This window comes from Vidua chalybeata, chromosome 21 (genome assembly GCF_026979565.1).
Source record: "Vidua chalybeata isolate OUT-0048 chromosome 21, bVidCha1 merged haplotype, whole genome shotgun sequence".
Classification (NCBI taxonomy): Eukaryota; Metazoa; Chordata; class Aves; order Passeriformes; family Viduidae; genus Vidua; species Vidua chalybeata.
Genome location: NC_071550.1, coordinates 9,560,725 through 9,698,395, shown reverse-complemented (window position 1 = coordinate 9,698,395; position 137,671 = coordinate 9,560,725). Strand labels below are relative to the sequence as shown.

The window sequence follows — 137,671 nt, the reverse complement described above, 5'->3', positions numbered from 1 at the left end:
CTGCAGCCCCTCTGAGCCTTCCCACCTAGGGCAGCTCTCACCTCACCTCCCTGCCAGGCACATCCATCAGCACAGCCAGGAAAATCCTCCCTGGGAGATGCCACCACAGCCAGGATGGCAACCACAGCAAGTGACTCCCACACCACGAGAGGTGTCTGTGGGTGGACGAGTGACTTCCCACTGGGTGTGTACGTGCCTGTGTGCATGTGCTGGCACAGAGGTGGGGCTTTGTGTCTTCCTTGAATTTAGCAGGTGTAGGGAAAGAGGACTGGGCAGCTGTGGTTCAGAGCATGGGTCTGTCCTGCTGTCCTGCCTCCTTACAGCACAGCCTTTGGCTTTGGCCCCAGCCAGCTTTGACCTTCCCTTCTGCATCTGAAGGCAGGGCTGGGTTTGTGTTATAACATCAGTTTGCATTAATTGACACTGAGGAACTACTGAGGGAGCTGGGGGTGCTCAGCCTGGAGAAAAGGAGACTCAGGAGTGACCTCATCACTCTCTACAGCTCCTGAAAGGTGGCTGTGCTCAGCTGGGGCTGGGCTCTTTCTCCAGGCACCACTGACAGAACCAGAGGACACAGCCTCAAGCTGCACCAAGGGAAATTTAGGTTGGATATTAGGAAAAAGTTTTTTCATGGAAAGAGTGATAAAGTTCTGGAATGGCTGCCCGGGAGGTGGTGGAGTCACCGTCCCTGGGTGTGTTTAAAACAAGCCTGGATGTGGCACTGGGTGCCAGGGTTTAGCTGAGGGGTTGGGGCTGGGTTGGACTCAATGATTTTTAAGGTCTCTTCTAGCCCAGTGGTTCTGAGAATTCTGTGAATTTCATCTGCAGTTTTGCACATCTGTCCCATCTTCCAGAAAGTCAGCTTAGGCCTGAAAGTCTCTGCCACCTTGCCATTGCTGATTGCTGCAGGTTTCTGCCCATTAGAAAGGAGAATATCTGTCTAATTCCACTGTTATTGGTCACTTCCTGATGTTAGGAAGGTTGATTTTATATCATTCCTTTTCTTTGTAGAAAGAAGATGATGTGAATGGACTGTAAGAACCAGAAGAGATGGAGGAAGAGCTGCCCTGCTCTGAGGTGGATGGAAAAAGTGTCCTCAGGGATCTGGGGGTGGAGATGCCCTGCATGGAGAGCAATCCCACAGGAGACACATCTGGAGCAGAGGAGGATGCAGGAGAAGTGCCCTGTGCTGAGAGCAGCACAAAAGAAGAGGCTCCTTGTGACCCAGGAATTGTCTTCACTGAGGGCAGCGTGGAAGGAGAGATGCAGGGCAGTGGCAGCGATGGGGAAAGGGACATTCCCAGCACTGGCAGTGACAGGGAAGGGGAGATTCCTGGTACCAACAGTGATGGGGAAGGGGAGATTCCCAGCACTGGCAGTGACAGGGAAGGGGAGATTCCTGGTACCAACAGTGATGGGGAAGGGGAGATTCCTGTCACCGATAGCGACAGGGAAGGGGAAATGCCCTGTGATGCAAAAGAAGAGGCGTCTTGCTCTGAGAGTGACGCAGAGGAAGTACCAGATGCTGTGATCGCTGCTGCTTCCAAGAAAATAACTTCAATTTCCTCTCCCCTACGGGCTGTCATCCGCCTGCGCCGGCGCTACCAGGGGTTGAAGAAAAGCCGTCTGCATTTAGAGCTGCCTCGGGAAAAGTCTGACGAGTTTGTCCACACCAGGCTGCTTCAAAGGCAGCTCTCCCTGAACAGAACTTCCCTGTATAGCCCTTCCATGTCCTTCTTTAATCAGTCTGGCTTTGAGAGCTCCCAGTACTTCACCTTTGACACGTCTGTGGAACATTACCCCGTGAAAAAGTGCAGGCGGAAAAAGAGCCGGAGGAAATCCAGGATGGTCCTCTACCCGGATAAAACAAAAAAATACCTCCCAGCAGAGGAGAAAAGCAAGGCAAAGCGCTGCCTCCTCTTGCTCATTGCCATTATCTTCTTCCAGATTCTCAATGCAATAGAGAACCTGGATGATAACCTCCAAAAATACGACCTAGATGGTTTGGAGAAAACCATGCACCGGGAAGTATTTGGGCAGAAGGTTGCTGTGGAAAGTATTGTGGAATTACTGAAGGACTATCTGGCTACCCACATCCACAACAAGCCTCTGGTGATCTCTCTGAACGGCCCGACGGGGGTTGGGAAGAGCCACGTTGGCTGGGTGCTGGCCAAACATTTTCGCTCTGTCATGGACAATGACTTTGTGCTCCAGTACTTTGTGATGCATCACTGCCCCAGCGGGGTGGCTCCCCTCACATGTGAAATAGATCTGTCCAAGAAGATTTCTGACATGGTTACCAGAGCTGAAATAGAGGAAAAGACCCCACTGTTTATTCTGGATGAGGTTGAGCTCATGTCCCCCGTCCTGCTGGACACTCTCAGCCGATTCTTTGAACCCAATCAAACCAACGAGTTCCTCAATGCCATCTACATTTTAATAAGCAACCTGGGAGGTGCTGAAATCACAAAGTTCGTTATCCAGAATGCATCCACTGAGCTCCTGCATCAGCAACGGGGAGCTGAAGAGCTGCTGAGCGTCATCCAGCCAGTCCTGGTCAGTGTCCACCCTCTGTGGAAGGCTGCAGACATCATCCCCTTTGTCCTTCTGGAGAAGTCTCATGTCATAAACTGCTTCCTGGAGCAGATGAGGAGAGAGGGGCTCTATCCCGACCAGAAGCACATTGAAAATTTGGCAAATCAGCTCAGTTACTACACTACAGGGGACAAGCAGTACTCCAGCATGGGCTGCAAGCAGGTTGTGGCCAAAGTCAACCTCCTGTAGGGATTTACTGCAGAGACCAAGCCCTGCTCTCGGGGTTTGCAAAGTTCTGTGCTCATGAGGAGTGTGTTCCAGCAGGCTGTGCTCAAGGTGTCCTTTCTCAGCCCTGGTCCAGGCAGAGGGGTGGCAGCCTGGACAACCTGGTCCCTGCTCTCCTCCAGAGACTTCACTTTTTCCTGATGTTCTGTGGAAAAGGAAGGGCAAGGAAGCTGGAGCCACCTCCCAATAAGTGCAAGATGCTTTGTTCTCATTCTCATTTGGGATTCTTGTCATTAAGGAGTTTTGAGGTGGCATCAAAAGCTGCAGGATATAAATAGGATGGAACAATCCCTGGGTCACTGCCCCTGCAGAATATGTCACCTCATGTGTCTCACTCTCTCCAGGCTCACAGCTCCTTGCTTTCCTTGGTCCTGGCTGGTGTGTGCACAGCAGAGGCAGGGCTGGACACCTGGCACTGGGACAGTTTGTGGCTCCTGCCCCCAGAGGTGCAGGCCTGCCTTCCCCAGCTCCTACATGACCACATCCTCAGAAGAACACTTTTTGGACCTGTTCCTGAGCTGTTCTGAGCTCATCCCTGAGCTCACCTTTGGCACCTGCAGTGAGATTTTTGCCCTGCAGGTGTGTTTGGGCTCGCCTCAAAGACTGCTCAGCTGTGCCAGATGGTGCAGAAATAACCTCTGGATTGTTTCAGGTCTGGTGGTGACACCTCATCCTCAGAGCTCTTCTGCTTTTTGCCTCTGGGGACACGTCACTGTGGGCAGGCATTATCTAGAAAGCCCAAAGCAGCAATTGATGGATATTAAGCAACACACACTGGAAAAGACAGTTTGGACTGATGGAGTGGGAATCCTGGGCTTGTTCCCAGTCCTGAGAGGCCAAGAAGAGGCTTTGCCATTGAGTCCCAGGTGAGATGTGGCCTGGGAGCAGCTTGGGAAGAGCACAAAGCCATGTTTTGAGCAGAACTGAGCGGGTATCTGTGACATTGTTTTCTCAGGTTGTGGTTTTTACAAGATTTCTACAACTTGCTGTGAATTCCCAGACAAGAAACCCTGTGGATGTTTGCACTGGGGTTTTGATTCACCTCTTTCTAATTGTTGGTCTCCAAAGACTCCATCACATACTCCAGCTTCCAGAACTATCCTGAATAAAAGAATTGAAAGTACATTTCTTTCATTTGACTGAAATTTGGATTTCCTCCAAAATTTCCCTTCTGGAGCCATGTACCCCTGGTAAGCTCAATCCCAAACCCACACAGTGCAGCAGTGCCAAAAGCTGGGTCCTGCACATCTCCTCCATCCAAGCCACCTCCTAAATTCACGTGTCCTCAAAAACCAAGGGAGCTGCTGTGGGAGCTGCTTTCCACAGCTTAGAGAGCTTAACTTAAGCAGTAAGCTTAGCTTGGATGAGGAACAACTCAGGGACCAGGATTCCCCTCCTCCTCCAGCTGGGAGAGGGGCAGATGTTAGTTCTGATTGTCTCAACAATGTCTTTGTTTATAAATGCCACCCACGGGGTGTTTGGTTGTGCCAGAGGTCCCTGGGTGTCTCCACACCAACCATCACCCTGTGCAAAAGTGGGGGGTGACTTTGAGTGGAGCTGAGCATCTGCAGAGTTTGTTTCCACCCCTCTAAGGCTCTCCTGCCCTAAATCAGGGCTCCTAGCCATTCCCTGAGCCTGAGGTTTCCTGAGTGCACCTTGAAGACCTGCTGAAGTTTTTGTGTCTCACAGAGCTCCTCAGTGCACAGAGGTGGGGCTCAGCTTCCTGCTGCCTGAACCACCTCATCCCTCAGCCTCTGGAGGCTCTTGTCAGACAGCACAGGAACATCCAGGCTATGGACAGGACTTTTCCTGCCAGAAGATAGGATGCAGCACTCGAATCCCAGCTCAAATGGCTCTTTAAGTTGTTCCCTAGGCTTCCTCAGTTGGCAAAAGCTCTTCCTGAGTCAGGACACATCTCTGTTATGCTTGGAGCAGTGATTTGTGGCAGGCTGCTGCCACCCTGCTGCAGACCCTGATTGATCCCCTGTTCAGCAGTTCAGCAGCACTGGGATGGATGTTCCCTGTCACTGCTGGCTGGGGACACGTGCAGGTACTCTGCACCCTGCAGCTGCATCCCAAAGCTACAGTGGGGTTTGGGCCAAATTCCCTTTTTGCATTTGCCCTGGGGAAAGCGCAGGGCGATTCCAAACAGCTCTGTAGTGGGGAGGATGCTGTTACTGCCCACGAGAGCAGGCAGTGAAGGAGAAGGGTGGGAGGGGGTAGGAAATAGGTCATGTCTTGAGGGCACACACTGTGACCCCACTGGCCAGTCTGGAGCTTTCCCTGGGCTGGGGTCCCGTGGGCAGGAGCTCCAAGGGCTCTGGTGTGTGAGTTGGGAGGGTTTGTTGTGTTTTTTACAGTGCTTATGAACTGCTCTCCCCAGGCCTTGGAGCACTCTGGGCAGGGGTTCCCAGGACACTCCTGCTCCAGGGATGGGATGTGCCCTGTGCTTCTCCATGGACGTGGTCCAGCTGCAGCCACGGGAAGGTGGGTGGGTGCACGTTCTGCTGGAGCTCTGGATAACTTCAGCTGCCTCAGGGAGAAGAGCTTTGGATTTAGATATTCCTAAAAAGGACCTAATCCCCAGCAGCCTCCCGTAATCAAAGCAGCCTGTCTGAAGCTGCCTCCAGAGGTGGGTGCTGGCTGGTGGGGCCAGGCTGAGTCCTCCTGGGATTTCCCTGCACCACGGGAAGGTGTGATGGCCCAGGACCAGAGCTCTCTGTTACACAGCATCACCCCAGCCTTGCTGGCCTTGCCCGGTCCCTGAGCTCCCCGAGTGCTGCTGGGGCTGCTGCCAGCTGTGTGCCCACCCAGCAGGACCTTCTCCTCTCTCCTGAGGCTTCTGGCTGTCCCTGAGGATCTGTGATGTTGGCCCAGGGCACCTGAACAGTGTTTGCAGAGAGAGGAGACGAAGGGGTGCAGAGGGATCCCATCTCCCCATGCACCAGTGACTTGTCCCTGTGCTGGGGGCAAGGAAAAGCCAGTCCCTAGAAGGGACTCGTTGCTTTCTTTCCAACTCCTGTGGTCATCACTAAACAGGTGAGGTGCCACCAGGAAAGCAGATTTTGATCTCAGTGATGGCAGGGAAGATCAGGGCTGCAGCAGAGGAGAAAAGAGCAGGGACAGCCCAGGTAGGTCAGGGCTGCAGTTCCTGCCAGGGTGCAGAGGGAATGTCTGCAGTGGCCTCTGAGACCTTGCAGTGATGGGATGAGTCCTGGAAAGGTGGAGGGTGCAAGCACCCCCTCTGCCTGGGAAGGAGGAGGAGGGACAGGCAAATACAGGAGTGAATGCATTACCTGTGAGCATCCTGGAGAGATGGAGAAATTACATCCAACATTTTTCAAAAACAGTTGTAACCTAGTTCAACAGTTGTAACAGTTGTAATCTAGTTTCTTCCTCTTACAGGATATTCAGAGAATAGCTGTTAATAGTTACTGGGATGAACTGGAAAGAGTTTTCCAGAGCTGGGGAAACTAAATATTCCATAAATGGTGGGAGAACAGAGTCAGACAGAGACAGACATGGTTTGTCTGCCCATGGAATTTGGAGGGGAAGGGGAGCTGAGAGGCACCCAAGCACTGCAGGAGACAGGCTTGGGATGGAAATCATACACTGGGGGAAAGGTCTGAAAGAAGGTGCTGCAGAGGAGGGTGTGAGTGAGCAAATGCACGTTCCAGGATGGGGAGGGTGAAGGGCTGAAAGGAAAACAAGCCTGGGGGCACTGCAGCACTCACAACTCCACAGGAGGGATAACACCCCGGGGCCTGAGAATGGCAAACATCCCGTTAAAATGTATAAATAGGTGTGTTGCATATGCAAGGGATGAAGTAATGCCGGGCCACGCTGGAGCAGTGTGGCACCATATTTGGGCACCTCTCGGGCAGGGAGGGAGGGAGACCTGGGTGCTGTGCCCCCCCAGCATCCTGCCGGGAACGGGGGCGCTGGACCGGGCGATGGAGCCCGGGGAGAAGTTTCCGGTGAAGCACGATCAGAGCTTTCAAATATGCAAAACACGGGCAGAAAGGAGACAGAGGCGCTTGGTTCTCCCAGCCCTCCTTGGGCAGGGTGTGGAGCTGGCTCCGGAGAGGGAGGTTTATGTAAAACTTCGGGGGAACTGCTGCAGCTGTGGAAGGGCAGCACCAAAGTGGGTTGAGGAGAGAGGCTGCAGAGCTGCTGCTGCTGACCCCCGGACTGAGGGTGGTTTGGGCTCTGCTCAGGGGTCTCGAGAGCTCCCACTTTGCCTGTTCTCTGTCACCCCTCCTGCCTGTCAAGGCTCCAGCTGGAACTCCTCCCTGCCCAGCACGGAGCTGTTCTGGCTGGCAGTGCTCAGCTGGCAGAGATTGCACCAATTTAACATCATTCCTCTCTGAGAGATGTGCTTCAGCTCCGAAAACATCTGCATTTAGGTGAAAAGTTTCGGGCAGCTGCATCTGAAAACTGCCAGGCTGGTGAGATCAGCCAGTCACTGCTCAGAGGGATTGGTTTCCAGGTGGGATGGGTTCGAGGGAAAGCAGCCAGCACTGAAACTGGAGTGTGTAGATTAATGATGTCATAAACTAATCTGGAAACTCATTTGCTTCCCCTTGACACTTTCCCCTCATCAATTCAGTTTATTGGCATATATTAGGTATTATTTTAGGGTCTGGATCTAGAGCTACTTCAGGGGACTTGGAGGTGCCTGCAGAAGGAGCAGCCCTCCCCAGCACACTTTGTGTTCTCCAGTTGCAGATGTGGAGCTGGTGGTCTCCCCCTGTGGGATGTGACATCAGCTCCTGCTCCTCCTCCAGCTCTGGGGTCACAGCAGAGCCCCTCACAGCTCCTTGCAGGACACAAACAGTCCAGGATCTCCTGTGGATGCTAATTTGAGTTTTGTGCTTCCTGTGATGTCTTATCAGCTGATCCCTCAGGCTGGAATTCAGCTGCCCTAATTTTGGTAACTTGAGGAAGGCTGAGTAAGTCTGCCTGGGATTTCCCCATCCCTGCCTCCTGCAAAAAGCCTGTCCAGGAAGCCAGGCCTGGGAAAAGACCACCTGGAAAACCTCCCCTGAGGGGAGTGGAGATTTTTGTGGCCAGCAAGTGATATGTGAAAGTATGTAAAGCATTAATTGCAGCCAAACCCTCTGTTTTCACCTGTACCTTTGCCCCTCTTCTGCTCCTATCAAATGTGCCTCACTGTCCAAACTCTCTCACTCAAACCAGGCCCATGTGGTACCTTTCCTGTTCTCCTGAGGGAAAAAAAAAAAGTTTTTTAAAAAATTCAATATCTGGCAAAAAGACATTCCCAGAATTTATGGTCTCCTTTTAAATTCTCCGAGCCACCCAACACAATTTTTGTGCAGCAGTAGCTGCAGGCTGAAATCAGGGAATCCTGTGCTGCGTTCCCACCCAGCCATCCCCAGCTGCCAGGTTCTCCAATACTGTGGCTGAAGGAGTTTGTGCCCTCTCAGCTGGCACCACCTGGTGTTTTTATCCTGTGCTTTTCCTGACATATCCAACAAACTGCCCAGTTCTTCCTGAGATGATTTCCTGTGGGACCAAGGTCCCTGAGTCACGGGCTTGCTCTGCCTTCACTGAGGGCCTGCATCTCCCTGGGTGCCGTGGGGGCCTTGGAAAGTCAGTTCTGAGCTTTTCCTTCCAGGATAAGCTTGTCCTTGGCTTCAAGGTTGTTGCTTCTCTCTCCAAGTGAAGAAGTGCCTTGGGTGTGCTCCAGCTGTTCTGGATGATGGAATGAGCATTTCTGCCCCTCCCTGCAGATCCTGCAGCACAGACAGCACAAACAGCTCTGCATTCCTGGGAGGCTCGAGGTCAGAACATGATGCTGAGTGCTGCAGAACTCTTTGGCCTGACGTGACCTGGTGTCCTCAGCTCCATCTGTGCGTGGCCTCTGTCACTTCCAGCTGCAAAAGCCACTCCTTGGTGCTTCCTTCTGCCAAACATCCAGCACTCCCAGCTCTGAGTGCTGCTCCTGATGCAGCCATAGCTCAGTTTTTGCCTTTGGTGGTCAGTGAAATGCTCTGAAGTCTCTGGGTGAGAAAGGGTGGATGAAATTCAATGCTTTGGATCCAGCTCAACAGGTGTTTTCATTTCTCCTTGCTCCAGGTGGGCAGATCTGCTGCTTGCAGGGCTGATTCATTTCCTCACCTGAGGAGGATGCAGTGAGCTGCTTGGACAAGCTCACCTGGGAGTTATAAATACATCCCTGTGTTACACTGGCATGACAAGAGTGGAAATAGGAACAGGATTTGTCCCTACAGGTCATTCCCCTCTTCCTGGGGCTCCCTCTGGGTCTGTACTTGCCTCCCTCCAGCTGGGAGTTGGGCAATGCTGGGAGATGGATTAGGGGGTGTGGGGTGGAACTTCACTGGAAACCTCTACGTGATGAACAGCAGGTGATGCCACTGGTGCCAGAGCTGGAGGCAGCCCCTGGGTGCTGTGCTTCAGGAGCTGCCTGTTGACTGCACCAGGGTGACACAGCTCAGGTGATGGGACAGCTGGAAAAAGCTGATTTGATCTGTCTTCCTCCTTGGATATGATCCTGATTTAGATAAAGAAGTTGAATGCAAGACCAGATCTTTGGGTTTTGTCTTTAACATCCAGCCAGCGCCCAGGTGTGCATTTGGGGCAGTGCCTGTGGCACTTTCTCCTGGCCTGAAACCCCACGGTCTGGGAGGAAGGTACCCATCCCCAGCCTGACTCACTCAGGTGTTGGGACAGGGTGGGTCTGAGGGCCCAGACACCACAGGCAAAGCAGCAGCAATCCACATGAGTTATTTCTTCATTGTGTGCTTCTTTTAAACCACTAATGTGCCTTGGGTGCTGCCTGACAACATTTCACCAGTCCAGACAGGGGTGGGCAGTGCCTGGGCCATGGTCACTGAGAACAGTGTTTGCCACCAGAGTTAAGGGATGAGCCATTCCACCCCACTCCAAGCAGCTTCCCTGAGAGACTGTCACCCCTCAGGCGACCTGAGCCAGTTTTTTACATCTTAGCAGCTGCCTTGCCATGAGTGGGGGATTTTGGAAGCAGCAGTTTCTTCTCCCAGCCCTCTGGACTTTGCCTTGTAAAGAAGAGGGGGAAAAAGATTACCCCAAAGCACTGGAGTGCTGTCTGTGAGCCCTCAGGTTTAAACATTCACCTGGGCAGCACAAGGGAGAGCCCTGAGGAAGGATTTTTCAACAGCAAGTGCCTTGAGGAGAGCTCCAGGCTCCAGCTCCAGGTTTGAAAGGGGATTGGGGGTGATTGCAAAAGCCACCAGCCGTGTTGCCATGTGGAATTTATGCCCCATCACCTTGGATGTGCTGGGTGGCACATTCCTACAAGAGGGACCCCATGTACTGCAGTCACGGTGTCAGTTATTTTATTTTGGCCTGAGTTTCCAGTGGAAGGAGCCTGAAGGGTGAGAGTTCTGCTGCTGTGGCAGGAGGTGACACAGGGGTGATTTACGGGGCTGGGAGCACAGGGGGTTGATGCCTTGTGACTCACAGCCAGCATCACTTTGGTCTTCCAAGAAGCAGAAAGCAAGAAATGTTAGGGAGCCCAAAGGGCAAGGGGAGATGTCAAAGAACAGTTGTTAAATTGTCAAAAGGTAGTTTTGAAACTGGAATTTTTGTCCTTTGCTGCTTTGTGGTGGCTAAAGGCTGCCTAAAAAGACTCGGGAGTGATCAAGTTCTATTTATCTGATCTGGTGGAAGGTGCCTCTGCCCAAAGCAGTGAGGTTGGAACCAGATGATCTTTAAGGCCCCTTCCAACCCAAATCATTCTAGGATTTTATGATTCTATTGTTTGATTTTGCAGTAGCCATCCAGATATGACTGCCCAGGGTCTTTTTGCAGAAATCCATCTTTCATTCCCTGCTGCTCAAGGTGGCTCACAGTGACCAAGGCACATGAAGTTTGCAGCTGAATCTTCCAGATTCATGACAAAGACCTGAGAGAGCTGTAGTCCTTTCCAGCAGGTTTGTGGGCACTCAGCCCTTTCAGGCTCTGTTTAGTCATTATAAGCCACAAAGAATCCAAATGTGAGTGCTGGTTTTTTTTCCTTTTCTGGGCATATCTGAGCTGGAGCTTGCCAGAGCAAGTGCTGAGGTTGCTCATTTTTCTGGGGCAGAGTGCTGAGATTGCACAGGGTCAGAACAGAAACTGCAGTCTCCCATCTCCATCCCTCCAGCTCAAGGCCAGGGTTCTTGGTGGATGGGGTGGGAAGGCAGGGGACAGCACTGCCACCCTCAGATTCTGTTCTTTATAGCAAAGATGTAAATTTCAATGAAGGAAACACTCTCAAAAGCACTGAAATGTCTCGAGGCAAAGCCTTGTGGTAGACAGTGGTAATAAAGGAGAGCAGAACTGGGGAGGAGAAAACTTGGAGCGTGCCCTTACACTGCTGTTAGCAGCGAGTGCCCCTGGGCAGATACCGGGCAGATAGGGGCTGCTGGGGTACAGACATTCCAGAGTGATTTCTGAGCCGGCTCAGCTCCTCCCATCATCACTTCACTCATCAAAGTAAGTATTTATAGCACAGGTAGGAGCAGGGGGAGAATCAAAGAGGAGCTCCCTAGAAAGATGCATAAATCACTCTGAGAGTTCAGCTCTGGGGCTCTGCATTTTTTGCTTTAATGAGAGTGAATAAAAACTCTGGTGTTATTATTAATATTTCTTAATATTATTTCAGCAGTCTGCTTTTCGCACTAAAAAAATTCTTTGAGGTATTTCCATAGAATTCTCCCAGCTCTCAGAGCTACACCTGCAGACTGCTAAGGACATGCTGCCTTACACCAGAGAAAACATTTTCTCCAGCACAGATCTGCTGAAAAACAATTCAGAAAATCTGTCTGGGCCGATATTTGCTGCCCAAGCTGTCAGGAGACCTTCAGGCCTCTCAACAAAGCGCAGCAGGAGAGTCAGGAAGGTGCTGTACCCAGCTCACGTGAGAAAATACTTGCCACGTCAAGAGAAAGATCCAGTCAAGCGGTGGCTGCTCTTCTGTGCTGGCATCATCCTCATCCAGGTGTTAACTGAGGCTCCTGAGCAGGAGAGGCTGGCAGGGGGGCAGAGCCCTGCTGGGAAGCTGCCCTGTGCAGCAGCATCATCCCCAGGAGCTGCCGGGCTGGCACGGAACCACTCCAGAGAACACTCAGCAACTGCAGCAATCATCTCCTCCGCAGCTCCGGGGCACCGGGCCCTCGGGCACGGCGTGGCTGGTGTGCCGCAGCAAGCCCGGAGCCACCCGAACGCTTTCTGCTGGGCCGGCTCCTCCTGGGCACAGCTCTGAGCTGCCCTGGCCCTGCACATCGGCTGTGGGCACCTGGACATTGCCTGCAGCTCCTGCACATCGGCTGTGGGCACCTGGACATTGCCTGCAGCTCCTGCACGTCGGCTGCAGCTCATGTACGTCGGCTGCAGCTCCTGCACGTCGGCTGCAGCTCCTGCACATCGGCTGTGGGCACCTGGACATTGCCTGCAGCTCCTGCACGTCGGCTGCAGCTCCTGCACGTCGGCTGCAGCTCCTGCACGTCGCCTGCAGCTCCTGCACATCGGCTGTGGGCACCTGGACATTGCCTGCAGCTCCTGCACGTCGGCTGCAGCTCCTGCACGTCGGCTGCAGCTCCTGCACATCGGCTGTGGGCACCTGGACATTGCCTGCAGCTCCTGCACGTCGGCTGCAGCTCCTGCATGTCGGTTGCAGCTCCTGCACGTCGGCTGTGGGCACCTGGACATTGCCTGCAGCTCCTGCACGTCGGCTGCAGCTCCTGCATGTCGGTTGCAGCTCCTGCACGTCGGCTGTGGGCACCTGGACATTGCCTGCAGCTCCTGCACATCGCCTGCAGCTCCTGCACGTCGCCTGCAGCTCATGTACGTCGGCTGCAGCTCCTGCACGTCGGCTGTGGGCACCTGCAGCCCTGCCGGGGACACAGACACTCTGCTCGGTGACACGGGCCAGCAGTGGCCACAAGGGCTTTGATAAAAGCCCAGCAAGAGCTGGGCAGATTTTCCTGCTGATTTGGTTGTGACTGTGATTAGAGACTGTGGTTTCCACCAGCTGCAGCAAAAGGTTGCAGAAGTTAGAGTCACCCTCCCGGCCGGGTTTGTGCTGTGCTGACCTGCCTGTCACTGCTGCGTGACTTGTCTCGGTGCTGTGTTCTCGTGTTGTAATTTAGTGTCAGCTCTCAGCAGTTAAAACAGAGTAGCTCAGCTCTCAAAGTAAGCAGACAAAGCTCCCGAGCGCTGCTCTCCCTCGGTAACACTAAGAATAAACTGCTGAGTTCTGATCTTCACAGTGTGGTTTACAATCTAGATTTTAAAATTAAGATTTTCAAAGCTCCCGAGCGCTGCTCTCCCTCGTTAACACTGTAAGAATAAACTCCTGAGTTCTGACTTTCACAGTGTGTTTTGCAACTTAGATTTTAAAATTAAGATTTTCTGGCCATCCTAGGGAAATAAAACTGTCCAAGCAGCAAGGACAGCGGGGTGGGAGACACGACATAGCCTGGACATCGACTGAGGCACTGGGAGAGGTCCATCAGCCTGGGGCAGATGCTATAGCTCTAGCTGGGGAGATGGGGCAGCAGATGAACCCAACACTGGGATATCTTCTTGGGAGAACCCTGGGAGATCCCTAAAACCCTGGGGCATGCTGAGAAAAAGGGTTGATCGAGGAGTGGTTGAAATAGAAATTACCAGTGGTCCCTTCTCACCCATTTATTAGAGTTCCATAAATTATCCATTTAGTATCCATATATCAACACAGGAATAAATAGTTCCACCATTAATTTCTCTCTTGAGCAGGGGGTTGTTGGGTGGGTAGTTCTGTGCACAAAACACGGGATTGCCCCAGCTCCAGAGCAATGCAGGTATGGGTTTTTGGGGAACAGGGATAATGTGTGGGGGCTGCACAGCAAGGGCACTCGGGCTGGGGCAGCTGCCTCAGGAGTGAAGAAATCTGGGAAGGGAAAGAAAGAAAGAAAAGGAGCCAGGAGTGAAGAAATCTGGCGCAGGAGCTGCTTCTGCTCCTTGGGGCTCATTGCAGAGAGCCACTCGTGGCTCCTTGCAGGAAATGCAGCATGCAGGATTTCCAGTGGATGCTAATTTCAGCTTCCTGAGCTTGCTGGGCTGTTTTATCAGGCAGCCCCTGAGGCTGGGATTCAGCTGCCTTAATTTAGGCATCCTGAGGAAAGGCTGAGTAAGGCCTCCTGGGATTTTCCCAGCCCAGGCTCCCGGGAAGAGGCTGCCTGGGGAAAGGCTGGTAAAACCCCTTCTCCAAGCCATGCCAGACTCATGTCTCTCATGTATCAGGGCTTCCCCCCATGAAGTTCATCCCCAAAACACCGCGTTATGTCTGTGTAGCCCAAGCTTTGCCCTCCACCTCTCCAGCCCAACCATCCACTCTGCAGAACAACTCCAAACTTCTGCCAGGTTGCTCAGAGCTGTGTCCAGCCCAACTTTTAAAATCTCCAAGCATGGAATCTCAGCACCTCCTTGGCCAATCTCTTATACTTGCCTGGGACTTAATTGCAATTAATTCCATGCCACATGATGACAGAGCTGGTGAGCCTCTCATAGCTGTTCACTGAGCAGTGTCCCAGAGAGAGGTGTTTTCTTGGGAATAAACAGTTATTTCCTTAGATCTGGATAAAACCAGAACTCAGAGGTTTTGTAGAGCCCCACAGCAGGCAGGTGTGGCCCAGGGATGGGAGGAAGCTGGGTGTCACATGCAGTGATTGCACAGGAGGGGTGGCAAAGCTGAGTGCAACACTGCAGACCAAGGCAGAGGAGAACAGGGAGCTGCTGCAGCCCATGGTGAACATAGAGACCTGTTTGCCTCAAAAAAAACCACCCAACCTCCCCCCCCCCCCAAAAAAAACCCAAAACAACAACAACAACAACAACAAATGGAGCTGAAAAAGCTGAATCACTACGAGATTTTAGCTGCTTAATTTCTACTGGGGAAAAAAAATAAAAGCCAAGGCACTGTCTGGATTAAGGAGCAGCTGGTACACAACTTCTGCAAGTGGTGATTCAGGATGAGCCCTTCAGAGGATCTCCCCTGTGTAACGAGGGGAGAACACACAAACACGAGCAACAACTGATTGTGAAGTTTTGTAAAATTCAGGAATTATAAATGTTGTTGGAAATAGGAAGAACTTTTAACTATGGTATTGCTGTTGACGTCTCTCAGAGTCGATAGGGGAGGCAAGGTCTTCCCCCAAGCCCAGCACATCCAGAGGCATCACGAGAGGGCAGCAGAGACAGGAGCTGAGCAGGACACACAGGCAGTGGCCTGCAGTGCTCCAGACGCCAAATCTGAAACGGCCACGGCGCAGGTACAAAGCATTGCTGAGGATGCTGCACAGGAAACCAGAATCTGTCAAAATAAACGAGCGTGCTGGGGTATAACTCAGCAGAATAGACACAGATCCCTTAAATGGAACATCCCCCATCCCTGAGTCCTGTAGGTGGGAGGTTTTATTGTTCAAACATCGTGAGGTGGTGAGCTGAGGCAAAGCACAGGCTGCCTTCACCAGCTGCCTGACACTGAGAGCTGAATACAACCTCCAAAGATCCATTTCAGGCCTGGTAACTTGGATGAGCTCGATAAAAACAGCACGTTTACAGTCAGTCTATTGCATGAAGTCTGGCGGTTCCTGTCATGGCCAGCCCCTCCTCCTGGCTGTTGCATCCCTGTTTGCCACACTTGCTTTTGGCAGGGTGCAGCAGGGCCGGGACAGCTCAGGAGTGAAGGACAGTGCTGGGAGCTCACATCCCTGCTGCACAGCTCCGTGCTGGCAGTGAGCCCAGCCCTGCCCAGCCCTGCTGTAGCTTCTCCCAGGCCTGTGCATCGCCGAGGCCATTCAGAGACGTGTCCCAGCTCCAGCTGAGTGCACAGGGGCCGAGGCAGCCCCAGGATGGCTTTGGGAGCCATGGGATGCCCTGGAAGGATAAGGCATCTGTGCTACACCCCGGATGGCAAAGCCCTGTATCCAAACAGGGACATGCCAGGACTCAGTCCTGAGCTGGCATTCCCAGCCCTACTCAAGGCTTGTGGCTCCTGTGCCTTCTCTGTGGGGGAAGCCCCTTGTGTCCCAGTGGCCTCCACTCCCACATTGGTTCAAAACTTTTCTCCCTCCTTCCTCTCCCAGAGCTCCCAGTTCCCTGTTCTGTGCTCCAGAGCCTTTCCAATCCGTGCCACAGCCCCTTCTTTCCTCACACAACCCCTCCCTCCAAACTCTTTCTGTACCCAAGTCTCCTCAGGCCATCTCAGACCCCCCATCCTGCTGCCTCAGAGCCCCCAGCCCTGCCCCTGGGCAGAGACCTTGGCTCCAGCACACATCCCTGCTGGTAAAACCCCTTGGCCTTTAAGCAAACAGCATCCAGATGTGTGCTGGGAGCAGCCCCTGGGACATTCCCACCTGGAATCACCCCTGGGAAGGGTGAGGGAAGCACCACCCCAAAGCTAGGCCAGCGACCATTCTGGGAGATTGCCATTACATGTGATCACCTTTGTGACCCAGCAGTGCCCTCAGGAGTGGCTTAATTTAGTACTAAAGATGTGTCCTACACTGGAGATCCTAATATCTGCTTATATTGGCATCAGGAAAAATTTCTTCTTCTCTGAAAGGATGGTCAGGGATTCAAACTTGAACTTGTTGCCCAGAGCTGATGTCATCATCCCTGTTCAAAAAAACCATGTAGGTGTGTGTCGTGGTTTGACATGGAAGTGAATTTTTTTTTCAGGACACCGCGACAGTGTGGCACTTGGGGACATAGTTTAGTGGTGAACACAGTGATGCTGGGTTAATGGTTGATCTTGGAGGGGTTTGCCACCCTTAATGACTGTATGATTCTATGCAGCACTCCAGAGATGCTTCTAAAGGGGCACCTTGCTCCATATTTCCCTAATCCTACAACATGAACCCTTGACCACCCCCATGTCCATCCAGACTGGACCTGGAGCTGCTCAGTAGTTTTTCCCAGGGAGATGTAAGAATATTTTTCACACCCTCATTGGCAGAGAAAGCTCTGAGGCAGCTTCTTGACTCTCCATCAAACATAGGAGCCGGCCTCCTTCCCCTCCTGCCACACAAGGGCACCAGAGCTGCACCCTGTGGGGGCATGCCATGGGAATTATAAACACAGCTGCTTTCTTCAGGCATGTGTTTCACCCCCTGGCTCACTCTCAGTTAGACTGGTGATGTCTCAGGAGCATCATGGAGAACATATTAAAGTGGTTTTTCGTTGCTTTGCCTCACTTAGGTATTGCATGCTGCTCTACTCCATTGCACAGCTGGCTGTCTGAGAAAGGGGAGGCTGAAAAAGCTCCTGTAAATAAGACTTAGAGAGGAGACAAAAGCCAGGGGAAATTATAAAAATGCAATGAATCACTGAGCAACCTAGTGAAGACATTGCAGGGTCTGTGCCTCTCTTTGCCTCGTAGCAACAAAAAGCCACTTGATGGACTTAAAAGCCATGGTATTGAAAACTGGTTTGTGTACAAAAAAGGAGTTAAAATTCTTTATAGGAGACAGAAAGTTTGGTTGTTATGACCACAAGATTACCTGAACACCCAGGATTTCTGCTTCTAGGATCAAAACAATGTTCTTCAACATTATTTGCTCTCAAATAATATCTTCAAAAGGTCCATCTACTCTACACCCAGAGAGTGTGTGGCTCCATCCAGCTGATTGCTGGCCTAATGTTTTGGCTCTGTTTTCACCTGGTGTACTGGAAACCTCTGAGCACACCTATTCCCTGGTAACTGGATTTTCCTTCCTTCCCTTTCTCCTGCCTGGGAGAGTTTCCCTCTGCTTCTGCTCTCTTTGGTTTGTTCTCGGCCACATGTCTGGACAGCTCCAAGGAAAGGCCCATCTCCACTGGCAGGAGCACAGAAAGAGGATGGAACACCATAATTTGATGAGAGGCTGCTCTAGTGGAGCCCCTGTGCATCCTCAGGGGCCACCACCAGCACGTGCCAGTGGTGGCCAACAACACCAAGTGCCAGCACGTGCCAGTGGTGGCCAACAACACCAAGTGCCAGCACGGCTTTGGGAGCGTGCTGGGTGTGGTGGGTGGGTGGGGAGGGTCCCTTGGTGATGGGACCCTTGTGGATGTGGTGGTCACCTGGGTTGCGTGGCAGGGACTGGGTAGCAAGGGGGACTCAGGGACATGGCAGTGACCTGAGGTATAAGGGGAATAGGGAGACATGGCAGGGTTGTAAAATACAGGAGATAACCTGGGAATGTGGTAGGGCCATGGAGGGGGACAGGGGACACAGCACAGCCCTGGGGCAGGGGGGGTCACCTGGGAACATGGAGGCACACAGGGCCTACAGTTCAGCCCTGAGGCACCTGGGACACGGAGGGACCCTGACAAACATAGGGACACAGAGTGGTGGTGAGGCACACATGGACATGGCTCAGCCCCAAGGTGTGTGGGGGCACAGCTCCTTAGGCAGCCCTGAGGCACACACAGACATGGAATCATCAAGGCTGGAAAAGACCCTCAAGATCATCCGGCCCAGCTGCGCACCCAGCACTACCAGCGTACCCTTGGACCACTGGACCACGTCACCCAGATCACATGGAGGCACCCTGAGGCACAGGGGCACATGGCTCAGCCCTGAGGCACAGGGGATGCAGAGCGGCTGTGAGGCACGTGGAGGCACACAGGGGGACATGGAGGAGCCGTGAGGCACTTGAGGGGACAGCCATCCCACTTGAAGGGCTCAGCCATGTCCATGTGTGCCTCACCACCGCTCTGTGTCCCCATGTTTCTCAGGGTCCCTCATGTGCACAAGGGCATGAGTGCACAGCCATGACGCACAGGGCACGCGGAGGGACCGTGATGCACAAGGGCCATGGATGCACAGCCCCAGTGCTCAGGGGACGTGGACTCTGATGGACAGGGGACATGGCTGCACAGCCTTGGAGCATGAGGGACCTGAAAAGACTCTGATGGGCAGGGGACATGGCTGCACAGCCTTGGAGCACAGGGGACGTGGAAGGACTCTGATGCACAGGGCAGATGAAAGGACTCTGATGCACAAGGCATGCACGGCTGCCCAGCCCTGGAGCCCAGGGGACATGAGAGGGCTCTGATGCACAAGGACACACACACGGCTGCCTAGCCCCGGCGCTCAGGGCACACACGGGTGCCCGGCCAGCGCTCGGGGGACATGAAAGGACTCCGAGGCACAAGGCACCCGCGGGTGCCGGGCCGGGCCCCGCCGCGCTCCCGCCCCGCTGTCCCGTTGCCGTAGCGACGCCTCCCGGCGGCCCCGGCCCGGCGCGGCCGCTTTAAGAGCGCGGCGCCCGCGGCCGCCCCCGCCCGCCCGCCCGCCGGAAGGGGCCGCGAGCCCGCGCCGCCGCCGCCCGGCCTGCCCCAGGTAAGCGCCGGGGCCGCCCCGCCCTGCCCGGCTCCCGGCCCGGCTCCCCGCGGGACGGAGCGGGGGCGGCGCGGCCGCTGCGGTGCCGCCGCGCCCGGAGCGCGGGGCCGCCCCCGGGGCGCCGCTCGCTGAAGCCCCGCGGGGCTCCCGGTGTGCCGAGGGTACCGCGGACCCGCTCCGGGGCTCGGTGGGTGCCGGGGCGCTGTCCCCGCTGGGCCGGGGAGGGGCCGGGCCGGAGTCCCCGCCGTGCCCCGGGCTGTGGGCGGCCGCGCTGGGCTCGGTCCCCGCGGAGCCCCCGAAGCTGTGGGGGCGCTGCCCGGGACCGCGCGGGGCTCAGGGCAGGGACGTGCCCGGGAGCCCCGCGAAGAAAAGCGAGTGCCGGGGCTTTGTTCGGCCTCTCCGCCCCGCCCGGGGGTTCCCGCCGGGGTGCGGGTCCCCTCGCCCGGTTCCGGCCCTTCCCGCCGGTGCTTTTGGTTCCCGCAGCCGGACCCGCGCCCGGGCCGGTTCCGCTGCCCCGCCAGCGGCTGCTGGGGCTGTGCGAGCTGGGAGTGAAGCCCCGGCGCGGTGCGGTCGAGTTTGTTCGGCTCGGTCCCGGGATCTGGTTCTTCCTCGCAACTTTGAGAGATGGGCGCTCGTGCTGCCTCATGGCTTGTTTGCCTGAGGTTTTTCTCCCTGTGAGAAAAAGAGCTTTCCATTTCTCCTTTTCCTTAAGCAGACCTCTATATGAAAACTTTGCTTTTAAAATTTTATTGTAGCCTTTGTTGGTTTATGCCACTGCTTGTTCGTTTGTGTATTTCCCCCTTTTTTTTTTTTTTTTTTTTTTTTTTTTTTTTTTTTTTTTTGCGTGTGTTGGATGCACGGTTCCTTTGGCTGCTCTGCCTTCTAAATACTCTTTAATGAAGAGGTAAGATGGGGAAAAGATAAAATATGAGAATCCGGGACTGTTTTATGTCAGCTTCTCTAACTGAAATGCTGTAAGCCAAAGGGGAAAGAAAAGAAAAAGTGATCAAGTAGAGCTCAGGGCATTTTGCTTTGTTGGAGGCAGAGAGGAAAAACTTATGAGGGAATGACTGAGATTTTGTTTCACTTTATTTCTCTTCTTTTAAGGCTGAAAGATAAACAAGCATTTTGAAATGCTTTGGTTCAAAATGCCGAGCTCTTCATTTTCTCTTCAGCTGACTCCATTAAAAAAAAAAAATCTTTAAAAAAAAAGTAGAAGCAGCTCTGCAGTTGCGGAGCCAGCAGCAGTGGTGTGTGTGGGCAGAGAGGCCTTGCTGCTCTTCCATCAGCCGTTCCTGCCTTGTCTCTGTGGACTATAAAATTAGAAAGGCTCCGATATCCATTCAGTCTGATGTCTGGGTAATGTGGGCTGTGGAAATCAAGAGGGGCTCTCTGTGAATTAACTGCTGTTGCTGCTCGTGGCTTGCTCAGCCTGTGGCTTCTGGCCTCTGGTGTATAATTAGGAAAGTAATTGTATTTTAAGTAGCCTTAAATCTATTATCCAGGTGTGTGCTTGTCCCCTGGGCAGGTATCAGGTGGTGTGAGCTCTCTTTTGCTGTGAGCAAATGATCTCTACTCTTCTGGTGGTTGCAGGCTGCAGTCTGACATTTGCAGCATCTTAGAACCACTGAGTTTGAGTTGGAAAGGATCTTTGAAGCTCTTCTAGTCCAACCCTCCTGCAGTGAGTAGGAATATATTCAACTCTCCCAGGTTGCTCCAAGCCCTGTCCAACCTGGCCTTGGATAATTCCAGGGGTGGGGCAGCCACAGCTTCTCTGGGCAACCTGTGCCAGAACGTCCCCACCCTCATTTCAAAAAACCTGCTTTCTCATATCTAATGTACATTAGAAGCTTTACCCCTTGTCCCACTTAACTTAAAAACTTTAAAACTTCCAAGAGTGAGACCTGAGGCTCCCTGTGCTTTTCCTCCCCTGGAAATGGCCCAGGTCATCTCCTCCTTCCCCAGAGCTGTCTCCTTGCCTGTCCTAGGAGTTTTTGTCTTTCCAATTCCAGTCAGTGTCCAGGAAGGTTTTTATTTGTTGCATCTTTCCTGAATTTGCTTTATGTGCACACTGAGAAACCCGGCCATAGAGAGCACAGGTCTGTGGTGAGGGACGGAGAGCCAAGAACAACTCCAACTGGCTGTAATTGAAAACTGTCAGCTTTGCAGTGAAGGAGGATGTTCAAAGCATGTGGCTTGGGATAACACCGAGTGGAGAATTGGATCTTCAGTTCTAAAGAAAGTCAGAATGCCCAGATCTCAGGGAGTTTTGTTGGGGAGCTCAAAGGTGAGATGGCAGTAGGGCTGTGGATGGATTTCCTTCAGAGGTGCTGCTTGGTGCTGTCCTTCTGCACCATCTGCTGTTGTTGCTGTTCTGGAGATGTCCTAAAGAATGACTTAGAATATCCAAGTCATGGTGTCTTGGGGAAGTCTACTTGTTCCAGGTTTCTTGCCTTTCCTTCCCTTCAAGGTGGCTGTTTCCCAGGGAGGTTGGGTGCAGTGGGGGTCTGTGCCCTGGAGGGACCTACAGAAGGTTTTGGGGTGACAGAAGAGCGGTGTGCCCACCCAGGTGTCAGGTGCATTGGGAAACTCCTGGCTGGGCTGAGGCAGCACGGGGCAGGTGGGGGCATGGCAGAGGCCTGGGCATCCAGGAGACTGGAGTTTGGAAGAGAGGCAGTTCTAACAGGAAGCAAATGCTCACCATAGCAGTAAACAGCACAGAATAGCTGCTTCTGCCTGGTGTGAGTGAACTTCATGCAGTTCCTCGCTGAGCTTGTGGGTGAAATTCCCTGTTTCATTCCCCAGCATGCTGCCATCCTCCTGGGCTGTTGTATCTGCTGGTGTTTGCCAGACGTTGCCTAAACTGCTCTTAAACTGCAGCTGTTTTTGCAGGTTCCCAGTTACTGCACAGTTGTTCTTACTGTGTTTATTTTAGTGGTTATAAACTGATTTTTAAAAAGGACTTGGAACTTGAGCTGGAAAGTCTCCTTTTTCTTCTTCTTTCATGATTTGGTTGAGGAGCTGTACCAGAGGAGCAGCAGCTGAGCCCCTCAGTATTACCCCCCCTCCCTTTATACTTTGAATTTTTTGAGCTGTAATTTTCTAGGAATTTGGGGGCAGTTGTCCTGTACCTTGATTCTAGTAGTGGACATCAGTTTGGGGTTGGAGTGAGAGGGGTGTCTGCTCTTAATTTGGTAAAATTAGGAATTTGGCTGGTGAGTAAAAAGTTTGAAGGAGACCTTTTTTTTTCCCCTCATAACATTTTGTTTAGCCTGAATGTTTGCAGTCAGAGCTATGTGTTTCTTAAAGGCACAGAAAGCATAAAGATTTTTCAAGGCAGTTATTTCAAATTGCTGTGAGCTTCATAGTGTCATTTGGAGCTAGAAGGTGCCACCATTGACCAAAAAAGTTGGAGCATGACTGTGATCCTGCATTGTCCACGGAAAACTCCCTCACCCTGATTTGCACAGCGGCTTCAACAACTATGGGCTGAGGTGTTCCTAATCCTTATATAAAGTAACTTTTGTAAAAAAGTTACTTTACATATATAAAGTAGCTTTTGTAAGGATGCAAAGTGAGGGAGAACCCAGTGTGATTAACTTTTCCCTCTGCTCGCAGGATAATAAATGTGTGTTGCCTGATCTTTGTTGCCTTCTGTTTGTTTCAGAGCAGTTACTTCTGCGAGTTGCACTGAAAATAGGAGCTGGAAGTGGTGAATAATTACTTCACTTGGAATAATCCACAGCTGTGAAGAGCCAAGGGCTCAGTCCTCCAGATCTCCTTTGTTAGAGACAGGCTGGCTTTCCCCCCTGCCTCCTGGGTTCGTGCTGAACATTAAACAGTGATTTCTATGCAAGAATTTTAAGGAAAGTCTTTCAAAGCACTTGAATGACCAGCGAGGGGCAGCTGGGAAAGGGTTGCCTGGGAGATGCTGCTGGGAGCAGCTGAGGCAGGGTGTGACAGCATGGAAGGAAGTGAAGAAGGCAGGATGCTGCTCTGATCTTCTCTCCCTCCCTGCTGAGTGCAAGAGTGGTGGTCCTGCTTCTGGGAGCTCAGGGGATTCAAATGTGACTGAGTGTGTGAGCACAGGACTCATTCTGCTCACCACAGTGCCCTGGAGAGCCAAACTGGGAGAGCAGTCTGGGAATCAAATGCTGTGCTTTGTCCTACACTCTGCAGTGCTGTTTCCTCAGGGTTTTCACTGGGCAGTAAAAGGTGCTGCCATCTGGGCATGTTGTAGCACAGGGAGCATGGGGGCTCCTGGAGGCTCCTGCAGCATCTCTAGAAACTCTGGTAAAATTCTGTTACATCACTTTGAGCAATCTCAGGACAAAGCTGGCATTCCAGGGAGTTTATTGCTCGTTCCTTACTCCTCTACAGAGCTCCCACTGTACTGTTATTTCTGTCTTCTGGTGCATGTCTTGGGTCCCTGTGAGAACTGTGAGGAGATGCTGAAATACGCATGCAGAAATCCAGAGGATATTCTGGTTTACACATTGAGATGATCACTGTTGCATGTTTAATGAATTGCTTTTCTGGTTGTTGCTCAGCTTGCAGCTCTGAGTTTGTCCTTGCACTCTTCCAGCGCTTGCTTGAGATGAGTTTTGCTTGAAAATGTGAGTGTGTTCAGGCTGTTAGGATGCTGCAGTTAGGTGTTGGCAAGCTGTCCTGTCTGGAGTTGTGTGGGAGGAGAAATGGTTTCTTGGTTGTGTGACCCCAATGGAGAGAAGAGCAGCTGGGGTTTAACAAAGTGGTTAAAATCATATAGGCCCCCAAATCCTCCAGAGATTTCTCTCCTTTCCTAGAAGCTTCCTTTAACAAGCTGATTTCTCAGGCTGATTGCTTGCAGATGAGATCATGCAGTGTGTTTTGCAGGGAAAGAATCTGAATTTCGACTGGTGAGCCAGAAAGTTTTAACACGCGAGTCACATGCCCGGTGTCCTCATGGCACACACAAAACCCCAGAGGCTGTGACAGGGCGAGCTCAGGGTGGCTTTGTGCTCCAACAGGAGCTTTCTGAGCACACAGAATACCCAGGGATGCTCTCAAGTGCTGGGGCTTGCTGCTTGGACAGCAACGGGAGATGATGGCAAGGAAGTATTTCATCTTTCCTGAGCTCTGTTTCTCTCTTTAGTGTGTGTGGGGTTGGGATGAGCCCAAGTGAGGGAAGGCTCTCATCTGCCTTAATTCCACAGACGTTTTGCTGCTGGCTTCAGCAAAGGAATTTATGTAGAATTGATGGTGTTTTTTCTGTTAATGCATGAGAACATTCTGAACAGGGAAGACTTGATGGTAGTGTTCTGCTGCAGAGGATCCCAGCAATCTCTGGTCTCACTCTCAGAAGGGGTGCTGGTTTCCATTTCTCTTGATGGCAACTGGGTTACTCTTCCAAAATAATCACAGCCATCATTTGACAGTGTTGAAAATTAAGCAAAGCTGTTCTGAAGTGATGTTGGGTGGTGTTCCCAGCACAGGGAACTTTTGTTGCCAGCAGCTTTAAAGTACAACCTGTTCTCACAGGCCAGGTAGGAAGGTGCCTTTCTGATGCCAGAGCCTCTTTGTGCCTAAAATCACTTCTTGCCAATCACAAAGGCATTAATTATGCAAAAATGGATTGGGGGTGGGTGGAGGTTTTATTGGCTGCAGAAGTAGGAGCCAAAGAGCCACTTGATCCCAATCTCTAAAAAAAAAATTAACAATGGAGTCAGACTGGGAGGGGAAAGTTTCAAATCCCAAACTTTAAATCTATCGGCTTTTTATGCAACTTGAAGACAGGAATGCATAAGGCAAGATATGTTAAAACCTCTTACTACTCCATAGGCATGTTCTGCCTGTAGTCTTCTCTTGGTCACTCCTGTGAGCTCTTTTTGAAACAAATAATTGAAAGTAGAATTTACAGATCAGCACAGGCTTGGTGGTATTTTTTTTTTTCTGTCTCCTAAGCATGTTTGTCTCCATAGGAGTTTATCAGACGCTTCTTCCAACATTTAATTTCACACAGGTAGAAAGTCAAGTACATGAAAGTGGAAAACTCCTGTCTGTAGATTATCAAACTTCATTTGGCTTCCTTGAGAGTGTGTACTAATGCAAGTGCTACATACACCAAATATCTGCTTTTTATGTGGTATTATTTTATTCTTTAGGTAAAATGGTTGTGAACACAATTTGCTTTGGTTCCATGCCCTTACTGGCTAATCAGCCCTTCTTTTGATGGAAAGGACTGGTAGAACATTTGTTGCTCTGATGGATGGCAGTGAGGTTGTATATTTTTTGTAGCAGCTCAACCATTTCACCCTTCACTCTGCTCCTGGATGGGATCCTGCTGGGTCTGTCCACCTGGAGCCTGGCTGATGGTCATCCCAGACCTGGCAGGGTACATGTGGGAGGTGATGATCTGTACTCTGAAAAGTGCTGCCTAAACCTTGTTTTGTCCATGAAGCTTCAAGTGTGGAGCTGTTAGAACCCCAGCCCACTCAGAGCTAATGCTTGCAGAATGCATGACCAAGGAATTAAACTGGGTGGAGTCATTCTGAAATTTGGATTTGGGGCCTGTCTTCTCCTAATGCAGCAGCTTTGGGTGTTTGCTTGGAAGTGCTCCCAGCATGGATGATGCTCTCCTGACCTGATGTGACTCTTCTTTCTTGATGTTTGGGTGCTGTGCCCAAATCTGTCTGCAGAGCTCTGCAGTGCAGAGCTGTGGCGCGCAATGAACCTGGAACAAGTCAGCTCCTGTCAGGAGATGGCACGGAGATGATCAGCTCCTGTGTGCCCGGGGGGAGGGAGGAGGGACAGACAAACACAGTAAACAGTTGTGTTTCTTCCCCAGGACTGTCCTGTGTCCTGAGGCTGCCAGCTGCAGTTTGGAGGCCAGAGGAATAGGGCGGGGTATTTTCTTCCAGCTAGACAAATTTGTGCTTTGAAAACGAGGAGTTAGTTCGGTTTCTCTGGGAATAGCATTTAAGGTGTTAAAATGTCCCACCCATCAGTAACGAAGAGCTGCTCAAGAACAAGCAAATACAGAGATGGAGCCTGCAGAGCACACTGCCTTTGCAGCTCTTCTTTTCCCTTGAAGAATGAGTCTGTGCATATTTTTGTTGCATTTATCATTTGGTCGTGGTGTCCATCATTTGTGTTACCCTCCCATGGAGGAGGCTAAATGAGCCAAGTGTCAGGTTTTGTTGTCCATCTCGATTACTGTTATGTTATTTCACTTGTGCTTGTTTGTTTCTGCCTGTCAAAAGGTTAAAAAAAAAATTAAATACTGTAGCAGAAATAGCTGGAGTATCAGTATTCTCCAATAGGAAGATGTCAGCCTATGATGAGCTTTTCACTGAGCTCAGCCTGTTTCTGCTGCTCCTGAGAAGCTGTCATCTCTTCATGCTGGGTAATGTGATCTTCCAGGAATGTTTATCTTTCATTTCTGCATTTGTAGTGGAGATGAGCTGGGGGTGCCGGGAATGTGCCTCCAATGCCCTGTTGTTGTTTGGGCTGAGGTGCTGCCTCTGTGCTGCTGAAGGGAACAAATCAGACCAGGAGAGCTGCCATACAGACCTCCCTCCCTTTTCCCTGAATGAGGGTCCCAGTGCTGTGAATTCATCCTGTGGACTTTTTGTTTTTAAATGTATGTGTTTTGCATTTCTCTGGATTGTGATGGATATTATTCTAATAACTTCACAAATTGTCCTTCCTCTTTCCATGGGTTTGATGCCTTCTGTCTGCATAGGCTAGCAGCAGTCTTATGTTTCTTTTATGTTTTGGGGCAACCTGTAGAGGGCTTTACTCTGAGAAAATGAGCTTTGCTGGCCAGTGTCATGTGGACATCATGGGTGGACATCTGGAAGGAACAGCACCAATGGCAGTTCCTCTGGTGACCAGCAATCCTCTTTCATCTCAGTGCCAGCAGCTGCTTCCCCATCACCCTCCAGACTGCACTTCATGTAGACACTCTGCCTTCTTCCCAAGGACTGAACCCACCCATTAGTGTGGTTCAGTCTCTGCTATGGCATTTTTTGGCCTTCTCCCAGCACTGGAAGGACACCAAATAGCAGCAGACCTCCCTAGAGTAAAGACTTATACTGGGAAATGAATTTTCTAGTTGTTTCTAATGTCTTGAGAGCTATTGGCTGTCTGGCTTTTAATCTGTATTCTTGGATTATTGCAGGCTATTATATTTGAATGCACGAAGTTAAATTTCCAAAAAGGCCTCTCTTGTGGTGGGTGTCAATTTGTGCAAGGGCAGTGTGATGCAGTGTGCTGACCCTGTTTGAGACCCGTGCAATCCATCAGGGCTCAGATCCTGGCACTCCAGTATTCCTTCCAGTACAGAATTAGCCCTCATTGTGTCAGTGCCGACATCTCTGCTAACCAAGCTTTAAATATTATCTAGAAGGATTACTCCAGAGAAACTCGATGCAAGCCTTCCTTGTTGGCAGTAATTACTCTGCCTCTTCTCATTTGCTGCCACAGAATGATGGAAGCACCAGGTGAAAGGATATCTGGAGGTCTCTGGCCTGGCCTCCTGCTTGAAGTGGGACTGTCTCCAGCATGTGAGTGATCAGGTCAGCCATGGCTTTGTCTGGCCAAGTCTCAAACATGTTGGGGATGGAGCAGGGTATCACACCAGATCAGCTTTTGTTTGCTTTTGCTTGGAAGTTATACCTAGTGAACCACCTCGGAGAGTGGGTTATGCATTTAGGTTGGAATGACCTCATCCTACAGGTTTGAAAACATTTAAGTGAGCTGTGGAAAATGTCCCAGTAGGGTTAATGTAATGTGTAATGGATCTGAATCCTTTTCCATGCTAACATGGGAAACATGAGCAGACCCTCGTGCTGTTTCTGCAGGAAAAGGCAGGGTCCTGTCAGGTGGTTTTCCTGTGTGAATTACAGGTGAAGCAGTGCCTGTAGGACATGTCCTGTTGCTGCAATGAGCTCATGGGTGTTCTCCCATTGGAATTGGGCTTGTCAGGAGGCACAAGATGAGCACCCCTGAGCATCCTTCGCCCCAAGGCCGAGTGTGGGATTGATGCTGCCCAGACTGTGGCCACACATGCACAAGGCACACAGTCGCCTTTTATCCACCCTCCTCAGCCCCTTGCCATGGGAGGGAGAGGATTTTCCCCAGAGTCTGCTGCATTTATTTCAGAAAAACTCCCATGAGATGAGTGTGTGCACATCTGAGTTACCCATCGTGGACCTGCGTGTTAAAGGGAGCAGAACAACTATCTACATCTGAGGAGTAAACTTGCCTTCCAACGTGCCACGAGCTTCTGGACACAGTGGGTGTCCAGAGATGGCACGTAGTCAGGCCAGACCAGGCCTGCTGCTGTGTCTGGGCTGGGCTGGATTTCTTCAGACAGAACTGTGGATTGCAACACCCCTCATGCTTGCTCCAGCCAGGAAGCCTTGCTTGGAAGGGAAATGGCTGGGATGGAAAGAGCTGCTGAGGAGGTGGAAGCTTCCCTAGCCAAGGCCTCTTTGCTAGACTCTGGATCCCTGGACTGTGCATCCCCTCGTGCAACAGGAATTATATGAATGCTTCATGGGCACTGAAAAGGAAAGCTCCTGTGGTCTGGTCCTTGTCTTGGCACTGCCATATGCTCTGGAGATTTGTGTTGTGCTCCTGTTAGAGTGCAAACCAGTCCTTGTGTAGGATGAGTCTGGTGTTGTGAATGAGCATCAGTGTCCTTGGGTGAGTTACAAATTCTCACTTGTGGAGGGGCCCTTTGGTATCTTGCACATCTGAACTGCTCCTGCCTTTTGTTTCTATGCCAGAAAGGGCAGCCAAAAGGGCTTGGGAGCATAGGCTTCTGCGTGCTCTGGTTATTTGAAGATGAGGGTCCTTGCTGAGGAATCACAGAAATGTGAGGATCACTGTTGTCAGCTGCTCTCCATGTGCTCACTCTGGTCCAAAGTGCAGAGGTCAGGTTTGGGGTTGTGTGGCCAGAGGGTCCTGGAGCAGCAGCTGTAAAGGGCTTCAGGGGCGTCAGCGACAGGCTGATGTTGGCTGACAGCTCTTTTGTTACCACCAGTTTTTCCATGCACCACTTATTTTTGCAGAAGTCTGTCTCTGTGTGCTGCAGGGGAGGAGCTGTAGTGGCATTGCTGCCACAAGCTGAGCTCTGCCCATTCCATGGTTCAGTTGGGTTGGTGTCCCTTGCTGGGAAAATCACATGGCTGGTGCTGAATCTCTCCCTTCTCTTGTGCTGTTCCTCCTTGATGAAGCTTACAGGCAGTGCTTATGGTTTGCTTTGGTTTTTCTGCTGTTGTTTTCCATGTGTCTGCAATAAAATCTCTGGTGAAGGATGCTGATTAGCTTTTCTCTGAGCTGGATGTGGAATCACTACTCAGACATTGGTCTCCTCAGATCCCTGCAGCTTGTAGTTTTGAGATGTGATATGACAACACAGATTTATCTGGGAAACTTCTGGGAGAGAGGAAGAGATGTGGAGAAGTATCACTGTAAGAGAGACAGCAGGCCTTTGTCCCCAGCAGTCCCAGGACCTGTGTAGCTCTGCTTGTCAGAACACTTTACACCATGTTCTTGCACCAAGCTCCTGACAGGGATGATGGCAAAAAGAGCTGCCAGCTGCTGTGGTGGGGAGGAACATGTGAAAGATAATGCTCAGGATGTTAGATACTATCTAGTGCTTCAAGAAGAAAGGCCAGCTTTGAAAGAGGCCATGTGCCTGCTGAATATACCAACTTCTTCCAGGGATTAGGGGTCAAAACCCCAGAGCTTTTTTCTGGTTTATGGGAGTTGAGCCCTTCTGTAACGTGGCAGTGATTCTCATCTGCAGCAGGACGCCAGAGGGTTTTTGGCTCAACAGGCAGACAAGAGGAAGGCTGGAGATGTCCTGCTTGGGCTGGTCCCGGTGTCCAGGGATAGGGAGGGATGTCTGTTTGCACATAATGGATTTCTCTGCCCCTTTCTCGTGGTTGCGTCAGCGGCGATGGCCAGGGAGAGTGTTTACAAGTGCGTCCTTGCTGAGCCCTGCTCTGTGCCAGCAGCTCAGCCCTCTGGGTGACGTCTTCTCTGGGCCTTTGTCACTGCAGCAAGTGAAGCTGAGCTGAGCTCACTGCTCTGCTTCTGACCTGGGGTTAGCCCTCCTCACACTCACCTTTGAGACAACGGTGGGGACCTGTTGTTCAAACAGAGGGCAAATGGGAGCCTGCTCCTGTTTGGAGCTTTCCTGGTAACATTAAAGCTCCGAGAGAGATTTTTGGAGCTGGGGAAGAGTCGTTGTTCCTCTGTTGCCACCTCCCCAGCCATTCTGACTCCTGGGAGAGGGAGCTGTGGTGGCATGAGGCCTCTTCTCCCGAGTCCCAGCAGGACAGGGCTTTGCTGAGCAGCTGCCAAGTGTGCCCAGAAAAGAGAGAGCTTGGCACAGCTGCAGAACTTCATCAGCTGGGGACATGAGGAGGTATCTGTCCGATGGCTGGGCCAGAGGTTGTCCTGGTGATTTGGGAAGTGACTGAGAAATAAAGTTCTGCTCTGCTACTTGCCCTCTTAAGGACTCAGATCATCTCCCTTCAGAGCAGGAAAACCGTCCTTGGCCACGGGGTGGGCAGAATGAGGTGGAAGGTAAGTGCTCCCCTTGCAGCCCTTGTTTTGCACCCCTTGGGAAAGGTGTGTCCCACATCAGGTGTCTGTAATGTCACCACATGCTCTGTCTTGTCAGCTCTGAGCCTTCTGGTACCCTGCAGAGCAGCTCTAGTCAGCACCTGGTATGTAGAGGTGGTTTGTCCGTATTTCTCGGAAGATGTCGTGTCTCAAACTTGCCCTCCTCCTCATGCCAAACTCTGCCCCGCTTCCCTCTTTTCCCAGGTTTATGGCTGGAAGTGGATTTCTTTGCAGTGCAAGGACGATTCCAGCAGAGCTGGGCTGAGCAGATGTTTCATGGGATAGTGGGAGTGAACACACTCACTCTGGGTAAAAACAGGACAGGGCTGCAGGGTGTAAACAGGGCACTTTCACAGCAGGCTTCTGTGTTCCATCAAAAGTTCCTGGAAAGGTGAAGGCAGGAGTTGGCTTTCACCACCTCTCACTGAAAGAATAAAAGCCTTTAACATTGTGCAGGTCTAGCCTCCTGTGCTCCTCAACTGTGTCTGTGTTTAGCCCAAGGCCACTTAAGTGATGTCCTGGTCGTGTGTGACAGGAGCTGTTGGTGCTCACAGGATCACCAGATCCTGCTGGAACCTTCCTGGGCTAAGGCAGGTGGAGGTCCTGCCATAGCTGGGCTGGGTGGGAGGCAAGGAATGTAAGGCCCATGGAGCAGAGCCCCTGGGGAGGGACAGGAGGTTTTGTGGGTCTGTTGTGCTGCTGCTGCAGGAGAGACCTGGCAGAAGAAGCTCTTGGGTGCTGTTTGATGATGTTCCTTATTCTTGCTTGGATGCGTGTTCCCATATCACTGTTGATAACTGGGGAAGTTGTCTGGTGCAGGTCTCCTGACATCTCCACAGTGGGATTTTGTCACTTGTCATCTGCAGAAGCCTTGTGCTGGGTACAGAGGAGGGATCTCCTCAGGTGTTCAAGACCAACAGTATGGCTTTGAGCTGTGTAGTTGCCTTCACCTCAGTGTTAACATAATTACAGGTGTTCACTCATTTATTTCTTCCAGTGCCACCTGACTGGGGATGGCTTTGGGTTAACAAAAGGCAACTTCCCCATCCCAATGTGATCAGCTCACCAGTTCATCACCTACAAATTCCTACTTTGCTGCTCAGCATAGCGGGTTATTTTTAAGCACTGGAAGAAAAAAAAAATTGGAAACCCTTTCTAGTCATTATTTCATGTTTTATGAGTTCACCTCTTATCTCTTGGAATGTCTTTGGAGTACTTTTGGGATTCACATTATCATATAGATGCCTTAAACCCAACGAATTTGGCCTGCATTGGGATAAACAAGCTTTTGTGTCTAAATTTGTATGTGGAATTTAGTATGTGCTAATGGGTCTTCATCTTTTAATTGGATGGATCTTTTCCAAGGCCAAACAGAATCTGTTGGAGAAACAATCACGATGCCAGCTCTGGCCTGAGCTGGGTCCTGGTCCTTTCTGCTTCCTCACTGTTTAGGAACCTGCTTGTGCTGAGGAAAGCTGTCCTGTGCACGACCAAAACAGGGTCTGTTGATGTTATTCCTGGTCCTTTGAGAAGATGACTTAGTGGTCACATGTGCTGCTATGAGGTCATTAGGAAGTCTCTCAAATACCCAATTTGAGAAGCAATGATGCTATTGCAGAAGTATGCTCCCTCTGCGATGTGAGATGCAAAACTCTCCCCAGTACTTGAGTTTGCAATAGCTCTGAGTGGGATCTGTTATTGTGCATATTTGGGCTCATTCCAGTAAAAAAAAAAAAAGACTGTTTTCTGCTTTGCTTTATCCCTCGATTGATTAGTGGATGTGTACTGTGGGATCAAGTTACATCTCAGAGGGCATCCAGCAGAGAGCCTTTTTCTGTGCTGAACTGCTCAAGTGAGTCTGACTGCAAGGTCAGCAGTTTTCCAGCAGTGTTTTGTGCCTCCACAGCAATGTCCTTCCCCAGGGAAAGGAGCTCCTCAGATCTGTTTGTGAGTTGAGCCATTGCTCTTCCCAGCACCACAGGGAAATTGGGAGCTTTTTCTAAACCCTTGATGTTGTTTGTGTGATATGAATCTGCTTTGATGCTTTTATTGGTGCCACTCCTGGACTCCCTGTTCCTGGATGTCCAGCGTTTCCTGCTGCCACAGTCTGCCCTGTGTCTTGCAAAGGGAATTGTTTGGTCCCAATTTACCCCAGGGGCCTGTATCCAGCTTGGTTCCCATGTACCATTGTATCCTCAGGGCAGGCATCCTTGTTTTGGGAGGAGGGTGCCTTGGAAGGGCATTATCAGAATGAGTAACGCCCTTTTGGAGCAGGCAAAAAGGGATCTGATGTCTTCCCACATCCACCCTACTGCTGGTCATGTCCCAACCATCTTTGAGCCTTAGGGACTGTCCCATCCCTCTGTGCTGAATAACTCACTGATGCATGGAAATATTACCATGGGGGAAAAAAAAATCGTTTTCTGTTCTCAGACCAGAGGTGGATTGTGTGGCTGGGATGGGGTAGGGAGGCAGGGAGGAAAATGTGAGCAAGGTGGCATCTGACTACATCTTCTAGCTGGGACGTAGTTTGGGCACAGTGTGTTTCATGTCTGCTTCCTTTATTCCTTTGGGATACCCAAAATACCTGCTGCTCTGTAGAGGCTTTGCTGGGATTCCTGCTGGAAGCTGATGTAGCCTGTGGGGTTCTGCAGGATGGCTGCTGTCCCCTCTCTTCACCCTCCTGCTCTGGAGTCCCTGTGAGTCCTGTACAATGCTGGCATCACTTCCCACCTTGGCTCTGCTGGCTCTGGGAGGAGTCCTACCCCTGCCAGGTGTGTGAGAGAGACATTGCAGCCCTTCCCTTGTTGAGCAGCTCCCTCGCAGGAGGCAGGCTGGCACCTGCATTTCCCAGCAGGCAGGATCAGCACATTCCTTCTGCTCTCCCTGTGCTGCCCTCGTTCCTGCTGGGGTTGTACCCCAGTGCCCTCAGAGGTTCCTCTCAAGCCCCAGCACCCTTCTCACCCACGTGAGTGTGGTCCCATTCTGCCGTGCCCTCCAGGGCTCTCCAGTGGCCGGGCAGCAGAGCCCATGTGGGCAGGGATGACTGGGGGTGGAAGGGCTCTGCAGGGCTGTGCCACCCAAGAGCAGTTTTGTAGCCCCTGTGCTGGGTTTGGGTGGTCTCACAGAGACCTGCTGGCCCTGTGCCCAGCTCAGTGTGTCCTGCTGCAGTCCTGCTTGTCCTGTCACCATGGAGCCACCTGCTCATGACATTCCCACTCTCACCCTTGGTAATTATCTCCCCTGAAATGCCACGGCCTGGTTTGAGTTCTTTATTTTCCCTCACTTTGTGTATTTTTAGAGAAAAGGTTCTGAATGTGATGTGCTGTTCTCAGACAGCTGCATTGGTCACCTCCACTCCTGTGGGGCCCTGACCTGAGGACAGCAATGGGGTGAGCAGTTATGAACAGAGAGCCTTGGTGCCACAGCTGGGCTCTCCCTCTTCCAGGAAAGACTTTGGAAGCAGAAGTCCAAATCTCTGAGCAGTGCCCAGGGTTATAATAATTCTGTTGTCTGGACTTGCTAATAAACGACTGGTTCTGTCTCTTTTTACCTTTCCTCGTGGATGGCACAGGCTAGGGGAGGATGAGGGTGAGCAGTGGTGATGTTCCTGCCGGGATCCTCCTGCCGAGCACGGGCAGCTGCGCTCAGCCAGAAGGTGCAGGCTGGCTCTGCAGCCTGGCCTGCCCCTGGGACTACACGGGCCCTGCTTCCTGAGCAGGAGAGCTGCTTTATGTTGTGGTTTTACTAAATGAATTCAAAGCTTGGCCTTCCTCCAGGCAAAGTCTGGGCCAGGTGCCAGCAGAGCAGCCCCCAGGGAGAGCACTGGAGCAAGGAGGGGCCAACAGCAGGGAAGAGCAGAGGAATCCAAGAAGGCAGATTTGCCTAGAAAACAGCTCTGTTTCCATCTGCTGGGTCAGGAGTTGCTATAGGAACTGGGATGATAGAGGCAGGGCCATCTCCTGGGCCTGTCTGTGTGTGCAGAGGGAGGGAGGAGGGAGGAGTTACTCAAGTTTGAACATATCATGTGTGTACTGGTGGAAAGTTGCAAGGAATGTCGAAACTACAGCCTGGCTCAACCTGTGGAGTTCCAAAGAGCCATAGCAGTTGTTCCCTGTGCTCAGCAGACCCTGGCAGAGGCAGGTAGGGTCCTTCCAGCTTAACCTGGCTCTCAGCATGGTGTCAGCTCTCTCCCTTCTCTCCCCTTCTGTTTCTGTCCTTGGATAAAGTCTTTGGAGGTTTGCTGGGAGTGGTGGAGGGGGTTTGTGGAGGTGAAGGCTCTTCTGCCTGGTAGGGAGAGGGTGGCTTTTTGCAGCCCATTTTCCCTCCCACAGCTCTGGGAGGGTTCCCAAATGGTGTGTATTCCCTCAGGGATGTGTGCCTGGGCACCTCTGGGACACGCAGGGTGTTCTGTGGGCACAAACGTGCTGCTGGCTGGGGTTCTGGGCACAAGTGGTTTCTGGGGCTCTCGGGGAGCGTGGGCAGGCTTGGAGCTCTGAGAGCTGCCAGGGCTGAGGCTGGGACAGATGTGGAAAACTGGAGCTGGCCGCAAGTTCTTGTGGGCAGTAAGAAAATGAGGGAATGTGCTCCTGAGCCGCAGCAGCTCCTGCCCCACACGGGCTCTGTGGGGCAGCATTCCTGTGTTCTCACCTCTGCTCCTGAGGATAGGCAGACCCTGGCCCCTCCTGAAGCACCTACTGCAATTTTGGTCACTGTTAAACTTTCTCGGGCTCCTGTTTACCCTGAAACATGGGAATATGAAAATGCAGGAAGGTGTTCCTGAGAATCCTCATTGTTAGGGTTAACCATGGGGCTCTCTGGTAGCAGCCCCTCCAGATAAAATCTTATTTATTTCCTCAGTAAACCCATTTTTTCAGGTGCTGAGAACTTTCCAAAATTGTTGTGTTTTCCCCAAGAGTGTTCAGGGTTGCTCACTGCTCCACAGGTATTTCTTTAATAGGTTTGGCTGAAATTTCATCTGCTCTTTTTGTGTCACAGAGGATAATCTCTTAAAAAAAAAAAAAAAGGTGGATAGTGTTGTTTCTCTTTTTGAGAAGCTGCACAATAAGCTGCTGAAAATTGAAATGTGATCTCTATCCACAGAGGCAGAGCTTGCCAAACTGGCTGGGATCACAGCCCACCTACTCAGGCACCCATCTTATCACCGGCCCAGGAAAGCCCCAGAGCTGAGCGCAGCCAGCTGTGGAATAACCTGCCCCTGCAGGAGATAACCCTCTGGTCACATTAGTTACTGGTTTGCTTGTGCCTGGCTAGAGGAAAATTTGTCTTCAGTGTGCTTTCACTCTGTTAATGGAATTGCAGATGTTCTTATTATGGAGATCTACTTCCAATATTTTATTGAATTACTCCCACATTGCTCTGTGGCAATATGTCCCAGAGGCTCAATGCACATGGTATGCTGTGGAATTTCATTTCCTCTGTTTTAATTTGTTGTTTTTTAATTTCAGTTCATTTTCAATATGGAAAAGAGGTAAATGGGGTCCTTTTTTTTTTGGTTTAGGCATCATTGTTTTACATGTTTCTTTTTTCCCTTCTCATCTCTGCTGTTTCTCTTGCTTTTGCCTCAAACAATACCATGATTTTCATACTTGTACCTGCCTTGTGCATAATTGCTAAATCTTATTACATCTCTGTGGGCTTCTGTTTTTTATTGTCTCGAGAAAATTTAATCAGAATTGGTCATTCTGCCTTGCCCAAGCTGTGAAATTCTGCTTGGGATTTTTTCTGTGTTCTTGGCTTTTCCGTTGTTTATAAACAGAACATTTGCTTTGATTGCTTGAAATACGTTGTGGTAAGCAAAGACCTTCTCTGAGCTGTCTCTAGTCATGGCAGATATTTTGCTGGCATGTTTAATTAATGATACCTTCATCTCTGTACATGGGCAGTTAAATTTTATCTTGCAGAGCTGTACCAGTAAATAGCAATCCCAGTGCAACATGGTTGGAGCTGCCTGGAAATCCTCCCTGGAGTCTCCAGGCTTGGTGCTATGTTTCAGGTGATGTGTGAGTGTTGCCACTCACTGCTCCCATCTCTGCCAGGCACTTCATAAATTAAACTTTAAAACCACTTTGGGTCATAAACAAAGTTTGCTGAAGCCAAATGCAACAGCTGTGTGTACCCAGACGGGGCTGCCTTGGCTGGAGGTTGTGCTCAACCTCTGGAGAAGTGGTACCCGCTGAGGTCACAGCCAGAATTGTCCCCTCTGGCTCCTGGGGTGCTGTGGGAGGGCTGGAGCACTTCCCACTCACTGCATTTTGGTATTTGGAGTTATTGCAGTCTGTGGAATGCAGTGAAGGATGATAAGTTATGCTTCTTTCTGATATTGGAAAAGCTTCTTCAAGTCTGGTACCTTCCTGTGGCTGTAGGGCATGGCTCTTCATTTTTATTAACATATTTTTGGAGCCACTGGAGCAGAGCCCATAGTGCTCCTCAAGCAAAGGGCAGGGGCTGTTTGCCAGCTACAGGTGCTCTGAGTTTTGTTTTTACAAATATGAAGAGAAATTGCAATACTCATAAAATGTAGCTTTTGGTAATATCAGCATTTGTGGTGGTTTGAGGGAGACTAGATGGGCAGCTCAATTAGTAGATGTTCCAAAATCCTGTTTCTGGTTTGATTTTCACTGAACTGTCTCAGAATTTGGCTTCCACCCTTGCAAAAATCAGCAGTTCTCAGGTACTAAGTGCAGGTCTATGCAAGGGTTTGCTTCTCTTCTGCTTTTGCCAAGAGCTTTCCCCAGTAATCATGTTTTAGCTTTTAAATAGGCTCAACTATGAGCAATTTGCAAAACAAAGGTTGTAGATAAGGACCTGTTATTGTAAAGTCGGTATTTTTGAAGGTAGGCAGTTGATAAAGAAAGCTAAAGATGACTGAAAAAGTACAGCAAATATATCACGGGCCAGTGAGAAATATTTTAATATCTATAAAACAAAATAAATTTCATCAGCAGTGCTTATATTGTTAGGAAAGGTTGAACCCAACTGATTGCTGATAACAGTGCAGAGAAGTAAAACATTTCTTTTCCATTTTTGTGGAGAAGCTGGATGATATTCTCTCAGAATACCTCCCATTGCACTGGTAACCAAGGAGGGTGTTAAACCCAAGATAACATTTCAGAGTATTTTGAAACTTGAGCAACACTGAAACCTGTTTGTTTAAAACAAATTGTCAAAGCAGCTTTCTGAATCCTGGCTGCCAATTTGTAATAAATCTGGGAAGACCAAAGGAGTTCCAGAAGTTTGGGAAAACATAAATGTTGTAGCAGTGTTTTAAGATGGAGAAGGGAGCAGGTAACCAGCGGGCAGTGGAGACCAACCTCTGTCACGTTAAAGAAGGAGCATGCTCAGCAATCCCGGTGCTCTGATGGAAAGCAGATCATGTCCAAAAAAAAAAAAACCCTCAAATTGTGGGTTTAATGAGATTCTTGCATTGGTTGCCAAGAGTAGCTGCATTGGCATCATATACCTGGATCCTGAGGGATGAAATCCTGCTGTCAACCAAAGGCTGCTGCTCCCAGCAGGCAGAAGAGGCTTTGCTTTGAGATCCAACTGTGTTGGATCTCCTGGGCAGGGACTGATCCCTGGCATGTCCTTCATGCTTTCCTGCTTGCCTCAGCACTGCTGGTGGGCTCTGAGCTGAGAAACACCCACCTGGGCAGTTGTGGGGGGCTCTGATCCTTATCCCCAGCCCTGCCCTTGCCCTGTGCCAGGGTGGCAGATCTCAGTCTCCCTGTTGCTGGTCAGCACCGTGTTTAGCGGGCTGATTTAGAAAGTGCCACCTGATACCCCTCAAAAATAGTCACCAGTGGGAATGTGATCCCTGCACTCCGTAAGCAGAGGGCTGAGGAGCTGTGCTCTGACATCAGTGTGGAACAAACTCGTCTATTCCTTAGTTTCCCTGCGAACAAGCCAGTGGGAGTCATGGCAAAATCTGACTAGAGCTGTCTCACTGCCTGGGGGGAGCCTCTGTCTCACCGAGGAGAAGTGTGGGACAAAATATTAAGTAAATTAATACTGAATCTTGGTTCCCTGAGCAGGCTGATGGAGTCAGGGGGGTTCAGCTGGGACAAAAGGAGGCTCTGGAATACCCAAGAGCAGATTATCAAGGAGGTGCATAGCAGGAGGATTGACAGTGATTGTCAGATGAGATAACAGGAGTTTCTGCCTTGGGATAAAGAGGGATAAAGTTTTCCTTCTTCAGACAGCTGAGCAGTGGGAGAGTTTGTCCAGAGAGGTGGGGGGAGCCTCCATCCTTGGGGGCTTTTAAGACACAGCTGGACAAAGCCCTGTGCAGGCTGCTCTGAAATTGGTGCTAACCCTGCCTGGAGTAGGAGCTGGGATTAGATGCTCTCCTGGGGATCTCCTCCAGCCCAAATAATTCTGCGACTCAGCAACCTGATCTCCTTCTGAGTGCAAGTTAGAGCACAGTTAAGTAAAAGGTTATGGTGGAGCCCCCTGAGAACAGGGAGGGAGGAAGGTGGTTTAGATTGAGTGCTCTTAATACCCCATCTGTCATCTCTGTGGTTAACATGTCGTGGGGATGGTTGCTATGTGAGACTTTGCAGTGGAAGATTGAAGGTCTTGAGAGAACTATTGCTGACTTTTATTTGATGTATTTTAAGGATTGTTAAAAAAAAAAAAAAAGCTGGAGAGAGATGCCAGTGTATAAGAGCAGTGAAAATATCAGTGTGCTGAGTGTTCTTTGGGCCTGTCAGAGTGGGAAGGAAGCTCTGGAAAGGGACAGTAAGGGACACTGCTGCTTGGGCAGGGACAAGGGAGGTACTTGGAGCTGCTGGTTTGTGCAGAATTTTGTTTTCCTGCCACTTCTGTCCTACAGAAACAGCGGTACTGAAGCCTGGAGCTGGGAACTGGAGCCTCTGCAGTTGAGGGGACGTGTATTTTGGAGGGTGTGCTGGAGGCTCCCCTGCCCCTGCTGCTGGGTGGGGGGCTCCTGGGGAATGGCCATGTCCTGAGCTGGGCCCTGGCAGGTCTAGCTGGATCATGGGAAGAGCTTCCAGGTTCCATGGTTGAGATGAGCACAGAATTCCTCTGCCCTGGGTTGATGGGGAAGCTTTGGTTTTGGTTTAGCTGAGCTAAAACCCACCTTATGGTACAATGAATTTGCATTTCCTTATCTTTGGCTTTACCTTTCTAATGGTTTCTTATTTTGGCCTTGCTACTTGGATGGATTAAATTACGTTTAATGCATGTTCATTTATCCCCAAGTCTGGTTTTGTGACAGAAGTGCTCTGGGCAGTTTCACAAACTGAGGACAGCCCACTCCTGTAAGACTGGTTGACAGGCAGTGGGAAAAAGCTGGAGGATTTACTGGTCTTGTGCAGAAACACCAGCAGCTCTCTGGGGTGTAGGTGAGGCACTGCCTCATGCTTGAGTCCATGGGCAGAAGCTCCTCCCCGTGTTACGTGCTGTGGTGTGGGTGACTGCAATGCTGTTTTTCTCCTAAAATCTAGCAGGAGTGAGGTGTCACTTTCTTCATAACCCTATGAAGATGTTTGGCTAGAACATGGAAAACAAGGCTCAAACCCTTCTCAGCCTCAGGGCAGGCCTATCCCCATCTCTCAAGAGGGTGACCACAAAGTACACCCAGACCTTGGTGTTCCCATTCTTCTGCCACTGCCTCAGACTCAGCTCTGTGGTGTCCCTGTCCCCACCCCAAATGCCACTTCTGAATGTTGTCCTTTTTGTCCCACATTCCTGTCTCTTGTGAGAGGTCTCCCAATGCCATCTCTAAGATGATGCTGGAGTCTATTCCTGTCTCAATTTCCCTGTTCCTCTCACTTACTTCTCACATGTATCTTGATTAACCCAACCCTTTCACCTAAAATCTGTTTGCTTTTATCTGTCCAGCCTTGTTGCTTCTCTGGACATCACTTAGAGGCGTCACTATTTCTGCCCAATGTCCCCCACTGTGTTCCCAACATTGCAATGGGTTTTTCCTCTTTCTGACCACCTCTGTTGGTGCCTAAATCCCAAATCTCCTGTTGCAGCCTTGCACTTCATGCCAGGATCTTGCTGACCCTGCCCAGCTCCCCTGTTACTCTGACACAATGAATTTTGGTGTCACTGTTGGTACTTGGCTTGTCCAGGTGCCATCCACGTGTCACATAGAGACCTCTCCACTGCTGCCTGGTTGATTGAATCCAGGGAGAGAGCAGCACACTGAGTTCACCTGGGGGGAAATTTGTTGCCTTCTTTTCACAGGGCTCTGGCAAAAGCAGCATGCCTTGGTCCATCCTTCACCCTCCAGCAGTTCTGCTGGAGTGGGTGGCCATGTTGTCTGGCCAGCAGCCCTGCTCTGTTTTTTCAGTCTTGTGCCAGTATTTGAATTGTAAACTAAGCAGAACATTTTTAAAAGCGATCAGAATTCTTTCTGCTAAGCGTTTTCATCACCAAATTCTATTTGGTCCAAACCAGAGCTGCTGGGACTGAGGTCTCTCAGATTAACTCTGAGGCAAAAAGAAATGTTCTACCATTGTTTTGGAGCCAGAAAAATGGAAATCACACTTCCCAGCCTCTTATTTCTTCAAGCATCAGATATTGCCCTAATTATTAGCTTTGCTTCTTCCCCATTGAATTCCTTTAGGAATGCTAGGAGATGCCATCCACTCCTCCTGATTGTTCCTGGACCTCTTCTAGGATGCTTTGATTTGGGATAGCCCCTCCTGTTGTATACAGAGCTCTGTGTGTGATACACTCTCTGTCTTGTGGAGTTTCTTGGCGTGGCTCTGGGCATCTGGAATGGGATTCCTGCAGCAAACCCTCAGGTCCCACTCCGGGGTAATGATCTGCAAAGGAACCAGTTAAAACAAATGCCTGTTTCAGTTGGGATCTAGAGAGGCTTGCAAACATGCCAGACCTCTGTAATGGATCTCTGGAGGGAGAACAGGGCCTGGAGGAGCTCCAAGTCCCACCTTCCTCATGCACATCACTGAAGAACAGCTCCCTCCTGTGCTTGCTGAGCCTTTGCTGTGCCCTGGGTCACAGCCAGCTGCTCCTCTGTGGAGGCATGGACTGGCTTTTCAGGCATGGTATCTGCTGGGTTTATTGGGGAAAAGTGCCCTCTTTTGCATTTCTTGTTGAGTTTTTCAACAAGTAGATTTTTTTTCCACTCTCCCAATGATTGTAACAGGATTTTATTCTCCTGCAGCCAGCTGTTAGCAATTAGCAACTTGATCCAGTCAGGCCTGGGAACAGAGTTTAACACTTTCTTGCCTCTCAGAGGATGTTGCTAATCCTGTTTTTACTGGTTTCAGGTTTGTGCTGTAGTTTTGGCACTTGGTGTGTATGTGTGGGCAGGGTGGGAAGATAGGCATGAATACAGCAAAGGACTAATGCAGCTGAAAGAAAAGTATTGAGCCATTTACACAGAAAAAGTCCTTAGTAAGATGATTCCCAAGCAGTCTGTACAGAGGGTTGTATTTAGTAGTAATTCCAGTGTGTCCTAGCTCTGGGAAGTGTGCAGCTTGGGAATCCAATCTACTCCTGGATGAGATTGAGACTCAGTACCTATCAGTATCAGTAGTTCTTCAAACAGTGATTTCTGCAGCTTCTTTCCTCCTGAGTGGGGCTGAACCTTCTTCAAAACGTTTCACCCTCTGGAGGGTGAAAGCCACTCTTGCTGCAGCTGAGAACTGCAGCTGCTGTGGAGAGAGCTGAGAAATGGCATTGTTTGCTCCCTCTGTACATCACCTCTCCCAGGACTCACTGACAGGCACTTCAGTGATCCAGCACTAGGAACCAAATGTGGTGGGAAAAACAAACCCAGCAGACCCTGCACCAGCTGCCTGTGCAGGGCTGCACTGCTGGAAATAGTTCACCTCTGCCCCATACAAAGGTGACAATTCATGGTACCAAACTGGGGGGGACAGGACTAGTCCAGACCAGCCTTTTCTTCTGTCAGCAATGGAGACACATCCAGAGAGGATTCATCCTGCTTGTCTTGGATGCTCGTTAGGCAAGGGCCCAATTCAAAGCCAGCTTTTGTAGGCACAGAGCTGCTGGCAGGTGAGCTCTAGATCAGCTCTGGAGCTTTCCTTTCCTCTCCTGGAGGCCAGACTGGCCAGATGTATGGCCACATCTTCCAATTCTGGCTTGCAGTTCCCCCAAGCCACGCTATTTTTGTGGACTTGCAGAGGTCCATGAGCCCATCAAGTCCTGAGAAGCCCCTGGTTCTCAGGGTGGCACCTACACCTGTCTGTGCCCCCCAGTTTGTACCTTTTCTCCAGTGCTGGTTGCTGGCTCAGTGGCAGGAGCTGAAATGGTGCTTGTGCATTTCTGTGTGACTTCCCTTGTCCCCACACCTCATTCCTTCTTTCCTCCTGATATTTTACATCCTTATCACACCGTTCAGGTGGTTCAATGATGTGACTGGCTCTGTGGCAGTACAAAAGGTGTCATAAAACAAATGGACACTTACCTTATGGTGCTTGCTCAGATGAGATAGTGGTGCTGCTTGTGGTGCATTTATTCAGTTGCTGTGACATTGGTGGCTGCTGTCATTTTGAGAGGACGGGGGCACAGCACAACTACTCTTGTCAAAGGAAAGTCCTCATGTAAAGTCTCAAGGTGAGCCCCTGACAATGCCTGCAGCCATTCCAGCTGGGCTCTGAGTGCTGTGCTGATGGCAGAGGATGGATGATGCCCTGCTCTTGATCCTTCTTTGCTGGGCTTTTGGATCCGATGGGAAACTGAGGCATTGAACACTTGCTGGTGTCAGGGGCTGCTCTCATTTTTTTTCTTGTTCCAGCAGTGGGGCTTGGGCCCTCAACCTAACCACAGTCCCTATTTCAGTGCTTTCCAGCCATCCTTCCCCTTATTCCTGGACAAGTTAGAGAGAAATCCCTGTGTGTTTTGGTGGAGCCAGCCTGAGTGTTGAAGCTCATGCAGTTTGCCAGGCTCTGGAGGAGGATGGGGGTGTGCAGTCTGTGTGTGATGTCGTTGGCCATTTGAGGGCTCCTTGTGGGGAGCTTTTAAACATGCAGCTCAGCAGTCACCTGGGACATGTCTCCAAGCTGCTGCTCTCCTTCCAGGGCCTCCTCAACAAGCTCTGGTCAGTGGCTGTGGGAAATGAATTTGTAGAAAATTCTTAGAACTTGATAGAAAGTTTACTTAGTATGTATTTGTATGTAGACTTTGAGATAAGAAATATTAAATTAGAAATACTAAAGAATAAAGCAGATACTGTTGAGAGAGAAATGGAGCTAGAAACAAGTTTCAAAGGGTAGTTTTGTAACTATGACTAGATACTTTAGAGAAATAGAATTATGAAAGATGTGTTGTAGTAGGACTCATGAGGGATAATTTTAGATTATTGGTTTTAAGGTATTTATAGCATAGTGTGATTAAAACTGATCGGTTAAAAATGTTTATATTATAATTATGAAGTAGTTAACTTCTGATTGTGATGGTGTGAATTATAACATCTGCATTGTGTCACCCTTCACATGAGACTAAGAATAGAATAAAAGTTTTTAAAACACCTCTCACTTGCCCCATCTCTGGGTCAAAAAAAGCTTAATCCAACAAGTGGCTGGTCCAGCTTGGGCACCCATGGGAAGGATCTATCCCAGACTTCATCCCTATGGTGCAGCTGATCTGGGTCATGGCCACAGCGCCACAGACAGGTCTCTGCTGAGTTCCCATCACCTCCTGCAGGAAGGTGGCTCAAGTTGGAGCCTTGGTGTTGGTGACAGGTCCCTTTCTCAGGTCCTGTGGCAGGACTGTGCTCCCCCAGTGCTGAATTCTCTGCAGTTCCCTTTGCAGATCCTGCTTTGGGAGCTCCCAGGACACCTTAGCAAATCACCTGCATAAATTAACACCCATCAAGTCTGTCTTCTGCCCCAAAACTTCTTTACAAAGTCTCCCTCCTGTTGAGTGCATGAAGTCTCTTCTCTGTGGGAGTTGCAGTCTGCCCTGGAATGGTGGGAATCGATGGGTTTTCAGCAGCAGCCCTTCCATTCCAGGAGGAAAGGATGGCCTGGGATGCACAAACAGCTGCAGAGTGCTTGGTCAAAACCTCTTCTGTGGTCACCAGACCCTTCTGCTGAGATCTGGGCTTGTGCTTTGCTTTTACAGGCTCACCACAGGGGAGGCCAAGGGATCACAGCCCCTTCCCAGCCCTGGCCAGGGTGCTCGTGTAGGGAGCCAGGAGGTGGCGGAAGCAGGAGGGACCTGGTGATTTTAAGATATTTTTTGGTTGCCTGGCTGGGCACAGCAAGGCACATCCACCCAGCATTAGCTCCCCCTCCTGCCTGTGTGTTTGGCTCCCTTCCCAAGAAAGCCCTCAGTTGTTTTTCAGGCTCAGAGCCATCTTTTCTGATGGAATCCAGCAGGGACAATGGCCAGTAGCATATCCTTAGGAAAGAGAATAAAAGCAGGGCAAGCTCCAGTGATTCTAACCCTGATTTAGCTTCTGGGTGTCCAGCAATCTGCAGCTGGGGGATTTCCCAAGCCAAAGGTTTTACCTTTGGATTTAAGGAGCTGTGTTCCTTGGGTATCCATGGCAGCTCAGGGCTGTGACTTGTACAGTTTAATTATGTTGGGTGGAAAAAGAGAGCCTTTTGTTACAGTCTCTGAGCTAATGGCATCTGATGCTTCTGCATGCATGCATGCACTGGCACAATGGTGGGTCCTTTTATAGCCTCTCCTCCTTCACTAACAAATCCCAGCATTCAGTGTTGCCATTTTACTAAAACTCCTAGGATTCTTGAGCAAACACCTTCGGGTCCAGGCAACTTTACATTTATTGATTTGTTCTGTTTTCTCCTGGCATTCCATAATGAGACAGAGCCTCTAACTTGCCTTCTGTAAAATGATCCTCTGGGATGGGAGCCTCCCAAGGCTCTTTGTAGTGAATGTGGGCACAAAGAATTCACACAACTGCTGATCTGACCTGTTCCTTTAGGTGTTATCATGGCTTTCCAACGAAACTGCCAGTGTTTAGGCTTTTGCTATTTTCCTTGTTTCCAAACAGGAAATGAAGTGTGCTCACCTGTGTGAGTGCACATGCACTTTTGGCAGCAGTGTGGACATGCAGGGAGAGATTATTTTCACCCTGTTCTGGACCATTATCTTAAAGTTGTGTGGCAAGTTCCAAGGTGCTGGCTTGGCTACTTGGTGCCAAGGTTTAGGTGGATAGAGCCTGGTTGGACTGCCCAGGTTCATTTGTAGCTGCAGTTTCACTATTTGTTAATTTAGTAAGGAAAGGGAAGTATTGATGAGGGAGAAATTACTTTGCACTGGGCATGTTTAATTGCAGTTAAAAGGGTACATCCATCCACCCAGGAGTCACGGCAGCTGAGGGCCTGGAAGGTGGATTGCACTGGTAGCTTTAGGGGTGGTGTAGACAGTCAAGTGATCATTGGTTCCTCTCTAAGCCTCTGATCTGGTGATGAGCAGGGCTGAGGTCAAAGGCACTCTTGAAGGCAGGGAAGATTGCCCAGCCTGTCACGAGGCAATGACACAGAGCAGTCCTGTCTCTGGAGGACTCATCCTCTCTCTTTGCTTTGTCTTTCAGAGATGTAGATGGCAGCTGCTGCCTTTGAAGGACTCGTCTGACCCTGTGCAGCACCTCCAGTTGCTACCATGATCTTCTGCATGCTGCTGCTGGCCTCCCTGCCTGAGCCCTCTGGCACCGAAGTCAACCCTGGTAGGGAGCTGCCAGGCTGGGAGAGGACTCATCTCCCACCTTCTGTGTGCTCCTTCTCAGCCTTTCTTTGCCTCTCGTGGGGATTGAGTGTGAAGGCTGCATGTAGAGACAATCACTGATGTAGTTCCCAAATGTCTCTGGACTGAGATATTCCTGGACAGCTGTGCTGGAGTGGGACACTCTCCTGCCAGCCCCAGGAAGGCCCAGCTCATGGACATCCTCCTTTCTCTGCCCACCTGGGCCTGTCTTGGGCTCTGGATATCCATCCATCACTTTGGCTGTGTGGTCTGCAGAGCAAACCTCGCTCCAGGCTGGCTCAGAGGTTCTGTGCTTACTGTGGAAAACAAATTTCCAGTTAGCAAAGCATCAGCTTTAGCCACAGCTGTCCAGCCAGCCAGGGGCGTTCTGGAAATGGGCATTCCATTTACACCTGTGGAAGGACAGATGTAAACCTTACCTGGCACAAAGATAGGGTGGAGATAGGGATATGAGCCTGAGTCCCTGTGGAGGGCAGGACCTCTTATCTTACAGCATTTGCCAGGATACAGTCATGATGGAGATGAATAAGATAATGTGTTGCAAAAATTCCTGTAATGAGGTGTTTTGAGCTGGAGACAGTCTGTGAAACAAATGAGTTTAATCCTTTTCCAGCTTGGCTGAAGGGGTGGTGAGGCAGCAGTGCTACCCTGAGGGCCTGTGCTGGCTCTGCTGGGGCTGGCTCTGTTTGTTTGGAGCCCTTTGTGGCTGGCTCTGACCCTGCTCTGGCCTGTGGATGTTTGCAGAGGTTTGAGGTTGTGCTGCAAGCAGCCAGAAGTGAAGTGAGGGTTGTGGGGGAGTTCAGCAGCATTCCTGTGCTCCCTGTTGCACAGCATTCCCTGCACTGTGCACCCCACCACACACCCAGCGTGGGACTGGGGCTGCCATCTGCTTCTGGTGGTCAAACCTCCCAGAAGAGGAGGGAAGGCTGGAGGGTCAGCCCCATGCAGATTCCTTTTGAATGTGGTTGGTGCAGGAACAGCTCTTGCACACCAGCTCCAGGGAGGTGGGTGTGCTCTGAGCACAGGTCTGTGGTTCCTGCAGGAATCTCCCATCAAGAAATAACCCCTCACACCTCTCAGCTCTGCCTGTGACATCCTCAGGCAGCTTTGCTTCCTCAGCTCCCCCAGCTGCTCCCGTGCCTCTGCCCAGGGCTGGCCCTGCTCTTCCCAGACAGATTCCAGCACCACGGCTCAGCTGGTGCTCCTGGCTCTGATGCCACAGGCTCCATGGATTATCCTGACCTCCTGGTCTGCTCCAGGAGCAGCCTGAAGCATGTCCTTATTGCCTTACAGCACAGGGGCTGCTTTGGGGGCGATTTCAGACCTGTGCAGCTGGGTCCTGGTGAGTCTCTTGTCTTGCAGCAGATGTTTGACCTCACTGACAGATGGGCTGGGCCACCTCTCTGAGCCCCAGTGTCTCCTGACTGCCCACTAAAGGGTCAGGAGTCCTGGAGGCACCTAAACAAGAACCCAGGATGGTTTTGCTCAAAATACGTGCCTTTGGTGAAGGCCTCATGCTGCTGGTTTTGGTGAGAGCTGCGGCCACCCTCAGAGTGCATCCCTCAATGCCAAGGACACTCTGGGTTCTGCTGCCAGCCCTGGGGTTGTGAATAAATGGGTTTTGTGCAGGGTTGCAAGAAGACTCGGTCCCCCAGAGTCCTTCCCGAGTAGCTCTCCATCCAGCATTGCTGGCCAGTGTGTGTCTGACCTTTAAATAAGGTGTGACCACACTGGACTCCCACTGCAGGAGCACAAAAAGCACTTTCTGCTCTCAGATGGTGACCCCACCCTTTTGGAATATCTCTGTGCATTTACCCATAGCTCAGCAACGGATCAGGTTGTACTGGTCTGTGGTGGGACAGGTGAGAGTGAAGACAGTCAAGGCTGGTTGGCTCCCCAGATAACCTGACTGCAGTGTGAGAGCAGTAGTGGGGACTCCTGGCTGGCTTTCAGCAGGCACCATTGTTCCTGATCCCAGGCAGACACCAGTTTCCTCCCAGGGAATTCAGGCCTCTTGACCAGCCCCAGGCTGATGTGGGTGATACCAGGGGCTCACCCAGCTCAGTGGCCTGGCCCCATCCCTCTGGCTCTGGAAAGGTGCACGGATGGGCTGGCACACAGCAGAGCTTCACCCCAGGGATACCCTCAGGTCACTGCAGCTTCCAGAGCCACTGCTTGGGCATTTATTTGCTTGTGGTGGCTCCGAGTTTCTTCATCTGGTTGTTTGAACTCATGGGAAACTGTGACTTTGGAGTGTTTAATAGGTAAAGGATTTATATTCTGTTTTTGAACTCTCCTACCTGACCTTTTGATGCATCCTGGTTCTGGTGTTTTGAGAAACAGTGAGGATTTCTATTGTTCAATATAAATTATCTTTGTCATACTTCAGTAATCCCTTTTGTAAAAATGAGGATGCAGATCTTTCTTTCATCATCTGTGTTGCCTCTCTGCCTTTTGATGGAAGGAAGGAGCAAGAGCTCTATTCCTTATCTGCCTGGCATCTGACCATGAACACAGGCAGTGCTGTAATGCTAATTCTAGTTTGTTTTATAGGTATTCCCTTGATTTTAAAAAATATTAACATTAAAGCATTAAAATAGAACAATTTGAATATTTATTATTTATTACTATTAAAATTTAATATTTCTTAATATTAAAATATTGACATTTAAAATATTAAATATTTAAAATATTAAATAACCTGGTATCATTAACAAATGTTGTCACCTCACCAGCCATCTCCTTTACCCAATGATTTAGGAATGCTTAGCACATCACACATTCACTGATACAGTGCCTAACAGCTGCAGGCAAACCCTATTGGAGCCCCACCCTCTGTTTGCAAATATTTCTACACCAGATGTGTCAGGCAGTGATTCAGCCTGAGGTGCTTTATTCTGTGTAGTGATAACAGCAAGGTGGTTTTCATCCCTCTGTCTTGTCTTGTAGCTTCTGAACCTGCTGAATGGATTTCATGGAATTCCAGAACATCCTGAGTTGGAAGGGACCCATGAGAACCCTTGAAGTGCAGCTCCTGTTGAGCTGTATCCAGGTTTGGTACGAGGATGGCGGGAGATGGGCTCCAAGGTCCCTTCCAACCCAGCCCATCCTGGGATTTTGGGAAGCCAGGAGGACACCCAGGGCAGCCCTGCCTGAGGCAGAGGCAGCCAGAACTGCTCCTGTGGCTGCAGCAGTGTGGCTGGCAGTGATTACATTCAGATTTAGAGTTTTCCCAAACATCTCTCATATTCCAGGACATGTTTAAAAACTTCTGTAAGGAGAGAGACCCTTGAGGTCAGCTAAGATTTGTCAGCTGCATCTGCAGGGTACTGATGTGGGGAGCTTTTGGAGATGCATGGCTTGAGCCAGTTGTGTCTGTGCTCCATGGGGGCACCAAGTTTGAGAGCATTCCCATGCTGGGGGGAAATGCTGGCTCCACTTGAGGCTGGAGGCAGGAGCAGGCTGGGATGAGGCAGGATGGATGGACAGGGGCTCAGGGTCAGATGGGAACTCCAGCCTGCAGTGACAGGACAGAGCAGATGTTTCCATGACTTGTCATCTGTAATAGATGATTAACTTCTCCCCTGTATCTGAACTGGTGAAGGTAATAACTGTTCCCATTTGAGCACAAGTCAAGCATCCAGTTTGTTCCAGGGGAAGAAAAATCTTGAACAAAATCTTCCTTTTTATGTCACATCATTACTGATGAATAATTTGCCATTGTAAATTGGGCCCATGCAACCAGTAATAATAATATGGTTTGGGATTTCATGCTCTTAAAACGTTTCTTTGTAAAGTTTTTGCCTTGCCTGGGCTCTGCTGAATGTTACTGTTAGTCTAATGCATTACTTATAATTTCAGCTTATGATAATTAAATCATATTTAATCTTTTTTTTTTTTGCATTCTTTATTTTAACATTACCATGTTTATTCTCTGGGTGTGATAGCCTTTTAATTAATCTTGCCTGGTGATTTTAAAAGAAATGAGTGCTGACCTTTGTTGTTTGCTTGCCTGTGTTGCCCTTTGCAGCAATCTGTCGTTACCCCCTGGGGATGCACGAGGGGACCATCCGGGATGAGGACATCACTGCTTCCAGCCAGTGGTACGACTCCACAGGGCCCCAATATGCACGGTGGGTTCACCTCTGAAAGCAAATTTAATCCTCTTTTTCCCCTAGAAACCAAATATGTGGCTGAGGAAGAAGATCCCCCACCCTTAAAACCTTGTTTGCTGCTTTTGCATTCAGTCTGGGCAGTGCACATGAAAGGCCAGGAGGCCATGACAACGGTCACAGCTGTGATAAAGGAAATTCTGGTTAAATATTAAAGGGGGAAAAAATCCTTATCTTTGAGAATGAAGTGGTGGGAGGGGGACCCAGAGAGGTGGTGATGCCTCAGTGTTCGGGGACTTGGCTGTACCAGGCCTTGAGGAACACAGGGCAGCCTTGGAGCTGGCCCTGCTGTGAGCAGAGGATGGGACTGCAGACTCAGAGGTTGCCTCTGACCCCCATCTTTCAGTCACTCTGTGAATAAATCTCCAAAGGATTTGTGACTTACAGGTCAGCCAGGGACAGTGCCCCTGGGATTCTTGTGGAGTGCTTTAAACTAAATCATAGGAAATCCTTTACAAGGATGACCTTTTCAACAGCATCCTATTGAGGAAATGGGCTATGCTCACTCTGCCTTAAAGACCTTGGAAATGCAGAGTTAAGGAATTGTTAAGCAAGCAGCTAAATTATTTTCTTCACTGTCAAGGAGGCCTACAGTTTTTATCATAAGCTTTGCTTTTCTTTTTTTTTGGTCATTTTATTTCTCTCAAAGCTATTAACTCATGATTCAGAAAAGAGTTGCAAATGTGAGTTTCTTTGGAACAGTTTGTAATGGTGATATCAAACATTCTTACAGCTTTGGTGCAAGTCAGACAGAAATTTCAGGTTGACTATGATACTTGGATTTTTATGATGAATTCAGGCACTCCAACATCATAAAATTCTCCTAGTGCTCAAATAGTATTTTTTCTTAGTCTGTGGTAGAGCAGTGATGCTGTGTGCTGTGTTTTTAATAGTATTTGAGCAGGCCTGTGGGTCTGAAAGCTGGGAGATTTTTCCTCTGAGTATGGCTTATTTCCAGTGCTGCAAACACTTTTGGGCACCACTTGCCATCTGTTACCATCCTCTCTTTGCTGGATGTTCACAGGGTGAAGGCATGAAGCTGACCTCATTTGGTTAGAGGTCAGAGTTGTCCCATGCAGATGTCTGTTCCTGTCACTTCAGTCACCCTTCCTGCCTTTTTGGAGCTTTTTTTACTTGCTATTCCAGTGTAAGAAAATCTTGCACAAACAGCTGACCAGCCAGAGATTAAAATCTTCTCTGGCCTGAGCCTTGACCTTCAGTGTCTCCTCCTGGGTGCCACCTTCCCTGATGCCCTCCCTGGTCCTATCAGTTGGAGATGGGGTAGCTGCCTGACAGCCAAGGGCACTTCACGGGCTTGCTTTTGGCTAAGAAATCCCTGTTGCTAAAAAAACCCACACCTTTTTGGTGTGCAGATAAATTTGTCACAACTACAGCTCTCACAATGTTCAGCTTAGGAGCAGAGACCTTCCCCCTACTCTCCTAGCAACATCCTACACCAGCAGCAATGATGACTGCAGGAAATGTGAACTATGCATTGAAATGACCCAGAATAATTTCAAACAGATCTTTTCTTGCTAAAATGTATTTTTAAGATAGCTCATCTTTGAGCTTTGTAATGCTGCAGGAGGTGGTCAAGCAGAAGTTCAGGCCTTACCACGTGGGGTTTAGAAGCAGTGAGGATACATTTGAGCAGCAAGGTGTTACAGAGCAGAGAGCAGTTCCCTACTGAGCAGCAGGGTTGTTTCTGATCAATGTGGAAATTCATGTCTGGGGAAAAAAATTACTCCAGGTAGTTAATGAAAGGTATCTGGGACTGAGGAGCTGTTCTGTATAGGGCAACCCTATAGGATTTGAGTCTCAGCTGACCTTCATCCCAAAGGGCAGAGATATTTGGTAGCCAGTGCTGGTTTTGTTGCTTCCTCCCAATCCTCAAAGTTCTGCGTGTTCCCTCAATTAATCATCCGATTCTTTTTAATGCGTGTGATTTCCCCTTCAGGTTACAGAGGGAAGAGGGGGATGGAGCCTGGTGCCCAGCTGGTTTGCTGGAGCCTGAAGATGTGCAGTTCCTGCAGATTGACCTGCACAAGCTGTTCTTCATCACCCTGGTGGGCACCCAGGGCCGGCACGCCCGCGCCACGGGCAAGGAGTTTGCCCGCGCGTACCGCATCGACTACAGCCGGAACGGGGAGCGCTGGATCTCCTGGAGGAACCGCCAGGGAGGGAGGGTGAGCTGGGGCTGCAGGCACATCCTCCTCATCCTGCTTAATTGTCTTGGTTGGAAAAGACAGGTGTCTGCTAAGCGAGGCAGGAGCCTCCCTTGAAATAGAAAAAGTAAACTCCCTCCCTCGGAATTATTATAATTTTGAAATTAAGGGGCTCTCAGGGAAAGGTATGGGAATAGAAATAACAGCTCTTTACTAGGAAAATTAAAAATACAAATGCAATAGTACAAAAAGAAACCAAACCACTGCCAGAGTGAGAGCAGGCCCTGGCAGGCTGTGGGTCAGGGTGTGGCAGCAGTGCCATTCCATGGGGGCTCAGCCCTCCTGCAGTGCCAGCTGTGCTTCTGCTGGAGCAGGATCCTGGACAAGGCTGGAGTTTTCCTCTGAAGCTCCAGGGCTGCTGGAGATGGGCCTGGGCTCCCTCTGGGAATGCAGTGGGGAAGAAAGCTGCTCCTCTGGGAATGCAGTGGGGCAGAAAGCTGCTCCTCTGGGAATGCAGTGGGGAAGAAAGCTGCTCCTCTGGGAATGCAGTGGGGCAGAAAGCTGCTCCTCTGGGAATGCAGTGGAGAAGAAAGCTGCTCCTCCGGGAATGCAGTGGGGCAGAAAGCTGCTCCTCTGGGAATGCAGTGGGGAAGAAAGCTGCTCCTCTGGGAATGCAGTGGGGAAGAAAGCTGCTCCTCTGGGAATGCAGTGGGGCAGAAAGCTGCTCCTCTGGGAATGCAGTGGGGCAGAAAGCTGCTCCTCTGGGAATGCAGTGGGCAAAGGCTGCTGTGCTGTTCCAAGGTCAGATTGGATCCAGGTAGGAATGCTTGGCTCCTGCCCTGGGCAGAGCCTCTCCCCATGGGATGCTGGAATTTTCTCAGCCATGCAGGGACACTCAGTGGCCATGAACAGAAGAGATCTCCTGGAGGGAGGATTGGCTGTGGGAGAGATAAAGAAAAGTGCCCAATGAACAGAGGAGAACTGCCCCAGCTCTGACAGATAGTGATAGAACACACACCCAGCTACACCTTACAGCTGAGACATTAATGCATCCTACTCCATCCTGGTTCTGCTGGAGCAGCGTGTTCTGCCTCAGTTCTGTGCTTGCTGTGCATCATCTGCTCTCATCCAGCAGCACTGCATCATTTCTGACGTGGGGAGCACTGGGCTCAGCAGTGGCCAGGATTGGAAACTGCTGCTGGGTTTGTCTCTCACACTGTTTGGGTTTTCTGACCCTGAGTAAGGGCATGCTCAAGAACAGCAGCTGCAGGATGTGTGGATGCTACACAAGGTGCATCACCTCCTTTGCTCCTCTCAGAAGATGGGCAGGATTCTCCACTCTTCTACTGTGGAGCTGGTGCAAGGATGCTTTTTTCTGAGGGGATGTTTGAAGTTTTCTTCCTTTGTCCATGTCCCCTGACCTGATCCCCCAAATCAGGAAAACTGTGGCTCTTCACTACCTGTCTGTGCATGTCCCAAACATCATATGGGTGTCCTTCTCTTAGACACTTGTTTCTAAATTGGAAGCTGCCAAGCAGATGCCTGCTTTGGGATTTAAAACTGGAGGGGGTGGCAGGGAATTAAGGAGTTTCTGGGTGTCTGATAGCAGTGTTTGGTGTGTGGATGTTGAGGAGGAAGGAGTTTAGAGAGTAGGAAGTGTGCTGAGCTCACACACAGAGGCTTCCCTGCTCACCACAGTTGTCTCATGCTGTCTCCAGACCTGAACACGGAGCTGGGGCTGTGTTCATAACTTTGCTAAACTTCCCCTGGGACTCTCACCTGCAGCTGTCTGACCTGGTCACCCTGCCTTCAGGCTTGTGGAGTCTGAAGACCTAAGCCAGACTAGAGAGGTACTGGGTGTGGTGATGTTTCCTTGCACTGAGGGTGCTTTGGAAGTCCCAGCAGGGTCTGCAGTGCAGTATTTGGTAGCAGCTTTTATCTTGTTAATGAATTATTTGCTCACCTAGACCTTTAATCAGCTGTTTGCCATTACCATTACATTGCCCATCCCTCACGTTTTGGTGTGTGCTATGAAAGCTGTGTTTGTGGGATGGGAGGGGGAAGTCAAAATAAACAGTGGAGAAGTTCCCAGGACAATGGTGGCACTGAGGAGAAGGGTGAGGGTCCCTGCTGTCTCTGCACTGCAGCAGGATGGGGTGGCTGGGGTGATGCTCAGTCCAAGATGCCTCCTGTGCAGCACCAAACACTGCAGCACCTCTGGAATTGTGTTGGCTTGTGGAGAAAGGACATCAGGACCCTCCACCAGATAACTGGTTATGAGGGCAAGCTCTGTTACCTGTTGCTGGAACCCGTGGATCCCTTGAAGGAAGGGATTTCATCCAGTAACTGGAACTCTGCAACATCCACTCACACCTTCACCCCCACCTGCCTCTCTCTTCTCCCTCAGTGCTGCCTGGGGGGGTCTGCAGTGGGCAGGAGGTGAAATGGCAGCACCCCTCCCACCCCATCAGCCCCAGGAGGAGCAGCAGCAGCTCCCCCCTGCAGATTCCACCTGGGCAACTCTCCAGTCTCAAACAAGGGGGTACAGGAGCACCACTCTGCAGCCCAGCAGCACCACAGGGAGTGTGGGAAATGGAAAGATAGAAACTTCCACAGACACTGAAGGGCTTGATCTGCAGCCTTGGAAGAAGCTTGGATTTATGTAAAATACACAGACATTAAGTAGAAAAATCATAAACTTATGTTTTTATAGTTATGACTACATAGTTATAGCAAGTAAGAATATGCCTTAAGTAAGAAAGAAACTGTATTGATAAGATGATGAAGGGTTTATAATGTAGGAAACTGTATTGATAAGATAGTGAAGGGTTTAAATGTAGAGGTGTAATTGTATAGAGTAAGCTAAGAGTTGAGAAGTTATAATAGAAGCATACGTGTATATGTGTGATAGTAGCACATTGGGTAAAAGTATCTGCAGTGCAGTAGAAGTAAGTAAAGGTGATAGGTTAGAAAAGCAAAATAAACTTTGTGGCAACTTTCCATTGGATTGGAAAGTTACATACTGTCTTGTAACGAAGAACTTGTGACTACTTTGAGCTGTGGCCAGCTGCTTGCTCTCACAGATCTCCCAGCCTCTGAGGCTGAAGTTTATCTGAGCACTAAATCGTCCTTAGCCTGACTGTGGTGCCACCCCTTTGACGATGAGAAGGGAGAGGTTGCAGCTAAGGCTCTTTCTCCTCCAGGTGATCGATGGCAACACCGACACCTACGACGTGGTGCTGAAGGACCTGCGGCCGCCCATCATCGCGCGCTTCGTGCGCCTCATCCCCGTCACCAAGGCACCCATGACTGTGTGCATGAGGGTGGAGCTCTACGGCTGTGTCTGGCACGGTGAGCACCCCTCCCCAGCCTGGCACTGCAGAGCAGCCCTGCCTGGGGCTCCCCTGCACCCCCAAGTGTGCAGAGGGAATCCCTGGAACTGCAGCTAACTCTAAAATAAATAAAAATGTCACATGGACACAGGTGACAGGAGGCTGCTGCTGTATTTCTGAGGTGTATGGCCTTCTTTTTCAGATGGTTTGGCATCCTACAGCATCCCTGAAGGAGGGACAATAGCAGCTCCTGGCTTCCCCATCGTTTATCTGAATGACTCGACCTACGATGGTTACCAGGAACGCAGGTGGGAGAAGTTGTCCTGTTCTCTCTCTGTCACCATGCAAATTTCTTTCCTACTCCCCCTGTCACTGGTATCTCATATCCCAAACACTTCTTCATGCTTGCAGGATGTTGGAAAATGCTGGGTAACAATGTCTTAATATAGTAATATCTGACGGTTTCAAGCTGGGCTGATACAGTAGAGCTTGGATATTTAAATAAAAGGTTTTTATGTACAGAGTAGGTGTTGCATGTAGCTGTCCAGCACTAGCTTAGGAACCTGGGCCTGCTGGACAGCTGGGCCTTGGGAGAGTCAGGGAGCTGCACATGTAGGCACAAAACCCAACCTGCTAAGCCAGGACTCTTTGAAACTACTTAATCTCTATTTCATGTGCCTGACTGGTAGGGATCTGCCTCTTCCAGCTGTTAATCCTGGTATGCAGTTCAAAGGCACATGTACCTGTGCTCTAGTGACAGGAGGGCTCACCGGGGGTGGACTTGCAGAGCCAAGGACTTGCAGAGAGGGTCAGAATTGTGCCACACTGGCATCTTCTACTCTGGAACAGTGCTTGGGAAACTGTATGAGGGGCTCTGCACCCTCACATAGGAGTGGGGTGAGGCAGGGTCCTGGCAAAGAGTCCAATCAGCCTTGGAAAGAGCAATGCCAGAAATGATCCTGGTTAGGCCTGGCTGTGGCTCATAAGCTGCCCATGGTCTCACTTCCCACTTTCCTGCCTTTCTGTGCCTGCCTGCAGGACTTTCCCCACAGGTTCCCCCAGCAGAGGAGGGAGCAGTGTTCCTGCCATGCAGCTGCATGGTGCGGTGCTGCAGTTCCAGCTCTGTTGGGAGAGCACAGTGTCCTTTTCCACACTGTCTGTTTTTGTTCTCCAGAGGCTCTGCCTGTAGCTCAGCTTTGCTGTTGGTCCTTGACACCAGTGCAAAAATTTCTACCTTTTCTCTAGCTGGGAATGATGCTAAAATCCCAACCCAAACAACATCAAGGTGGTGCTGCATAAGAACAGTGATCGAGTTCTTGTCCAGGATGGGTCAAGAGCAGGAAACTGGAAGTTTTGCTGGTACCAGTTGAAAGATGCATGTGGTTTCCCACTGGAGACTGGAGCTCTGGCTGACTGTTGGTTTCTCCCTGGCCAGGCACCTGTATGGAGGGCTGGGCCAGCTCACAGATGGAGTGCTGGGGCTGGATGACTTCACGCAGAGCCACCAGTACCGCGTGTGGCCGGGCTACGACTACGTGGGCTGGAGGAACGAGAGCTTCAGCACGGGCGCGGTGGAAATGGAGTTCCAGTTTGACCGCCCACGGAACTTCACCTCCATGAAGGTAACTCAGCGTGGTCCCTCTCCAGGGGGACAGGCTTTGGGTCGGGGTGCTTCCAGGTTGCCCCTTTGGAGCATTGAATGGGTTGGAAGGGACCTTGAAGGTCATCTCGTTCCATGCTCTTCCACAGGCAGGGACACCTTCCGCTAGACCAGGTTGCTCCAAGGCCCATCCAACCTGGCCTTGAGTACAGGAGGTGCCTGTATCCTCCTGAATCCAGAATCTGAGCAGGAGATATCCCAAGTTTTCTAGTGCAGACAGGTGAAGCAGGTGAGCACTTGCTTCTTCACAGCTCAGACTCTCCTTCCAGTATTTAGCTTGAAGGAATAAAAAGCAGACACCTGAAGCAGTTTTTAGGCAGCTGAGATGGATTTAGGATGTAGGATTGACTAACCCTTAAGGTAAAGGAATGTGGCTGTGCTTCCATTTTGACCAAGCAGCCTCAGCCTGTGCTTGTGCTGTGGGAAATTATTTAAACACACAGAAAAAGCACGAGTTGAACTTTGAGTCTGTAGTAAACAGCAGGATCTTTTAAAAAGGATTGGTGGCTTTTCTTGTAGAGATTTCAAATGAAGGAGAACCCACCACATCCTTAAGTAAATTGTTTTGGTGGTTACTTACTCTGGTTTTATTTTGTCTATTTTTAACTTGCAACCGTTGGCTGTTTGCCTGCTTTTGCTGGCAAAAAAAGAGTCCTGCCTTCTCAGAAATCTTCTGCTTCTGAACCATGATTTAACCACTCTCTTAATCTTTGCTTCAGTAAACTAAGTTGGCAGACTTCTCAATGCCTTCCTGGTGAGACCAAAGGTCATTTTTGGAGCAGTCACCCAATCCTTTCTTTCTTTGCTGATTATTCTTTTGGAGGTACAGAATCTGGATCAGGACGCAGGTTTTCCATCAAATTGCATAAAAGAATGGTACCAATTTCCTGCTTTTGGATGATTCCTCTTTTTTTGTGAATCTTGTGATGATATTAATCCTGCAAGCCAAGAGAGAGGGAGCCAGTGGTCATTCAGGCTTTGGGATCATGCTAAAAATCAGTTCCAAGTTGTTAGTGTCCAGGATAAAAGTCCAGTGTGGAAAGCATCACTTAGATTTTGTCCCTGAGTTCACTACCCTGACATGAGTCAGTCCTTGAGATTATTTTAGGAAACTCCCTCCCATTTAGTTTATTTTATTGCTAGTGATTCTGTGTCTCCCTCAGGTCATTGAAAAAAGCAGCAAATAATTTTGATTTAGGAATGCATTCCTCTTAGAAAAACAGAGAAGAATGTGTGCCTTAAAATTTGTAAGACTTACTAGTTGATAATGTTTAATCAAATTAATATAATATATGAGCACACACAATGCTAAGTGGGGACAGATGCCTTCCAAAAATCTGTCTTGTAAACACAACCATCCTGATAAACCAAACACATCAGATCATAAGAACAGCTACTTCATCTGGCATCTAATTAAAAGCTGTTCCGATTAGCATGAATTAATCTTCATTATTTACTGAATGTTGCCTCTTTCAGCTTTGCATTTCTTTTGTACAGGCCAAGTGGTCTGTGGATAATTTTTGCATCTTCTTATTTGATAGCTTTATCCCAGTCCTCTGAGCTTTCCCAGTATCCGAGAAACTATTAAAAATAAATGTTGGTAGCATTGCAACTGCATTGCATAGGCTTGCATGCTGTAAAATTGGATTTTAGTAGGAGATGTTTGCAATAGAAAATGTCTCTCTATCAGTCCAGGATGGAAACACATCCAACTCCTGTCCAAATATGGCACAAATTGTATATTCCAGGCATCAGGCTTTCCTGCCTGGTTATGAATGACTGTTTCTCCTTATTGAATAATGTTGTCTAAGCTTCATCTGGTCCTAATTATTTGCAAATACTCTGCTTTTGTCTTTTTGCTGCTCATCAGGCCTCTTGTCCTCATTAGTGCTTCAGTGCTTTTCACTGCAGGACCTCTCAGAGGCCAAGCAATTAATAAGGTTCAGGGCTGTAGGTGGTTTGGAATCCGTTGCTGTCACGGTGGCAAATACTCCACAGTCAGGAAATGATTCCTGGGGTTGCTGGGAGGGGTTGGACCACTGTGGCTGTGGGAATAGAGCAGGCTGAGGGATACTGAAGACTTTGAGTCACCTTGTTTCTTCTGGTTCCTGTTCAGTGGCCACAGTGCTGAGATATCGTGGTCCTGAGCTTCAGGTCTCCATAACAGAACTCATCCTGATGCTGAGCCACCAGGAGAATGGGATGGATGCAGGCTTAGGTGATGGTTTCCCTAAAACTCAGATCCTCAGTTGTCTTCAAGGTGTGCAACCAGAGCAGGGGTGTGTCAGGGGAATATCTGCTTGGGTTTGTCCTGGTTTGTGCCTTTTGGAAGGAATTAACTTAGGTTGCAGCTGCTAAGAGTTTCTAAATGCTAAGAAATTTGGGACACAATTCTCATCTAATAGGAAATCAGTTGATATGTCATAGCTCGAGCTGGTCCCTCAAAAGAGGGACCAAGGACAAAGAAATCCCTGGGACCCCTCATGCCAGGAGGGACAGAAGAAGAATCCAAGAGCAGTGTTAGGGTCTGAATTCTCTATGCTTTTCATTGTTTCAGTGTTTCATTACCACATGGCTGCTGTATCCTTGTTTCCACACTGGCCTCTGAGACTGGCTTCTGTGGGGGTTTTGGTGGGTTCAGGAGTTAGTTTTTTTAACGTGGTTGTTACAGTTCACACACCAGGATCTATGGGCTGTCCACTCCAGCTATTGATCTTTGAGTAATATTTAAGCTGCAGCTTTGTCTATTCTAACTATTATTAATGATCAGATTGTTACATGCAAGTTTCACTACAATCCATTTTTACTATTATTAATGATCAGATTATTAGCTCCAGGGCTCATTCCAATCCATCTTTGACTTGCAGAACAGAGCCATGTAGTTCAGATAAAGTTCAACTTGTGGCCTAACAATTCCAGATACTTATGTCAAGCAATTCAAATACTATAAAATTTTTAACTCTTAAGAATTTAGGTGTGGGTTTTTTTTCCCTTCTTAGGTTAAATGTTCAAAGAGAATTGGTCTGCAAGGCTTTAGATTAGTACAATTAATCAACTTTGGGTAACCCTTGATTAATCAATCAAGGGTTTGCTTGATTGATTTTTATATGGGCCTTTTGAAGAGCCTGCCAGAATCTGACCATTGATGGAGATTTTGCAGGTAAAATTCAGAGCTATTTCAGAACAAGTTTTTGCCCAGTGTTCTCATTGCACACTGGAAGAAGTCACTCATTCTGCATTCATACAGGGAGATACTGGGAATGGAAAATTTTCGTGAGTGGAACATCCTTGGGGCTTGATTTAGGTGCCAGTAAATCTCCTCTCTGATGGATCCCTTCTCCTCTTCCCAGGTGCACTGCAACAACATGTTTTCCAAGGGGGTGAAGATTTTCCAGAGGGTGGAGTGTCTGTTCAAGCCTCGGCTGATTGCAGACTGGGAGCCCGAGCCTGTGGGGGTGGCCACGGTGCTGGATGACAAAAACCCCAGTGCCAGGTTTGTGACCGTGCCCCTGCAGCAGCGCGTGGGCAAGGCCATCCTGTGCCGCTTCTACTTCGCTGACACCTGGATGATGATGAGCGAGATTTCCTTCCAGTCAGGTGAGTGCTCCTGCAGCTAGGCAGGCCTGGAGAAGCACAGGGAGCAGAAGAGCTGGTGTTGGGAGTGTAGGACGTGTGGGGTTGACAGGAGAGTGGCACTGTGGGCTGCACAGGGGGAAGGAGGAGGTTGTACAGGCACTGGAAGGGCACTGAAGGGGTTGAAAGGTGCAGTGGGTGCTTTCCAGGCTGATACTGATGAACATGAACAGAAGCATGACCGGGGCAACCAAAAATTGGACTGTAGAGCAGCAATCCCAACCCCTCCTGCTGGGGTTGGGATTGCAGGGACTGCTGGCAGGAGCAGGGAGGTTTTGTTGGGCTGACACACTCCCTTTCCTTCCACAGACATGGAGAGTGTGAATCCCAGTTTCGTTACGGCAGCCACAAGCACCACGGAGCTCCTGGAAACGGAGCACAACGTTACTGAGGGCACCTGGGGTAAGGACTTCTGCCCCTTGGCCGTGCCAAGGGCTCAGGTGTTGGGGAATTTCACAGGAACATCCTAGTTAACGTGGTCTTTCCCTCCATTTGTGGAGATCTGGGTATGGCCTGATCAGTGCCTCATGCACAGGGCAGCATGTGACAGTCCCCTGAGCCTCAGCTGGCCAGGGCTGCCTCAGAACATGGGCTGGGGACTTGTGTGAAGCCAGTGAAACTCTGAGCACTGTCCACTCTAGGATGGATCCTCTGCAGGAATTTGTTCTGCTCACAGCAATCTTTTACTGCAGAAGTTCTCTGCACAGTTCTTAGCTCTTTGAGCTTCCAAAATGAGAATTTCTGATAAGAGCAAAATCTGAACACAGCTGGTGTTAATGTTCAGGGAGCTACCCAAGATCTTTTCTCTACCAGGCTGTAGGGAGTTGGCTGGCACAGAAAACCTCTGGTGCTTTAACCCCAAATTCTCCTTCTCTGTGATTGCAGGAACCACATCTTCTGTAACCAGCACATGGATAGGGGAGAAGGCAGATGACTCCAACACCTCCATCCTCGTGGGCTGCCTTGTGGCAATTATTCTGCTGCTCCTGATGATTATAATTATCATTCTTTGGAAGCAATATGTTCAAAAAAGGTTGGAAAAGGTAATACAGTGGGGCTCTTTTGTAGACACAAGTTCAGAACTAATCATTAACCCTAATGAGCTCAGAACTGTGTGAAAAGCACAGCTCCGTGGAGTAGTTAAGCTGCTCTCGCAGCAGGGGAGGATGCCAGCCCTGTCCAAGATATTACTGGAAGCTGCTGTTATTGCAGCCAAGGCATTACTTAACAACTGAGCATCGCCTCAGTGTTTTGGTTTGGTTTTTCCCCCTCTCCTCTGCAGGCCCCACGTCGAATCCTGGAAGAGGATGCCACCGTTCGCCTCTCCTTCTACAGCTACACCATTGCCAACAACCAGACCCAGATTCACCAGTCAAATCCCACCTATGAGCGTGCTTTCCCACTGGATTTGGAATATCACCAGCCAGCTACACTGCTCCAAAAGCTTCCAGAGCTCTCCCAAAGTGCAGAGGATTCAGGTAACATCATCAGTCTCTGGAAGCTGTGTGTTTCCTCTTTTGTTATTTCTGGCAGATTGTAAAATGTGCCACTTGTCAGTGTCTAAGTTGCTCCTGTGCAATGCAATAACCCAGGGAGCTCAGGCACTATTGTGCAACACTGGCACTTCTTGGCATGGAGCTGTGACAGCTGGAGCAGCAGTCCCACTAGAGGGTGGTGGCCTTTTATTGTTTTATTTGAAGACTGTTTATTACCCAGGTCAGCTTTAGCAGCTGGCTTGGGCAGTCAGAGCAATCACACATCGTTTGTGGAGATGCTGCCTGCAGCACTCTTAGGAGAAGACCTTCAACTCCTTTTTCTGCAGCCAGGGCTCTTTGAAATTCCTGTAGAAAACCCACAAGGAAATAGAGCAGGGAATTGTCCCTGGTGTCCTGGCTTCCAGCCCCCTGGGAGCTTTGGACCCACACAGAAGGAAATGTTTCCAATAGTGTTTAGTGCTCAGTGAAGGCAGTTCTCATCAGTGAATGGAAGGGCAGTGCTGCATTCCTCACGCTGACAAGTTGCTAAGATCCAGTATTATTCTACACAGGGAGACTGATTGCATTGAGCCAGGGTGTGAATTTGAAGCAGAACAAGTGTTCTGTGTAATAGTGACCCTGCAGGGAGTTAATTCTAAAGCATTACCCCATATTTATGTGAATAAGCTGTAAGAGGGAGAGGAGTTTGCTACCAGGGGACATGGGAAATGGGAGCCTCCATCAGCTCTTGTTGCAGGAGGGAATCCAGAGCAAGTCTGACGTTGCAAACAACATCCCTGCACCAGGTAATGGGAACTGATTGTACTTAGGATGAATCAGGAACAGAAAGTCACTTCAGACTCGCCTCCCTGTCTGGGCAAGACCTGTAGCTCTCGTGGCTGCCTAGAACAGGCTGTGTTGAGCAGGAATTTGCTGGCAGCTTGCAGGTATTGTTCTGGTTAAAACAGAGCAGTCTGTCCCTGTTGGATTAAGCCCTTTTTTGACCTAGAGATGAGGCAACTGAGACGTGTTTTAAAAACTTTTATTTTAGTTTTAGTTTTATGTGAAGGGTGAGACAGTATAGATGTTATAATTTACACTATTATAATTAGAAAGTAACTATTTCCTAATTACAATACATTATAAGCATTTTTTGGTTTATTAGCCTTTGCTACACTGTTGTACACTATGTACCAATAATTTAAAATTACTCTTCGTGGGTCTTACTACAATGTATCTTTTATAGTTTTATTTCTCTGAAGTACCTAGTTTTATTTGTAAGGTTATCTTTTGAAACTTGTTTCTAGTTTTATTTCTCTTTTAATAATGTGTGTTTTATTTTATGGTATTTTTAAGTTAGTATTTTTTTATTTCAAGGTTTGCATACAGATGCACACTATGTGAGTCTTCTGTTAGGCTTTGAGAATTCTCTACACGTTTATTTCCCACAGGTCTTGTGTAGGTGTCCCTCAGTACAAGGCAGCAGGTGGCCAAATTCCCAGAGCTGTGGGGTTGGGAGGAGTGGAAACTGGGACATACTGGTTCTGAGGGAGTGAGGTGTGACTCACCCATCTCTGGCTGCCCTTAGTGTGCAGTGGGGACTACGCTGAGCCCGACCTGACCAAGTCCACCCCTCACCAAGGCTTCCAGAACAACGTCCCCCACTACGCCGAGACGGACATCGTGCACCTGCAGGGGGTGACTGGCAACAACATGTACGCGGTGCCAGCCCTGACCGTGGACTCCCTCACCAAGAAGGACATCTCTGTGGGGGAGTTCCCCCGGCAGCAGCTGCGCCTCAAGGAGAAGCTGGGGGAAGGACAGTTTGGAGAGGTACGGCCCTTCTGCTGCTGCTCCTCCAGCAGAAAGGAGGTGCCTGGCAGAGAGGAATCTTCTGAGGTGCTGCTCAGTGGGACTGAGGGTTCTGCATTCCAGGGTTTTAGTTAAAATGTGTGTTTGTGCAGCTGTGAGGCTCTGCTCCGTACCACTGGGGTCTTTATCAATAGAAGAACTTGCAAACTTTTTCTGCTTGCTGTCTATACCTCTGTAAATTCCCATCTAGGGTTGGGAATTCAGACTTTCCCATCTTCCATGGACATCTCAAATGTGCTGGCTGTCACCCACCTTTAGGGTTTGGAAACTCTCCACAGTCCAGCTAACATTGACCCTGGCTGCTAAAACAGCTTTCCCAGTCACAGATGGAGGTTCTGGGGGTGCTCTGCACACTGACCCAAGCAAAGACAGACATTTCCCAAGCACTGTGGCACCCTCATATTTTCTGGCATTGTTGCTTGCTCAAGCCCCAGTTTGTCAGCAGCCTCAGGCAGAATTGATGCACACATCTGTCATCTGCCAAACTTTCCCTTGGCTCCTTGAGCTCCTTTCAAGCTGTTAACATTTTCACCTCGCCTTTTCTTCTCTCTCTGCTTCATTTTCACACCATCTGTAGCTCCATCCTGAGCAGGTCTTTCTCTCTCCTGCTCTCAGTTTTCCACTGTCTCTTTTCTTCCCAGCTTTTGTTCACTCACAGCCCTAAATTCTGCTTCTCTATTACATTTTGGCAAGCACAGCCCTTCACTGACTGCTTTCTGCTCTGTGGTGTGCCCATCTTTGTGGTTCCTCCATTCTGACACCCCACCTTCCCTATCCCAGCCCCTTTCCTGTCCCCTCACTTCTTCCTGGCTCCCTGTTTTCTGGGGAGGTGCTGACATCTTCTGCCTCCTCACCTGGCTGTCAGTGCAGCCTTTTCTGCTGTTGCTGCATCCTGCTCTGTGCTCCAAAAGTGGGACAGAGAGGATTTTCTCATTGATTTGCTTCTGGTTTCTCCTTTCCTCTCATGCTGTCCTTCTAATAACTGTAATAACTCTTCCTCTATATTGACTGGAAATGACTCTCCCATCTCCATTTTCCTTGAGGATGGATTCAGAGCCTGTTCCTTTCCATGTATAACAGGCTTTTTTGCAAATGTACTGCACCACATTTTCCTGTCTCCCCTTCTCCTTAGTCTTTCCCCAGCTGGCCATCACGTGCTCTGCTCCACTACTCTGGCTCTGTGTGCTCCTGGAAGCAGGGCTCATTGCTTCTTTCAGGTCTCCACTTTTCCTTCCTTCCAGTCTTTTGTCTTCTTTGCTCCCAAGGAAGCACCAGCACCCCTCCCTGGTGACACATCACCTCGGAATTGCCTGTGCTTAGTCCTGCGGCTCTTCCCTGTCCCAGGTCTCGTGACTGTGCTTTCCCCACGGCAGATTCATTCTCTGTGGGACTGCAGCAGCATCTTTGTACCTTCATTCCCGTTCTGCAAGTTTGTCCCATTTTCTCTGCTGTCTCATTTTTCCCCTCACCATGCTTGTGACATCAGTTCTTGCTGCTCTCTTCATACAAAATTCATCATGCTCCCATTATGTTCCCCTCACTGCTGCAAATCTTTGACTGACACATCCAGTCTGCTCCTCTCTTCCAGTCCTGTTTCCTATCCACACCCTCAGGTCAGTCTGCTTTCCCCACCCAGTTCTCCATTTGGATGCACATTCTGGTAACTTCTTAAGAAAGTGTTTTGTCACCCCTTCTTGTACAACCCTGCCAGTAATTTTGTATCATTAATGTTTTGGAAGAAATTTGGAATTGTGTGTAGTCATTAGAGTATTTATCTCTGGGTATACCTACAGGTGAGGTGTTCATATCAGGGACACATATGCACACACATTTCTCCTTTTTTTTTTCCCTCTCTGCAATTTGAGGATTTTGGATAACTGGCTGTAGTTCTTGGATGCTCCTCAGTGAAGTCTGAGCAATACCTTGAGCCAGGCCATGGTTTGATGGTTCTGGGGTTGTGTGAGGTACTTTAGTGCAGAGCAGACACATCCAGGCTCAGGGGCCTTCCAGAACATCCCCAGTAGGTGCTGGGTGAACTGGGCTAGCCCAGGCTGCTGCAGCAGTGCAATAAACCCAGTGTGTTGGGGACTCACCTGGCTTTGGTCCCCATGTGGTCCCGTGTCACAGGCTATGTTATGCCAGGATCTAGGGCCAGCCCTTGGGTCATTTCTGATCACAGCTGTGTCACCTTCACTGGGTCATTCACTGGTTCATTCTGCCAGCACTGACCCACCAGTGACCTGGCTGTGATGCTGTTTTCCTCTGCTTTTCTGCCTGTGTGTGCTCTTACAGCTGCCTCTGCCTTCTGCCCTGCAGGTGCACCTCTGTGAAGCTGATGGCCTGCTGGAATTCCTGGGAGTCTCATCCTCAGAATTCACTCACCAGCCAGTTCTTGTGGCAGTGAAAATGCTGAGATCAGATGTCAACAAAACAGCCAGGTAAGTGCACCTGCAGTGCCAACCAGCTGGGGAGGAAAGCAAATACCCCCCAAGCACAGGGTAGCCCTGGGGGCTGCTGTGGGAGTGTCATGTGTCTGGGGTGTATATTCCATGTGCTCCTGGAAGGAGCAGGACACAGCAGGGTGTGGGGGGTAGGGGAAACTGCAATGTCAGCCTGAAATGCTGCATTAATTCTCTTTGCTGGGAGAGCTCAGAACCAGTTTCACACTTGTGCGTGCAAAGTGTAAATTACTCTGAACTGAGAGCACACCCCTTTGTGCTGTCCTCAGACAAAGGAACTGTTCAGGATTCAGAGGTGTTTTCTGTTTTACAAGGAATGATTTCCTGAAGGAGATCAAGATCATGTCCAGGCTGAAGAACCCGAACATCATCCGGCTGCTGGGCGTGTGCGTGCGGGACGACCCCCTGTGCATGATCACAGAGTACATGGAGAACGGGGACCTCAACCAGTTCCTGTCCCACAGGGAGATCTACAGCAAATTTGCCATTTCAAACAACATCCCCTGTGTCACGTAAGAGAAGCTGCTTGACTTGTTGGGATAAATCAGCAAAACAGAGCTGCCAGTTTTATCTGCTGTGCCTTCCCAGCAGGGACCTTCCTGCAGCCTGGCCATTGCCATGGCAATGGACACCAGTTCTGCCTGGTGTGGGGTTGTTCCTGAGGCCTCTGGAGGTCTGTGTACCCCTGAAGTGCCCCTGACAGAGCTGTTCTGGTCACAGAGACCATCTTAGATGTATTTATTGAGGTGACTATCTCTTTATGTTACGGATATTTCATTGTTATGTTATGGATGTTAGTGGATATTTCATTGATATGAAAATCAGTTGCATTGCAAGACTTTTGGGACAAAAATCAAGACTCTTTCTTAGGCTTTTAAGAAGGTTCATATGTTCTCTGGTGTCCAAAAAATATTGCATGAGAGGAGTGTGGAGACTGAGTGTGGAGCTTCAGTAGGGAGAAGATTTCATCAGCCAACAGAAGGAGAATATTTGGCAAAGAAAACCAGTTTTTGTCAGCAGTGGCACTTGTCTCCCTCCTCAATGGAAGGATTAAATCTGCCATAAAAGCATCTCTGCTATTGCAGAATGCTTTCCCCAGAGGACAGTCATGTAGGACTAATATATTCTGCTTGATAAGAAGCCCTGCACTGAGCAGGAGCTGCAGCATTGCTGAGCCTTTGTGTGTTCCTCCCCAAAGGAGTACTTGGATTTGTGGTTCAGGCACAAGGCAGGCAGGCAGAGCCAGCTCTGATGTGCTGGACAGGAGGTGGCTGGGTTTTACCACGGCCAGTCAAGACCAGCCTTGCTGCCAGGACCTGTCAGTGGTCCTGTCAGGAGTGTTAACCTGGTGTCCTGCAGGCAGGACATGCAGGGGCTGTAGGGGGAGAGAGAATTTGTGTCTGAGAAGAAATAGATTCCAGCTCTCTCCATTCTCCTGCCCCTTCTGCACATCTGAAACCTCATTCACCTTTACACTTGTGGCTTTTTTTTTTCCTGGCCAAAGCCTCAAAATGTTCTTTTTTTTAATCTCCTCTTTACTTCCCATTTGACTTCAGCACTGTCACTCACTGTCACTCTTCCTTGCTTTCCATTACTTGGCTCTACCTCTAGTTTTCCATTGTCTCCCACTGATCCTTCAGCCTCTCCTTTTGTCCCTGCCAGGCAGTGTCACACAGAGACAGCTCTGAAGGGATTGTGTCCTGGCAGTGACAGGAATGCCCCTGCCCCAGGAGCAGCTTGGCTCTGCTGGTGCCTGAGGGCATCTGATGGATGTGACAAGGTGCAGCCACCCCACCCAGCTCCAGACCCAGGGTTTGGTGCACCAGAGGTGTGACCAGCCCTTTCATGCACAGGGATCACACATTCTGAAGTCCTTATAGCTCTCTGGTATTTGAAATGCATCTCCCTGCTGTCTCTGGCTGTCAGGTCACAGAATCATTTAGGCTGGAAAAACCCTCTAAGATCATTGATGTTCTCCCAGCACTGCCAAGGCCACCATGTCCCAAAAGTGCCACATCTACATGGCTTCTAAATGGTGAATGATGAGTCCAGCACTGCCCTGGGCAGCCTGTGCTAAGACCTGACAACATTTTGTTGAAGAAATTTTCCCCAGTATCCAACCTATACCTCCCCTGGCCCAGCCTGAGCTGTTCCCTCTCCTCCTGTCCCTGTTCCCTGGAGCACAGCCTGAAACCCCAGGCTCCTCCCCCAGCTGTCAGGAGTTGTGCAGAGCACAAGGTCCCCCCCAAGCCTCCTTTTCTCCAGGCTGAGCCCCCCCAGCTTCTTCTCCATTGGCTTTGCTGCTCTTCCAAAGGCAGCTCTGCTCCTCTGCCTTTGGGGTGCTGCCCCGAGGCACTACAGTGACTCTGCTGAGGAGTCTGTCAGTCTGTCCCATCCAGTCCCATCCCCTCCTGGCCCTCTGCTCATGGAGCTGCTTGTGTGGAGCCTTGGGAACTACCTGAGCAGGGAGGCAGGAGCCAAGAGAAAGCTGCTGATGGGACCCTGCCAGGGTTTAGGTGGGACAGGAGGGATGGGGAGAGCAGCCCCAGGCAGGGAGGGAACCACAGCTGAGCAGGGGAAGGGAAAACCTGGCGTCTTGGAGGCTGTGCCCTTTCCTGTGCCACAGGCAGGTTATCAGGGTACAGGTGAGTGGAAGAGTTACTGCTCTGGAACCTATAAAAAGCAGGAAGAAGGACTTTTTATACAGACAGACAGTGACAGGATAGGGAGAACGATTTTACAGTGCTGAGGACAGGGTTAGATTAGATTTTAGGAAGAAAGTCTTTACTCAGAGGATGGTGAGGCCCTGGCACAGGGTGCCCAGGGAGGCTGTGGCTGTCTCATCCCTAGAAGTGTCCAAAGCTAGGTTGGAAGGGTCTTGGAATAACCTGGGATAGTGGAAGGTGTCCCTGCCCATGGCAGGGGGTGGAACAAAATGATCTTTAAACTCCCTTCCAACTCAAACCATTCCATGATTCTGTGATAGTGTCCTTTTTCTTTGTGTTCTGATGGCAAATACCTCTTTTTGTGACCTTTACTGAAAAAATACAAACTGTGAGCAGTTTATCAAATGTGTTCTGCTGAGCACTTGGTCGTGTGAAGCATTTGAGCATCAGCAGTGGGGAAACAGGCAGAGCAGCACAGAGCAATAGTGTGGGAAGAAGGCTGAGAGTCTGATGGTCCAAACTCTGTGTATCCTGCAGCTTTATTAATCCTATCTTCATTTAGCTAATGGAGGAATTAAAATTAAATTAGATGGAAAATGCATCTGTTTCTATTTTCAGTAATGTTTAGCATATTTAAAACCAAGTCAACTCTCTTTAATGTGAAGTGACACACTTATATTAATATAAGCATTCAATAGTGGTGTTTGAAATACCAGGCTAAGTGGCTTTTAAGATATGAGATTCTGAACTTAATTTTTCATGTCTTCCTGCAAAAAGGTGGTGCTTTGATGCACAAACTCTTTGAAAATTTCGAGATTAATGTTTGATATTGAAAAAAAAAAATCTAAAGTATGTCATGTTGTGAGGCCTGAATTTCAGGGACAGCCTGTCTTTTCCTGCTCAGTCAGCTCAGGATCTTGGCTGTTCATGCCCTGGAATGAGACAGTTTAGTTTCACTGTTATGGCAGAAAATAAAACAACAGGTCACTAACACATCAAACACAATGAAGTCTTGAGTGTGGGGGAACTCCAGTGATTTTTCTTTGTTGTATTTTCCTTTGCTGCAGCCACACCAACCTGCTGTACATGGCCACCCAGATTGCCTCGGGGATGAAGTACTTGGCATCCCTGAACTTTGTGCACAGGGACCTGGCAACTCGCAACTGCCTGGTGGGGAACAACTACACCATCAAGATTGCAGACTTTGGCATGAGCAGGAACCTTTACAGTGGGGATTACTACAGGATCCAGGGGAGAGCTGTGCTGCCCATCCGTTGGATGGCCTGGGAGAGCATCCTGCTGGTAGGCACTGCACAAAGCTTCTCTCTTCCTGCTCTGATCTTCACTGTGCCCCTGAAGCAGTGACACAGCTGTGTGCCAGGCAATCACCACCAATATCTGTGCTGCACATGGCCCCTGCTGAGAAACCCACGGGGTTGTGTTGGACATAACTCAGATCCTGGGAGAGGAGCCTGGCCTTGGAAATACAGAATGTCATGGAATGATTTGGGCTGGAAGGACCTTAAAGCTCATCCAGTGCCACCCCTGCCATGGCAGGGACACCTCCCACTGTCCCAGGCTGCTCCCAGCCCTGTCCAGCCTGGCCTTAGACACTGCCAGGGATCCAGGAGCAGCCACAGCTGCTCTGGGCACCCTGTGCCAGGGCCTGCCCACCCTCCCAGGGAACAATTCCTTCCCAATATCCCATCCAGCCCTGCCCTCTGGCAGTGGGAAGCCATTCCCTGTGTCCTGGCACTCCAGACCAAATTGTCTCTCCACATTTCTAGCCAGGCCCTTCAGGCCCTGCAAGGCCACTGAGGTCACCCCAAAGTTTCTCCTCTCCAGGGGAACAATGCCAGCTGTGCCAGCCTTCCCTCCCAGCAGAGCTGCTCCATCCCTCTGATCCCCCTGGTGCCTCCTCTGGATCTCTGCAGCAGCTCCAGCTCCTGCCTGTGCTGGGCCAGGGCTGGGGCAGCTCTGCAGGTGGGCTCTCACCTGAGCACAGGGCACAGGGGCACAATCCCCCCTGCCCTGCTGCCCACGCTGGGCTCAGCCCAGGGCAGGGGGTTCAGGGCTGGGGCAGCTCCAGTTCTCACCCACAGCACCCCCAGCTCCCTCTCCAGGGCTGCTCCAGCTGCTCATCCCAGCCTGGATTGGTCCTGGGGCTTCTCCTGACCCAGGGGCAGCTCCAGCACTGCTGAAACCTCCCCAGGTTCCTGTGGGCCACTGCTCGAGCTTGTCCAGGTCTCTCTGGATGGCATCCCATCCCTCAGGCCTCATCCAGGCATGAGTGCCTGGCATTCCTGGTGGAATTTTAAGGAAGTTGCCTTTCTCTGCTTATTCCCCGAATTGGGAAGCTGAGAGGGGAAGGGACAAAACTCCTCAGTTTCAAGTGCCTGGTTTGAGGTTGTGGGGTTTTTTCACATCTAAGGGTCCTGCTGTCTCCCCTTAGGAGAATGTTACACAGCCCACATACATCCAGTATGGAGGATATTTAACTTTTTCTTTTCTTGTAGTAGTTGGTGAGTTACTTTCTTACAACATGCTCTCCAACTACCCAGAAAAATTGTAATTACCTCTGCTATACAGGCTGCCAGGCCCAAGCTCTCCAGAATCCACCCTCTTTTGCTGGTTATGGCTGCATCTAAGCCATAAATCACTCCCATCCTCCCCATATGAACGTCTTCCAAACCTTGACAGACTGCAAGGGTTGCCAGATAAGCCTGGGTGAAGAGGGGCTGGGATATTTTCTGCCCAAACAGGCCCTCTAGCCCCTCAAGTGTTTTGTGTTATTTTCTGAGCAATCTTCTTTTTACTTCTCCAGAAACACATTGTTCCAAACACAGCCAGTTTGGGCACACTTTTTGAAGACAGAAAACAGGGACAGCAAGAAGATTGTCGTTGGCTTCTTACATGTGCAAAAATCAAAATTATCTTGGGCCTTTCTCTAAGAGTCTGGAGTCTGCTCTGGCTCTGCTTTCACCCTGAGGGCTTTGCTTCCCTTTCAAAGGCTTTTCTGTGAGCTCTGCTGTTTTGGGTGGAGGTAGGCAGTGACTGTTCCCCCTCCCTCAGTTTATTTCATCCTGCTGCACACAGACTCTCAGGAGGGACAGGAGTCTCTGGCCTTCTTTGGCACCTGCACCCTGTTACAAAGCTTTGTCCCTGTGAAAACTGCACCTTCTTAGGGCTTGGGGACCCCCACGTGCTACTGCAGCCCTACAAAGAGCCCTGTGATCCCTGTGGGTGTGGCTGGGGCAGCTCAGCTGCTGTGCTGGTTCTGTCTGGAGCATTTCCCCAGGTGCACCCTGGTGCTGGGCTGCAGAGGGGGCAGGCTGGAGGAAAGAGTTTTGCTGAAAGGGTTTTGCTGGGCTGAGCAGATCCTCTCTGTCCACAGGGCAAGTTCACCACAGCCAGCGACGTGTGGGCGTTCGGGGTGACCCTGTGGGAGATGTTTGTGCTGTGCAAGGAGCAGCCCTACAGCCTCCTGACGGACGAGCAGGTCATCGAGAACACGGGCGAGTTCTTCCGCAGCCAGGGCAGGCAGGTGAGGAACAAACAGCCTCTTCCCTTCCTTCTCTCAGCCACTCCCTTCCTGCTGGATGTTCCTCCCTGCTGCCCTCTCCTCATCTGCAGCACTCTCTGCTTCTACTCACCTGTGTCCTGTGTTCTACTCTGCTTCTCACCTGTGTCCTCCCTCTCCTCTCCCTTTTCTGGGCTCACTGCACCAGTTTTCCTCTCTTGGAGTCCCACTGGAAGAATCCCTTGGCCCTGTCCTGCTTATTTCCTCTTCTAAACCACTTCACTCTGCCCTGTCTTCAGCTTTTCCAGGCTCTCCCACACAGTCCTGTTGCTCCTTTCCTCTGTCAGCACTCTGTCAGCATTGCCTCTGGAAGATGAGGAAGCAGGAGGAATTTGTGGTGGGAAGGAGTGGTTGTTAGTTCCCAGGGATTACATTCTCCCTGTAGTATCTCCACACATGCCAAGAAGCCTTTGGCCATCTCCAGCTGCTGAAGGGCTTTTGTGTCATTTTGTCCCCACTGCTCTGCCCTCAATAGATACCAATGATGTGCAGAACACTCCATCTCCTCAGTACCCAAAGCTGTGGAGAACATTCTCCCCAAAATTCACCTTGAGCACCAGAGAATTAAGGGAAAGAAAATGATATGGGGTTTACTCACCATCTCCCAAATACTAATGATTAGCCAAGAGCCTAAAAGAAGTGAGCCTAAAAAATGAGAGGGAGAAATAAAATAATTCTGCCAAGCTGTGCTGTAGATAAGCTCTAAAAGGTGTTTTTTCTGTCTCTGCTAACAAGCTGTCACGATGCTTAGAAAGCCTCATGGGCTGTCTACGGTGAGTTGAAAGTACTTGGATTTTATTGTGGTAAATTTGGTTTTGGTTTGTGTTTTGCTGTCTCTCAGAGGACAAATCCCTCAGAAGCATTCATGTTTTCTGGGGGACAAAAGCCTGTTTGGTGACCAGCTCATCAGACAAGTTGGCAAAGTGTCCGTGGTGCTGTTTGAGAGGCTCTGTCCAGACTCCTCTGGAGCTGGAGGGATTCCAAACACTGCATGGTGGCTGTGTCTTGTAAACCTGGAATGAAACTGTCTTTTGGTGTTACTTGAGTAAAGGTTCAGTTCTTCAGTGAGAACCCCACTGAAAACTGTGACTCTCTTCCTTTCAGATCTATCTGTCCCAGACTCCTCTGTGTCCTAACCCTGTGTTCGACCTGATGCTGAAATGCTGGAGCAGGGATATCAAAGATCGTCCCACGTTTGACATGATCCACCAGTTCCTGCTAGAACAAATGGAATCAAACATTTGACTCCAGGAAAGAGGCAAACTGTCGAGAACAGAGTGACTTTGGGGTCTCTTTGCCTGTCCCTCACAGTCAGGCCACCTCGCTCCCCTCCCTGACTATTTCAGCTGGGACGTCCATGGCAGCTGCTCATTCTCTTGGCCATGGTCTGACACACAGGACCAGAGGATCTCATTTGGTTGAAAAATCATCTCCTCTTCTGAATCATTTCCTGGGAATACTGTGAGAGGGGTTTTATTGGATACCCATACACCTTTGGGCAGAAGTAATGAGTGAAACTTGGAGGGACTTGGAGCTCTCTCCTGGCTGGAAGAGAAGGCGCCAGTCGGTGGGAGTGCTGCCACTCGAGAGCAGGTTTCTGGAAGGAAAGGCTGCAGCCTTCCAGAGCTCTTCCATGGAGTCTGATGGAAGTCATGTGCACATGAGCAAGTGTTTCTGTGTGCTCTTGCTACAGACAATGGTGAGAGGCCAGAAACATCTGGAGCTGGGAAATGGTTTAATGGACTTGGGAACTGACGGAGCATTTGGGAACCCTTTGGGAGTGACACTGCCAGGGTCCACAGAAGATGCTGAAACAAGAGTCCAAGATGATGTTCTGTTTTCCTGTGGTTGTTAAGCACTGCTTTGGTTATATATGTGCGTTTTCCCCACACTGGATTTTTTTTTTTTTTTTTTTGTTTTCTAGAAAAAAATGATTTTAAAAATGAATGTTAAAGGTTATTGGGAGGTCACTGTGTTAGAAGGTCTTCCTCTGACCTACAAATTAAGGTTAGGGTAGGGAGTTTGTATTGAGAAGTAGCTGATACTGTACTACTGTCACTATGTAGAGTTATTAACCTAATGAACTTGTAGCCACAATGGACTGATGTGCAATTAATCCTGTATAATTACCCATCAATATGAGATCTCTAAATCAATGCTGTTACGTGTGAGAGGGAACTTAGATTTGGTGGAACTGGATGGCTGAGAGCAGAACCCTCTTTGTCACTTGTCACAGCTCCCACGGGAGGGACAGGAGGAGCACACAGGTCACACGTGTGTGTCTGGAGCCAGAGGTTCCTCTCCAGGTGTGCAGCAGGTTGGTGCCATGGCCAGGCAGGGGCAGCTCAGGCCAGGCTCTGTCACTGCCCTGTCACAGGGGCTGGGCTGGCACGTCCCCTGCTGTGGCCTGTCCTTTATCTTGGTTACTCATTGAACTTGGGGTTGCTTTTTGTGTGTCCTGTCACAAACAGCTCATTCTCTGGAGGGTTTTAGAGGGCTCTGAAATCCATTTGGAGCAAGTTAGAGAATTTAGTGTGTTTCTACAATAAATCCATTGTGGATTTACCAGGTGCCTGGGGAATACTCTGCTATTCCCTCTCTAATCATTTAGCAAGATACTTAGGACCAAACCAAATATTTCATAAGCTGGGACAAGATGAAAGCTCAGCACTTGGCTTTTTTTTTTTTTTTTTTTTAAGTAGAATCCAGCATAAAATGTATTTCCAGTAAAGATTATAAAGATAATTTTCATCTTAGCCACAAGCATAGATGACAGGCTGGCTGTGCTGTGAGAGGGCACTGCTGAGAGGGGAATGTCTGCGTGGTTACAACACAGGCATAATTGTGCTAAAAGAAAAACCCTGCTTCTGAATGGGCAGATGCCAGGCTGGAGTGTGGCATGGCTGTGTCTGCTCCTTGGGAAGGCTCCAGCCATGCCTGGCCTGTCCTGCTGGGGATGTGTCCCCACCCCAGCTGCTCCTCTGAGCCCCTTTAGGGCTGAGGAGCCGGAGGGCCCAAGTGCTCTCATCTCCCTGCAGGGATTCCTGGAATCTCACCCCCTTTTAGGTTTTCTTTTTTCCCCCTGTGACTGGAGGGGCTTGGGGTGAGCTGCCCTGCCCTGCTGGAGTCAGAGCCAGCAGGTCCCTACTGCAGCCTGCTGGGTGCTGCTGTCTGGCAAACCACTCAGACAAGGTATTTCTGGAGCATTCCTGCCCCAGGAAATGTCCCCAGTGCCACCCAGCCGTGTGTGTGGTCTCCTGTGCTCCGGAGCTGGGAGCTCCCAGGGCAGGGAGAGTCCCTGGATGGGCTCTGTGCTTCTGTGACATCTGGACATGCTGTTCCTCCATTGACATGGTGACATAAAAAGTTTGTCTCATATCAATAAATTCTAATGATAACCTTGACAAAAGTGAATTTCCACTTCTTTTTATGTAGCCAGGAGTCTGCCCTGAGAACTGACACTTTGCTGTGGTTGTTCAGTAGCTCTGGGGAGCGTGTGACCCCTGGGTTTGGAGGGAGCAGCCACACGCCATTAAATGAAGAGTTTTGAAGGGAGTTTCTGGAAATGCTGGAAAGGTGCTGGCCCAAATCCCCTGGTGCTGGTGGGACCTTGATGGGCCTGGGGTTGCTGGTTGATGCTGCATTTCAATAAGCAGCTTCTTCATCTCAGTGTTAAAATTGGCTGCTTTAGACTGGAAGGAGCCTTTATAGGTCCCTTATCAACCTGCCCACTTAAAGCTGAGCTGATTTCAAAGTTCCTTGGGGTGCTCTGGGCTTTGAAAATGTCCAGGGTTGGAAATGCCATCCCTGACCCAGTCCCAGGGCTGTTCTGTGCCCATGAAGAACTTTTTCATTGTGCCTGGTGGGCCTTTCCCTTGCATCCTGTGCCTGTTGCCTCTTGGTCTTTCACTGTGCCCCTCTGAGCTGGGCCATTGTTCCCCTGGCAGAGCCACCCACCCTGCAGCCCTGGGCTTGCTGAGCAGGACTGCCCACGATCAGAGCTCAGGTATTTGGGCAAACTCAAATACATTTTAGGCTGAAAATACCAGATCTCTCAGTTTAGGCACCAAGGGCAGGAGTCAAAGCAGCATTTTGATCTTCTCAGACATAAGTTTGAGGGAAATTAGGCACCTTAACAGGTGAGAACAACCCTCAAATATTCAACAGGTAGCCCAGAGAATCTGTGGATGCCCCATCCCTGGAAACGTCCCCAAGGCCAGGTTGGATGGGGCTTGGAGCAGTCTGGGACAGTGGAACAAGATGATCTTCAAGGTCCCTTCCAACCCAAACCAGTCTGGGCTTCTGGGATATTTAATCAACTCCATACAGGAGTTAGATATTCATTGATTTATTACTGCCTTCAGTGACTGTAAATGTTCTTGAAAGAGGGAAGGTCTGGCCAGAAAGAGAAGCTGCTGCTGCTCCATCAGCAATCCAGTCAGCGTTGCAGGAGTTGTGAAACATCCACAAAGTCCCAGTGAGATTTATAGGTTGAAGGCCCTGGGCCAGGCTCAGCAAGTGAACTACTGCAAACTTCACACCTCCCCAGCTGGATTTGAATCTTTCCTTCCCTCCCCCTGTGCCAGGTGCCCTCACCTTCCTCATGATCTTCCTCCCATAGAACATCACTTTGTCCCTCTTGCGAAACCTGTACTGAGGCACGTGTGGCTGAAGTTGTTCTGAAACAGAAGCATCACATCAGAAACCACCTTCAGCAGCTGGGAGAACACCTGAGCACAGCTTGGAGGCTTTGCTGCTTCCAGAACAGCTCCTGTGGGCAGTGTTTGGAATTTAAACCACCCTGGGATCCCTCATTCCCCAGCTCTGGCCAAGCCAGACCCAGGCAGGGCTGCCTGGAGGCTCCACCTCAGCCCCAGAGCAGATAAAGGGCTCTCTAAGCAGACAGAAGGCTTGGGTAGTTTTAATCTCCTGAAGGAAACCTCTAATTCAATCATTTCTCCTTCCTGTGACAGAGAAATCACAGTAGGGTTGAAATCCTCTGCCTAATTCACCACAGATCCTGAGGCTGACGCTGCTCATACACCAAAGAAATAAAACCTCCAGGTCCTGCATGTGCCAGCTCTGGGCTCAGACCAGGGGAAGGGACCCAACACAAGTTCTCCATCCTTTAGAGCTGCTGTCCTGCAAGAAGCACACCTCTCCAGCAAACAACTACCCGAGAAAACTACAAACACACTCAAGATGGTGGAAAAACTGGTTTTAAAACTTACATGGTAAGTACTTGATAATTGGATAGTCTCATCCCATACATGACAAAAAGAACAACTACTGCATGGCTGCAGCTCCAATTGCAATTCCAGCCAGCTGGGAGGGAAATTTAGGGAGAAAATTTAATAACTCTCAACTTCAGAAGTTACTACATACTTTTTGAAGGGCTGAAGAACACTCAGCTCAGTGAGATGTCTAAAAGCCAAGCATGTTCATAAATACTTGATTTATAATTCAAACATCTCATATGCAAGAAGTTTAAACTGCACCAGTGACCAGTCCTAAGATCACATGGAAAATACTCAATGTTTTTCTTCCCAAAGATCTGGGAGCTGATCAACTCAATTACAGGAGGTGTATGAGGGCATGGAGGGACAGGACAAGGGGAAAGGGCCTCAAGATGAAGGAGGGCAGGGCTGGATGGGATTTTGGGCAGGAACTATCCCTCAGGAGGGTGGGCAGGCCCTGGCACAGGGTGTCCAGAGCAGCTGTGGCTGCCCCTGGATCCCTGGCAGTGCCCAAGGCCAGGCTGGACAGGGCTGGGAGCAGCCTGGGACAGTGGGAGGTGTCCCTGCCATGGCTGGGGTGGAACAAGGTGATTTTCATGGTCCCTTCCAGCCCAAACCGTGCCTGGGCTGTTCAGCAAACAGGAGCCCCTGTCCTGGGCCTGCCTTCAGCTGGGCAGGGAGAAACCCAGCAAGGCACCGTGGCCATGTGGTGTTGGGAATGGGAACAACCTTTATCCTGCAGGAATCAGCAGTGAAGGATCTGAATCCTCAAACAGCCGGGGCAGCAGGGAGCAGGCAGAGGAGGGGTGGCCGAGCTCCCAGTGCAGCCCAAGGACCCCTGAGCCCGTGCCTCGATGGCTCTGATGGCCTGGGGGGCTTGGGCAGCCAGGCTTTGCAGAGCCCTGGGGTGGGATGTGAACGTGGACACGTGTTCGTGCTGGGGCCACTCACAGGGAGCGCCTGGCACTGCTGTGTCCAGGGCTGGGAGCCCTCAGGAAAGCTGACAAATGCTGTAAAATTCCTCTGCTCCTCCAAAACTTCCAGGTGGGGAAGGAAAGGGCTGTGTCCAGGAGAAGCTGAGGGGGTTTGTGCTGCAGGTGGAACCTGTTGGGGGCTGACATCACAGAGGCTCCCCTGGTGATTGCACTGAGCTGTGTCTCCTTCCCCCCTCCCCACCACGAGCTGTAACACCATCATGGCAGTCTGCAAGGGAAACAGCCTCTTCCCTCGAAACCCCTACTACATCCCTGGGTGAGTTCATCCAAAACATCCATTTCCAATGCACATGGCTCTGGTTGGGGTCAGGGAGTATTTATGACTCAGGATGTTTTGGGGTTTTTTAAAAGACAATATTCAATATTCCTGTAACCATGCTCTGAAGGACACAGAGCTCCAGGGAAAACAGCACCTTACAGAAGGGCAGAGCTACAGACCATGCCATGGCACGTGGAGAGCAAAGCCAAAATGGTTTTTTCCCCCCTTTTCCCCCATTTCTTTTAAGCTGCCAAATCTCAGCAGAGCTACTGTGCAGGGTTTGGCTTCCAAACTCTCTTAATATTTGCAGCAAGGATTTTTGGAAGTCTCCTTTGGCTCAAGGGTTGTACAGCTGTGACACCCTCTGGTCACCAGGCTGTAGCCCTGTCCTGCTGCTGGTTCAGAGACTGGGAAGTCTTGTGATCTACTCCATAAGTAGCTGGATTTCTTCCCAAAGCTCTTTGTGACGCTCTCCTCTAAAGGCTTGGAAGGAAAAAACCCTGGATATGAGGCAGTGAGTTACAGGGGAGAAGGTAAGATGTGAATGGGAGGAATTTGGGATTTGCTGTGAATTAAGACTTTGTGTGTGGGGTTCTGTGGTGAGACCTGGTCTGGGATGTGTAAAGGGGGTGGGAAGGGCCGGGTGGCCCCCTGGGGAAAAGCAGCTGCTGTGGGTGTGAAATCCCTGGGATTAGCCCAGGCTGAGGTGAACCAGGCTGTGAGCCTGGCACAGGGAATGCCAGCCAGGTTCCTGGCACAGGGAATGCCAGCCAGGTCCCGTGGGCAGGGCAGGGCAGGGCAGGGCTGGGGAGGCAGATCCCCATCGGGAAGCAGATCCCCAGGCACAGGGAGAGGGTGGAGCACCTTTCCTTGAGGCTGCTCCCGCGGTGATGACAGAATCAGCCCTTCCCCTTAGACTGACAGGCAGGATTTTCCATTACTGATCTCTCTTCCTTCCCACTTACATAAACTCTGAGCCTGGGGGTTTTTTACTCATTTTTGCATTGGGACATTCCCTGTGTGCCATCAAAGCTGTTCTGGCAGCATCTTGGGAAAGACGAGGGACAGCAAGGAGGGAGCTGTGGCTGGAATTGCAGCCCCAAAAGCCTCAACACCTTCCCTTGCTCACCCCTGCCTGCCTGCAGCTCCCTCAGGAGCAGCTCCAGGACCCAGGATGGACACAACAGCTGGGGCTGCTCCTCTCCGGAGCTGCTTTGACCTGTGGAGGAGGAGGAGGTAAACCCTGCTGCTGCTTCTGCTGGTGCTGTGCAGGCTCAGGGCACCCCTGAACCCCCGTGGGTGCTGAGGGTGAGGAGGAGCTGCCTGAAGAGCAGCAGAGCCCTGCACTGGGGTGTCACAGGAGGAGGGTTTGTGTCCAAGATGTCCCCAGGTGTCCCATGTGCTGCACCTGCCTGTGCCTGCAAACCTACAAAGACCAATATGGCAGGCACATTCTTCTCTCTCTCAGGATTTTTTCATGGAAAAGCATAGAGAGCAGAAATAGAAATTGTTTTCTCTTTCTTCTCTCTGTGCTCTTCCATGAAAAAATCCCGAGAGAGAGAAGAATGTGCCTGCCACAGACCACGAGAGCACCGAAGCACGTCGTTGTCACTCAGGCCAGGCAGTGGCCACAGCAGGAGTTTGAAAAGCCACCACAGTGCTCAGGGGTACTGGGAAGCCTAATCCCAGCGAGTGGAATGGCTTAGGATAGTCTGGGTGGGCAGAGAAGGGCTCAATCCATGAGTCCTGGGCACAGCCTGGCTCTGCAGAGCTGGGAAGGGTTTGGAGACAAGTGAGGGTGGGCCCAGGGCCAAGGCTTTGCTGGCGACCAGGGAGGCAGAGCAGGTTTGGGTGGCAGCCTGGGAGTGGTGATGGAGGAGATAGGGCTGAGCAAGGGAAGGGTGAGATGGGCTCAGCCTCGGGGTTTCACTGCTCACCAGCTGAGCCCCCCCAAATAAAAAACCCAAAAGGGGGTCCTTCACCAACACCCCAGCACAGGGGCACAAACAGCCCTGCTGAGGCTGATCCCTTCCCCAGGTTTTTCCAGCAGCACTTGTGACTCCCTCTGTGGCAGATCCCTTCTTGTGCACCCAGACAGACTCTCTCAGGTGACCTCGTGTTTAATTGCAGGGGAACAGAGCCCTTTCTCAGCCCAGCCATTATTTTGTCCATGATCAAAATCCCTCCAGCCATCCTGTAATTACTGGGGCTGTGTCATTTGTGCCCTTGTTCAGTTTTATCATCCGTGTTGCAAGACTCATTGAGAATCCCTGGGGATGAGGCACTGAGCTGCTCCAGGAGGAATCCTGCATGCAGAGTGGGGAAACCTGCCAAGAGTAAATGCACAGCTCTGCTCGCTGCTGTTAAAACTATTTGGAAGGGAAAGGACTTACTCATCATCTTATGATCCTCATGCATCATCTGGCTTTATCCCTGGATCCACGCTGGGCTCATTGATGGAATATTTCTGTCTGTCCATTGCAACTGGCTGCTCTACCTTTCTTCAGTGCTGGAATAACATCACCATTAGGAAATCTGAGACTGGAACAGCTCGAGTTTCTGATGGTGACTCGGAGCAGAGCCAGAGCTCCAGCACCTGCCCTGCCCTTGGCCACCAGCAAGTCACAGTGCCCATCCCAGGCACTGGGCAGTGGAGAGATGCCAAAAAACCAGAGCTGTGTTTGTTCCTGGGACTGATCACCTTCCCTGTGCCCCCCCCTGTGCCAGGCAGTGCCTGGGTGGGCTCATCAGCCTGGGCCCACTCCTCGCTGTGAGCAGACAGAGGAATTATTTTGATTTTTAAGTTTCAATACTGAACAAGAGACACTGGGATTTTCTCAGTTACAGTGTGTCAGAGCAGAGAGGCACTGCAAAGTTTAAACTGGGGCACGTTGAACTGGAAATGGTATTTTAACTGGGGGATTGTGGATGTTGGTGCTGCCAAAGCCACTGCAGCCCAGGCTGTGCTGGGAGTTTTCCCATCCACAGGTGCTGCTCCCTGACCTCATCCCATGTTTCTCCAAAGGCCTGTGCCTGTACATGCCTGTGAATTGATGAGCCAGTTGTCATGCTGCCAGAGGAGAACATGCATGTGAAACACAGACACTCCCTCCTGGCTCCTGTGTGACCACACGTGTGCTCTTGGTTCTCCCCTGGTGCTGCTGCTCCACCCGGGCTCATCCCGTCCATCACCTCCCCTGGGCTCCTGGGCAGGGCCTGTCCAGGGTACAAACACTCTGCAGCAGGCCTGCACTGGCAGAGGGCAGGGCTGGATGGGATATTGGGCAGGAATTGTTCCCTGGGAGGGTGGGCAGGCCCTGGCACAGGGTGCCCAGAGCAGCTGGGGCTGCCCCTGGATCCCTGGCAGTGCCCAAGGCCAGGCTGGAGCAGCCTGGGATGGTGGAAGGTGTCCCTGCCATGGCAGGGGTGGCACTGAATGGACTTTAAGGTCCTTTCCAGCCCAAACCAGTCAGGGATTCCATGATTACCCCACCAGTGGACATCTCCCATTGCTGATGGCTCCTGTTTGGTTTCCTCCTCAGCTATGGGGGCTACGTTCCTCAGTTCATCTTCAAGTCTGGGGACACCTATGGCAGAACCACCCACAATCTGCTGACAGATCCCAACATCAGGAAGAGCCCTCGCTCCCTGCTGGCACCGCTGGACAACAAGGAAAACCTCCTTGAGTTCCATTACCACACTGAGCACCCAGGTGAGCAAATGGACCCTGCTAACGAGCACAGTGTTAATTACCAGCAGTGGGGTCTGTGCCCACGTGTCCTTGGTAGGCTGCTGGATGAAATGGGATATTTTCCTTCATCACAGCTCTGGTGTAGGAGCTCTGACACCTGGAGAGCAGCAGAGTGAGGTGCTGCAGCTCTTGCCCTCTGCTCATGAGGATGGGGATTCTGGTGTTGTGGGGAGGAGAGTTTCCATTCCCTGGCTATCTTCAGTTAATGGAGATAAGTGACTTTATGGCATATCAGTAACTCACTCCCAGTTCTTCCAGAATTCCTGTTGTGGTTTAACCCTGGCTGGCAACTAAGCCCTGTGCAGCTGCCTGCTCACAAATCCAAACCATTCTATAAAGAGAATTACCTCTACCCCAGTCAAACCCAGCACAATTCCACAGGCTAAAATCCATCTTTCTGGGGAAGGTCTGGTCTCCTACCTCTGATTCCTTTCTGGCTCACCTGCCTGGTGCACAGCTCCCTCTGCTCTGAGCTCTGACAGCTTGGCCTTGATTCTGCTTCTTGCTGCTCCTCCTCAGCAGAAGGGCTCCTGTGCTTTCCCTTTCCCTCTTTTCCCTCTTTTCCCTTTCCACTTTCCTAACAGGCCCCATCCCCTCCATCAGACACAGACAGGCTCATGTGGATTCCCAACACTGGGAATTTGCAGGAATCTCCTACCAAGTCCCAGCCCTTTGTGCAGAGTGCCTGGTCCCTGCTGAGCAGCCCCAAAGCAGGCACAGCAGAGCTGCCCTGATCAGCCCCTTGGGGATGTGCCATCCTCTGGGGACACATTTGCCACGTCCCATCCCGTGGCTCTTGTGGATGCCCTGGACAGTGGGAGTGAGGTTCCTCCAGGCTGAACACAGGGATAATGTGCCCATGTGAGATCTGGGTCTTTATTTCCCTGGGGTTGGCCACACCAAAGTGTTGCTTTCTCATTTCTCACTGGGAATTTGTGCCATGAAGCTTCTTGCAAGCTTGTGGCCTCCCTGCTCCTCCTGGCCCTGTTTTCCATGATCCAGGCCTCCACTGCACACATGGTGTTTACAGGCTTCATTCCTGGAGATTTGAATTTGCATTTCCTTGGTCTAAAATACAGCTTGGACAGACCCAACTAACCAGTTGACCGAGTTGCTCTCTCATTATTTTGGTTCTCTCCTCGTTACCAATGCTGGTGCTCATGTTTGCTGCTCCTTAGTGAGGTCCTGAAGAACCAGCCCTGGCTGTGCTGATAAGGTCACCAACAGCTCCTGCTGTCCAGCTGGGCCTCTGCAATCCCTTAAACCTTGCCCAGGTGCTGCCTGGTGTCCTTCTGGGTGTTTCATGTGATCAAAGAGCTCATGGCAGTGTCAGGCCTGTGGCTGCCTTTAGCAAACTCGTGCTCAAGATTTGTTCTCAAGGTCTGGCTTTGACAAAGTCTCATTGATGGGCACCAAGTACTTTGATTGTTTCTATCAGTTGAATCCCATTTGTTTTCTTGCTGGAAGTGCAATCAGGCTCTGCTGTTGAGCATCTCTTCCTTCTGGTGACCTGGAGCTCTGTCAGGGGAATTTAGGCTGGAGATCAGGAAAGGTTCTTCCCCCAGAGGGTGCTGGCACTGCCCAGGCTCCCCAGGGAATGGGCACGGCCCCGAGGCTGCCAGAGCTCCAGGAGCGTTTGGCCAGCGCTGCCAGGGATGCCCAGGGTGGGGTTGTTGGGGGGTCTGGGCAGGGACAGGGGTGGGGCTGGGTGATCCTGATGGGTCACTTCCAGGTTGGGATATTCTGTGATTCGATGAGATCAGCCAGGGATGTGCTGAATTATCCATCATCCATGCTGCAACTGGTTGTGGCACAGGCAGCAGCTCCTCAGGAACCTGACCTGAAAATGTGGCTATTTCCTCAAATCAAAAGCACTGTGCTCTCCTGGCTTTTCATTTTGTGCTTCACTGTGCAGCCTTTCAGAATCAATCAGTTTGCAAACTCCAGGGTCATAAAAAGGAGCTCACATGGATTTCTCAAATACAGAATAACCCAAGTTTCCTTTTCCTTTGGTTTGTAGGACAGAGTAGATTCAACATTCTTATTAATAATGAAGTAAAAAATAAACCTGCTTTAAAATTTGCACATTGGATTGAAAAATCATTTGAATCAAGGATTTTTCTTTATTTTGGTGCTAGCCTGGACACTTGATAATTCAGTTGCATAGAGCATATTATATATATTTCACAAAGTTGTATACAGAATATATACACATTATTATGTAATTATGGGCAGATTGCACACCTGAATGCCCACAAGAAATTTATACTCATGCAGAAAAGGGCAGATTTTGCTGATTTCTACAGATTTGCAGAAATCATGGAATCATTCAGCTTGGAAAAACCTCTGAGACTGAGTCCAACACTAATCCAGCACTGCAGATGAACAGACTGTCTGCAGATGGAGCCTCTGCTGGAAGACAGTTCCTCATTCCCTGGGCTCAGCCCTGGGATGCAGATGTGCTCCCAAGGGGAGCTCAGAGGAAGGTTGTAATAATCTGGAAAAAAAAAAATTACCTGTGAGCACAAAAATTGAAGGAATTTGGTTTATTTTAAAAAGACAAGGCTGACACAGTAACAGTTTTGCAAGAAGGAAAAGGTGGCTGTGGGGTGGAGGAGTGATTCTCGTCTGGAACTACAGAGGAGGGGGAAAATGAGCTTCACTGCTGGCACAGAGGAAGAGAAAGTGCCTGAGCCAGGGGGTCACACGGGGCTGGGGAGCCACGTCAGGGGGGATTTTTAAGGGGAAATCAGAGAAAAGTTTCCAGGCTCAGCTGTCCCTGCAGAATCTCAAAACACACGGCTCTGTCTCTCATTCACAGCAGAGATATATAGCACTTGCTGGATGCAAGATATTTTTTCCCAGCCAGTGAGCAGCAATGGTGCCAAAGCAAGAATTCCTTGGAGGGGGCTCTGTTTGGGGTGGGCCGACACAGCCACGTGGAGTTAAGGATTGAGGGTTTTTCCCCCCTTTACGGCTTTTTAGCTTTGCTGGTGGTATTTTCCCGTTTAGGTGACAGTTGGAATAAATGTTATTTAACTGGGATTTGTGCCGGTTTTCTGTGCAGGCTGGTTTATTGGTGGGGCTGATGACACAGCCATGGGATGTGCATGGAGTGAATCTTTGTGGTCTCTTCCAAGTCGAGCTGTTCTGATTCTACACTGCCGACCTCCAGGCTCTTTCCCATGGCATGGGGATAATGGGAGTCCCTCATCCTCTTCGGGCCACGCCTACCCCCTAACTCAGTGTCTGTCCTTCAGGATATGTCACCTACCAGCCCATCACAAGCCCTCCTGAAGTGCCCCTGGGGCCGCAGCCGGTGCCCACGCCGGTGCTGGCGGAGCCGATGGTGACGGGCACGGAGCCCGGGCACTGGCGGTGCCCCCCGGGCGTGCCCGGTGCCCGGCAGGCCTGGCTGCCCCCGGAGCCGCTGCGGGGGCTCGCCCTGCACCCCGAGGCCCAGGAGCTGGAGAGGGAGGTGGCCAAGCCACCCCTGGCCGGTGTCCTGGGAAAAGGGACTGGAACGTGCCAGTGTAACTGTGGAGGGAGCAAAACGGTGAGTGGCTCTGGGAGGTGTGAGGAGGGAATTTCACACGGGTGCCAGTGGCTGTTGGGTTAAGCCCTTTTCTGACCCAGAGATGGGGCAACTGAGAGGTGTTTTAAAAATTTCTATTCTGTTTTCAGTCTCATGTAAAGGGTGAGACAATACAGATGTTATAATTCACACTATTACATTTAAAGTATTTACAGCATGGTGTGGCTAAAGCTAATAAGCTGAAAACACTTGTAGTGTATTGTAATTAAGAAATAGTTAGCTTCTAATTCTTCTTTAGCCACACCATGCTGTAAATGCTTTAAACTTTCTGATTGTAATAGCATTAATTATAACATCTGTATTGTCTCACCCTTTACATGAGATTGAAAATAGAATAAAAGTTTTAAAACACCTTTCAGTTACCCCATCTCTGGGTCAGAAAAGGGCTTAATCCAACAAATGGCAAGGGCACAGAGTTAGGAGTTTGTGTAGAGAAAGATCAGACACACAAATGTTTCCAGCAGCAGCAAATCTACTCCATCTTCAGGAAATGGTTTTGATCGTTAATTACGCTTCCCAATCAAAAAGGCTTAATTTCTCCTTTGGGTGGGTTTGGCTTCAATCCCAGCCCCTAAAGTTGTGTCATGCTGTGCTGGGCAGCCAGGCTTGTGCTTCCTTAGGGTGTCCTTGGAGCCCTGATGCTGACTTCCTCCTCCTCCCAAAAAGAGAGCAGTCCCAGCACCTTTGGTTGGATTTCTGACCCTGTATCTGTCCCCACCTGAATTTCCCACCATCATTACCTCTCCCTTGAACACCAGTACTGGGATTTGCCTGTGGAGCTGGGGGCTTTTGAGCATAGCACAGCCAAACATCCCTCCAGACCAAGATGTTTCATGGTTTTTAAAAAATTATTATTATTATATTTGCTATTTTTTAATAAAACATTTATTTTCTCTGGAGCCAGCAACAACCTTTGTCACGTTCCTGCAGCCATGGCTCTGCAAATCCTCTGAAGGCAGAGATTAGAGGTTTGACGCATGGAGTCAAAAGCTGGCTTGGATGTAAATCCCAAGAAGGGGCATTCCTGCTCCTTGCCCTCAGAAACAGATTTGCACAGGAGCTCAGTGCCCAAAGCTGCCCTTGTTCTCCACAGGGATTTTGTAAACCCTTTCTAGGTCTGCTGCTTGCTCATCTCGTAATTTGACTTTGCCAGAAATGGCTGGGGTAGCTCTGGAGTGAAGCTGGGAAGAACTGGAAGTGGCAGTTACCATTCCCAGTCCTGGCAGTGATTTAAGCAGTGGAGCCGAGGGGAGAAGCGGGTTTTACTGGTGTTTTATTTTATTTCTCTTTTTGTTTTAAGCAGCTAGAAACCGGAGGTGTGGCACTGCCAGGAGGGGTTGCAACAGCAGATTACCCATTGCCAGTGCTGCCTGTCCCAAATGCCATCCGACAGAAAGTCATTTTAGGTAAAACACAGCGAGGGCACGTGCAGCCCAAGGCCACCTCTGAGGAAATTATGTGACCCTTCTCCCCTTGGGGAAACCTCAGTGGCATTGCCCAGTGGCTCCAGCTTGTTTGGGATGGAAAATATCCCCGCTGCTCTCCCTGCAAGGGCGTTTCTTTGGGATGCTGTCACCCTTTGGGATGCTGTCACCCTTTGGGATGCTGTCACTCTGTGCCCGTGGGCAGTGGAAGGGATTCAGGAATCACCTCGGTTCCCTGCAGCTGTGGAGCCAAGCTGCAGAGGGTGAGCAGAGCTGGTCCTTGGGCTCTGCCCCACCCTGCCGGGGTGTTTATTCATCTCCTAGAAATCAGATGTTTTCCTGAATCACCAAATCCACACACAGCAGGGTATGGCACCACAATAAAGGCATAAACTCTGTCCTGCAAGGGGTGTTCTGTATCTTCCCCTTGCTCGGGGAGAACATTCCTGTGCAGCAGGAGAGCTGCGATGGGTGATGGGCTGAGCTCCCCTCCCAAGGCTCCAACTGCAGCGGGTGGGATCCTTCAGCCTGCACTGCACCAGGGGAATACAGGGATCACAATATTCCAGTTAAAACGAGAGAGTGTCCAGGTTTTAGGGTGCAGAAGACAAATTTCCCTCTCCAAAACATTCCTGTGGAAAGAGGGAGCTTGGGCTGCTTTTAGGTTGTACCTCGCTAGGTTTTGTGTAGTTTTAGAATTTATAAAGTTTCTGTTGTGGGAATTTGTTGGATGGGCAGAGCAGATGAGGAAAAAAGGTTGGACATCCTGTTGTTAGCCCCTGAATGTGTATTAAATTGGGAGAAAACATGAAAGAGCTGTAGATGTAAAAAAAAAAAAAAAAGTATTAAGAAAATGAAATGGTTCTTCCATGCCACATGCAGAACAACAAAAATCAGTTCAGGCCATTGTGTTTTCCTGGGGAATCATAAGGGAAAAAAAACTCTTTCAGATAAGATACCTCACACGTAAGAGTTAATTTTACAATTTAAACAGATTGATTTTTCCTTCCTATACTCGAAGGTTTTATATTCATCCCAGGCTCCTCCACTCTCAGAGTGGTTGATCTTTAAATGATCTTTGTCTGTTCTCAAGCAGAAAATGTTCTCTTTTGCCTCCACCCGAAGGGTACACTGGATATATCCCCTGCTCCATGGACAATGTTGGCATGACCTACCTCTTGTCTGTGAAGAAAGCCATGGAGGAGTTTGACCGTCGCCAGGTAGATTGTAGATTATTGAAATAACGTGCATAATGCTGATGCTGAATTTTCAGTAGTAGGATTAGAACTGGGTACAAGTACAAGCAAAATCAAATGCTGTTACTTAATATTGAAAAAAACACCAGCAATTAAATTCTGTAACCTGTTTCCTTGGGACATGAAAGGATAGTAAATGAGTTCATAAAAGGATTAAGGAAATATATTGAGGGCTGGGTCAAGAGTGGCTGTTAAAAACCTTGCTCTGGGTGCAGAAATACAGGATGTAACTATCTGCACTTCCCTTATAGAATACATCTCCTCTCTCTGGTTGGCAGTGCTGGTGACTTCCTGTGATATATCATTTATTTGGTTGTAAGGCTTTTTCCTTTCCTAACACAATTTGTCTTAAAGGGATCTCGACCTTCTTTCTCCTCCTTTTGGGAAGGAGGCACAAATATCCCTCCTGAAAAACTGTGTCCCCTTGCTGTCAGAGCTCCCATACAATGACACATAATCCCCCGGCACGGAAAAGGAGATCCCTCCCGCAGCAGTTGATAGTTTGCATTCAGACCTACACGTCCCTCCCTGCCCCCGGGATGGCGTGAGATCCTTGGATGCAGGGAGATCCCCGGGGTGCAGTGGGATCCCCGGGGTGCAGCAGCCTCGCTGGTCCAGCAGATCAGCGCATCAAACACAGCTGAGACACCCCAGCCCTTGCTGCTCCCCGGGACACACTGCCGTGCCTCCATCCCCGAGGATATGAGGCTGATGTAGGAAAAACGTCCAAGGCTGAGGGTCCCCAGCTCAGAGAAATCAGCTGGGTAGAAATGAGTCAGCGGGGAGAGCAGCAGGGCAGCGTCGTGCTTTGGATGAGATGCATTTCCCGGCGCTGGCTTCCGTCTCCTTTCCTGCTGCCGCGATTAGGAATTGAAATGGAGCAAACAGAACAAAACCCGGGCATTTATCCCTGAATGTGCTGTTTGCCAAGCCCTCCTGCCCCTCGTGCCTTGGGACACGCCTGCCATGCCGTGAATCAGCCGGGGAGGTGTCCGTCCGCCGCGGGATTCAGCGCAATCCTGGCTGCTGGGGCTCGGCGGCAGCGAGGAGCAGACACGCTGAAGGGAGAATCACACCGCATTTCTAGCTAAGATGGCTTCTGACTTCAGGCCATTAATCTGCTGCCCTAAATCTTCGTTGTCCTCGGTTACAGATGTGCCATGGATCACTGCTCGCTGCCTGCAGCAGGCACAGCAAAAACCCCCTCGAGGAGCCACAGCCTGGGCTCCGTCCCAGGCGCAAAGGGCTCCGTGGCCCCACGGTGCGCTGGGCTCCGTGACCCACATCCCCTCTCGCATCCCAAGCAAGCTCTGGGGACACCTTTAGGGGTTCTGTGGCTGCAGAGCTGTGACACCCAGCTGTCCCATCCTGCTGCCCAGCCCCTTGCCTGTGTCCGGCCTCAGAGGGCAGGAGATGATTTGTACTCTTCCTTCAGTTAATACTCCCTAAGCCTTCCTGCTCCGCATGGCCTGGGAATTCCAGGCTATTCCTGTTGGTGGGACTCATGGAAACACAAAGGGGGTCAAACCCAAATAGCCACAGCTCAGGAGCAGGCCCGGCTCCAAGGACAGCAGAGCAGGAATTCTGAGACCTGGGGATGACCCCCAAGGGAATAAATCTCCACAGCCTGGTCTGCAGGGATCCCAAGGACAGCACCTGGGCCATGCTGTGGGCATGGGGGATGAGCTGGTAGGGACTGCTGCCAACACCTGCCAGGAGAAAAATTTATGGAGTGGGAAAAGGGACAATGCAATGTAGCTCTTAATTAGAAGATAGTAGGACTAGAAGGAGAATTGCTTTATGTTGGCTTAAATATTTTATATAATGCAGAGTCAAAGCACATGACTTTGGTAAAAATAGTGTGTTTTAAAATAGACCGTTCCATGTTGTTGTAGGGTCTTTTTTGTTTTGTTTTCCAGCTTTTGGAGAGAAATCCACCTTATACGTTGGGCACGAGATTCCCCCTGACACACTGGCCGGACACCAAAATTTACAGCCGTGCTGGACTCATACCCAACTACACAGGCTTTGTACCATGTAAGTTCATCAGCTGAGAGAAAACGAAAGTCACTAATACTAATTACAGGGTTAAGTAGTGCTGCTACTGGCTGGAGTGGCATAGCAGTGGACAATCACTGAGATGTTCCACATGAGCAGTAGGTTTTTTTTGTGGTCTGTGCTGAGGTACTGGAACTCTGCCATGCCCTGGCTGCAGGAGAGCCCAGCATTCCCACTGCCAGCCTCTCCCAGGCTTCACATTTCCAGCCACCATCCCCCGACAAGGCTCAGTGACGTCCCACCTGTCACGTGTCAGGAAAGGGATTTGTTCTAAAAAGCTTGAAGTCTGATAAAAAGGAAAAGGTAGATGGTATGAAGGGGTTGAAAAAGCACAAAATGTGTAGGGAAATGGTATTAGCCATCAGGACATGTCCTTGCCTGAGCCCTGTGACCTCTTGGGCTGCCTAAAAGGAGAGGTCTGGAGGAATTTTGTGTGTAAGGCAAAGTGTGTCCATGCACCTGAAAGCATTAAGGTATCAGGCTAAAAAATCTCAACAAATCAGCAACTAATGCTTTGCTGTGTTTGGTCACAGCTCAGTAATGTGGGTAGGAAACCATGGAGCTCACCTGGGAAGAACTGAACTCATTGCTCGTCCTTGCTGCATGCAGGGGGGGGAAATGGGAGAAGATATGAACTATGGCAGGATTGAAAGCAGAAAGTGGGAGAACAACTCTCCTGGCAGGGCGGGGCTGTGGCTGATGGGGAGGTTGAGCTCAGAGAGGAGAATGTTGAGTGCAGGTCTGACACTGGGCCCTGCTCTGCAGACATTCCCACTTCCCTGCCCCTGGAGCCACCAGTCAGCAGTTTTAACTGCTCCAACCAGTCCAGCTCTGGGTGGAGAAAATTAATTAAGGCAGAAAACCTTTAAACAAGAGCAGTTATAATTTAGAACGCTGAACAGAACTTTTTCAGCAGGGAAGGAGCCTGCTCCATCCTGTCCAGCTCCTTGGTTGACAGTTTTGTCACTTGAAGTGACACCAAACATATGAATTGGTTCCATTGTAAAAACCTGCTGTTAATATAGGGTTTTCATGAGACAAACCAGTGTCAGATACTTGTCAGGTGTTCAGCTCACCCAAAAAGCAGAGGCTGCATCAACACCTGATTATCAAAACCTCTACTGTGATTTCTGAAATCACTGCAGAAGGGCTGTGCACATGGGACAGCTTTGGTGTCACTTGTGACAGTGTGCCCAGCACCCTTGGGCCAGGCCAGGGCTCCCTGCTGGGTTTGTAGTGCTGAGGAGCTGCAGTGGAGCAGCTCAGCTGCTGCAGGAACACCCAGTGCTGGGTGGCAGCTCTGTGGCACCATTTTGTGCCCAGGCAGCTCAAACCTCCTGGGGCCCCTGCTCAGCTCCTGCCAGGCCAGGCTGCACCAGGCCACAGGCAGGTACCTAAATTTAGCTACAGCTTGGAGTTAAATCCACCCTCCCTGTCAGATGTGCCCCCCTCCAGCAGTACCTGATTTAAGAGAACACCAGGGAGTGCCCTCAATCCCCACGGCAGCAGGACTGCCACCGTGCCAGTGACACAGCAGGCGTCACCTGGCTGAGGGCAGGACAGAAGGGCGGCTGCCGTGGACAAGGGGGCAGTGCTCGTGCCAAGCCCGTCGTTTTTGTGTTGCAGACCTGCAGGACACCTGCGGGCTCACTTACGGGGACAGCACACGGGAATCGTACCGGTGTGAACAGAGGAGACGGGGACGTGCACTGTGAAAACTGCTTTAATGGTGCCTGTACAGCATCGGGAGTGACTCGGAACAGCAATAATAACACAACACAAACAGAACTTTTGAATGAGAGAGTTCATACAACTTTAAACAAAATTTACAGGTGTTCAACTGCATAGCTTTATTCTGCTTCCTCCTCAGCCTCCTCCTCAAACTCTCCCTCCTCCTCAGCTGTAGCATCCTGGTACTGCTGGTACTCAGAGACCAGGTCGTTCATGTTGCTCTCAGCCTCTGTGAACTCCATCTCGTCCATGCCCTCGCCCGTGTACCAGTGCAGGAAGGCCTTTCTGCGGAACATCGCAGTGAACTGCTCAGAAATGCGTTTGAACAGCTCCTGGATGGCCGTGCTGTTGCCAATGAAGGTGGCAGACATTTTGAGGCCGCGAGGTGGAATGTCACAGACTGCTGTCTTAACGTTATTAGGGATCCATTCAACAAAATAGCTGCTATTTTTGTTCTGAACGTTTAGCATTTGCTCATCCACCTCTTTCATGGACATGCGGCCCCTAAAGACAGCGGCCACGGTCAGATAGCGGCCGTGACGAGGGTCACACGCCGCCATCATGTTCTTGGCATCGAACATCTGCTGGGTGAGCTCTGGCACGGTTAGAGCCCGGTACTGCTGGCTCCCACGGCTGGTGAGTGGGGCAAAACCAGGCATGAAAAAGTGCAGACGTGGGAAGGGAACCATGTTCACCGCCAGCTTCCGCAGGTCAGCGTTGAGCTGGCCCGGGAACCGCAGGCAGGTGGTGACACCGCTCATGGTGGCCGAGACGAGGTGGTTCAGATCACCGTAGGTGGGGGTCGTTAACTTCAGTGTTCTGAAGCAAATGTCATAGAGCGCCTCGTTATCGATACAGTACGTCTCGTCCGTATTCTCCACCAGCTGGTGCACTGACAGCGTGGCGTTGTAGGGCTCTACTACAGTATCTGACACTTTAGGGGAGGGCACCACACTGAAAGTATTCATAATTCGGTCTGGGTACTCCTCACGGATTTTGCTGATGAGAAGGGTACCCATGCCAGAGCCTGTGCCACCACCCAGGGAGTGAGTAAGCTGAAAGCCCTGAAGACAATCACAGCTTTCTGCCTCCTTTCTTACAACATCTAGCACAGAATCGACTAATTCAGCACCTTCCGTATAATGGCCCTTTGCCCAGTTGTTTCCTGCTCCGCTCTGACCTGGAAAAGAGCCATTTTCGTATTAGATTACGGTCACTGCTTCCTGCTTATTGCTTGCAAGCAAAGCCTAAGAGCATCAAGCTCCATGAAAGCTTTCATCTTATCGAGCGCACGGCTGTGGTTTCACACAGGCACCTCTGCAGTGGCTCGCCAGACACAGACAAACATTAATTATCAATGATACAGCAGCCACTCCATTTCTCCCGGTGGCACGCACGGAGGTGGTAACGAAAAACCGAAAAGCAAAGACCTCTGGTGCCACCTCGGAGCTGCTCCCAGCCGCAATCCCTGGCGTGGCTATTCCACGCCAGGATTAGCCCCATCCGGGCCGGTCCCTCGGAGCATGTGCGGCGGGGCAGCCCCGCAGTGCCCTGCCTGCCCCACCCCGCGGTTCCTCCCGCCCCCGCGCACTCACCGAACACGAAGTTGTCTGGCCTGAATATCTGCCCGAAAGGCCCGGAGCGCACCGAGTCCATGGTGCCGGGCTCCAGGTCCACCAGCACGGCGCGGGGCACGTACTTGCCGCCTGCAACACAGGGAGAGCCATGACTACCGCGCCGGGGGGGCCGTGGGGAGCACGGGGGGGCGGGTCCGGGCCCTACCTGTGGCCTCGTTGTAGTAGACATTGATGCGCTCCAACTGCAGGTCGCTGTCCCCGTGGTAGGTGCCGGTGGGGTCGATACCATGCTCGTCGCTGATCACCTCCCAGAACTGCCGAAGAGAAGCGCGTCAGCGGCGGCCGCGCCGGACCGGGCGCGCTCCCCTCCCGCCCCCGCGCCCTCTTTCCCCGCCCGGACCTTGGCTCCGATCTGGTTCCCGCACTGCCCGGCCTGCAGGTGCACAATCTCCCTCATGATGGCGGCAGCTCAGAGCGCTCTCTACAACCCCAGGCTTTCCCCAACCGACTCTGGCTGCGTGAGGCAACCGCCAGCCCTTATATAGCAGCGGAATGCGCGCGCAGCCTTCTTCTCCCCGCCCAGGCGGCCTCTGGCAGCAACGATTGGATGCTTATAGCGAGGCTCTACAAATGAGAGAATCTAATTGGCTACGCGGCTGTCACTCAAGCCGACAGCGCTTTTTCGCCCCGCCCTCCTGTCTGTTGGCGTTAGTTAGACAACCGGGAGCCGCGAGTGCCCGCCCCAGCTCGCTCACGGCGTTCCCCATTGGCTCAATTGAATGATTGATGTCGAAGCCGATTGGCTGCCGGCCGTGGGGGATGAGCTAACGCCGTTTGATTGGCGGAGAACGAAGTGCCCTGGTAACCGTCGCAGTGACTCCGCAGCGGGCTCTGGGCGGTGGCCGCCGCAGCCGCCCATTCGCGGACCCGATTGCGCGCTTTGCGCAGCGGAGGCGGCGGCTCCTCCTCACTGCGGGACAGGGCGGGTTCCCCGCGAGTCCCCAGCGCTTCCCCCTCGCCCCTCGCCTCCGTTCCTCCAGGCAGGTCTCCCTCCTTCCTTCCCCGCCCGTCCCCCCGTCCCGCTCCAGCCGGCGCCGCAGCGCCGCGGCGAGTGGGGGAACGACCCCGCGTGCGCACGCGCGGGCTGCAGCGACATTCCAGCACTTTCTGGCGCGCGGCCCCGGCCCCAGGGTGGCGGGGCCGCGCGCGGGCGTTGTCATGGCGATAGCGCGCGCGGGTGGCGGGAAGGGGCCGGGGCGGGCGGTGTGAGGGGAGTGTGAGGCCTTGGGAGGCTGAGAGGGACTCTGAGGGCTCAGGGAGCCTGGCTCCTGTGAGCCTTTGGGGGACCCTAAAGGCTCAGGGGTTCTGGAAGTTGTGAGAAGACAGTGGGGGCTCGAGCATCTGTGAGGGTTTGGGGGTGCCATAAGGGCTCGGAGGGCTGTGGAGGAAGTGTGAGGGCTTGAGGGGCTGTGAGGGCAGAGGGGGATCCTGGCAGCTGTGAGGGGGTGTGTGGAGGTCTGGGAAGTCCAGCTGCTGTGAGGGGCTGTGAGGGCTTAGGGCTGCTCTGAGCCTTGCAGTGGCAGCTCTGTAGAGGCCCCTGTGATGTGAGGGGAAGGCCCCAGTGAGGGCCTCCTGCCTGTGAGTGGATCTGAGGTAGACATTGCTTAGTTATCAAGGCCTCCCCACATGGACACTCCATCCTGGGCTGTGTGTGGGTGCTGTAGCCCTGGTCATAAGGCAGCCAGACGCCCCATGCTGGATAAATACCACCCTTGCCTTTCCTTGTCCCTTATTCTACCTCCCAGCTTTGTGAGCACATTGTTGCCCAGACAGTGCATCCATTGGTCATAGTTTTATTAAACATATATGATTATTGTTTCAGCAGAATCTTTTTATGGTTGTATGTATTCATTGTGATGCCAGCTTGGTTTACAAGTCCCAGCATCTCTTCTTGTTTCATACTGGAGCAAAAACTTGAAAGAGGCTCCTAATGGAGCTCCCAAGGCAGGGAGTCTCATCCTGCTGCCTTGCCGTGGGGTGGGCTGAGGCAAACGCAGCCATGACCTCAATTCTGCTGACACAGACACACAAACGGCTCGTACACATCCTGGAATCTGCCTGGATAACAATAATCCAATCCTGTGGCTGGGTCAGGTGAGGAGGAGGTGGCAGGATATAGAAGCCCCGTGAAGGCTTTGGCTGGAGGTTGAATGGCCTCTGGTAGTCGGCTTAATACAAAGATTATGAAGATCGATATTTCTGGCATGTAAACAACATATTCCTGCAGAGGCGCTGGAAGGAGTCCAGGAACACTTGGAGCAGCCCAAGGGCATCAGGAGTGACTGAGAGGGTCCTGGGAAGGGCCTGTGTCTGCCTGCTGGGTGTCTGGGGAGACACACGGCTCATCCCTCACACGCACGGCCGGAATGCAGGAGGTTCATGCAGCTCCCTTTGAGAGAGCTGAGTAATGCTGAGGCATTAGGGTCTAGATTTATTCCTCTAATTACAGGCATTGATTGAATAGTGCTCACGCTGGAATCAGTGGAAAGGGATGGCTTGGCCCGCTCCAGCTCGGAGCAGTCCTCTGACATCACCTTTTTGTTCTCTGTGATGGTGTTTGAGGTGACCAATTCCAAAAAGTGCAGCATCATTTAGATACTAAAGGCAGCCAGGATGAATCTGGATAAGACTTGCTCAAGGTTTCACACAAGGCTGTGCTAATCAGTAAAGACAGCTTTTCCTGCAGGATGTGATGCTATCTCTTCAGAGTAATGTACAAAAAGAATCCTGGCTTCTTTGTGATTAAAACCAGGGAACGTAGAGTATGCTGCCTGTGTGGTGCTGTCTGGAGGGGTACCTTCAGCATCAATTCTCTTCAGGTGTGCTCAGCACAGCGTTCAGAGGCACGTGTGTTTGGGAAACCCTGGAAAACCTGCCCTGAAACTGAGTGGGGGAGCCACTGCAGGACTTGGGGGAGGTTTTCTGCTACGAGTGCTGCGTAATGCAGATACAGGTTTGGGGTTTTTTCATCCAGGGCCAGAAAGCGAAGGCCTGTGCATTAGTGCCATCCATTTTCTCACTGTATGAGCAATCCTGAGCCTTTGTGCTTCCCACAGCCTCTACTCCAGCCTGCACTGCTTTTCATGTTTGGGAAGCTGCTCTGTAATGTGTGGAGTGAGCAATTGTTGCCACCCCCAGCATTCCCAGAGGGAGTGTGAGAGTGGAAATGCTCTGCTCGGTTAAGGCTCCCATACCTGTCTGCAGAACACCAGCAGGATTGTTCCCAGTGCAGCAGGGCTAGGACCCTATGGAGCAGCTAAACTTTGCTCTTTGAGCTTCTACAGGTTTCCCTAGGCTATTCAGCCACCTGAATATCTAAGGAGGAGATGTTTCAAATTATTTGTGCAACATTAATTTTGGCTAATTCTAGCCCAGTCAGTGAGTATTTCTGTTCTTAGCTGCCTGCACATCCACAGGAAATGACAATTCTATCTTACATATTTTTCCATTTTTAAATGGAAGTAAAATGCCAGTACTTCTAAGATGTCTCTGAGAAGGAGCACAGTCAGGAATCTCCATGGAGAGCTGCTGGAGCTGCCGACCATGTCAGCCCTGGTATTTCTAACGCTGTGGCAGACCAGCATTAATTAGTGTGTGCCAGGAGGTGAGCTGGCAAGTGCCACAGCAGGCTGTGCCAGAACCCTGGCTCACATGGAGCATTCCTCCCAGGGTGAACCTCTGCATGGAATACTGAGCGTGAGGCAAATTCTGGGACAAAAGCTGCACATTCCATGGTCCTGCCTGAGCAAATGCTGACGTGCATTTCTAGTGGCCCTTGGTTTAGTGGAGAGGCTGCAGCTTGCCAGAGTACTGAATGCTGGAAGGCATTGGGAAGGCAGAGAAAGGAACAGCACTGAGGTGGGATGCTTGTGGCTCCCACATTGTGTTTTCATTGCAGATATCTGTCTTAGCTGGTATTTAATTACTTTGAAAGCTCTCCTCAAACTCTGCTGCAAATGACAAGCAGTGAGGTTTCACCTCATTTAGGGGCAGATCCCATCTGTAAGTGCTGCATAAATTAATGTGGTAAACATCAGGGCAGTGTTACATGGCCAAAGACCCTGGGTTTAACCCAAAGATAGACACAGGGGAGTTAAAACAAGTTGGAAATTGCACTTGTGTTTTGCTGAATTAGGTATTAGAGTTTTTTAAAACTTTTTATTGCAATTGTTTTGGTTTTTAACTACCTGTATTGCTTTTGGCTTGGAAAAAGATTTTACTGTAAAAAAAGATTTTACTGTAAACACAACTGGTTTGGACAGAGTAGGGAGGGACTTTCTTTTCACTTTTGCATATTGCCTTCCCCTTTTGCTGAACAAGTGTTCTCTGCATGTGTGTACAGAGCGGATCCCTCCCCTCAGCAGGCAGGCACACAGCGACTGTCGTTCCTCTCTTGGTGCTTAACCAGTGAGATTGCAGCCTGTGTCTCTGAAACAGGATCCAGTCTGAACTGAGCCTCTTCCTGGGGCTGGCAGGAGCCCAGACAGAAATCACAGAACTAATTATGTTTCTGTAGGTAAAAACATGAAGCCCTGAGCTAAGGGAGGGACACTGGAGGATGAGTGTGATGGGAGCTGCCTCCAGAACCAGAGGGTTTTTGGTGTTGGGGTTGTTCCAGGTTTATGGTAACACTGAAGTGAGATGTGGGTACGTGCAGGTGTTTCCTCATTTTTGTCTGATTGTTACTTCTAAGGATAAATGGTCTTGTTTTCCAGAAATTACTGCTGCTGTGATATTGAAGTTATGAAGGTGAGAGGCTGATTCCAGAACCAGTGAGTGAGAGGTGCAATTGTGGGATTCCTGCCTAAGGGAAGTCAGAGTAGCTGAATGGGATCAAGCCACAGACCCACCCAGGCCAGTGTCTTGTCTCTAATGCTCTGCAGCAGTTACCAAAGAGGAACAGGGCAAACAGATATGGATGTGGCAGGTGGTTTGGGCAATTCTTTAGCCACAAGCAAGTAACTTTTTGTTTAATAGCTCCAATGAGTTATTATAAATTTATCTAATCACCTTTTGCAGCTATGTAAACTTTTGGCATAAACATCCTCCTGTCCTGATGAGTCCTGCGGTTTAATTACGATTAGTGTGGAAGAAGAGCTCCTTCCACTTGATTTGATGATTTCCACTGAGTAACTCCATTCACCAGGCCGTGAGTCTGTCCTTTCAGAGCTTTCACTCCAGGACTGTTTCACATTTTCTGTGATACTGTGAGACAAGGTAATGCTAAACCAGATTTTACTTTGTGTAATGTTTAGCATTAATTGGTGATTTACATCTCCTTCATGTTTGAAACCTGTGAACTTTGAACATTGTTCCCATGAAGGTTCCACAGCTCTGCTGCTGATCCTTGTCCAGTGATAAGCCTGATAGCTGTTGCCTTCTTCCATGTGGAGGATCTGTTTCTCCTGAGACTTTCCACCAAGAAGTGGTGACTAATTCGGTCATGAGGTGCACATATGGTGACACCCCTGCTGTGAACAAAAATAAGTTTTCCTTCACACAGAAGTTGATTTTATCATTCCTCTGTCTCTCTCAAACCTCCTCTTCATTCCCAGGGCACTTGTCTTCCTGGTAGGGATTAGTCTTTCTCCCTCAAGTTTCCAAAAGAGCCTTCATCCATACTCCATGCTAGTGCCTGTCTTCCTGCACAGAGGACTTTCTCCAATGCCATGGCTTCTTAAATCCCTGATTAGAGTGGCTTTCACATCCCACACAGAGAGTTTCCATACTGCAGTGTCTTTGCCCTGCATCCACAGGATGTTCCCAGAGAAGCCTCCCTGCTAACTGATGTCATTTGTGGTGGGAGAAGCTGCTGGCTGTGTCAGAGATTTCCTTAGGCTTTCCGAGGGGTGCTCTGCCAGCCTCCCTCTCGTGACTGATCCCTGGCATTGCACACTACTACTGCAGCAGTTCCTGTTCTGTGTTTATGACTTGAACAGGGATCTGACAGCATCCGACTGCAGGAGGGCTGTGGCTATCTCACATGGAGGGAACCTGGTCACCTCAGTGTACAAGTACACACTGATGTCTGCACTTAGAAAACACCAAAACACTGGCACTTGCCTGGGTTTGATGGCATTGTGGAAGGATTTTTATATTAAGAAAACTGTGGCAAAAATTGCAGGTTTTCTGATCCCAGTATTCCTTCATGCCTATTTTTCTTCAGTGTGTTCAGAATTAGCTCTTGAAGTAGGAGTGACAGTCCATGAGGTAAGATATAAACATCATATGGCTGCCTGCTTCTCTGGAGAGACACTCAGATACAGGATCAGAGGCAGGGTAGAAGAACAGCATGAAAATATACTGATACTAAATCCAGCCATCCATGAAAGGCATTCCTCTCCTGCTGGGTTTGCTCCATGAGAGGTTGTGGATTCCAAGGCCTCAACTTGGGTCTCTCCTACCACAGGGAGCCTGGATATGTCAGAATGGGAAGAAAGAAACAACTCAGGCCCTGTGGGTACTGCAGAGTGGAACTGCAGGCAACAAACTATTTCCCTCAATATTAATGGGAATTCATTGGGGCAACTCAGATGGGATGTACTGGTCGAGAATCCATGGTGCTTTGGGATGCCTAAATGACAGTTAAGCCCTAATAGCCAGGAGCAGGTCAGTCACCCTGTTGTGTGTCTGAAGCCAAAATAGAGAAAGTGCTTTCTGGTGTTAATTTTTTTATCTAATACTTTTTATTTCTTTCTTACTGGTATTTGCTGACAGCAGCAGAACTGCAGTTGCACATGAGCAGACTTTATTATCTGCCAGAAGATCTCTTCCATGGCTCAGCCTGAGTGAGAAGCGAGGGCCCTGTATATAAACATAAAGAATTTAAAGACAGTTAGAAAATCTTCATTATTTATCATTTCCACACTTGAATTGTAACCAAAGGCCTGATAGCGTCTTTGTTTCAAAGTGAGTGAGTTCATCTAGAATCTCCTTTTAAGTAGATTTTGACTGTCCAAGCAATCTGGGGATTTATTCTGCAAACTTATTGTGGGGCTGACAGGAAGAAGCTGCTCTATAGAGAGCTGGGAGGAAGGAATATATTAACAATATTAGTCTCCTTTCTTCTCATAGGTTCCCCATTTTGTAATTTTATACCTTTTTTTATTACCAAAACACCAGTTTTAAAATCCCAATTTATCTTATCATCTAGTAAAATCATCTATAAATGTTTTTTTCTGTCAGAAAAAGAAGTCGTTGTGGGTTTCTGCATGGCAGAGCAGCGTTCATTGTCAAAGTGCCTCAAGGGGCAGGGATTTAATTCAGTGGCATGTGCGAGGCAAAAGTGAAATGTCAGGAAGCCACGTTCAGCTCATTGCCTAATTACTCACTTATTATCTGTGTAGAAGTCCCAAAGCTTCTAAACAAGAGCTTGGGAAAGTTTTGGCTGATAGCCTTTTCTCTTGGACCCTGTGATCTATTCTAATTCAAGAAGGTGCAATGACTGACAGGCCAGAGCACCTGGAGTCCAGGAGTTCCTGGCATCTCACTGGCTTGTTTCCATTTCTGGCAGTGGTAGGATTCTTCCTCAGCAGGTTCCAAATCTGAGCCAGGAATCTCAGAGCTCACCCCTATGCTCTCAGGTCACCGGGCCAGAGCTCTGTTAAAGGATTGGATTTCCAGGTGCAGGATGAATGAAGTCTCAGGAATTTTCTGATATTGCTGACTCCATGATAACCTCTTTACTTTTTCTATGCCACCTTGCCTGGATGCCTCCTACCTTCTTCAGATGGTTTGAGCAAAGAACACATCAAAAGGTGTAGGCATGTGTCTCATCAACTAAATACCAGCAGTTGGGTTATCTGAAATCTTTTTCTTTCACTGGAAAGAAAGTGCCTTCAGGGGTTCTCACTGTGTACCCCAAAAGTACACAGCAAAACAGCTCTTGAGTAGAGGCAGCAGCAGCACCCCCCATCCTGCTCACTGAAACACTCTGTGTTCACAATAACCCCCCTGCTTTGATCTCTTGCCAAGAATAACACAGTCTATTAAAACATCTTTAATGACATGATATAATTAAAAATATCTAACGTGCAACTCAAAGAAATGAATATGAAACTTGTTTAAGTCTGTTTCCACAGCCCTCTAAACTTGACTGGCAGGTTCCAAACCTTCATTAATTGGCCTGAAAATGCATGAATATCCCAATATTATGGGGTGTGTGTGTCCTGTATTATCAGTTGGGAGCACAAGGGACGAATAATCAGATTTGAAAGGATTTAGGTGCCATGGTAGCTTTAAAAATCCTGCAAGGCTCACCACTGCATTTGTGAGCATTTACATTTCTGTTTAAAGTGGTCTGAAAAGCCTTGGAGACACTCCTCCCTGAGGCTCTTAACAGTCTGTGTATTTTAATTCTCTGAAGCAGTTGAGAAAGCTCTAAATGCCTTAGTCAAAGGACAGTGCTTGTGAATCGATCCCTTTTCTTCACACTAACACAGAATTTGTACAGCACCTCATCTTTCAGACATGCAGAACAAACCAGAGGAGCTGGAATGACTGCCAGGTCCCAGGGGAATCCTCATTATTAGATCATAAAGTAACTCTGGTCATGGTGAAATATCAAAGTGACAATTAGGAAAGCTTCTGTTCCTGAGTCTGCTCTGGTCTAAAGAGCAGTGTCAGCTGAGACACTTCCAGAGTCAGCAAGGGAAGCAGGTCAGTGCAAATGAACAAACAGGTGAACCTCAGCCCAGCATGAGACCAGCTTTAGCAAATGTGAAATTAAATGTGTTAGTTTGAGTCCTTGCTAAAGAGTTTAAATTGGCAATTTTAACCCTGTGTGGCCGTGACTCAGCTGAGAGACAAACACTCAGCTGTGCATCTGTGCCCTTTGTTTCTCCTTTGATCCTCTGCAATTTTGTAGAGGCCAAGACTAAGAAGGATTGGTTTTGAAGGATTCCTGGTCAGCAGGAGCGTTCTTTGAAGAGACACGTGGCCGTCATCACTGAGATGGAAGCACAGACAGATCAGGCAGAAAATACTTGCATTTTCCCTAGAACATGGAAGCAGTTGGCTCTTATATTCTGTATTTTAATGCCCTTCCAGTCTTCACTAATGGCAGTACTGCAGGTATCATCTCTTGAGAGGCTACAGAAGAGGACAGAGCACATTTTTCAGACAGCACCTCTTCTGATTTGACAGGCTTATACAATATTAGCTTCACAATAGCTCAGGGCCTGGCTGCTCAGAGGCATCATTTCATGTCTGACGTGAGTAATCCCAGCTGTAGCCCAAGGAAGAGGCATGCAGGCTGTTCTTGTTTGGAGAATGAATAGCTTGCCATCCACCAGGAATCACAGACTTCCTGTGGAGCAGGATCCATTGTCTCAAAGTACAGTAGTGCAAGTACCAGCAAGTTGCTGGGAGCCCTTCAGGAAAATCACTTGCATCCTCCAGTGACTTACACTTCTGTGATTTCTGTCTGGACCCTGTTGAGTGTGCTCTGACAAGAGTCGAGTCACAGAAAACCGTCAGTCATCAAAAACACTGCTGTTCCTGTGACTGGAGCTGCTCTCCTTGGCCATCACTCGGTACGAGATGCGCATGAAGGAGCCCATGAGCAGCACGACAAAGAGGATCAGGAGCAAGGACCAGACCCCCGGCTCGATCCCCTTGAGGAAGCTTGGGCTGTCCTGGGGGATGCTGCTGGTCAGACTCAGCAGGTACCCAAGAGTCCAGCCAGATGATCTATCACCCATCTGTTGAAATAAAAAGGAGAGGTCAGAAGAGAAGGAGACAGCCTGGACCCCAGCTGTGTTTCTGTGCATTGTAGGCTTTGTATGTATTATCTGAGACTGATGCAAGGAGTTGGCTTGCACTGAGGAGCTCTCCCACTCTCAGTGCCCTGAGTACACCAACAGGCCTTAATGGCACTTCCACCCACACCTCTGCCCATGGGCATGGCCACTCCATGTAAGCTCTGGCCTGGACAGGCCCCTCTCTCCTGAGGGAGACTGTTGCAGGGAGTGTTATTCTCTGCTTACTGATGGGTTTTTCTAGTGGATCTCAAGTCTGCATTGTGGATAGTTGTCTCTCTGGCCCTGGTTGAACCTCAGACCTATGGTTTAGGTTGCTTGTCTCTGTCTTTCCAGGCTGGGCTCCCTGGTGGTCCTGGACCTACCTCATTACCTTGCCTTTTCTGATGGTCACTACTCAGCCCTGCTCAGTGAGACCATGGCTGTGATTGTCAGTTGTGAAGAGGTCTGGGAACAGCCTTTCTTTTCTTTTGTGAAGGGAATGATCTGAGTCAAATCTCCCTGTCCTTAGGGCCTCCAGATCCTGGAGCAGTTTCATAGCTTATTAGAGATTAGGTTAGATTATTAGATATTAGGAAGAAATTATTCTCTGGAAGGGGGATGAGGCCCTGGCACAGGGTGCCCAGAGAAGCTGTGATTACTGTGACTACCCCTGCATCCCTAGAAGTGTCCAAGGCCAGGCTGGATGGGGCTTGGAGCAACCGGGGATAGTGGAAGTAAGGGAGTGGAATGAGAGGAGCTTTAAGTTTCCTTCCAATCCAAAATCAGTCTAGGATTCTATGATGATAAGGTATTTATCAACCCTCATGAGTATAAAGGTGGTTGCAAAAAGGTAGGGAAGCACCTTTTGGCTCAGGAAATGTTATCAGCAGCTTGTCCTTAGTGTTACATGGAGATCAGGCTTCCTTCCCTGTCAACACAGATCTCTAAAGATGGTGTTGATCCAGAGGAAATTTTTGACCCATGTGTTTTTCAGAGAGGACAAGTGTAATCTCTGGCTCTTCGACACTGGTTTTCTTGTTTATCACAACTGTGAATCCATTTTACAAAACTGTCCTGCTGGAGAAGCCCAGCTGTTTAGGGCTTGTCAGTGTGGCAACAGACTGGCTGTACTGGGACCAGCCCTCCTGGTAACTGGGAACACTGTGCTGTAGGAACTGACCTTCTGGAATGCAGTCCAAGCAGGCTGGTCAAAGTCAAGTGTGTATCCTCTTGTACTGAGATGGAAGATGAAGGCAGACACAGTGCAGTAATCAACAAGTGTATCCAGGCTTGCCTGGGACTCCCTCATCAGCTGGTGCCATTTCCAGAACAAAAAAAAAAAAAAAAAAAGACCATGGGGGAGGAAAAAGAAAAGAAGAACTCAATAGCCGAATTTCAGGCCTGCTACAGCCTCTCCTTTCCTGTTCTGAAACTGACTCTGGGACTGGAGGACAGGTTTGTGTCCTATGCAGACTGCAACCACATTTCCTGCATTCCCTGGGCTGTGGGGTAGAAATCCATGTCATCTGTTACTGCCTTTGTTCCCATCTTACTAAGCCAGATCCACGAGCAGCAGGACTGACAGCCAGGTTGCCTTGCTGGTGAATTGCTTGGTAGGATTGATTCCCTGCTCTCTAATTAGGATGAGCTGATGCTGCAGCCTTTCTCCCAGCTGGAACATTGGGATCTTTCTCCTCCTTCCAGAGGAGAATGCTTTAGGGGACTGCTTATGGCTCATTAACAAACCCTAGAGAAATTGCCCCATTTGAATGTTACTGTGGATGCTCCATTAGTGTAAATGCAAATTAGGGTGACCTCATAACCACCAACTCATGGAAAGAGGTGACAAACTCCCTCTGGCTTGGGCTCTGTGGGCCCAGGTGAAATGGGAGCAACCCTGGAGTCTGAGTGGATGTGTTCCTTGCACTTAAGGACAGAAGGATAACAGAAAGACCAAGGTCATGTGCAGGAGTGAGTAGACAACCTTCCTGTTTACTCCTTAAAATACTGTAAAAGATATTTGTGGCTTTTAATTTAATTAGGTCCAAGTATTACCAGCAGCAGCTGGGATTTGAGAGGAAGGAAAATAAGTGGAGCCTGTTTCCTCAAAGTAAAAGTAAAAAAAAAAAAAAAAAAAAAAAACCAAAAACAAAGAAAAGCCCCACAAAAAACCAAACCCCACAAAATCCAGACAAATCCAGATTTTTCCCTGAGGGAGCCGTAAGTTACAGCTCTGTCAGTCTGAACCCTGAGTGCTTTTGCAACAAAGTGTTCCTTGCTTCCCACTCTCCCTGCACACCGAGTTACTCCACAATTACCTCTTTGACAGACATCCCACACAGCCTCTTGACAGCCTGACCCAAGTCAGGAGAAGGTGCAGTTCCTCTCATGAAGTCCATGGCCTCAGAAACCACCTACAACATCAGCAGAAATAATCATCAGGTGGGACTGTGCTCTGTGTCCTTGGACTGCACACCAGAAATTACCCCTTGGGAAGTGAGGGGCAGTGGCTGAGCATTGCCAGGGTGCCCTTGGTGTGCAGGGTTGGTTCCAGTGCCTTGGCAGGGCTCAAGGGACATGAGCAGAGCTGTTGCTGTCTGGAGATGGAAACAGGTCTGTTCTTAGCATGCATCCAGCAGCCTTCTTGACCCTGCCTGGATAAGTAGACTGGTCATAGAATCAAACAATCATATTGGTTGCAGAAGATGTCTAAAATCAAGTTCAACCATTAACCCAGCACTGCCAAGCCCACCACTAAACAATGTCCCGAGGTGCCACATCCTACACAGCTTTTAAATCCCTCAGGGATGGTGATTCTACTACTGCCCTGGGCAGCCTGTGCCAGGGCTTGACAACCCTTTTGGTGAAGGAATTTTCCCTAATATCCAGTCTAAACCGCCTCTAGCACAGCCTGAGGCTGTTCCCTCCCGTCCTGTCCCTGTGTTCCCTGGAGCAGAGCCCGACCCCCCGGCTGTCCCCTCCTGTCAGGAGCTGTGCAGAGCCACAAGGTCCCCTCTGAGCCTCCTTTTCTCCAGGCTGAGCCCCTTTCCAGCTCCCTCAGCCTCTCCTGCTGCTCCACCACCTTCCCCAGCTCTGTTCCCTTCACTGGACGCGCTCCAGCTCCTCAGTGCCCTTCTTGCCCAAAACTGAGCACAATATTTATGGTGTAACCTCACCAGTGCTGAGGACTGGGAGAAGATCCCGATGCTCCTCAGCACCATGTCCATGGGAGCCTCAGGAGCAGGGAGCTGGGGAAATTTCCAGTTATCCTCCCTGGAAATGCCCTCTGCTCGTCCTAGGATCTTGAGCTACTCCTGGCTTAACAATCCAATGACTTTGGCCACTAAGTCCAGGTTCTCAGGTAGAAGGGTGCTTGTGGTGCAGTATGACCAGAAGTTTAAGAGAGGGGCAGAGGATCTCCAGCTGTACCACAGACCTGGTGTGGGAAGACCTGCTCAGCACACAGCTCCTGACTGTCCCGTCCCTGCTGGCTCCATGGAGCCCTAGAGTTGGTCTCAGCAGCAGACATTGAGGAGACAGAGATGAAAAAGGCTCCCCCACAGTCACTGTGGGAAGCCAGTGGTCCATGTTTGAACAGCTGTGTGGCAATGAGGGGGAGAGGGCAGGAGTGTCATGGTCTGGATGTCGCCACTATATTTATTAATGGTCAAACTGGTCCCATTTCATGAGTTCCTCATGCAAGTTGCTGACCCCAGTGTAAATGAGAACTCACCAGAAGCCTGGTCTGAAGGGGTTTGAGACCACTGCTGAGGGAATGCTTGAAGAAGCAGTAGGAAGAGGAAGAGTTGAGCAGGCTTTGCACGAGGTTCATGCAGGCTGTGGGATTGCTGGAGCCCGTGATGTTGAAGACCTCCTTGGGGCCAGGGATGTCCCGTGTGTCATCACTGGCAGCACAAGGCCCAGCATGCACCGACTGCCACTGCACTTCCTGGGAGTAGGTGAGGGGCCAGCAGGGATTGGACACGGTTTTAGCACTTCTGTGATCCTAGAGGCAGAATAAAACAAGGACAGAGGCAGCAAGAGGGGACATTGTTGTCCCAGGGCTTCACACAGGAAGAGGGAATGTAACAGGGTTAGGAACAGCTTTCCCCAAGCACCGCAGTGCTGAGATGGAGCAGGGAGGCTGTGAAAGCTTTGCTAAATCTTATGTCATGGAGTCAATGACGAGGCCCAGCCAGGTCCCAGCTCCTGCTGAGCTCAGGGCCAGTGCAGTGACTGGACCTGCTGAGGTGATGAGTCCCAGCCCTACCACCCTCCCTTAGAGCACAAATACAACTTCATGCATCCTGTGCTCTTTCTAGTTGAAAGAAGGAGGCTGTTCTGATGTGCCTTCCAGATGGCTCAACCCCACAAGAATCAGTGTTTCTTATCTCTAGCAATCTAGCACTATAACTGCAGTGAAGTTGGTGTCCAGTGTGCGACATTCAGGTCTCAAATAAGGGCAAGTGGGGTTTATAGGGAGGAAAGTCAATGGGCAGGGAGCAGTTAATTCCTGAAAAACACAGTTTTGATGAGGACTATGGTGATTCTTGAGTTTGTACCATCCTATACCACTCTTTTCTTCCCCCCCATTCCCCAAGTGAAATGAAGTTTGGAAAAACCAAAACACTGGCATGTTTTCAAAATGAAATATTGCTCTGTTAAAGTCAGCAAAGGAAATACCCCAAATGGAAGATCCCAGTTGGTTCCTGGGTGCTCCCATTCTAGGATGGAGGAGCAGTTCCTAGGAACCAAGGCAAGCCTTGCCTCTCCTCACCCTGAAGATGATGTTGACACCTCTGAAGAGCAATTTTTTGCTTGTGTGTATTAAGTAGGAGCCAAATAGAACCTGTAAGTAGGAAACCCTTGAATTGGTGCCTTTGTGTCTGCTTGGAGGGAGGGAAAGTTTTGCAAATGCACTGGGTTTTTCTAATATATGCAAACAGCCTCTACTGAGGAGGGATGGGCTTTAAAGTGATCGACACTTTGTCCATTATTACACCTTGTGCAGCTGCCATTTGGTGGTGTTGTGCCCCTGAGCAGACACTCACCTGGATGAGCACAGAGAGCAGACACTCACCTGGATGAGCACAGAGAGCAGCCTGTGGCGGAGCTGCTCCGTGCCGTGGCAGGGGCACTGGCGGGTGTGCACCCTGCGTGTCTGCCCATAGAGCTGCAGCCTCACTCCCTCCTCTGGGGCCTGCTTCTCTTCTTCCAGCTCAGAAGTGAGCTGTGCTGAGGTTCCTCCCATGGACAGGACGCCTGACATCCCCTTCCTGGAGGGGACCAACTGTCCTTGCCAGTCATACTGACCCAAAAAGAACAAGAAAGGTCAATCCTTGAGACTTCTCCATCTCAGTCACAGCCAAATGCCAGCATTAGTGCACAGAGAGAGAAAGCAGCTCAATAGTGACCACGGCCCAACACTTTTCTGCCCACAGGACATAAGGATGCTGAAATAGTGGCTTTGGAGGGAACAGAGGAGCCAGTGTACGGGCACTGCCACCTGCACAGAGCCTTCCCACAGCCTGTGGGGGCAAACAGGGCTGCCCAGCCTGGATGGCTGCATTAGGCAGTGGTCTCAGCAGGCAGAAGAAGGGGAGGGTGGTGAGGAGTGGCAGGGACATTTCCAAGAGGGCAGATACAGGTTTCAAGTGCTGCCTTGATCCTAAAGTGATCCTTCTGTCATAAGAACCCTGTGGCATCATCTCCTGCAGTCTTGCAGAACTGACTTTGGCAATGCTGAAGTTCACAGCACAGGCAGGAGAGTTTACATGGGGTAAACACTCTGAGCCTGGCTGGAGGAGGCTGTATTGCTGTCAACAGGTCTGACAATTCCCTAACCAGTGTGCGCTTGCTGCTGGTTATCAGAACCGCTTTTCACATCCCTAATGAGGAATAACTCAATCTAACCCACCTTTCTCTTGCCCTCTGAGTTCTTTTTGACACCCTTTGGCTTAAGAAGTGATGGGTGAAACAAGGAAACTGAAATTATTTTCTTTTTGTTTAGCAAGTGCCTTCTAAATACAGCCTCCCTGCTGTCTCACTGAGAGACGCTTTTGGTTTAGCAGCAACAGAATCTGCTTCTCTACCACCCACAAGACTCCCCATGGGACAGCTGGACTCCAGTGGCAATACCACAGCACTCCACAAACAGCAGCAACTCCCGTTTGATGCCCCATGGCCAGACTATGTAAGGTCATCTACGTGAGCATCCTGGACGTGCTGGCCAGAAAGCCCCACATCTGTTAGGGCAACTGCATGGACGTGTTCGTGGAAGGCCAGAGCAGAGATTTGGTTCTTCAGCCTAGTTATGACCATGGAATCACAAAATGGTTTGGGTTGGGAGGAATATTAAAGCTCACCTCATTCCAACCCCCTGTCATGGGTAGGGACACCTTCCACTATCCCAGTCTGCTCCAAGCCTCATCCAACCTGACCTTGGACACTTCCAGGGATGGGGGGATGGGGCAGCCACAGCTGCTCTGGGCACCCTGTGCCTCACCCCATCACCTCAAGCAGCTGGTGCTGGATCTAAGCTGCCTCCTCTTAAAGGCAGTGGAAGTTGTACTGAAGCATTAAGTACAGGGGTTTACCCATCCCACCACTGTGGCTGTCTCTTAACAGGAGCTGCTCAGCCCAGCTCTGTGTGCCCCAGGGAGAATCATTCTTTACCTTGAAGAAGTTCTCCAGGACGTAGTTAACAGCAACCCAATTGAATGCTTCTTCCTCTGGGCTGGACAGGATTTGTGCCCCTTGAAAGTTGAAGGGGGATGACTTCAGGGTGCCAGTCAGAGCTGCAAGGAGACTGTCAGAGAGGATGGGATGGGTGAGGCTAAACACAAAAGAAAAAGAAGGCACATTTGATGTTACAGGACCTTGCCAGGAGCTGCCTGCAGTGGGGGCACACTGCAGGGCTTCTGCTGTGCTCCCTACTTTGGGTAGTAGCCCAGAGCCACAGTGACAATCCCACTCCTGGTGCTGCTTCCCTCTCTCCTCGCATGGCACTGGAGGCAAGAACAGCAGAGGGCTGGTTTGAACAACTCTGCCACTGTTTAAGAATTTAAGACCTTAGTACCCTCTGTCACTGAGGAAATCCTCTGGCCCTATCCCACTGGTCTGGTCCTCTCCAGACCTTACTTTTCCAGTGTCTAAAAGGAGATAAAGGTCCCAGTAATGTGGTGACTGAGAAGAGGGTCCACAAGAGTGTGTGATAAGGGTGAACCTTCCCACCACCATTTCCAATTTGCTGACAAGAAGCACTCCTGCAAGCCCATGTGGGCTGTCACACAAACTGAAAACACTTGAGCTTCCAGGCTGATGGGTGTTTTCCCAAGCCCTAATTGTGAAAGTGTAATTGTGAAGGAGACACTACCAGCCTGGCAGCAGTTGCAGGACTGTCATCTTCATGGCTGCCTGAAGCGACACATGGAGACACAGCCATGCCATGCTCCTCTCTTCAGGGCCTGAGGAAGGTTTACCTGGCTAGCAGATTAGGGATGGCTCACACTGCAGAGCAGACAGGGTGAGATGCCTGTTACAGAATGATCCTGTGGTGTGTGCTGATCTCTGGGTGTGGGTTTGAAACATTCACTCACTTCAGCTGCCTCATGCTGGCGGTGGCTCCCAAGTACAGGGGGGTTTGGCTGTGCTGCTCTGCTGGGATCTCATCCTGGGCCCAGTTCAAACATGGCTCCAAGCTCTTCCCAGCTTTCTGAGGAGAATCTGAGTAGCTGGAGACTCCTGGACCTGAGGAGCATGGAACAGAATGGAATTTTAAGGGAAGTTATGGGAGAACTGTGAGAGCTGTTACCCCAGAGATTGCTATCCTTTGACATGGTTAAGATAGAACCTGTCACAGGTGGAATGACGGAGGTCTTCCAGGTATCCATCCTGCTAAAATATGGAACTGAGACCAGAAGGTGCATAGAAATCCCAAATTACACTAAGACTACCCTAGCTCTGCAGATGAGACATCTCTACCAGCCACATGACTGCTGCAACAGCTGAGGCTGTCTCAGCCCACAGAGGAAAAAATGTAGCTTTAGTTGCTATAGAAATAAGCAAAGGACACACAGAGGCTGATGTGTCACCTCTGTTCTCCAGCCACTGAGCTCCTGCTGACAAGCAAGACACCCCTGCCCTAGAGGAAGCCAGTGCTCTGCAGAGGGAAGCTGTGTGCCAGTCTTGACTCATTTTTTCAGCAAGTCTGTGGGGTCTTAAATGTTGGTTTTGAACTACTAGCCAGGAAGAGTCTCCCTTCCCCATTCTCCTGATTCCCTCACCACGTGCTTTGCTCTCTGTGGCTGTGCTGCCATGCAGACAGGGCCACTCACACCTGGGCTCGAGACCTGCCTGGGCCTCTTGTGCTGCTGCTGACAGCAAACTGCCTCACAGAGCTGCTGCTTAACCCAGCTGCTGAGTGAGGGACACGTACAAGGTTTCAGGGAGCCGTTCTTGCATCTTCTCTGTGTGATTTCAGTTGTTTACAGCCTGCAAGGGCACAAACCCTGTTCCCTGCTTGCTGTGCAGCTGCCCTCCCACAGCACACTGCTGCTGAGGGCTCAGTCCTTCCCAGCATCCCACTATAACCAGGCTTTAACATCAAAGCAAGATTAGGAGATAGGGAAGGAAAACCCCATGCATTAATGCATGAAAGCCTCTCAGCTGGCATTGGCAGGGCCAAACTGATTCAAATTCGTGAGGAAAACTCCCAGATTCTCTGAAATGGGACACCTAAAAGCAAGCTGAACTTGTGCTGTCAAATGTGATATAGGGGATTGGAGTCTTTGCAGCTCTTTTGTCCTGGAGCTACCCCACTTACTGCCCAGGGCACAGTCAGGAGGAGGCAGAAGATACCAGGAGTCATCCTGCAGTCAGATTTCTCTCCATTGCTGTTCACTGCCTCTCCTGGGTGAGAAGCTCCAGCAACCTTGGCTCTATCACTGATCCATGTGCACATCCTCTCTGCATGCTTCCCTGCCTGCAGCAGCTCCAAAATCCTGACACCTGCTACTGCCAAGTGCCTGATGTCCAGCTGTGTGTGGCTAAATCCGCCCAGTCGAGAAGAGCCATGCTGAAAATAAGCAACTTGTGCTTCACTATTTCTGTGCACAGCTGGGTGGTGCAGGAGCCAAGGAATTTATGGCACTGCTCCATGCACAGGTCTCTGTTTTTCCATCCATCCCATGCCAGTTGCACAGACCATTGAGCAGGAAATGGGCACCTTACCTTGCACAGGACAGGAACTGCATCCTCTGATCACCCCAGTCTTGTTTGCCTTGGTGGTTGTCCACTGGTAGATGAACAGGATGGTGCGGGATGGGCCAGCATCCAGAACAATGCCATACTGGAAAAACCCCAGAACATTCTACTGAAAAACACTATGGAATGCATGCTGACTGATATTGTAGGGTTACCCAGCGTGTATAGGTATTCTGGGTGACCCCTGGGCCTGCACTGCAGTGTTTGAGTTTGCTTGTTACATTCAAAGAGCAGGCAAAGCCAGAAGGTGATGAGGATTTGCAGGGAACCATCTGCATTTCTGAATATATATGAGGAACAGCAGGAGTGGAGAAACGCCCAGAAATACGTCAGCCCTACAGTGGCATAGACTGGAGCTGCTCCTGAAACCAGGCAGAGGGCTTCCCCTGAAAGCTGAGCCACCTGGAGCTCAGGAAAAACAGGTCCTAAAGCAGTGGGAGATGGCACTGTTCTTCACTGATTCTGGGACTCAAACTGCTGCTGATTGGTTTGCTCAGGTTTTTGTGCAGGGATTGGAGGGCTGCAGCTCGCTTGTCCCAAGAAACCCAGGACTCCTGTGTCTCTTTGATGTCCCGCTGCAGTGATGGTGTGACACAGGCTAGGTTTGCCCCGATGTGTGCAGAGCTGTGGGAGCTGCAGCAACCAGCACAGGCACTGCACAACACAGCAGCCCCTCAGAGACAGAGATGATGTCTTGGCAGGAAGAGCAGCAGCAGTGGACGTGACCAGCTCAGCCCCTTGTCCCCGGGCAGCTCTGCTATTGCCCAAACCAAGGGCTCTCCGTCTCTTTGTCCCCAGTGTTTGTCTGTTTGCTGCTGACCACGCCTTGCTGCTCCCAGAATATGAAGGTGAGCAAGGGGAGGCCACTGGACTACCCTGCAGCACAGCTCTGGATGTCCCCACACCCAAAATAGCTCCAGAGCTAGCCTAGGGGTCCTCTGCTCCTATTACATGACCCCAGTTTGGGGTCTCTCCTACACAGGAAGGAAACTCGTGAGCTGCATGGTAGTGTGTGGTCAAAGCTGGATCTGACACACAAATAGAGCTGTGACTGAGTGGGAGGAGAAACCTCCTGAGAGGTTGATGTTAATGCCACCAGAAGGGTTTCAGCACCAGCCAGGGCTGGCTGCAGGCTCAGAGTGAGGCTGGCTGCCTGCTGCCCTCCTGGAGCTCCCAGTTGCACCAGTCCTGGCAGCCAGGCCGGGGGCTGGCGGGGCTGGGCTGGAGCAGCAATGCGGAAGGAGGCTGGAGCTCCCTGCCCCAGCCTGCTGGCACCCTCCCACACCAGTGACAGCTCGGATTTCTAGCAGGGACATGTTGGCTGCCGCAGAAGAGGAAGAAAGGAATGGCATTGGTGGAGAAACACAGAATTTTTTTCCTCCTTCAGAAAATTAGAGGCTGCTGCTGGGAGTGCAAGGGAGAAGGGGAGGGATCACCACATTTATGCCCACCTCAACACCAGGAAAGGACAGAACGAGGAGCAATAAGGGGGGTTTTAATTGAGTTTTGTTTCTGAGAGGAACATGGAGGAGGGGTGCTATTTCTAAACATGCAGGATAGCCTCCTTCTGTTGGGTGAAACCATGGTGTGCCACTGAGCTCACCTCAGCAATGGGAGCATCAAGAGACAGAGCTGGTGGGCATTAACCCCCCAAGACCTGACCCAGCTGTGAGGAACACACTGGTTCTTTGACTGAAATCAAGATAGGACCACAGAGAAGAAGGCATGAAAGACAATTTGTTTTTAAGACAGAAGCAGCAGTTCAGGGGCACATTCCTACTGACTTTTGAGAGGAACCTAGCTCTTTCCCTGCAGTGACACCACTGCTTCCTTGTTGCTCTGGGGCAGCTCCTTACATGGGCTGCCTCCCCTCAGCCTGCCCTGAGCATCTCCACTGATCCATGGACCATATCCAGCCTGCATTCCCTGACCAATCAAAGAGCGGGCTTGTTTCTGGTTTGAAAACCTACAGCGTGTTGAAAGATGCCAACGTGTCCTGACAGTCTTGTTGGAGTTCCCTCCTTGGTTTGTAAGCAACTCAATAATAAAATAATGTCAAAAGCAACAAAACAGCCCAGCTTAGCTGCCTGTCTCCCCCCTGGAGAGCCCTTACCTTGGTCCTGAGTGGGGCCATGGGCACATCTTTGGTGGAGACACAGAGCAGCACGATGCCCGTCAGTCCCGCTACGATCACCAGCCAGGGGGGAAGCAGCTCCCGCCAAGACATGAAGAGCGTTCTCCTTTCACCAAGAGGAAGCAGTGGAGCAGCAAACCAGCTGCTTTAACAACCTTTAAAAAGAGCAGCAAGGCGTGGCCAGGGCCAGGCTCTGACTTCAGCCCAGCCCCAAGCCACAGGGACCACGGGGACGCGTGGGCCTGGCTGTGATGTGTCAGGCAGCTCTGCTTTCCCTTCCATCCCTGCTGCCCATAAATAACAGGAGGGCTCCGTGCCCATGCCAGAACGAGCTGTGCAACGGCACCGCTGCAACCTCGAAACTGCCCCAGGCAGCGGGGTTGAGGTAAACACAAACGTGGGGTTAACTCAGCTGGGTAATAAACAGAAGGCAGGCAAAACTCATCCCTTTGGTATTCCACGTTTGGCAGTGTGAGCTTTCAAATTAAAAGTTGGGGAAACTGCTTGTCACTGGATTTACTTTATTTGTGAGGGCATGAGACTTGACTTTATTTCTGAGGCTCCCTGACAGCCTCCCTGTGGAAAATAACCAAGGCTCAGGCTTCATGAAACACACGCCTGCTTTCTCCTGACAGTGCCACAAAGTCTCATCCCTGCAAATGGAAATTGTGAAGAAAACTCAGTGGCTGCTCGCACTGAGACATTTGGCTGATTGCTCCTGTCCACAGACTGGTCATGGATCTGAAGGTCAAACCAGGAATAGAGAAAGGCCATTTCTCTGTTTTTGGTGATGTTTCCTCTTTTCATTGCTGTCTGCCCATGAGGAAGCCTCAGACACCCCAGGAACCCCGAGCTTTGCTGCATAGAAACACGGAATCACAGAATCTCCCGAGCTGGAAGTGACCCACAAGGATCGAGTCCAACCCCTGGCCCTGCACAGGACACCCCCGAGAGTCCCACCATGTGGCAGCTCCTGGAGCAGGTCCTGTGGAGAGCTGCTAAGTTGGTCAAGGCTCTGGAACATTTCTCTTGTGAGGAGAGGCTGAGGGAGCTGGGCCTGTTCAGCCTGGAGAAGAGACAGCCCAGAGGGGACCACATCAGTGGGTATCAGTATCTAAAGGGTGGTGTCAGAGCATGGACCAGACTCTGCTGGTGCCCAGCAGTGGGCAAGAGGCAGCAACTGACACCCAGGAAGCTCCACCTGAACATGGGGAAGAATTTCTTTCCTATGTGGGTGACCAAGCACTGAACAGGCAGCCCAAGAGGGAATGGAGTCTCCCTCACTGGAGATATTCCAGAACCGTCTGGACACAATCCTGTGCCGCGTGCTCTGGGATGACCCTGCTTGGAAAGGAAGGTGGGACCAGATGACCCTCTATGGTCCCTTCCAACCCGAACCATTCCGTCATTCTGTTATTCCATGTGCCTCAGAGCGCTGTCCAAAGGCTCCTTGAGCCCCATCCGCCCTGCCTGGCGCTCAGCCAAGCCGCACCGAGCTCCTCGGGCCGCGGTGGCCGCGGGGAGCCCGGGGACACGCAGGGCAGCCGCCGCGGAACCTTGGTGCGGCGGAACCTTGGTGCTGCGGCGCGGGGCCGGCGCGCGGCGGGGGCGTGTCGGGGCGGACCGCGCGGAGCCGGGGCGGGAGCTGAGGCGGGACCGGGACCGGGAACGGGATCGGGACCGGGAACGGGGCCGGGGCTGGGGCTGGGATCGGGAACGGGGCTGGGATCGAGATCGGGAGCGGCCCCGCGGACCCGGCCAGGCCGACATGTACGCGGGGCTGCAGGAGCTGGGAGTGGCCAACGGCGAGGATCTCAAGGAGACCCTCACGAACTGCACGGAGCCGCTGAAGGCCATCGAGCAGTTCCAGGTGCGTTGGGCGCCGCGGAGGTGCCGGGCTGTGCGGGACAGGGAGCACGGGACGGCCCCCAGTGCTGTCTGGGTTTTTCCTGGCTTTATTTGTTCTCCCGAGTGCCGTTGTCAGTTCCCGCCGCGGGTTGTGTTGCAGACGGAGAACGGGGTGCTGCTGCCCTCGCTGCAGTATGCCCTGCCCTTCCTGGACCTGCACGGCACCCCCCGGCTCGAGTTCCACCAGTCCGTGTTCGATGAGCTGCGGGAGAAGCTGCTGGAGAGAGTCTCTGCCATCGCTTTGGAGGGGAAGGTGGAGGAGAGGTTTGTCAGCAGTCTCCTTGGTTCCGTGGAGTGAGCTGGGAGTTCTGTGTGAAAATGCAGTGGCTGGGTGACTTCTCTGAAGGAGATTTGGGTTCCTCAGGGTCTGAGTTCCAGTGGCTTTGAGGTGGCCACTTTGTCCCTTTACTGCTGCATGGTACCTAGTCTTGTGTTTTTCCATGATTTCAGATACAAGAAACTGGAGGATCTCCTAGAGAAGAGCTTTTCCCTGGTCAAGATGCCCTCGATACAGCCCGTGGTCATGTGTGTCATGAAGCACTTGCCCAAGGTGGGACCACTGCACTGGTTGGCCTGGTGTGCCACTGGTGTGCCACTGGTGTGACATCTCTGGTGTGCTTCTGGCAGGTGGGCTCTGCTCCCTCTGCACCTTCTGCAAGGGTGTTGTTCAGTGTCAGGGACTGACTGAAGATTCAGTACATTCTTGTATCTGCTAATAGCTCAGTGGACTGATTCAAAAAGCATTTCACATTTTCATTATCAGACGAGACTATTTCCCTATTTTCTTCAGTCCATGCAGCTTCCTAAAAAGTCAAGTTTGCTGATAGGTGAATTTTTCCACAGCTGTTTTACAAATCTCTGACAGGTGGAAGGTAAGGCTTGAAGGGTGCAATTAAAAGTAGGCAGGAGGGAGAATCAGATCTGTGAAACAAAAATCTCTAGGAGTGTCCTTACCAAAAGCATCACATTGTATTCAAGGTAATGGACTCAAAACACTGCTGGAACCTGAGTAAATTACTGAGTTTGGAAACATCACCTCAAATCTCAGCACTGGAGATTTAAAGTAGACCTTTTTTCTTCTTTGAAAGAATCAAGGGTGTGTGATTTGGTTGTTGAAGAAGTCTCTTAGGGCTGGTCTACTGCTTCACCAGGTGGGTGAATGCCCAGACTGTGTGAGGTGGGGATCAGGGCATGGAGAGGATTGTCCTGCTCTGCTCTGCGCTGGGGCAGCCTCACCTTGAGTCCTGGGGCTGTTTGGGCACAAGATGAAAAAACATCTAAAGCTGTTGGAAAATGTTAAAAGAATGGGGAAGGGTCTGGAGGGGCCCGTGAGGAGCAGCTGAGGGCACTGGGATTGTTCAGCTGGAGCAGGCTGAGGGCAGAGCTCCCCGGGGGCTGCAGCTCCTCCCGAGGGACAGCTCCCATCTCTGCTCTGGGACAGGGACAGGAGCCAGGGAACAGCCGGGGCTGGGCCAGGGCAGCTCAGGCTGGAGAGCAGGAAAGGTTCTTCCCCCAGAGGGTGCTGGCACTGCCCAGGCTCCCCAGGGAATGGGCACGGCCCCGAGGCTGCCAGAGCTCCAGGAGCGTTTGGCCAGCGCTGCCAGGGGTGCCCAGGGTGGGGTTGTTGGGGGGTCTGGGCAGGGCCAGGGGCTGGATTGATGATCCTGGTGGGTCCATTCCAGCTCAGGAGGTTCTGTGACTCCATGATTTAGATGGTTACATGGACAGGCAGGGAGGTGAGGTGCTGCTCACTGTGTAACTGCTCTGTGGATTGCAGGTCCCTGAGAAGAAGCTGAAGCTGGTGATGGCTGATAAGGACCTGTACAAGGCCTGTGCTGTGGAGGTGAAGAGGCAGATCTGGCAGGACAACCAGGCTCTCTTTGGGGATGAGGTGTCACCCTTGCTGAAGCAATACATCCTGGAGAAGGAGAACATTCTCTTCAGCAATGATATTTCCTTCTTGCAAAATTTCTTCAGTCCATCTCCCAAAACAAGACGTCAAGGAGAGGTAAGGACAAGGAAGCCCTCACAATGTGCTGGTGAGGGGAATTTATCAGCTTTCAGTCAACCATCACATAACCTGGGCTGTTTCTTCTGCCCACCTTCACTGCTGAAGTTGTTTAGCTGAACAAAGTCTTTGCAAGAAACACCAGGCCATTTTCTCCTACACATCTTGATGAAAGCAGCAGGAATTTTTGTTGTGTAATAAATGATGAATGTTCTAAGCTGTTTATGCACTTCAAAAAAAGAAAGGGCAGATTTTTTTCTCTGTTGGTTAGTCTGGTTTTAATACACTTCAGCTGTTCTGAAGGCTGAACATCTCTTACCACATCAGTTTGAGTATGCTGATACGTTAAATTGGCTTTCTTGGGACCTTTTTTAGTAGATGTAGCTCAACTGAAGTTGTTTTTTTATAAAAAAATGTATGTAGAAAGTTGTAGTTAATTGACATCTGGAAAAGTTGAATTAAATTAAGGCAGTATAAAGCTTTAATTTCACAGAGGGCAGCACATCTGTTACATGAGGGGTTGTTTTAGGCCTGTTTTGCTTTCAAAATCATTTGGTGTAAGTGCCCTGGTGCACTTTACTCCAGGTTTGCACTGCAGAGTTGTGCTTTAACCCCAGCTGGACACTCAGCACCACACCTCCACTTGGTCACTCCCCTTGAGGGGATGGGGGGAGAATCAGAAGAAAGAAACTAGTGGGTTGGGACAAAACCAGGTTACGGCTGTCGAAGATTTAGTGAACCTCTCTTGAGCAAATGCTCTTGGAAATCTTGGGGTAAACAGTTCCTTTTCAGGACTTCACGTCCCTGCAGATGCTTCAGTCTTGGTAAATCAGGTAACATAATTAATTTACATTTGTGTGTGTGTGTAGAATGAGAGCATCTCTTGGTGCTGAGCCCACATGTTCCCCTCTGAGCTCAGGTGGTGCAGAAGCTGACGCAGATGATCGGGAAGAACGTGAAGCTCTACGACATGGTGCTGCAGTTCCTCAGGACCTTGTTCCTGCGCACCAGGAACGTCCACTACTGCACACTGAGGGCAGAGCTCCTGATGTCACTGCATGACCTGGAGATCAGTGACATCTGCACCGTTGATCCCTGTCACAAGGTACCAATCATATGGGACAGATGGGGGGACTTATGGACAATTTTCTGGAAAAAGCCCAGAGAAGATGAGTCCTTTCTATAAAGAGAGTTCAGACCTTAAACCTAAATGTCATCTTACATTCCTTGGACCTTTGGGTGAAAACTTCACCTTGGTTAACCAGCAGTTTGCTTTCATCTCATAACCCATGAATCATTCAAGTTTAGGGTACTTTGGCAGTGTCAAAAGCAATGTCTAATCTGACATCTATTCTATGTAGATGCTGCAGAAATAATACAAAACATCAGCTGGCCCCAGGTTCTTACTCCAGGCTTCCCTCCCGGTTTTGGATATGCTCCATCTGTCAGTAAACTGTGTGTGTAACAGTAAATACTTTGGATATTGAATTATAAGAAAACATGAAGCTATTCGAATATTAGGAAGTGACAGATGTGGTAATGTCACAGCAGGATTTTGGTACTGGCCCCTTGTTCATGGTAGCATCACTCTGACCTGGAACAAGGCCTTTTCTCTGAAGTAGTTGTTAAGTTTTACATGTATTCTGCTTAAAAAATAGTTCAGTAATACAGCTCTAAAGCAGGAATACCTCCACTGTCAATATTCCTTTATTTAGAGAGTGGGAGTGCTATTGCAATGGCCAAAATAAACCACATTTTTATTTCTAGGCGATGCTGCTTCTTTCTCAGTCTCCTACCTGTATAAATCCACAGGTGTGCAGGACAGTGGTGGATTTAATAAATGCATGCTCCTTAATTGCCAGGGAATGCCTTCCCTGGAAGTGGAGAAAGTGACCCCAGGTTAACTTCCCTGGGCATTCCTAACCTCCTTTTGGGATGTTGGCCTTCCTGACCTCTGTGTAAGTCACCAGTGTGGTATTGTGCCTCGGTGCATTAATGAAGCACCTCAATTGCAGATATTTTGAGGTCATTCTAAGCCTGTTTTCTCTGACATCATGTGTTTTATTGCTGGTTTAATGGGTTCATAAAGCTGCCTCCATCTGCTGACAGTTCACCTGGTGCCTTGACGCCTGCATTCGGGAGAAGTTCGTGGACAACAAGAGAGCTCGGGAATTGCAAGGATTCCTGGATGGGGTAAAGAAAGGACAAGAACAAGTGTTGGGGTAAGGCACTTGGGCTGTTTATTGGGAAACTGAAAATGGCTTCCTAGCACTCAAAACACCTGACAGGTGCTGTAGGTGTTAATTCTTCCCTAAAGCCAGCAAACCTCCAGCAGCCCCTCTGTGCAGTCACATCCCAAACATCCCTCAGTGTGCTGGGGCACGGCCAAGCACGTCCTCGTGGCAGAGCTTGCACTGCTTCACTTGCCACTCTTGAGTCTTCCCTGTGGCCTCATAACAAAATTCAGGAGCCTTTCTTAAGGAGTCAGAATAACTTATTATGAATGACTTGTCTGGCTTTAAACCCAGAGAAAATGGGCTGGTGATGTTTGTCAGTTAAATTGCTTCATTAGCTTCAAATGACAACCCTGCTGTGATCTGGTGCACTTACATTTCTGGAAGGTTGCCCTCACAGTATTTTATTTAGCTGGTACTTTCAGATTTTGTCCATTGGTATTTTAAACTATTTAAGAATTCACTTTTACTTGTTGTTTTTCAAAAGCCTCTGAGACCTTTCAGTCCTCAGCACTCTGGAGATGGTCAAAACCTGCCAGCTCGAAGAGCTGGGGCCACCAGAGCCTCACTACCTGTGGGCTGTCTCCCAGTAGACCTTCAACTGGCTGTGGGAGATTTTGTGCTTGATCTCAGTGCAGAAAACTTTCAGCAATTGTTATTTGTGTTCTTTCACATCAAAACCACCATGAATGTTATTTCTTTACAAGGTTCATCAGGTGCACACAGCTGGGTTTGGACCTGTACAGTAGGGTTGTTGGTTATGTTTGACAAGTGTTTGGTTTTTACTTCTTCTCAGGGACTTATCAATGATCCTGTGTGATCCCTTTGCCATTAACACCTTAGCCTTGAGCACCATAAGGCACCTGCAAGACCTGGTTGGCCAGGACACCTTACCCAGGGTAAGCATTGCAGCTTGTGTAGCTAACCTGAATTGTGCTCTAGGCTGACTGGCAGCCATCAGGGAAGGACTGGCACCATCCAAGTCTCATTAAGTTCCCAAATATGGCAGTTGGAACAAGGGAAACATGATTCCTGTCCATTTGCAGCACCTGCTGCAGAGCTCTGCAGGAGCTCTTTGGACATGGTGGGCATTTTGGAACTCTCCAAACTGACCATGAATTCTTTGCATGACTCATTCTGCCTGGCAGCTGTGCAAATACAGAATAATATGTAGAATCTGTGCCTCCCTGCTTTGTCCCTCCATCAGTTTGTCTGACAGCAGCACCTTTCTCCTGCCACGCTGAATGCCATGGGTTTGCTTGCACAGTTCTGGTCTGGTAGCTGAGATAAAACACAGTTCCTGCTGGCAGAGTCTGCAGGAGGTGCTGAAGGGTTAAAGAAGGGCACCCTGACAGGTGTTTGAACAATGGGAGCCACTTGCTGTTTTATCCCTGAGTTGTTAAATGTTCTTGTTGCATGGAGCAACTTCCTTGTGACAGTTTAAGACTGAAAGTCGTTTGGGTTTCAGGACACAAACAATCCATTCTTACACACCCTTTCTCTTCCTTTCTTCTGCTGAGATGACTTGGTTTGTCCTCTCACACATTATATTCTAGTGCACTAATTGGGCTGGACACATTTTAAAAAGATGTGCTCAGGTGGCTGCAGACTTCCTGTTGCATTATAAATGTACAACCCGCCACAAACCCTGAGGTGTGGCAGTTACTTGATGCCCATTTGAGGATCAGTTTTCAATTAACTTGAACTGAATGCCTTTAGTAGTCTTGGACAAAGCTGCTAATCCAGAACAGCTTTGAATATAAACCACTTCTTCCAAATAAATATCTTATGTGAAGATCAAAATAGTTGTTTTTCTTCTCCCCTTAAAATTGGAGGAAAGCCCGGATCTGCTGCTGCTCCTTAGGATGCTGTCTTTGGGACAGGGGGCCTGGGACATGATTGACAGCCAAGTCTTCAAGGAACCAAAAATGGTGAGCCGTTTTGATGTTAAGAATTTAACACAATTAATCAAATTTAGACTTGTTTATTATTTTATTGCATTCCTGATTAAACATTTGTTCTCCAAATGTCTCATCAGAGCATTCTTGGGGAAAAAACAGTGGTCACAGAGCAGCTGTTCTGGACATGCTGTGAGCTTTCATTACCCAGTTTTTTATTTCCATGGGTGCCTGGTCCTTACTGTTCTAAAATCAGCCCGTACCTCTGTTAAATACTCCACTGGTTGCTCATTTCTCTCTCATTTTTCCTGGAGTCTTGCACACAACTGATGTGTTTGTAGAACATGTCTTGCATGAGGAAAGCAGGATTTCCAGGACTGGTCTCAAACTCTGGTAGCAGTTCAGAAGCTTTTCATTGACAAGAAAAATGTTTTTCCCTCCCAGCTCTCTGTTACAGCAGTTTAGTGTAGTGCCACATTGAACTGTAATCTTTCCATGCTTTGGAAATCCTTTCCTGGTGTTGCAGGAATCCCTGGTGTAGTTCAGCTGAGGGCAGGAGGGCCAGCCCTGGTGTTGCACAGCAGGGCTGTTCCTCAGGAGGAATTTGCTGTGTCTGTTCTGAACTATAAAGCTGTAAATGTTTTATAAATACCTAGGGGCACATTTGAAGTCTCCAAAATGCATCCAGTCCTGGCTGCTAGGATGTTTAAATTCACCCAGGGAGGGTGTGCATAACACTGGGACTGTAGCAGTGAGAGTGACCAGTAATTCTGAAGGTAGTGCTATGATTTGTGCTCTCTCATGATCCTGTAAGGGAAAATGCTCGGTTTCTTTCCAAAGGGAGTCTCTGAATCAGTCTTTAGAATCTGATTTATTTGTGGTTGTGTTACCACAAATAAGCCTGGGCCATGCTGGGAGTCAGTGATTGTTGATATCAGCAGTTTGATGTCATCCTGAACACATGCCTGCAGCAGTGCTGGGAAGGGCCTCTCAGAAGAAATGCTACACAATTGTCCAAAGAAAGGGTTTGAGCAGCAGTGTTTCTGTAGTGAGATGAAGCAGAGTTTTCCTAATTACCATGGAACGCATGGAAGTGAATTATTCAGGAATTCACACTGGAACTGGATGTCTGTAAGCTGGTTTTCCTCAGTGTAGGATGAGGCTCCTCACACTGCCTTGCTGTTGTCACAGCAAGGACGATCAGGTGGCAAGAAGTGACTGATGATGGCTTTGTTCTCTTCCCTCTGTCCTTCCCTCCCTCCAAGGAAGCCGAGCTGATCACCAGGTTCCTGCCCCTGCTGATGTCCTTTGTGGTGGATGACCACACCTTCACTGTGGATCAGAAGCTGCCCTCGGAGGAGAAGGGACCAATCCCCTACCCCAGCACCATTCCCGAGGCTTTCACCAAGTAGGTGCCTGGTCCCACCCACTGCAGGGTCTGGCACCAAAGCAGCAGGGAGCCAGCCAGACCCTGCAGGGGAAAACTGCCTGTGGTAAAGGCAAGGCTTCCTGGGATAAGATTCAGTGCTAATTAATCAAGTCTGAACTTTCCCTTTAACAAAACAGGTTTCCCTTGTGCTCCCTCAAATAAAATTTATCTACATAAACTATTATTTCCTATAATGCACCATTCTGACATTGTATCTGAGAGTATTTGGTGTTTCTGTCAGCTTCCCAGGCAGTGAATGCTGAGTTTTGGGTGATATTTGGGTGCAGCTGGATGAGTGCCCATGTTGAAGAGCACTATTGTAAATCATAAAGTTGGCATTTTTGACACCCACGCTCTCTCTGTCCATAACCTGTCACTCCAGGGACATCAGAAAGATAATTAAAACCTCTGTGTGCTCTGCTGTGTTCAGATCTTCCACGGACTTCTAGCACAATTCTTGTCTGTGTGCCAGAATCTGGCATATTGGGTCCTGGTAGCTGTACTCTCCTCTATCACAGAGTTGATCTTTGACTTTTGGGAGCCTACAACATTACTGGATTTTGTATAATTGTTGAGTATTTGGGCTTCTTCTAAAGCCCATTTTGAACAGCACTTTTATCATTAATACATTATAAATGTTGACAGTTGAATCCAGCTGTTTGCTGAATGTTCAGTTTTTCTGGAGTGTGGTAGTGAACATAGGGATGATCCATCTGCTCACTCACTGAATAGCTGCTCTTCAGTGGGTTTGAGGTTAGCCACTGCTGTACCTGCTTGATAACTATCCCAAAAGTACTTCAAACCTCTTAATTTTTTTTAATAGCTTTATTGATGAATAAACTTTGCTTGTGCCATAACAGGTTCCTACAGGAGAACAGAATAGCTTGTGAGATTGGGCTGTATTACATCCTTCACATCACCAAACAGAGAAACAAGAATGCTTTTCTGAGGCTGCTGCCAGCACTTGGTAAGTTTTTGTTTCATCTTCTGTTCTATGGCGGTTTGCCTTGTACTGGACACCCAGGAGGCCCCTAAACCTGGAGTGACAGGAATGTCAGAGCCAGGGTGGCTCTTCTGGTGACTTAGTTGTGAGTCCTTGCAGGAGCGTTTGGGTTCTGCAATTTTCTGCTGATGTGAGAGTTGAGGGACAGTGGCTGAGGGCAGTGGTTCCTTACATCAAGGCCTCCATTAACCATGAGATCAGTTGAGAACTGTTTGGAATGAATCTGAAGGGGAACAGAGCAGGTGCCCCAATTCTGCTGCTGCCCACAGTGATTGCAGGTGGCCAGAAGCTGCTGGGACTTGGCTTTGTGTGGTGGAAAAACTGGTAACAAAGTAGGACTGAACACAGCCATAATTTCTTCACCAGTATTATCTTGTTCACTGACTCCTCTGGGATGAGTTGCAGGAGAGCTCTGGAGCAATCTGCTCCTAATCTTTTGTGTCTGAAAGATCAAAGCCACCTGCCTGGGCTGCCTGTTACCAAAGGAAATGAGAAAAAAAATGACTGAAAGGAAGTAGACTTAGATGAGGTACTGGGAAGAAATTTTTCCCTGTGAGGGTGGGCAGGCCCTGGCACAGGGTGCCCAGAGCAGCTGGGGCTGCCCCTGGATCCCTGGCAGTGCCCAAGGCCAGGCTGGACAGGGCTTGGAGCAGCCTGGGACAGTGGGAGGTGTCCCTGCCATGGCAGGGGTGGCACTGGATGAGTTTTAAAGTCCTTTCCAACCCAAACCATTCTATGATGAAACCTCACTGCAGGGTTTTCAGCAGGAACAGGAGCTGTGTGGACAGGTTTTGGCACATCCTTGTCAGTCTCTGTCTCTTTCCTTTCCATGTTTTGCAGTTGAGACATTCAGTGACTTGGCCTTCAGTGACATTTTCCTGCACCTGCTCACTGGTAACCTCACCCTGCTCAGTGATGAGTTTGCACTCGAGGAGTTCTGCACCAGTCTCTTTGATGGCTTCTTCCTCACTGCCTGCTCCAGGTAAAGCAGATTTTTCTTACTGGAAAGAGGGAGTTTTCAGAATGCCTGACAGAGTTTTACTGCTTTGAACAATAGTTTAGTAGTTCACCAAATTCTTCACAAGCAGTGGAAATATAAGCTTGATGCCATTTTCCTTTAAGAAAAGGTGTGTGTTTTGGGATGAAGTTTTTATCAGCAAAATGGTTATGTCTTGACTCTGAATTATTATCTAAACTGCTATTCATTGTCCCTAAGGTGGAGTTGCAAAGGAGAATATCCTTCAGGCTTTGCAGGAGCTCTGGCTATGTAAAGTTAACTTCAGCTCTTTGCAGTATCAGCAGTGTGCAAAAATCTGTTGTTACCTCTGGTCAGTCACTCTGGTTTAGCTGGTGGCCTGCAGACAAATTCAGCCTCCAGAAAGCTTGCCTTGAAATTACTGCTGGAGCATAGCAGCATGTGCTGCTGCCTCCTCCACACACTCTATGCTTAAAATCTCCCCCTCCCTCCTCATGGTTGTGCAGGTAATCCACTCCTGTTGAACAATTCCTTGAATCCTTGAAGGTCTAAGGCAGTGTTAGTGCTTACACTAAGTTAGCCCCTTCCAGAAGCTCCAATTCTCAGGGGTTTTGGAAAATTATAACAAAGTCTGTGGTGGGGTGAATTATTCTGGTGCTGTTGCTGTGGCTTCCTTGTTCTCAAGATTGTGTTTTTTTGTCTTGGTAACTGTGCTTTCAAATGGCTCTTGCAGGAAGGAGAATGTGCACAGACATGTGCTCAGGCTGCTGCTGCATCTGCATCACAAAGTGGCCCCAGCCAAACTGGAGTCTCTCCAGAAAGCTTTGGAGCCCACCAAGCAGGTAGGAAGGGAAGCAGGGGAAAGGCAATACTGATTGCAAATGAAAGCAGCTGCCTTTCCAGACGTTGTTTAATGGAACACGAGCTCTGCTTTCCAAGTGTACCAAGCTGTGGCCTAATTACCTTGTGGCTTCCTCCTCCTCTGTTGGTTTGTGTTAATCACACAAAGTGAAGGCACAACTTGGTGTTCTGGCTAGAATGAAGTGTGACTGTCCTGTTTCCCTGTCCTGCAGAGTGGGGAAGCTGTCAAGGAGCTTTACAACCAGCTCAGTGAGAAACTGGAGCTCCGCAAGCCCAGCCCAGCTGAAGTGACTGAGACTCCCTCCATGGAGCTGCCCCTGCCCACCGTGCCCACTCCAGCCTCACGCTGAGCTGTGGCTGCAGGGCAGGACTGAGGGGAGAGGAGCTGAGCCTGTGCTGCCTTCTGAGTGTCTCTGCCCACGTGGTGGAAACAAAAACAAAGCCTCTGAAGCTCCTTCAGGAAACGCTGCAGTTCACCCAACTCACTGGCTCTGGCTGGTTAGAAAACTGTATGCAGTGCATTGCAAGGTTTACTTTTCTTAAAGATAGCTGGGTGTCTTCTTGTAGATCCACTTAAAATCTGATTGTACATTAAAAAAAAAAAAAAAAGAAGAAAATGCATATTTTTAAGCTTAGCATCCTGCCTTTTTAAATTCTGCTCAGTGAGTGTGGAGCCCTGGTGTGGCTGAGCAGGTGGTGTGGGCTCTTGAGGCTGATCATGGCTTCCTTTGGCCTTGGTCTGCCCCTCGGGGTCTCTGGACAAGATGCTCAAGAGGAGGAAGAGTCAGAGGAGATGAGCTCCACTGAAGCCAGTTCCTGTTTGAGGTTCCAGCTCTTGTGGCACATGGTAAGATGTGTTCCACTATCAGAGGTGTCCAGTGCTGTCACCAACCCAAGCAGCAGTCAGCAGCCTCTTCTCAGGTGGGCTTTCACAAAGAGAGCCAGAGATTGAACCAGTCTCTCCCCTTTCCTCCCAACTTTTCTCCAGAGGAGTAGCTCAAAGTGAGTCCTGGAGCCATTTACAAAGAGCAAGACTGTGATGTTCCTCAGTGACAGTAGGGGTTGAGTGTAGGTGGAGTGAGATTCAGTTGGTGAAAAAATAGAATTGTAGAAATTTCCTGGGTTGGAAGGGACCTTCAGATCATCCAGTGCCACCCTGCCATGGGCAGGGACACCTTCCACTGTCCCAGGCTCCAAGCCCTGCCCCAGGGATCCAGGGGCAGCCCCAGCTGCTCTGGGCACCCTGTGCCAGGGCCTGCCCACCCTCCCAGGGAACAATTCCTGCCCAATATCCCATCCAGCCCTGCCCTCTGGCAGTGGGAGCCATTCCCTGGGTCCTCTCACTCCAGGCCCTTGTGAAGAGTCTCTCCATCTTCCTTGAGGGCTCCCTTCAGGCACTGGAAGGTTGCATTTGGGTCACCCAAAGCTTCTCTTCTCCAGGCTGGCAGGCCTGTTCTTCATGGCTCACTTGTGTCATTGTTTCTGTTCCACTTCTGCTTTTGCTTCTGCCTCAGCTGCAGTGTGCAGGGACCTGTTCAGTACCTAACCACCCTCTGAGGAAAGAGCCTTGTCCTGATACCCAACCTAAACCTCCTTCCTTGTTTTTCCCCCATCAGCTCTTGTTTCCTGGGACTTGAGCACTCTGAGTGCCAAGTCATGCTCGGGAGACTCTTCTGTTTCCTGAAGCTGTGTCCAGAAAAACCAAACAAACAGGGTAGTTAACTAGAGGGGTGGAACTCCCTCCTCAGTGCTGCTCCCTCCCCTGCTGTGTGGTTTTCTTCCTCCTGAGCTCAGAAATGCTGTGTGAGGGCAGTGACCCCCCTCCCTTCACCACCTTGGTGCTTTATTTCTCCTTTGTGATACCCTGTGGGGGAACAGGAAAGGTGGGAGATGTTTGTGTTTGACACAGGTGCACTGTTCTGTACCCCACATTTCCTGTGTTCCTCTTGTCTCCACTGCAGCTCCCGGGGTCAGGGTTGCCTTAGGGAGCCTCTCAGCAGTTCTGATACTGGATTTGTTGGGAACAGGACCTGGGTGTAACCACTGGGTCTTTCCTGCAGAGTTTTGGTTTCAAACTGTTTAAACTGTCCTGGTAACTTAGACAAAGTAACATCCCACGCTGCTGCCAAACCTTGGCCATGAACCTGCTCAGGCCCATGCTCTGCTCAGACTCTGAGGTTGTTTTAGGATTGTTTTGGGGATTCTCTTGGTCACTTGAGGTTCTCCATATCCCAAGGCTAACGTGGTGCTCTCCTGCAGCAGGAATTTGTAATCCAAGATGATTATTTTTTTACTGCTTGGTACAGAGGCCTGTACCTGCAGAACTGTCACACACAAATGTGATTTTTCCCAGTTTTTTACGTCCATGAAGAAACTGAATCCCAGAATATGAACTGACCATTTCCAGTGCTGGTGGGAAGTTTGGCTGAGAAGGGGAGTGCTGGGCAGCTGGGAGGGACTGGCTGCCAGTCCACACTCTCCTGGCCTGGTGCTGCTCAAGAGTGTGAGAAGAGAGACCATTTCCAGAAAACAATTTTAGTAGTGAACATCTCCTTCTGCATCCATGTTTTGATAGTGAAAATCTGCTTCCAGCTTCTCAGAGAACCTCAGAGAAAGGTTTCACTCCTGTGCCAGGAATTACACAGAACCCTGTTGTGCAGGTAAACCCTGCATGGCAGGAGCTGGGCTGGCAGCACTGGGGTGCAGGGTCTGGGATTCCAGGGATCCAGGAGTATGGGCTGCAGGGTCTGGGATTCCAGGGATCCAGGAGTATGGGCTGCAGGGTCTGGGATTCCAGGGATCCAGGAGTATGGGCTGCAGGGTCTGGGATTCCAGGGATCCAGGAGTATGGGCTGCAGGGTCTGGGATTCCAGGGATCTGGGCCACCAGGGATGTGGGGTGCAGGGTGCTGGATGTGCAAGGTCTGGAATTCCAAGGATGCAGGGTATGGGGTGCAGGGTGTTTGATGTACAGGGCCTAGGATTCCAGGGATACAGGGGTATGGGGTGCCAGGTGCTGGATGTGCTGGGTCTGAGAGTGTGGGATCTGGGATTCCAGGGATCTGGGGTGCAGGGTGCTGCATGTGCACAGTGCTGGGGTGCAGGACAGTGGCTTTTCCCTGTGCCAAGGCCAGGATCCCCCTTGGTTCTGCTCTGGGGTTCCCGCTCAGAGCAGTTCTCTCCCTTCTGCTCCCACAGCTGCTGCTGCAGGGCTGGTGCCGGCACAGCTCCGGGGGAGGTTCAGCCGGGCTGGATTAGGGAATTTTTTCCCAGACTTTCAGCACGGCACTGCTGTGGGTATGCACTAGAGGGTGGTGCAGCCTTGCGTGCTCTGAAATCCTCCCGGAATGGCTCACGGGGAGCTGGGATCGCTCCCTGCTCACACTTAGAGGTGACAATTTGTCTTTACAACACGGGTGTGATCCCTGTGACACGAACAAACCGTGTGTTCTCTCCAAACCCACTGAGCCTGACTGCCGAGAGAATTTTTACAAAGAATTTAGGTCTGTGGGTTTTCCTGAGGGAGCAGAGGAACTCAGTGAGGCTCTTCAGGCTCAGCTGGGCTGTGATTTACAGGATGACAAGAGGTGGGCACGGGACAACTGAAGCCATTGTCAGGCACCCTCACACTCCTGAATGCTCCAGAGCACCTGCTCCTCGGCAGAACAGCCCGTTCCTGGTGCTGTGGGCTCTGCACCCACTGGAAAATGGTTGGGAACAATGAATGGGATATGGTGCAGGTGGCTGGAGTGTCTGATAAAGGCTGGAGCAGATGCTGGACAGCAGAAAACTAAGTTATCTCTCTCCAAGAGACTTTTCTGGCAGAGCTGCTGCAAGATTCAGACTTTGCAGTCTCCTTTAGGTTAATTCTGGTGAGTTGTGCATGGTGGGGAATTTGATTTGTGACTTCTGCAAAAGAGAAGTTCTCCTTATCCAGCTCCTTAGGATGAATGTCTGTCTTCAACTTTGGAAGAGTTGCATCTAGCCCAGAAAATGAAGTGACATGAAAAATCTTGTTAACTCCTGTCCTGGTTTCAGCTGGGAGAGAGATAATTTTTCTTAGTTATTTAATTACTTTTTCAGTATAATTCAGCCACTTGAGGGCGGAGAACATCCCTGATTTTGCCTGTAGGTGCATTAAAGGTGTTTCTATCTGCTCTAAATGCTATTTGAGCTCTCCTCAGGCCGGGGCTGTCTCGGGAGGTGTGTTTGGAGGTGCCCAGCAGCAGGGCTGTGCCACAGCCTGGACCTGAGTGCTCTGAGTATCTCGAGGCAGAGAGAGAGCACATGGGGCTCTCCAGGGTCTCCAGCCTTTATTCCAGTTTTGATGGGTGGCACACAGAAGCTGCTCTATGTTCCCTTTTGTACAGCAGTCAGAAGCCTGTTCTGGCACACAAGTGCCACTGTTCCTCCAGCTGTGTCTGTGGATAGGAGTCCTGATGGAGCAGCTTTGCAGAAGGAAGTATTTCTGCACTTTCTGTCTGTGCAGCTCTGGTAGATCCTTCTGTGACCTCTCTGCTCTCTCCACTCTCCATTCTCACCTTAATTTCCCCTCCAGACTGTTTTGTTAACAAGGACCAAGCTCCTTCCCCATGGCTCTGAACCCCAGGCATGCTCTGGGTGTCCTTGCCAGCACTCCTCTTCCACCAGAGCCAGGCTCAGCATTAAAAGCAAGAGGCAAATCAGCATCTCAGAGCTTCAGGTGGGTGCAAAACCTGGATCGAGGGCAGCTCCACTCAGGGTCACTCAGTGCTGCCACACAGTTGCCCGATTCATGGACATCCTCTGCATTCCCTGCTCTTCCCCAAGTCCCTTCCCTGTTCTTGCCCTCTGTGGTGCCAAAAGGAGCATCAGCAAATTGAGGAGAATCCAGCAGCACGTGGAGCCCACACTAAAGATAACGAGGTCAGTCCAGCTGGAAAGAGAACTTCACCAAAGCAGCTGAAATATCTGTGTGGGTGGATTTCGGCCTGCTGGACCTGCCAGGGGAGTTTGGGAAGGACAAGGCTGCACAGCTGGAGGCAGTGAAACCTGCTTCCTTTTCTAGCAAAACAATTGCACAAGGGGCAAAGGTGTCTCAGCTGGGCTGACAGAGCTACCCTGGGTGAGTCTGTGCTCTGCTTCTCCTCACCAGCAGGGTGTGTGCCCAGGGAAGGGGAAAAACATCCCCGGGAGATCACAGCCTCACATCTGCCTGTGTTGGAGAGAGCAGCCCAGGAGTGAGAACTGGGGTCTGTCCTTCTTCAACAGCTTCTGTGAATGCCATTCTATGGCAAGAAAGTGAGAAAGAATCAGCAGGGTTTGGGTTGGAAGAGACCTTAAATCCCATCCCACCCCCTGTCATGGCAGGGACACCTCCCACTGTCCCAGGCTGCTCCAGCCCTGTCCAGCCTGGCCTTGGGCACTGCCAGGGATCCAGGGGCAGCCACAGCTGCTCTGGGCACCCTGTGCTAGGGCCTGCCCACCCTCAGATATTCCTGTGGTAGTTTCTGTAACCAACCCTCCAGCTTGAGCCAGAATAAGCCGTGCTGGTTCTTGTGCCATTGTCATAAAAAACCAGTCCAGGACTCAAGAGACAATTATTATTGTAGTTTTAATATTCATTTTTTCCCCTCAGGCCAGCATCAATTTGCTGTGCCAATGCTGAGTTGCCTGATGAGGGTTAACAGAACAAAGAAGTGGTGAAATGTGTACAAAGTCCTGGTAATGAATCATTAGCAATCTGATACAAAGCAACCCAGTGATTAGGAATGCAGTTTCATGTTACCACTTTTTCAGGCACAGTTGTAGGTAGAAGCAAGTAAATACCCTCAGAAGAAATGTGTCTCATAGCATCTGTTCTTTCTTCTGTTAATTATTGACTCATGTGAGCCTGTGGAAGGAGCTGACAGATTCTGCAAAGCCCCTTGTTCTTTTTAACTCTGAAACTCCATTTTCCTCTCTGCTCTGGAGGCTGAGAGCTGCTCTGGCAGTTTGTGTCCACTCTCCTCTCTGCTTCCAGACATGGAAGGACAGGAGCCCTGGTGTGCTGAGAGAGGAAAGAGAGGGCTGTGGCTGCGGTGCTTTATTCCCCTGAGCTCACACCTTGGTCAAGGTGTCATCAGCAATTTGTGAAACCAAGCCTGGGTGCCAGCAGCAATAAAACATCTGCTCCAGTGGGTCACAGGCAGGTTTGTTCCCAGCCCACGTTCTCCAAACCAGCACCGTGGTCTCTGCTCAGTCTCCTCTGAATAATCACAGAATTGCAGAGGGATTTTTACAGGTTGCTTGAAAAGCAGCCAAAGGGCAAGGAAGGGAATCTGTTTTCCATCTCACCTACACCCAGCAGGACAACATTCATGGGCTTTGGCTGTGGAGATGCAGGAAACAGCCCTGCAACCAACAGGGCCCTGCTTGGGGGATCTGGGGACACCAGGATCCACCTTGGCCACTGCTGTGTCTGAGCAGAGGGACTTGCACTTGCAGGTGTTTGTGGCCTGACTCTGCCTGGGGGGGTCACTGGACCTTTTTGTATGCCACAGGAATTTTGGGCCATGACCTCGTGGCCTCTTGCAAGAGCTCCTTGTCCTGATGTTTCGGTTTGACCTGTGTGTGGGAGGTTTGGTGTTTCCAAAACTTGTCTGCCCTGGTAGTTGGAGGGATCCTGCAGCCTTTGGGCTTCAAAAGGGAAATGCAGATCATTGTCTATGCAATGAAACTCAGGAATTCCTTCTAAAAAGCCAAAAATTGCAGCAAGGTTTAGGTCAAGGCTGATTTACTGAAAGAAAAACCAGTTGTTGCTGCCTTTTGGTGATGTACCTTGGGGGTTGTGAGAGTTCTGGGTCAATGGTGAGCCTCAGGAAGGTGGGTTTTCCCGTTTGTTACTCAGCCACACCACATTCCAAGTGGAAGAATGGGATGATGGATGCTTCCCAGGAGCCTGAAGGAATGTGATTGTTGGTGTTGCAGGGTGCCCTTGGGGCTGCAATGAATATAAATATTAACTGGCACCTACCACCTCTGGTTCTTAAAATCTCTTTAGGAGTAAAGAGGCTTAGATTGGCACCCAAACTGAGGGGAATAGGCCCTGGGGAGCAGAGGGACACAGTCCTGTTCCTCAGGGCCTTTGCTCCAGCAATGCACAGCCCAAACAGTGGGAATGCTGCAGCAGTTGGGCTTGCAAGGGTGAAGGGCTGGTGACTACTCAATTATTCTGGCTTTTAATTCCAGCCCAACCAGCTGGACTGAGCCTTGGACAAAGAAGCTTGGCCTCACGTCCACCCTGGTTTTACAAAGGAATTTCAAACCTGCCCTGGCTGCTGCTTAGGAATGAGATGTTGTCATTGCTGAGGAGCTCAGCTGTGTCCCTTCTGTGTGTGCTTCTCCTCTGCATGGCTTTGTGCCCCACCAGAACTGGGGCAGACTGCTTTGTCTCCCAAAGTTTGCTTTTCATTCCCTGCTCTCCAAAGCCTGCCTGAGTTCCAGGCCCTCTGACACCACCCCAGGTCCTGCTTCCCTCTCACTTCAAGCTGGGGAGCTTTTCTCCTTTCCCACAGCCCCACGCAGGTTCCACCCGCTTGTCATTGCTGTGGGGCTGTGTGAAAGCAGCAGCAGGGACAGGGTGAGGGGTGCTGGCTCTTCATTCAAGCCCTTTGCAGAGCAGTGGAGAACTGGGGGAGCAGCTCAAGGCTCTGGCCTGCAGGTGAGCTCTGTTTGGTGCCTGTGTTATGTGATAACGCTGTATACACATTTTATTGGCTTATCTCTGGGTACTGATGGTTATCAAACAGGGCAAGAGCCCAGCTGTTAATTGCTCCCAACCCTTAGGAATCCACAGGGAGTTTGCAGAGTGCTGCTGGGCTCTGCTGATGGTGGTTGGACACATGAAGGATCCTCACAGGTGCTTCTGCTCCCACCAGACTTCTTCAGGGGAACACCGAGGCTGTGCCCTTGGGCTGAAGTTGTGGAATCACAGAATCCCAGACTGGTTTGGGTTAAAAGGGACCTTAAAACTCATCCCATCCCACCCCTGCCGTGGGCAGGGACACCTCCCACTGTTCCAGGCTGCTCCAAGCCCTGTCCAGCCTGGCCTTGGGCACTGCCAGGGATCCAGGGGCAGCCACAGCGGCTCTGGGCACCCTGTGCCAGGGCCTGCCCACCCTCCCAGAGAACAATTCCTTCCTAATATCTCATCTAAATCTACCTTCAGGCTGAGGGCAGAGAGGAAATACCAACATACCAGGGCTCCCCACTGCTGTGAGGGAGGTCCTGTACCCCCTGTACCCCATGGCCATCACAGGGGTCCCTCAGCAGCACCCTGCCCTCCCAAACTGGGCTTTAATCACTCTAAAATCTACATTTTTTTTACTCATTTGTCCAAGAACTTACTGCTTGTGGCTAGTCACAGCTTGGGAATCAGCTGCCGTGGTCTCAGCTCACAAATTGTTGGCTTTTCTGCTTTATGTAGTATTAAATGTTATTTTTGTTCAGATGTTGGAGCATCTCTTGCAGATCTGAGTGAGTTGTTAGGAGTTATTCTGCTGCTCCTGCCCTGGTAACGTCTCTCCCTGTGGGAAAAGCTTCTCTCCCCTGGAACAAAGGAGTCACGTTGGGTTTACTCATCAAAAATTGCATATGTATGAAATATCAGTGCTGTCCTTGGTCTCCAAGCCCCCACCACGTCTGACTCGTGCCATACATTAGAACCCATCACCCGCAGCCTGGCAACTCTCTCCGTTGCC

General features: G+C 50.2%; 6 protein-coding genes and 1 long non-coding RNA gene across 13 annotated transcripts in view; 4 read left to right on the top strand and 3 right to left on the bottom strand.

Annotated features, from left to right (window-relative positions):
• The window catches only part of TOR4A (torsin family 4 member A), a 7,416-nt gene extending 3,473 nt beyond the window's left edge, over positions 1-3,943 (top strand). Inside the window, exon 2 of the mRNA XM_053962472.1 lies at positions 1,012-3,943. Coding sequence (XP_053818447.1) covers positions 1,051-2,784 — 1,734 coding nt within the window. The 5' untranslated portion in view covers positions 1,012-1,050 and the 3' untranslated portion in view covers positions 2,785-3,943. The remainder of the gene's footprint in view (positions 1-1,011) is intronic.
• Positions 3,944-19,148: 15,205 nt separating this feature from the next.
• On the top strand, positions 19,149-76,963 carry LOC128798632 (discoidin domain-containing receptor 2-like). Of its 5 annotated transcripts, XM_053962349.1 has the most exons (18): positions 19,303-19,382; positions 46,371-46,502; positions 50,571-50,673; positions 52,670-52,898; positions 56,081-56,228; positions 56,412-56,517; positions 57,645-57,831; positions 61,220-61,466; positions 61,812-61,904; positions 62,388-62,545; positions 62,785-62,980; positions 64,566-64,810; positions 67,166-67,287; positions 67,623-67,820; positions 71,042-71,276; positions 73,369-73,518; positions 74,290-74,327; positions 74,659-74,791. In XM_053962349.1, exons 2-18 carry the CDS (start codon positions 46,439-46,441, stop codon positions 74,705-74,707), a joined length of 2,568 nt encoding a protein of 855 aa, XP_053818324.1. In that variant the 5' UTR covers positions 19,303-19,382; positions 46,371-46,438; the 3' UTR covers positions 74,708-74,791. The 5 variants fall into 5 exon arrangements, with proteins under 5 accessions (XP_053818323.1, XP_053818324.1, XP_053818321.1 ...); XM_053962348.1 differs by lacking the exons at positions 19,303-19,382; positions 74,290-74,327 and adding an exon at positions 19,149-19,195 and having other exon boundaries at positions 74,659-76,963; XM_053962346.1 differs by lacking the exon at positions 74,290-74,327 and having other exon boundaries at positions 74,659-76,963.
• A 938-nt stretch (positions 76,964-77,901) lies between these two features.
• On the bottom strand, positions 77,902-79,858 carry LOC128798633 (uncharacterized). Of its 2 annotated transcripts, XR_008434491.1 has the most exons (4): positions 79,521-79,858; positions 78,786-78,879; positions 78,151-78,233; positions 77,902-77,972 (listed from the first exon to the last, which is right to left on the bottom strand). It is a non-coding gene; the product is annotated as an uncharacterized LOC128798633 (long non-coding RNA). The 2 variants fall into 2 exon arrangements; XR_008434490.1 differs by having other exon boundaries at positions 77,907-78,233.
• An 85-nt stretch (positions 79,859-79,943) lies between these two features.
• Positions 79,944-93,917, top strand: FAM166A (family with sequence similarity 166 member A). Its single transcript, XM_053961777.1, has 7 exons — positions 79,944-80,042; positions 83,588-83,757; positions 87,057-87,352; positions 88,692-88,797; positions 89,941-90,035; positions 91,991-92,108; positions 93,756-93,917. The coding sequence occupies exons 1-7, from the start codon at positions 79,987-79,989 to the stop codon at positions 93,842-93,844; spliced, it is 930 nt and encodes a 309-aa protein (XP_053817752.1). The 5' UTR covers positions 79,944-79,986; the 3' UTR covers positions 93,845-93,917.
• Positions 93,835-95,958, bottom strand: TUBB4B (tubulin beta 4B class IVb). The gene is made up of 4 exons (XM_053961776.1): positions 95,838-95,958; positions 95,643-95,751; positions 95,456-95,566; positions 93,835-95,040 (listed from the first exon to the last, which is right to left on the bottom strand). The coding sequence occupies exons 1-4, from the start codon at positions 95,892-95,894 to the stop codon at positions 93,980-93,982; spliced, it is 1,338 nt and encodes a 445-aa protein (XP_053817751.1). The 5' UTR covers positions 95,895-95,958; the 3' UTR covers positions 93,835-93,979.
• Positions 95,959-96,046: 88 nt separating this feature from the next.
• NELFB (negative elongation factor complex member B) lies at positions 96,047-129,566 on the top strand. 2 transcript variants are annotated; one of them, XM_053961774.1, is made up of 14 exons: positions 96,047-96,477; positions 100,213-100,246; positions 118,644-118,807; positions 118,994-119,093; positions 120,321-120,551; positions 121,471-121,656; positions 122,661-122,773; positions 123,582-123,684; positions 124,621-124,716; positions 125,949-126,091; positions 126,973-127,079; positions 127,956-128,097; positions 128,825-128,933; positions 129,165-129,566. In XM_053961774.1, the coding sequence occupies exons 2-14, from the start codon at positions 100,241-100,243 to the stop codon at positions 129,300-129,302; spliced, it is 1,638 nt and encodes a 545-aa protein (XP_053817749.1). In that variant the 5' UTR covers positions 96,047-96,477; positions 100,213-100,240; the 3' UTR covers positions 129,303-129,566. The 2 variants fall into 2 exon arrangements, with proteins under 2 accessions (XP_053817749.1, XP_053817748.1); XM_053961773.1 differs by lacking the exons at positions 96,047-96,477; positions 100,213-100,246 and adding an exon at positions 118,326-118,505.
• LOC128798376 (ectonucleoside triphosphate diphosphohydrolase 2-like) lies at positions 102,700-116,728 on the bottom strand. Its single transcript, XM_053961775.1, has 9 exons — positions 116,615-116,728; positions 114,469-114,586; positions 112,836-112,986; positions 111,913-112,072; positions 110,318-110,545; positions 108,971-109,243; positions 107,556-107,651; positions 106,418-106,549; positions 102,700-105,198 (listed from the first exon to the last, which is right to left on the bottom strand). Exons 1-9 carry the CDS (start codon positions 116,726-116,728, stop codon positions 104,971-104,973), a joined length of 1,500 nt encoding a protein of 499 aa, XP_053817750.1. The 3' UTR covers positions 102,700-104,970.
• Positions 129,567-137,671: the final 8,105 nt, after the last annotated feature.

Excerpts from the sequence above, each read along its gene's own strand:
- NELFB (XM_053961773.1), top strand. The coding sequence starts at position 118,404 with ATGTACGCGGGGCTGCAGGAGCTGGGAGTGGCCAACGGCGAGGATCTC. Across the intron at positions 118,506-118,643 it reads AGGCCATCGAGCAGTTCCAG|ACGGAGAACGGGGTGCTGCT; the intron begins GTGCGTTGGGCG and ends GTTGTGTTGCAG. Across the intron at positions 124,717-125,948 it reads TCTTCAAGGAACCAAAAATG|GAAGCCGAGCTGATCACCAG; the intron begins GTGAGCCGTTTT and ends CCTCCCTCCAAG.
- LOC128798376 (XM_053961775.1), bottom strand. The coding sequence starts at position 116,728 with ATGTCTTGGCGGGAGCTGCTTCCCCCCTGGCTGGTGATCGTAGCGGGA. Across the intron at positions 107,652-108,970 it reads CCCTTCAGACCAGGCTTCTG|GTGGTTTCTGAGGCCATGGA; the intron begins GTGAGTTCTCAT and ends CTGATGTTGTAG. Across the intron at positions 106,550-107,555 it reads GTGGGATGTCTGTCAAAGAG|CTGATGAGGGAGTCCCAGGC; the intron begins GTAATTGTGGAG and ends AAATGGCACCAG.
- FAM166A (XM_053961777.1), top strand. The coding sequence starts at position 79,987 with ATGGCAGTCTGCAAGGGAAACAGCCTCTTCCCTCGAAACCCCTACTAC. Across the intron at positions 80,043-83,587 it reads AACCCCTACTACATCCCTGG|CTATGGGGGCTACGTTCCTC; the intron begins GTGAGTTCATCC and ends TTTCCTCCTCAG. Across the intron at positions 90,036-91,990 it reads AGGAGTTTGACCGTCGCCAG|CTTTTGGAGAGAAATCCACC; the intron begins GTAGATTGTAGA and ends TTTGTTTTCCAG.
- LOC128798632 (XM_053962348.1), top strand. The coding sequence starts at position 46,439 with ATGATCTTCTGCATGCTGCTGCTGGCCTCCCTGCCTGAGCCCTCTGGC. Across the intron at positions 50,674-52,669 it reads ACAGGGCCCCAATATGCACG|GTTACAGAGGGAAGAGGGGG; the intron begins GTGGGTTCACCT and ends TTTCCCCTTCAG. Across the intron at positions 61,905-62,387 it reads CGTTACTGAGGGCACCTGGG|GAACCACATCTTCTGTAACC; the intron begins GTAAGGACTTCT and ends CTGTGATTGCAG.
- TUBB4B (XM_053961776.1), bottom strand. The coding sequence starts at position 95,894 with ATGAGGGAGATTGTGCACCTGCAGGCCGGGCAGTGCGGGAACCAGATC. Across the intron at positions 95,752-95,837 it reads GGAACCAGATCGGAGCCAAG|TTCTGGGAGGTGATCAGCGA; the intron begins GTCCGGGCGGGG and ends TCTCTTCGGCAG. Across the intron at positions 95,041-95,455 it reads GCCAGACAACTTCGTGTTCG|GTCAGAGCGGAGCAGGAAAC; the intron begins GTGAGTGCGCGG and ends GCTCTTTTCCAG.